General features: G+C 33.8%; 14 protein-coding genes and 5 long non-coding RNA genes across 26 annotated transcripts; 15 read left to right on the top strand and 4 right to left on the bottom strand.

The window, feature by feature from the left end:
* Positions 1 to 9,975: 9,975 nt before the first annotated feature.
* LOC106361033 (ethylene-responsive transcription factor ERF109) lies at positions 9,976 to 11,190 on the top strand. The gene has a single exon (XM_013800729.3). It carries the CDS (start codon positions 10,053 to 10,055, stop codon positions 10,857 to 10,859), a length of 807 nt encoding a protein of 268 aa, XP_013656183.2. The 5' UTR covers positions 9,976 to 10,052; the 3' UTR covers positions 10,860 to 11,190.
* Positions 11,191 to 13,126: 1,936 nt separating this feature from the next.
* BNAA08G11210D lies at positions 13,127 to 15,447 on the top strand. The gene has a single exon (XM_048738846.1). It carries the CDS (start codon positions 14,791 to 14,793, stop codon positions 15,169 to 15,171), a length of 381 nt encoding a protein of 126 aa, XP_048594803.1. The 5' UTR covers positions 13,127 to 14,790; the 3' UTR covers positions 15,172 to 15,447.
* A 4,504-nt stretch (positions 15,448 to 19,951) lies between these two features.
* On the top strand, positions 19,952 to 24,365 carry LOC106361032 (SWI/SNF complex subunit SWI3D-like). Its single transcript, XM_048738845.1, has 7 exons — positions 19,952 to 20,513; positions 21,029 to 21,558; positions 21,734 to 22,402; positions 22,508 to 22,671; positions 22,754 to 23,328; positions 23,422 to 23,600; positions 23,705 to 24,365. The coding sequence occupies exons 1-7, from the start codon at positions 20,120 to 20,122 to the stop codon at positions 24,065 to 24,067; spliced, it is 2,874 nt and encodes a 957-aa protein (XP_048594802.1). The 5' UTR covers positions 19,952 to 20,119; the 3' UTR covers positions 24,068 to 24,365.
* Positions 24,366 to 24,595: 230 nt separating this feature from the next.
* LOC106358936 (proline-rich receptor-like protein kinase PERK5) lies at positions 24,596 to 28,011 on the top strand. Its single transcript, XM_013798718.3, has 8 exons — positions 24,596 to 25,672; positions 25,885 to 26,316; positions 26,405 to 26,491; positions 26,566 to 26,636; positions 26,727 to 26,803; positions 26,885 to 27,029; positions 27,105 to 27,266; positions 27,351 to 28,011. The coding sequence occupies exons 1-8, from the start codon at positions 24,904 to 24,906 to the stop codon at positions 27,591 to 27,593; spliced, it is 1,986 nt and encodes a 661-aa protein (XP_013654172.2). The 5' UTR covers positions 24,596 to 24,903; the 3' UTR covers positions 27,594 to 28,011.
* A 2,905-nt stretch (positions 28,012 to 30,916) lies between these two features.
* Positions 30,917 to 32,336, top strand: LOC106428695. 2 transcript variants are annotated; one of them, XR_007315819.1, is made up of 4 exons: positions 30,957 to 31,110; positions 31,213 to 31,604; positions 31,718 to 31,837; positions 31,921 to 32,336. It is a non-coding gene; the product is annotated as an uncharacterized LOC106428695 (long non-coding RNA). The 2 variants fall into 2 exon arrangements; XR_001285690.3 differs by having other exon boundaries at positions 30,917 to 31,604.
* Positions 32,337 to 34,581: 2,245 nt separating this feature from the next.
* On the top strand, positions 34,582 to 39,763 carry LOC106361029 (coatomer subunit gamma). Its single transcript, XM_013800726.3, has 17 exons — positions 34,582 to 34,845; positions 35,047 to 35,195; positions 35,309 to 35,422; positions 35,494 to 35,694; positions 35,781 to 35,882; positions 36,277 to 36,384; positions 36,465 to 36,698; positions 36,907 to 37,157; positions 37,255 to 37,426; positions 37,510 to 37,665; positions 37,752 to 37,802; positions 37,991 to 38,128; positions 38,209 to 38,406; positions 38,492 to 38,623; positions 38,709 to 38,882; positions 39,021 to 39,260; positions 39,346 to 39,763. Exons 1-17 carry the CDS (start codon positions 34,800 to 34,802, stop codon positions 39,538 to 39,540), a joined length of 2,661 nt encoding a protein of 886 aa, XP_013656180.2. The 5' UTR covers positions 34,582 to 34,799; the 3' UTR covers positions 39,541 to 39,763.
* Positions 39,747 to 42,229, bottom strand: LOC106361031 (guanine nucleotide-binding protein subunit beta). Its single transcript, XM_013800727.3, has 6 exons — positions 41,770 to 42,229; positions 41,572 to 41,666; positions 41,068 to 41,495; positions 40,275 to 40,632; positions 40,086 to 40,199; positions 39,747 to 39,977 (listed from the first exon to the last, which is right to left on the bottom strand). The coding sequence occupies exons 1-6, from the start codon at positions 41,873 to 41,875 to the stop codon at positions 39,942 to 39,944; spliced, it is 1,137 nt and encodes a 378-aa protein (XP_013656181.2). The 5' UTR covers positions 41,876 to 42,229; the 3' UTR covers positions 39,747 to 39,941.
* A 194-nt stretch (positions 42,230 to 42,423) lies between these two features.
* Positions 42,424 to 45,209, bottom strand: LOC106361028 (cyclase-associated protein 1-like). The gene is made up of 10 exons (XM_048738844.1): positions 44,861 to 45,209; positions 44,611 to 44,779; positions 44,461 to 44,525; positions 44,050 to 44,353; positions 43,809 to 43,959; positions 43,611 to 43,720; positions 43,465 to 43,520; positions 43,319 to 43,375; positions 43,061 to 43,204; positions 42,424 to 42,830 (listed from the first exon to the last, which is right to left on the bottom strand). The coding sequence occupies exons 1-10, from the start codon at positions 45,143 to 45,145 to the stop codon at positions 42,744 to 42,746; spliced, it is 1,428 nt and encodes a 475-aa protein (XP_048594801.1). The 5' UTR covers positions 45,146 to 45,209; the 3' UTR covers positions 42,424 to 42,743.
* Positions 45,210 to 46,052: 843 nt separating this feature from the next.
* Positions 46,053 to 47,707, top strand: LOC125577389. 2 transcript variants are annotated; one of them, XR_007315817.1, is made up of 5 exons: positions 46,054 to 46,281; positions 46,360 to 46,449; positions 46,660 to 46,835; positions 47,273 to 47,334; positions 47,447 to 47,707. It is a non-coding gene; the product is annotated as an uncharacterized LOC125577389 (long non-coding RNA). The 2 variants fall into 2 exon arrangements; XR_007315818.1 differs by having other exon boundaries at positions 46,053 to 46,449.
* Positions 47,708 to 51,956: 4,249 nt separating this feature from the next.
* LOC106358934 (3-ketoacyl-CoA synthase 17-like) lies at positions 51,957 to 53,528 on the top strand. Its single transcript, XM_013798715.3, has one exon. It carries the CDS (start codon positions 52,023 to 52,025, stop codon positions 53,445 to 53,447), a length of 1,425 nt encoding a protein of 474 aa, XP_013654169.2. The 5' UTR covers positions 51,957 to 52,022; the 3' UTR covers positions 53,448 to 53,528.
* Positions 53,529 to 54,956: 1,428 nt separating this feature from the next.
* Positions 54,957 to 56,639, top strand: LOC106361027 (3-ketoacyl-CoA synthase 18). The gene is given in 1 exon segment (NM_001316162.1): positions 54,957 to 56,639. A coding segment is annotated over 1 exon segment (1,521 nt). The 3' UTR covers positions 56,478 to 56,639.
* Positions 56,640 to 59,371: 2,732 nt separating this feature from the next.
* On the top strand, positions 59,372 to 61,822 carry LOC106359756 (transcription factor bHLH63-like). Of its 4 annotated transcripts, none has more exons than XM_048738843.1 (5): positions 59,372 to 60,703; positions 60,781 to 60,945; positions 61,040 to 61,168; positions 61,272 to 61,306; positions 61,716 to 61,818. In XM_048738843.1, the coding sequence occupies exons 1-5, from the start codon at positions 60,377 to 60,379 to the stop codon at positions 61,777 to 61,779; spliced, it is 720 nt and encodes a 239-aa protein (XP_048594800.1). In that variant the 5' UTR covers positions 59,372 to 60,376; the 3' UTR covers positions 61,780 to 61,818. The 4 variants fall into 4 exon arrangements, with proteins under 4 accessions (XP_048594800.1, XP_048594799.1, XP_048594798.1 ...); XM_048738842.1 differs by having other exon boundaries at positions 59,604 to 60,703; positions 61,040 to 61,174; positions 61,716 to 61,822; XM_048738841.1 differs by having other exon boundaries at positions 59,662 to 60,703; positions 61,272 to 61,436; positions 61,526 to 61,718.
* A 7,279-nt stretch (positions 61,823 to 69,101) lies between these two features.
* On the top strand, positions 69,102 to 71,345 carry LOC106358933 (F-box protein At2g16365). Its single transcript, XM_013798714.3, has 3 exons — positions 69,102 to 69,214; positions 69,723 to 70,074; positions 70,573 to 71,345. The coding sequence occupies exons 2-3, from the start codon at positions 69,738 to 69,740 to the stop codon at positions 71,157 to 71,159; spliced, it is 924 nt and encodes a 307-aa protein (XP_013654168.2). The 5' UTR covers positions 69,102 to 69,214; positions 69,723 to 69,737; the 3' UTR covers positions 71,160 to 71,345.
* A 2,220-nt stretch (positions 71,346 to 73,565) lies between these two features.
* LOC106361024 (phosphatidylinositol/phosphatidylcholine transfer protein SFH1) lies at positions 73,566 to 77,588 on the top strand. Of its 3 annotated transcripts, none has more exons than XM_022689979.2 (13): positions 73,566 to 73,636; positions 73,808 to 73,873; positions 73,954 to 74,206; positions 74,600 to 74,699; positions 74,834 to 75,100; positions 75,200 to 75,277; positions 75,471 to 75,622; positions 75,718 to 75,817; positions 76,218 to 76,307; positions 76,393 to 76,525; positions 76,597 to 76,985; positions 77,081 to 77,155; positions 77,269 to 77,588. In XM_022689979.2, the coding sequence occupies exons 2-13, from the start codon at positions 73,855 to 73,857 to the stop codon at positions 77,281 to 77,283; spliced, it is 1,671 nt and encodes a 556-aa protein (XP_022545700.2). In that variant the 5' UTR covers positions 73,566 to 73,636; positions 73,808 to 73,854; the 3' UTR covers positions 77,284 to 77,588. The 3 variants fall into 3 exon arrangements, with proteins under 3 accessions (XP_022545700.2, XP_013656177.2, XP_022545701.2); XM_013800723.3 differs by having other exon boundaries at positions 73,567 to 73,636; positions 76,606 to 76,985; XM_022689980.2 differs by lacking the exon at positions 73,566 to 73,636 and having other exon boundaries at positions 73,730 to 73,873.
* Positions 77,589 to 81,829: 4,241 nt separating this feature from the next.
* LOC106361025 (bZIP transcription factor 11-like) lies at positions 81,830 to 83,068 on the top strand. Its single transcript, XM_048738839.1, has one exon. The coding sequence runs from the start codon at positions 82,419 to 82,421 to the stop codon at positions 82,845 to 82,847; it is 429 nt and encodes a 142-aa protein (XP_048594796.1). The 5' UTR covers positions 81,830 to 82,418; the 3' UTR covers positions 82,848 to 83,068.
* A 5,319-nt stretch (positions 83,069 to 88,387) lies between these two features.
* On the top strand, positions 88,388 to 89,077 carry LOC125576937. Its single transcript, XM_048737482.1, has one exon. It carries the CDS (start codon positions 88,388 to 88,390, stop codon positions 89,075 to 89,077), a length of 690 nt encoding a protein of 229 aa, XP_048593439.1.
* Positions 89,078 to 90,007: 930 nt separating this feature from the next.
* On the bottom strand, positions 90,008 to 92,015 carry LOC111216028. The gene is made up of 7 exons (XR_007315815.1): positions 91,926 to 92,015; positions 91,660 to 91,822; positions 91,114 to 91,559; positions 90,871 to 91,044; positions 90,616 to 90,793; positions 90,335 to 90,534; positions 90,008 to 90,250 (listed from the first exon to the last, which is right to left on the bottom strand). It is a non-coding gene; the product is annotated as an uncharacterized LOC111216028 (long non-coding RNA).
* Positions 92,016 to 92,342: 327 nt separating this feature from the next.
* Positions 92,343 to 95,758, bottom strand: LOC106453667. The gene is made up of 10 exons (XR_007315816.1): positions 95,363 to 95,758; positions 95,200 to 95,275; positions 93,940 to 95,044; positions 93,751 to 93,859; positions 93,408 to 93,506; positions 93,271 to 93,326; positions 93,022 to 93,087; positions 92,861 to 92,943; positions 92,554 to 92,687; positions 92,343 to 92,434 (listed from the first exon to the last, which is right to left on the bottom strand). It is a non-coding gene; the product is annotated as an uncharacterized LOC106453667 (long non-coding RNA).
* A 515-nt stretch (positions 95,759 to 96,273) lies between these two features.
* On the top strand, positions 96,274 to 97,400 carry LOC125577388. The gene is made up of 3 exons (XR_007315814.1): positions 96,274 to 96,642; positions 96,723 to 96,969; positions 97,061 to 97,400. It is a non-coding gene; the product is annotated as an uncharacterized LOC125577388 (long non-coding RNA).
* The last annotated feature ends 5,131 nt before the right edge of the window (positions 97,401 to 102,531 follow it).

Below are 102,531 nucleotides of genomic sequence, written 5' to 3'. Positions count from 1 at the left end.
TGGTCAATTGCAAAAACCAACCCAAAGAGTAGACCTATTTGACAGTCTACGTCTGTAAACTGAAAAGAACGTCAACATCTTCAGAGACTAAATATTAAGTCTTCATAGAAAAATCTATAAAAATGTGAATTTGTGTATTATTCATTAAATTTTTTCTAGTTTTTTTGTTTGACAGTGTGTGTTAGTTAATCCTAATGGGTTTGAGTGATTTTGAAAATAATTTTTTTTTTATAATTATGAAGGTATAATTCATTTGATTTGACAATGTTGTTAGCTAATAATTGTAGACGTATTTCTAAGTCTTCGTTTATAGTTTTGCTAGTAAGGCTGAGCTTGTTTCAAAGCTGAAGTCGGTGACTGTGGAATATAATTTTACATTTTCAGCATATAAGACAACAAAAACTCTGTATGTGGCTAAGTGTCGTGTTCAAGGATGTGGTTGGAAACTTAGAGCGAGTGTGAAGTATGGGCCAAAGACATTTTGGGTGACAAAATATTCGAAAAAGATGAAGAATCGGAAAGGTTGAAGAATGTTCCTTGTGCATGATGGCTGTACACATGGTAAACTTCTTGAAATGACACAAGAAGATTATGATCTGGACAACAAAATTGAGAAGATGGTGCTAACCTATTCCTTACCAAACATCATTTAAAACAAATGACTCCGAATAGGAATATACTCCTCTTATGCCTGTCACGAATAATCGACAAGTACGGAACTTGATCGAGTTATCTAAGACACACTTTGTACGCCTTTGTGTATCAAGCCTGCGCCAATACACTAAAAAAATTTGGATTGACTATATGTTAAATAATAAGTGTAGACGTTTTTGTAAATCTACAAATGTAGACTGCAGTTGAAGTCTACGTCGTAAATTCTATTAAAAGTGTATTTGTGTATTATTCATCATATTTTTTCATGATTTAATTATTTTACAGTGTATGTTAGTAAAATTTTAATGGTCTTGGATGAATTTCACAATTTAATGTGTTATAATTATACACTTGATACTTATTGCAAATTGTTTTGATTAGTATTATTCTTGAAAATTTTTGGGAAAATTTTGTATAGATTTTCTTCTTCTCACATGTGTGTTAGTTATTATTTTAGCTTATGGTGGTTTTACTTGTTTGGTTGGTTAGATCTTGTGAAAAAATTGATATCTAACAAAAAATTAATAATATCATACAAGTGAAAACAACTAAAAATGAATACAATGTTTATAGATTATGCATTAAAAAATTATTTAAAAATTAATATTTTATTATGAAAGTTATTACAGAGCAATATATTAAAAATTATTCTTGAGTATGTTTGATTTTTCATAATCTTGATGCTTCAAATAAAGTCTTGGAAAAAGTACCTGCCAAATAAGATAGAGTTATGAGAAAAACATAAGATAAAAAATAAAATCATATTTTAGTAGACTTTTTATTAAGTCTACGTAAAGTTATTGTTTAGTAGACTTTAGTTGAAGTCTACACTAATGGAAAATTTTCATATTTAAAAGTGTGCATTTAGAAAATTTGAAAATACTTTGTTCTGGAAAATATTTCAAAAATGGTTTTTTGTCATCCTTGTAACAAAGCAAAAAGATAATGTATGAATCTATAAATTTAGTTCATTATAAACACAAAATATCTTATAATGAATATATGGAAAGCTTACATTTTTGGGAAGATGATTTGAAAATATTGGAAGAGAATACCTGCAAAATAAAATAAAATTTTAAAAAATAAGATAAAAATTAAAATCATATTTGAGTAAACTTCTAATGAAATTTGCTTAAAATTCAAGGCTAGTAGACTTCATTTGAAGTCTACCAGCCGTAAGTTTTAAGTAGATTTCAAATGAAGTCTACTCTATAAAAAAAAATAGATCTGAAAAATAATACATTAAAAATATGAAATAAGTTTAAATCTAAAAAACTTTTAAAAATATGATTTAATAGACAAAATAGTTATAAATTAAAGACATATTAATATGAATTTTAATATGTAACTTTATTTGAATATAAATACTAGAACACATATTTTAAATCTATAGATGTAAACCTTACATTTCTAGGAGGAGAAGAGAACAACTATGGAAGAAAATACCTGCAAAATAAGATAAAATTATTAAAAAACATAGAAAAAAAATTAAAGTCATATTTTTGTAGACTTCCAATGAAGTCTGCTTAAACTTTATGGTTTAGTAAACTTCATATGAAGTCTGCAAGCTTTAGTAAACTTCTTTAGAAGTCTACACTGTCTGATAATTTTCAGATCTGAAAAAATCTATATATTTTGAAATGTGAAAATAATTTTAAATCTGAAAATACTTTACATAATATAATTTATAAGGTAAACTAGTAGCAAATTAATGTAGAGAGCTTGATCTATAAATTTATTTGAATATAAACATGTAAATACATATTTAAAATCTATTAATCTAAAACTTACATTTTTAGAGGAGATGATGAAATCCATGAGTGATAATACCTACCAAAAAAAGATAATATTGTGAGAAATAAACATAAAATACACATTTAAAATCTATAGATCTAAAACTTACATTTTTTAAAGGAGAAGATGAAAACCATGAATCATAATATCTAAAATGACAAGATAATATTGTGAGAAAGACTTGAGAAAATTTTAGAGAGAAAGAAGATAATGAGAGAGATTTAGAAACAATTGAGAGAATTTTAGAGAGAAGAGAGAAAGTTTTAGAGAGAAGGGAGAGAGTTTTAAGAACTTGTGCAGCCACTTTAGAGAGAGATTGAATAAATTTTGTTTATATAGGGAGACAAAAATGTAACTAGGTTAAAATTTACGATACTGTAGACTTCGTTTGAAGTCTACTAAAATTAAAATTTTGGAGTAGATCTTACTATAACATAGTAGACCTTTTTGGAAGTCTACTATAATAATTTAATTATTGTTGTTTATTCTTTATTATTTTAATAATTTTAATATATGATTTATTAAATTTATTTCTTTATTTTTTAATAGTTATAGTATATGATTTCACTTTTTTATTCTTAAGGAACTTAACTTAGTTTAAATATAATGATTTTTTGTAAAACAAATTGAAAAATATAGACTGAAAAAGACGTCTTCAGATAAATAGACTTTATTGTAGGTCTACGAAACCCTAAACCACAAATATCAAACCCTAAATGTTTTGCTTGATAATCAAAAAGTCTCATTTATACAAAATATAAACTACTAAACATTAATATGCAGATTTAAGTTAATAAAACAAAAAAAAAACAAAATCTAAAATCTAACCCTATGAAATCAACTACTAAAAGACATAACATGTTAGAACCTTTTGTTTCTAAACTATGAACATAGTCTAGCACATGATAACCAAATTAGTATATATTCTTCAAAATTGTTCGATTATATGAAATTTTAATTTATTTACTTCATATTATCCATTATATTGATGATTAATTAAAAATATCACAATAATTATTTTTATACATTTTCAAAATTAAATTAGTAGACCAAATTAGAGTGTAGACTACAAAACAAGTCTATAAAGTAGACTTCGTAGGAAGTCTATATATATATGTAGACTTCTTTTATTACGTGTAGACTTCTAAAGGATAGAAACGTAAAATACATTTATGTTTTTTTGTTTGGTCATAAGGGTGAAATAGTACTTTCACTACTCCTTTAGGTTGGTTTTGCATTTGACTGAAAGTGGGGTACACTTTTACATTTGACTTGAATATTTGGGTTGGTTTTAGCAAATGTCCCCAAAAAATCACCAAAATAGGTTTCATTAAAGAGTCAAAAGATCTTATTACCCATTGCTTTATATATATAAATAAAAAAAAAAGTAAAAAAATTGAATTATATGTTTTCAAATTCAAACTTTTTATAAGTTTTTTTTTATACTTTTTTTAAAAATTACTTTTTGAAATTCGAAATGCTTTCTAAAACTATTATTTAAAATATTTTTTTAACTTTTAAACCCCACCCCCCAAAAATTCACTTTTTAACTCTAAACGTTAAGGTCTAGAGTAGTTAACCTTATGAATGTAAATTTATATTTACCTTTTTAATGAAATATTTTGGTCATTTTAATCTTTAGGGATTATATTTGTGACAAAAAAAAAATTTACAGCTATCTGAGAGTATTTCTCTTGTTTATATTTTACAACCCCTTCTCATTTACTAATATGATATTCTAATATTTGGCAAAAAAAAAAGAGTTGTTAGGCGCCCTTGTTCCAAAAAAAAAAAAAAAAAGTTTTTCCAAGCAAAGAAACAGGCACAAGGCAACCAACCAGGAGAGTGAGTAGAGCTTGTACATGGAAGATTGTAGTTAAAGAGAAGTAATTATGAAGATTCGAGTTTACATAATAAGATTGACTGTTCAAGCATTCAAGTTGCTGAGATACTTATTTATAGTTAATAAATTAGAATAGATGAATGATTATATTGGAAATGAAAATAAACATTAGAAAAAAAGTAAAAGGATAAAGAGTTGGTTGGTGATTGACCGTTATCAGTTAAAATATTGAAGGTATATCAGTGTTTAGTAGTACTACTAACCCAACCCATAGAACCTAATGAGAGAAGATAAAGTGAAAAAGGTAATGACGCGGCGAGAAATGAAGGAAAACGTTGGTCAGCTCAAAAACGTGTTTTAATCATCATGCACGTGCTCAACGTGCGTTTCTGCCTTTGATGGCTACTTGGCTAGTGCTTTTACTTCTTGTTCTTATTTTTGTTTTTTTTTATAAAATTAAACTAAGATAACACATGCGCTTTGATAAAACTATTTTTACATTATAAATGTTATAAAACATTACATGAAACATGATTTGTATATTCACCTAAATGACTCTTTATGTAATATCTAGTAATTAGAGGATGATTATAATGATGAACTGAAAAAAGATGTGGTGATGACATATCAGCAAAAATGACAAACTTATGAATAAACTACAAAATTAAAGTTATTTATTAAAATGTTTCTCTATTAATAAGTACAGGATTTTACAAGTATTAGAGTCTGCAGTCTGAAGTCTCTTAATCACATACTTGTTTAAAAATGTTTTATACATTAAAATACAGTACACTAAAGAAAATTTTCCATAAACAAAGTTCCTAAAATTTTGAATGATTGTAGACATCATATGCTGTCAATGTTTATATTACTTTGGCTTAGGCACCTGGACAGAAGAAACTATGATGCGATAACCTTGTGGCTACAGAATTCTAGGGTAAAATGTGAGCATAAGTAACAACTAAAGTTTACTGAGGATGTTAAATCTCAAAGTTTAGTTATTATTATACTTTCTCCGTTTTAATATGTAAGATGTTTATGAATTTTTTGTTATTTCATAATATAAATGTTTTATATTCTAGATAATTTTAAATACATCAAAACTGTATAATCAATTGCATTTTTACTATTTACTTAGTGGCATTTAAAAAAAATATAATATCTATACTATTAAAAGAGAATCATTATGAAAAAAATCTACTTAAATAAGGTTGTTGCACCCTTTCATTTTTAGTCCAACCTATTATATATAACTAGATATTATAATTGAACTCCTATTATATAGCAACCAAATAATATTTTCCATCATTTAGAAATATATTGAAATCTCCCTTTTAATTGCCCAAAAAAAAAATCTCCCTTTTAATTCTAATATTTTTTTGGATCCACTTTTTTATCTACATATAATACCAAACGTAATTGACCTTTATAGGATCTACAACTTATAACATCTACCATTAACTAACGTGCTATACCAATATCAACACTATTAACAAAACAAATTATATCAATGTAGAAGGTTTCATATTATGTTATTAGATTATATATTTGGGGCTGCAATACTAAATTAAAAAATATGCTAAATAAATCTTAAGTCTTATCAACTCAACAAATAAAAATATTATAAAATACACACCAAATATAATGAGAAAGAGTAAAGTTTAATATTTGGGTCTTCGGGCCGAGTTGGATCTATTCCTTTTATATCTTAGACATTTAAACCAACTAGATATTTGAATATTTAAGTTTGGATTTGGGTTGGTTCCGGATCAGTTCAGATTCGTAATTCAAATAATTGTAATTTTTGGTTACATGACGAGTCTGACCGATTTGAATATTTAAAACCCGAAAAGATTTGAAATAACCAAAAACACAAAAATACCTGAAACATGAAATTTTTTGAAAACTCAAACAAAACTCTAAAAAGTTCAAATAGTTTATATAACCCAAAACTTTACCCAAAATATGAACTAAAAAACAGAAAATATCCAAAATTTTACTTGAATACCTGAAATATATAAGTAAATTTTGATAGCATCACCTTTTAACTTAAAAATATCCATAATACCAATCTTAAATATCCATATATGCCTAATATACACAAAACAATTGGATACTTTTTTTAGCCGATCGAGTCTCAGATAAAACTCGGACCTAACCGAGACTCGCGGGTTCAAAAGTATATCCAATAAGTACTTTGTTTTAGAAATTGACCAAACTAAATATGTATTTTTGGATCAGTTTTGGTTCAAATTTTTGGGTTCGGATAGAGTATATATGCCTAATAAAAATTTACATAAAAATATACATTGAGAATCTCAAATAAGCTAATTAAATCTAAATAAATATCCTTCTTTGATATAATACGACTCTGTAACGTAATAATGTAGAACAATCTCAAAATGATAATTCATATCAAATTGTGGTTTTTCTTTATAATCCAAAAACCCGCGCTTCAAAGCGCGGGTCAAAATCTAGTATATGTATTATATATGCACTGAGACACAACATTACGCATATCAACAAATGAAGTATAAGAAGTTATCAAATTGGATCACATCAAATAAAAACATATGTTAAACCAATATTTTTTAGAATTAATACTATATCAAGAAAAGTGGACATGATAGTATTCTATGTTTTGAAGTAGTTTTCCTACATATTTCCTTAACAATAAAAATTCTCCATAAATAATTTTTATAGATGAAAAAAGTATACTAATATAAAATAAAATTTGTTCATATTCCTTTATAAAATAAAGTACTTTATACCCCTATGACATTCAGAAGAGTCAATCTATGTGTTTGTATATAATTGGCTAGAGACCAAGTCAAAGACCCGGAAGAGAACATAAATAATCAAAGGTCAGCGTGAAGGGAGTCTGGAACGCGAAGACGTGGTGGATCAGCGTCGAGAAAGGGTCAACACAGTTATAAAAGTGAGGTAAGAGCTTACTGAATCCAGATGCCAGTTTTAGCATCACGATGTATATATATACACTTCAACTTCTAAATCATTGAAATATTTGACCCCAAAAACGAAAAAAAAAATCATTGTAATATCTGAGAATAGTGAGAAACAGTGAGATATTCGCGCTTTCATTCTTTTTTTTTTTTTTTTTTTTGTAACAAGGCTTTCATTAATAAAACTGAAAAGAAAAGAAAAAGTTTACAGACATCAGAGACAAGGTTAATAGGGCCCAGCCCAGTTAAACATCCCAATTAAAAAGAACCATAACTGAAACCCCAAAATGAAAGTTAGAAGCCCATATGAGTAGAGGGATGAAGCCCAGTTGAAAGTCAATTTGAGAGAGAGGGAGCTTTCGTAAGAACTCAGGAAGAAGAACGACGACGACCGTTCCAAAACCAATCAAATTGAGTGAGAAAACCATAATTGAAGCATCTTTGATGAAAGGGAAGGGTTTGATTCTCTGAAACTTTGAATTTGGTTTCTAATCTGGAGATCAATGGTCTTGATGAGAGAGTCCACCGATCGAAACGTGTTAGCATGCAGTCGTTGATTCCGTTCTCGCCATAGCCAGTACATCGTCGCTTTCCAAGCCAAGAGGGAGAGTAGCTTGTTCTGTTTCGGCGGCGGTAGAGCAATCATCTGGTTTAGGAGATCGGACCAGTTGCGAAGAGGTTGAAGCTGACACTTAGTAGCCAAGCGAGACCAAAGATCATAGCTATAGGGGCAATCCATGTAGAGATGGTTTCTGGTTTCGGAGGTGACATTACAGAGAAGACAGAGATGGCTAACCTGAAGACCCCAAGAGAGGAGACGATCACGGGTCTTTTGACCCACGGGTCTTTCGGAGGTGACATATTCGCGCTTTCATTCATTACCTTTAAACTCATTTTCTCCCCCATTTCTTTTGATCCATCTTTATTTTTCTTATTTAACTATAAGAAGAATATTATCGAAAATGTCATTTTGTCTCATGTTAGTTGAATTTCTCATATAGCCTTTATCTTCTTTAACTTGGATTTAATGCTCATGTGATAAATTAATGATGAATTGTAACTTACTAACGTAATTCTTTTCAATGTAATTTTCCTACAATTTTCAAATAATATTTTTTGCAATGTCAGTTTCATATATTTATGTAAAAATCCTTTTAAAACTCATCATTAATTTATACTAATTGAAAAGTAAGACGGAAATGAATCTACAACCATGGTTTGAAGTAAGAGAGATGCCAAAGAGTGGTGTTAATGTGTACATCTTAAAGACAATGCAAACTCTAAAAAACGATATCAAATGTTAAGTTCTATAAATTGTTGACTTAAAGCTAATTGAAAATTAAGTAGATAGTTAATACAATTTATATATTATTTTAGATAATAATTTGGTGAGTCTTTTAACACAATTTTTTTGAGATGCGAACTTCACGATCTTCTAAATTGTATAATACCATACTTTAGTCAATATAACTATGGTAAAAATCAACAATTAGTGAAATAACACCCATATCTTTACTACAATAATTTAATGTTTCATCTCATTAGGCGTTTTTAGACCTTTGTAATCATATTTCTGTTTTTTTCTGTTTGAACTTTAGACCTAATTGTGTTCTCTTTGGTGGGATATGGAATAATTTCTGTTTTGAACTATTCATAAAATATTTTCAAAGAAAAAATGAATTATCAAAGTTTATAAAAGCAGTTTGATAAAAATAGTCCCCAAAACAGAAATTTGAGTAAAGCAACATCAGGTGGAACTCTACGGAATCAATTTGGATATCGAGAATTTATCTTCATCTTTTTCATCTGTTTTTTTTTTCTCTTATGTTCTTAGAAATTTAAACTCTGCTGCAGCTGGCTAAATATGCTTTGTATCATGCAAACTATGTCCTACTTCGGTAGCTTTCTTCTATGAAATGTTTTTGGTTGTTCAAAAAAAAGTTTATATATGTGCTAATGAGATGAACATGCGTTCTTTGTATAATTTTTCACAGTCTCAAATTTGCCATTTGTGTAACCGCCATGTTATTGTAATGTTACACATGTCTTTTGACATAATTTGAAAAAGAATTGTTGTTGGATTGATTCGACGTACCAGAGTTCTTTAAAGTATAAAAAGACAAAAAGATAGATTTGCAAGTGAGGTTTGAGACGATGGATCTAGTCATCTACAAAGACAAGTTGATATCTATAATGGATACATGCGAAGATAATAGCGCAGGCGAAATAATAAAAGTTAATAAGAGCACGTGATTTATTCTAAGCCAATCAATTACGTACCTTAGATACCTAGTTCACTAAACATGTTTAATTTTTAATGTAAACAATTTGAAAACGTACATAAGCCCTGTAATAATTTAATGATAATTAAATCATAAATCACAAAAAGTGGTTCTAATAGAAAATATTTTAGCAAAAAAAAAAAAAGTGGTTCGTGAAAATCGTCACACGTGATAATTAATGATTAAATACTTTATGTTTAATGAAATGTCATTATCACTGTCATTTAATCAAACCTAACCCAAAAATTAAAAAATTTAGTATTTTTCAATGGCAAAACATTCGAGAAAAAAAATCCTTTATTAAAAAAAAACATTCGAGAAAATAACGCACGTGTTTCCAAAAAAAAGACAGAACACAAAACGACCCCGTGTCTGAAGAGTGTGCCAGTTGGCAAGTGAAAACACGGAACCGTATATATAAGAGAGCTTCCATCCACTTTCAGTTTCCTCAGACACAACAGAAAACACAGAACCAAATCTAATTTTTTTAAATCCAAATTCGAATTTTAATCGGGCATGCAATATCCTTACACTAGACCCGGATTCATCGGAGCTTCAGATACCCAGACCCGGACTCGGTATCCGTATCAAGAGCAGTTGTCTCCGGAGCAAGAACTGTCAGTCATAGTCTCCGCCTTGCAACACGTCATCTCAGGCTCAGGGGAAAGCGACACGAAGCCGTATCAAGGTCTCTCCAGCGACAGTACGGTGATAATGCCTCGGTCAGATTATAACACTTGTCAAGTTTGTAGAATCGATGGTTGTCTGGGCTGCGATTACTTTTTCGCGCCAAATCAGAGAATTGAAATGAGACAACATGTCGTAGTAGTAGAAGAAGATGGGGTTACAAGTACTAGTAGTGGAAGAGAGAGCTCTGCTAAGGCGAAGAAAGCGGAAGGCGGGAAGATCAGAAAGAGGAGGAACAAGAAGAATGGATACAGAGGAGTGAGGCAGAGACCTTGGGGAAAGTTTGCAGCTGAGATCAGAGATCCCAAGAGAGCGACACGTGTCTGGCTTGGCACTTTCGAAACCGCTGAGGATGCGGCTAGGGCCTACGATCGAGCCGCTATTGGGTTCCGTGGGCCACGGGCTAAACTCAACTTCCCGTTTATGGACTACACTTCTTCTCCTGTTGCAGCTGACACTAGTGCAAGTGTGAGTGTGAGTGCGAGTGTTAGCGCAGTGGACTCTGGTGAAGCAGAGCAGTGGCGTGGAGGAGGAGAGTGTGACATGGATGAATATTTGAAGATGATGATGATGATGGACTTCGGGAATGGAGATTCTTCGGATTCAGGAAACACTATTGCTGATATGTTTCAGTGATATGTTTCACTTGCTCTTTCTTGTTGGCTTTGTTTTTTATTGTTAAGTGCAAGAGGAGTGTGACACTGGCTAATTTAGAGGCTGAAACTAATGTTTCATTAGGCTTTGCAGAGGAGGACCGGCCCTGCTTGTTCAAACTGGGCAAGATTCTCAGGTTGTTCTGTCATGTATAGTCGTTTGACTGTACTGGGCAAAGGACATGTAATTAGTACTCTCGATTTTGTGTTTTTTTTTGTAAACTCTATGTTAAAGAAACTCATATTTGGTCTGAACTCTGAAGTAAGAAGGATGCAAAGAATCAATAAACAAAGTGTCAAATTAACGGCGGAAACTATTTTTTTTTTGTGAGAAACAGAGAAAGATCTCTTCTTTTACAAAGCATCAGCGAGCAGCGATCCAGCAAACAATGGCATCTTCCAGAGAGGAGATTCCCAATTCTTGGCTAGTTATCTTGTAATGCTGAACGAACCAATGTCATAAATTATTTATTTCTATAAAACATAGGATGCAATGCAAAGAAAAAGGTTTTTAACTGTTGTTGTTACCAAGATATAGGGTGCAATACCTTAGTTAGTATATGGGCCTGATTTGCTAACAATTCTGATTACACACATATCTTTTTAAAAAGATCAAGAAACAAGGTGGTTTTGGAATGTGAAAATGGAAACAAGTCAAAGTCGGTGGCCTGAAGCAGGGAGAGATTAAGTTTTACAACGCCGGAATATTGGGCAAGTCAAAAGTCTATTCAAGATAAACCCTCCTCACCTCATAAGAACATCTTTCTTTTCACAAAAATTATTAACATAAAAGAAAACGCACCAGGAAGGGGGTCGAACCTTTGACTTTCTGCTTACAGACGCTCTATCCACTCAGCCAAAGGAGCTCCAATATGCTTTATTATTGACATGCCGAAAAACTATATATACTCAATACAAAAACACAGGAAAGTTATAAGTTACAAATTAGCTATGAAGAGATGCATCCAAGCAAATGTAAACACTGAGAAAATATCAATATATACTCTTATCATTAGGAATTTAGGATACGTATGAGGTTTGACGCGATCCCAAAAATGTTAAAGTGTTGTTCATATGCTGTTAACAACTATGCAAATGCACTAATAACCATCCAAGTCTATATGGTAGTATGGTACCAAAGCAACATATTCACAATACACTATACATACAGGGGTGAAGCTACCGCCAATACAATGGGTGCCTACGAATCCACTAGTTTTCATTTTTCATTATTTTGTACGGTAAAATATAAGAAAGGTATTAGAAACTCTTGTTACTGCACCCACTGATTCAGTTTATATAGCTTATGCACCAATCAAATTTATACCTAGCTTCGCCCTTGTATACATGCATGATACATATATTATCAAATATACGAAGATTAAGTCAAACTCAATACCTTAAAAACAACCTCATTAAGTAAAAGGAAAAAAAAAAACATCAACAAGTACAGTCCAAACGACCAAACCAACAATATAAAGACATTTCATATAAATTGTACACAACGCTTTCAAAACATTAAATATCCTTATTTAGCAAAAAGCATTGAATTTGCAAGTACATTATCGATCCCCAAATATCTTGTGACAGAGGATACTAAGATTTTAAGTACGGGAAATATAAAAAGATTATTCCAGATTAATTTCTCTTTTAAATAAAAATATATATTCCCCAAAATTAAGCTGGATATTTTCAGATTGTAATTGTCCATCCAGCAAACCATGAGCCATATCATCACTTGCTTTGTAGAAGAACACACCGACATTTACTTAAACTTACGCTGCTGGATTTAGTGCACGAAACCAACGTCGAAGCAGCAAAAGAGGTTCTCCGAACCTTCTTCTTTTCTATTTACTTTAAAATAAGACACAAGAACAAGTTAAATCCAAGATCTGCCCTTGTACGTCGAGCCTCTGTTTTTTTGTACTTTATAATAATGCGGTTTGTTGCATAAATTAAAAATCGCAAGTAGACAAAAACGTTCTCAGATTTTGTGAACTACAACTGCAAGATACAACTTTGGTTCACTGTATGGGAGACCATCCATAGGTGAGACACACGCTCATCTATACATAACTCTATACACAAGTAGACGTCAGATAAGATTAAAATTATAAAAGAGCAGATACTTAGATATAAGTATTACGTTTTTCTATATATAGTTAGTTAATTATGCTTTTTCTTTCCAGCATAAAAAAATAAAAATAATAAAATTATGCTTTTTCTTTCCAGCTATATACGTTATCACTTTTAAGAGTTATAGACTTATAGGAGGTCTTACTTATGTCGAGATAGGAAAATATTGTACTTGATAAATAAGTACAACAAGAAATGTACGGTTCATCATAAACTCATGGTACTTATATTCTTTTCTTTCTGCATGAGTTTTCTTGGTTGGTGCCTGGTGGAGTGAGGAGAGGATTAAACAGGGAAGTGTGTGTTTGTGTGTAATTAATGTTAACGTGTCGGAAACCGAGTTGCGTGGGGGCTCATATTAGTAATTACTCTGTGCAACACTGCAACTAGCCGATACCAGCTATCATTTTCACATGTACGGATCTTTTTGAGATGTGTATTACTAAAATATTAATTAGATGTTAATTACTCTGAGTTTACCAAAAAAATGTTAATTACCATGACTCCCGTTTATTTTTTATGATCGTGGAGTTAGCCATTTCTAGTCAAATGCATAGTTACTTTTTTATGACTTCCAAAAAAATGTGTAAACCATCGCTTAAAATTGAGGTATAAAAGCAAAGTGAAAAAAACATTGTTAAAATCAAAAGTTCGTGTCAAAGTCAAACATTGGTTTCGAAACCACAATGAAAACAATGTCAAACTTATGTAGTCAAATTCGATGTAAACTCTAAAGTGAGCTAAATACTTTTTGAAAACGAGTAACTAAGCATTTGACTAGAAATGGCTAACTCCACCAGAAATATAATGTACTACCAAAATAAGCAGGATAAATAGAGTCGTTACAAAAATAGAGTCGTTAAACATAATTTCAAAAAATACATTAAAAATGACATGAGATAAGATGACCAATTTTATATAGACTACCGACTCATTTTTTTACTAGTTTTCTACTCATTTTTATCGGCTAAATTATTTTAAAAATGATCTATAGATATCATTACTAAAAATTAGTAGCCATTTTTCTGAGAATTACTATTTTTGTTCAGCTCTTTCTTTAAAACTAAACACTCACATACTTATTCTAAAGATCACTGATTTTTTTTTAACTCTAAACAAACATAGTTTTGAAAATATTGTTATTTACAAATACTAACATTTGTAATTTATACTGCAGTATTAATCTATAAGAATATTCGTTATATGTTCTCAGCAAATAATTTTTGTGCAACCTTCGGAGACCTTTGAAAGCCAACAGAGTATTTATATTTTATCCACATTTCTATAAGAAGCATAAAATAACTGAGTTTGGCATGAGATTTTTTTTTTGAGAATGCATGTGCATAAAATTAAAACGTACATGTGCTTAAAACATCCCTTTGCGTTAATCTAGGGTTTCATCTTCCAACAATTACATAGAAATAGTATTGGTTTGGTGATCATATATGGCCCTTCTTATGTATCAAGAGACTATTTGCATTAACTTTTCCCCGCCGTTGATCCTAAAATGGGTTATAAGTTACTATTGAAGATAACTAAAATCAATTAAGAATCTAATCTTAGATCTTTAAACTCCAAGTCTCCAAGAGACAACACATTCGTCCCTTTGTGTATGTGACATCATACACGATAATAAGATATTATTAATCCCTATCATGTTGCACTAAAAAACAAGTTATATGAATCTAAGATGTTTCATATAAATACACACCTTTTACCAATACAGAGTGCATCAAATACAGTAACGTACCAAATAAAGATAAAGAGAGAAGATAAAAATGGAGTGTTCCAACATGAAGCTACATCATCAGCAAGGTGGATATGCAGAGCCAAGAATCTCATTCTCCAGCGGTTTCGCAGCGACCAAGAACGAAATAATCAAGTACAAGGAGGCACCAGTGTCGTCAGATGATTTTGAGTTCGGTATCAAGAACTGCTCCATGACCACAGCAGATGAAATCTTTTGCGATGGCATGATCCTACCTCTCAAGGAAGAAGTCAACACGACGAAGAGAATGCCAACTTTGAGAGAAGAACTCAACGAAGAAGACGATGATTCACCTAGAACCAAATCAAAAGGGTCGAGTGGTTGGTGGAGAGAGAGATTAGGGTTAGGATTCTCGAAGTCCAAGAAAGATCACAAGAGAAGTTCTTTTTAGAAGCACCATTATAAGTTCTGATTTATTGCTTATTTTTTTTATGTGTTATCTATGGTTTTTCACTTCTTTACTGTTCCTCGACGATGTAAAAAGATTGTTTGCGGTTGGAGAATTTCTTCTTTTGTATTTCCAATGCTCCATTTTCCATAAAGCCTGTTCTTTTCGAACTTCTCATCACCAATTAATCTTTAAATTAGAATTGACAAAAATATTCTATCTTTTAAGATGCTACTATAATTTAAATATTCCGAGCATTCCCAACACTTTAAATGTTTTTCGTGTCAATAAATTAGGTGGAAACCGTACGTGTAAGTTGTAACCAGAAGTTCAAATTTATTTTACTTATGTCATTTTACAGCACCCACGGTCCTTCTAACACTGATAGATTTATGTTTATATTTTACAAAATTTATATGGAATAGATTTTCAGATAGATTAACATGATGTAGCTAGGTCACATGTGGCGATCATGTATGTACCATCCTATTCTATGTCTCTGCCCGTCTCAGTCTTATGCTGGACCTTGTGCAGCTTAAAAAAATATACATGTGGTCTAAAAAAAGGATCTTAATATTTTAGAAAATGATCCTAAACTCTAACTTTTTTTTTTCCCCAAATTGATTAATATTAAAAATGGCCCAAAGCCCATGAAACTACAATCCATTCTAAAAGCCCAAAAAAGGGAGCTCAGGAGAACAAAAAACAAATAAAAGGCCCAAGCCCAAAAGTCGAAAACCCTAGCGCTAACATCACGTGTCTCGAAACCCTACCATCGAACACACGTGTTGCGCAGCCGCTTCATCAACTCGACCGCCGGGAGAAAACACGCCGGAACTGGAACGGCGTCTCACCGGCCTTACCAACGTAAGCATCTACACCGCAACCCATTCATCACCTTCGCTTCTTCTAAACGGAGAGTTTCAATCGATTTATCTAAATCGAGATCTCATCCTGAGCACAATCGAAGCCACTACACCCAGATCCATCTTCAGTCTGTCGGAGAGCGTCATCAGAACGAACGAGATCTCATCCGACCACCAAAACTATCGTCTCCATCTCACAGGAAACCCCGAAACGACTAACACGACTCCCTCAGAGCCACAAACCACCAAACGCCTTCATACCCAAAGGCCACAGATGCCGACGACGCAGAGCTAAAAGAGCCTCTACTCCCGGGAACAAGAGCCAGTGTCAGCGGAGCTGAATAAGCCTCCACTGCCCGAAGAACCAAAACGAAACAGAGGAGAAACAACCCTTCCTCTCCAAACCAATCACTCACAATCCCTTCAACACGAAACAAGAAACGAAAAGAATAGAAACACAAAAACTCCAGACCGACGGTGGCTATGGAAGCCCCACCGTCAGCCGGAAAAACCAGATCTCTCTCTTCTCGATCCTAAACTCTAACTAAAATTTGCAAAAAAATATATGGGTCTTACGAAAATGTGTCTTGGATACATGTCCAGAGACGGGCCTGTAATTAAGTAGCTCATAGAACTTTCAACTTTGTTTAGATGCAAGAAAGTAGGAAATTTTAGTTTTATCACCAAAAACAAAAGATAAATTAATATTTTCTTTTAGAATTAGGTTAACTCAGTGATTGTTCTTTTCTATGTGTATGATTTTTGGTCTGGATGCAGAAACTGGACTTACAGAGTTTCTAAAGGTCCCAAAACGTGAGCTAAAGAGTCAGCAAATGAAGGTTCATCGAGGTCATTGTCACATGTACAGAATTGGGAAGAGGTTCGAACTACACTAAAAGGAACCAATTTAGAAAAGTTGTTGCGCCAAGATGTTTAAGTTTTGTACATACAAAAAAACAAACTTTGCAGGAAAATTTTGGTGACGCGTTTGACAAAATTGAAAAAAAAATACTTACATTTAATAAAACTAAGAAAATAATAAATTAAATATCACTCATCTATAGTATTTTAGAATAACGACTACACATATTTAATCCAATAACATATAAATTTTAAAAATTCATGAAATACATAACTGAATGAGAAATACTGTCAAATAATATGAAACCACGTAATCTTGAACATTTTTTCAGATACGCAAATCCAAAACAGAATGAAATCCAAACAAGTAATCTTGAATATAGATGATATTTTAGGTGATTTTTGTTGTTTCACAATAGAGATGATGTTTTCACATATCTAGATGATTTTAACTTTATCAAAACTGTATAGCTAATTGTGTTTTTATTATTTTTGTTTATAGTTAGATAAATTAATTTTAAATAATATTTGTAATAGTTTTTTAAAGAAAAAGTAATTTTTTTAAATGTGTGCAAAGAGTTAAAATTTCATCTAATATGAAATGGAGAGACTAACTTTTACTGTTGTTCACTTATGTATTTTATGATCTTTAAACAAATTACTAGGTTAAGACCTACATCATGTGCAAGATGAGATTATGTATACAAATGATTTTTATATATTAAAGTTTATTTTGTGTTCATTTACGTATTATGTACATAATTAAATTAGAGTAAGTACATAAATCAAAATAATACTTTTTGTTTATTGATAATACTTTTTTGGTAAGTAAATCAAAACAATCATTTTATTTATTTTATATGGTATATAATTAAATTTCAATGATATTGAAATAGATACATATATAGTATATTTTAATATAAATGTTTATTATTGAGACTTCATTCTCATATGATTTTATTAACATTTGTATATTTTCTGTAACAAAAAGTTTAAACCATTAATAAAAAAAAATTCAATGTGAGATTTTTTCAATGCAAATTTCAGAATCAAATATTAATGTCTCAATACGTTTTCAATGTAAATTTTGAAATTAACATATTTCTGTATTTAATATGGTATATAGTTTAATTTAAACTATATTAAAATAGATATATATATATATATATTTAATATGAATATTTATTAAATGGGACTTCATATTCATATGATTTTATGATCATTGGTATTTTTTATAAAAAAAAGATTAAACTATTGATCACAAAATTTTCAATATGAAACTTTCATTTTTTTTTAGTAATTTATAGCCGTTTTAAAAATCCAAAATATAACATTTAAGAAAAAATCTATTTTTATTACATGGTTAATGTGATTGTTTAATTTCTTCTAAATAAGATAAGATTAAACAAAAAAAAGAGAGATGATACAAAAATTATTATCAAATCTTTATTATTTATAATCATTAAGAGGTTGATTGTTTGTAGATTTTGGATTGGTTTTTGGTTTTTGTTTCTCCAAAATCTATTTTTCATCCAATCAAGATTTTCAAAAAATAGATTCCCTAAAATATAGAAAAACTAGTTTTTTTTCAAATAACTGTTTTTTTTAACACAAAAACCAAAAACAAGTTTTCATGGGTTTTTCAGAGTAATTCTTGGGTTCACCAACCAATAGTGTTTGAGTATTTGATATTTGATATCTTTTAAAAAAGGAAACAACATTGAATTTCCAAATAAGATTATCTTTTTAAAATAAAACAATAAAAATACATAAAAATAGTTACAAAAATAAATAAATAAATATTTTTAAGTCTTCAGCAAAATACTAAACTCTATACCCTAAATCTTAAACTCTAAACCTTAAATTTTGGATAAACTCTAAACGTTTGAAAATCTTAAACCCTAAATCATACATTAAAAACTAAATTTTAATAACACTAAACCCTAAATCCTAATCACTAAATCCTAAACCCTTGGATAAACCCTGAACCCTTGGATAAATCATAAACTGTAAATCAAAAATATTTAAAATTAAACTCTAGAGTTTATGATTTATCCAAGGGTTCAGAGTTTACCCAAGGGTTTAGGGTTTAGTGATTAGGATTTAGGGTTTAGTGTTATTAAAATTTAGTTTTTAATGTATGATTTAGGGTTTAAGATTTTTAAACGTTTAGAGTTTATCCAAAGTTTAAGGTTTAGGGTTTAGGGTTTAAGATTTAGGGTATAGGATTTAGTATTTTGCTAAAGACTTAAAAATATTTATTTTTATTTTTTTTTGTAACTATTTTTATGTATTTTTATTGTTTTATTTTAAAAAGATAATCTTATTTGGAAATTCAATGTTGTTTACTTTTTTAAAAGATATCAAATATCAAATACTCAAACACTATTGGTTGGTGAACCTAGAGGTTCACCCTAAGGGGTGAACCCAAGAATTACTCGGTTTTTCACTACTCACGCTGGTTTTCAGTTTTTGTTCTTTTTTATTTTTACCCATCAATATGTTAATTATATTAGGTAATTTCATAGGTTTATTTAAGAAAAGAAAATAAAATATTATTTTATTTAAGGAAAGAAAATAGAATATTATTTTGTACACAACTGATCAATTTGATAGTTAGTTTAATAAAATGTATAATATATGTTTAAATGAACCAACTTATTTTTCTAAGAATTATAAGAATCATCCTAGTGATGACACATTACTACCAAAAAATGTTTTAATGATTTTCAATTAACATTATGGGATGTGTTATCGGATTAAATATGTAGTTATTATTCTAAATGACTATAAACCACATAGAGAGGTTGATTCAATATAAAGTTTAATTCTTTCAATAAGATTCTCTTAAATCAACCTCAATAACCCCAGAATATGGTATAACCGAATTTCAATTCTAGCAATCTCCCATATTTTCGTTGAACCGGAAGGCTAATCTGAGCCTGATTGATTTAGACCGAAGTAAACCGATTGCAGGCGTGCCAATTTCAACATGTTTCGTTTTTTGACTTTTTTTCCCCTTAAAACTTACAATATGCTAATTCCGCACCCAAATAAAACTTAATTACAAAAAAACCCCAAAACAAAGTTAAATGCAAAAGGAACACTGAAGGGGGAAGAAGCAAAATTGAGATTGGGAATAGCAAACGTTTCTGCTAAAAGCCTCGAAAATGGTTTCGTTGTTGTTGTAGCAAAGAGCCAACACACTTGAGAGAGAGAGAGAGATGGAGGAGAAACGAACCCTAGCTTCGGCTGGAGACTCTCCGGCATCTGAGCCGTCGACGCGGCGGCGTTTGAAACGCAAAGCGAACGCTCTCGGGACCTCCAATTCCGCTTCTGCGAAGAGGATGTTGAAGCGCGAGAAGGCGATGCTTGCTTCCTTTTCTCCGGTTCACAGCGGGCCTTTGACTCGAGCTCGACAGGCGCCAAGCAGCATGCCGGCCGCGGCTGGGGTGAAGGCGGAGGTGGTGGTGGTGGGTACGGACGGGGAGAAGTTGAAGGAGGAGGAGGAAGAGAGGGATAAAGCGGCGATCCGTGAGTGGGAGGCTAAGATCGAAGCTGAGTTCGAAGCAGTTAGATCTCGCGAGAGTAATGTTCACGTGGTGCCTAATCATTGCGGTTCGTTCGTCTTCTTCTTCTTCTTCTTCACTGTTTTGCTTTGATAAAAACGAAAACTTTCCATGGTAGGCGAAGTAAATTGTAGGTTTCATCAGGAAAGGATGAGACTTTAGAGTTGGGTTTTGTTGGAAGAAGATTTGTCCTTGTGCTATGTGATTTAGATTTTGAGAGAGGTCATGTTCAGTATCTAGTCCATCAACATTTGAAACAGTGTGTTCTTTTGTGCGGTGTAGTTGATGCATTGGCATGGGACTATTAGGATTGTATCTGTATCTGATGATACTACAGCACTTTTCATAAAGTAGAACGAGCATGCTAATCATGTAGAATCTCATTTGAATTACACCAGGAGATTAATTGATGCTATTAGTCCTTATTTTGAATTAACATTGAGCTACCATGTCATTTGATATCGTTGTTGTTGTGATTCAATCTTCACAACAACGCATCAGTATTGTTTTGATTTAAAGAAGAACAGTGTGTAATATGGGTTACTGTGCTGAAACTTTTTGAAGGTTGGTTTTCATGGGGAAAAATTCACCCGCTTGAAGAGCGCTCATTGCCCTCTTTCTTTAACGGCAAGTTGGAGGGTCGTACTCCTGAGGTGTATAGGGAAATACGAGATTGGATCATGAAGAAGTTTCATTCCGATCCGAACACGCAGATAGAAGTAAAAGACTTAAAAGAACTCGAGGTTGGAGACTCGGAAGCAAAACAAGAGGTGATGGAGTTCTTGGACTACTGGGGCTTAATCAATTTTCATCCATTCCCATCATCACCAGATGCTAGTTCTACTCCCGGTGATCATGATGATTTAGGAGACAAGGAGTCTCTGCTTAACAGTTTATATCGGTTTCAAACAGATGAGGCTTCCCCTGCTCTTGTTCACAAGCCTCGTCCCACAGCACAAGCTACGCCATCAGGGTTGTTCCCAGATCCGGTGGCGCCTGATGACTTGCTGAAGCAAGAGGGTCCAGCGGTCGAATATCACTGCAACTCCTGTTCAGCTGATTGCTCTCGCAAGCGCTACCACTGCCCTACGCAGGTGTTTTGTCTCTTTACTTTATTTTCATTTCATCTGTTCCCTTTGGCTTTGAATATCTGATATAGAAAGAAAACACAATTTAACTATGATATTGTTTGTAGCAATGTTCATTCTTTCTCCTATTTTCTTTAATAGTTTTTCAAAACTTACATGCTAATATTGAGGTTTTTGACAGGCGGATTTTGACTTGTGTACGGAATGCTTTGACAGTGGCAAGTTCAGCTCAGATATGTCATCTTCCGACTTTATATTAATGGATTCTGCTGAAGCTCCTGGCGTTGGTAGTGGGAAGTGGACTGATCAAGAGACCCTTCTTCTCCTTGAAGGTTTAGAAATCTTCAAGGAAAATTTTAATGAGATTGCAGAGCATGTTGCTACAAAAACGAAAGCTCAGTGTATGCTTCATTTTCTTCAAATGCCAATCGAGGATGCGTTTCTTGATCAATTTGACTACAAAGTTCAAAGTACAAAAGACACTACAAATTCAGCTGTGTCTAAAGATGATAAATCTGTCCTAAAAGATGCACCTGAAGAGACAGAGAATAAGAATCCTGTTAAAGAAGCTGAAACTGTGAAGGAAGCTCCAGGAACAGAAGATGACAATGAAGGAAAAGTTCCTCCAGAATCTTCGGAACCTGGAGATGCGAGAGAAGAAATTAGTGAAGTGGAAGCCGAACAGAAAACGCTTAAGGTAGAAACCGTCACTGATGAAAGATGTAAAGATGATGCCGATGAAAACGTTGCTTTGAAAGCTCTGACTGAAGCTTTTGAAGAGCTTGGTTATCCTATCACACCTGAAGCTTCTTTATCCTTTGCTGATTTAGGAAATCCTGTCATGGGACTGGTAAGCTGTGTTGTAAGACATAAAATTTGCTGCAACGGCGACTGAGATTTTTTGATAAATGCACCTTCTTTCCTTTCTGATCCTGCAAGGTTCTTTTTTCTACAGGCAGCTTTTCTGGTTAGATTGGCGGGATCTGACGTTGCTACTGCTTCAGCCCGGGCTTCCATAAAATCTCTGAAAAGCAATTCTGGATTGCTGCTTGCCACAAGACATTGTTTTGTTCTCGAAGATCCACTAGACAACAAGAAGGATTCAGCTGAATCAAAAAGGTTTAACGTTTATTTGAATATCTCAATATTTTGAAGTATTGGTTATTGTATCGTAAATCTAAAACAAGCAAGACATATGCAGTGTGGATGCAGTGGGGAACGGTGATAGTGCCCATAAAGATGAGCAGCCAGAAGAAAAAAGCCAGAAAGCAGAAGATGTCTCCTTGAATGCAAATGACAGGGAAATGACAGAAGCTGATTCAGGCAGAGAAAATCAGGATTCAGTCTCTGAAGAAAAGCAACCTGGTTCCCGAACTAAAAAATCTGCTAGGAAACCAGATGCTGAAAGACGAAAAAGATCCATTAATTCAGTGGCAACTGAAAAATCAGAGGAACCAGCGGCTATAATTTGTACATCGCAGGATAAATGTTCAGGAAAAGAGCTCCAAGAACCTTTAAAGGATGGGAATAAGCTTTCTAGTGAAAATAAAGACGCCTCTCAAGCAACTGTCTCCCAGTTAGCTCCAGATGCTTCTCAGCCAGAAGCATCAAAAGATGTGGAGATGAAGGATATGTCACAGTCACAGAAGGATCCTCAAGATATGGTCAAAACAGTAGGAGAGGAGATTGAACAAGCTAAGGAGAGTGCAAAGGATGTTCTTAGTATGCCAGACACGTCTGTTGCATCAGCTTCTGTACCGGAAAATGGAACAGATGGTTGTCTCTATCTCTTGGACGGATTTGAAAGTGGACCTGCATTGCATGATTCTTTTATATCTTATTGGTTTGTTGTTTAAACATTGTTTGCAGGTGAAAATACAAAGAAAGAGAAGGATGTCTCTGAAGAGACAAAAGACAAACATAACACTAATAAGCTTAAGCGCGCAGCTATCTCTGCTCTCTCAGCTGCAGCAGTAAAGGCAAAGCATCTTGCAAAGCAAGAAGAAGATCATATCCGACAACTTTCTGGATCATTGATAGAGAAGCAGGTACAAAAATGGTTTAAGTGTATGCAGCTTTGATTCTGTTTCGGTGCTGTATTGTTGTTGAGTGTTTAAACATAATAACGAGGTTTTTTTTAACGTCTAAGCAGTTGCGTAAACTAGAAGCAAAACTATCTATATTCAACGATGCTGAAAGCGTGACAGTAAGGGTAAAAGAGCAATTGGAGAGGTCAAGGCAAAGGCTATACCACGAAAGAGCGCAGATCATAGCAACTAGACTCGGTGCCCCACCTTCAATGTCCTCAAAGGCATCATTATCAACAAACAGAACCGCTGCAAATCTTGCTAATGTGGCTCAAAGACCTCCCATGGGTATGTCATTTCCACGGCCACCAATGTCAAGGCCTCCAGGTGCATCACCATTCTCTGTTCCTGGCTCACATGTAGCTGCAACGGCAATGAGCGGAAGCTCAGGTCCACCTCAAGGTTCGGACAATGTTTCTTCGATTTAGTGGTGCCACATCATAATGTTCAGGTTGAGTGGTAGCTCTTGATGTTCTATTAGTAAAGCCCAGGTACATCATCCCACCTTTCGCGGAGCTTGGTTTATTTTCTGGAGATTTATGTAGAAGACAAAGTTCGTTAGGGGTTTTAGACCCATCGATTAATGCTAAATGTAACTGTCAATGGAAGTTTGGAGATATGTGAATGATACTTTATTTATGGGTTCTTTGAACTTTAAAGAGTTGTAACGTTGAGCAGAGATGTATGATTATGAATCCGCAGAAGGTGGGAATGTTTTATGGATCATGGTTGGTAAAGACTTTCTGATAATAAGATACTTAGTGTAACCAAGTTGGAGCCTCTCTTGGTTAAACACGGTCTCTCTCGTATACTGTTTGCAAACTCCCGCCAATGAGCTAACCGTACTTTCTGGTTCGGTTTTGATTAAATTTTGTCTATTCGGTTAATTAGTATTCAAATCATGTCTAATCTCAAACTGGTTGGCCTTCTAGATCGGTTCGGTTCATCAAACTTCAAACGGCTAGAAAGAACAAATATAGATCATAGATGGTAGAGAGAAAGATAGAGAGCCTTTGCTTCTAATTATAGTTCCTTAATCTCTTCTCCTCCTTCGAAGCCATTTCTCCAAACCCAAAAAGAGAAACCATCAGGATTCCTCTCTTTCCAACAATCTTCTCTTCTCTTCACCAAGTCTTCTGAATATCTCCAAGTTCTAAGTTTCGATTGTTTTTGCTTGTAACGCAAGGCTGATGAGTCAAGGATCACCGGGGAGAAGGTTTCTCCGCCGTTGAGAAACCTTTCACTAAAGAACAAAGACTCCATCATGGCAGACTCTCCGGAGAATTCACCTCCTGCCCCGGAAACCCCTAATGCAGGTTCTCTGTCAAATGGCACATCGCCGTTAACATCACCTGCTTCATCTCCACCGTCCCCTGATTCTGCTCCTCCTCCAACGCCAACAGCTTCTTCAACTCCGCCTGCACCACCGACGCAGGAAACCTCCCCTCCCCCATCATTGCCAACATCTCCTCCAGCTGTACCTAATCCACCAGCTAAACCTCAAGAGAATCCTTCTCCACCTTCTCCTCAAATCTCATCTCCTGTAACGCCACCTGCACCTCCTCAAGCACCATCCAACCAATCACCTCCTCCACAAAGACCATCTCCTCCTTCTCCTGTTGCAAATGATGACCGTAACAGAATCAACAGTAACAACAGAGAAGGTTCCACACCGTCTCCACCGTCTGGAACTTCTGAAAATGATGACCGTAACAGAATCAACAGTAACAACAGAGAAGGTTCCACACCGTCCGGAAACAGAAGGTCCAGTGACGGTGGCTCACCTTCACCGCCTCGGTCTATAAGCCCTCCCCGGAATAGTGGAGATTCAGACACGTCATCACCACCAGGGGAACAACCGCACCAAGCCAACCTTGGATTGATTATTGGAGTCATTGTAGGAGCAGGGTTACTGCTTCTACTTCTAATGTTTATTTGCATCTGTTGCTACAAGAAGAAGAAGGAGAAACGTGCTCCTCAAGTCAACCACATGCATTACTACAACAACAACACTCCCTTTGGAGCACCCAACGGTAGTCAAATATTTAAGCCTTTATAATCTAGTGATTTATACTCGTTTGTTAAGTTTCATCGACTTCCAACTTAAAACTCGGTTATATATTATTTATGTCCCATTGAAACTCTAGAAATGTGAGCTTATATTCACACATAGTTTCATCTCGAACTTGGTATGTGCAAATGGATTAGACTTAAGAAGCTAATGGAGTTGTTGTTGCATATGTAGGTAATGGTGGCTATTACAACAATGGAACACCTCAAGACCATGTAGTGAACATGGATCATAGCGACAGCTCTAACTTAGCCGGTCCAACCGCACCGTCGCCTCCAGCTGCGACTCTTGGTCACAACCAAAGCACTTTCACCTACGATGAACTGTCCATTGCAACAGAAGGTTTCTCTCAGTCTAATCTGCTAGGACAAGGAGGATTTGGGTATGTTCATAAAGGAGTTTTGCCCAATGGCAAAGAAGTTGCAGTGAAGAGTCTTAAACTTGGAAGTGGACAAGGAGAACGTGAGTTTCAAGCAGAGGTTGAGATCATTAGCCGTGTCCATCATCGTCATCTTGTATCTCTAGTTGGATATTGCATCTCTGGTGGTCAAAGGCTATTGGTTTACGAGTTTTTACCTAATAACACCCTTGAATTCCATCTTCATGGTAACATTATTCTTACATAATATTTTGCTTGAATCATCACCTTTTATGTATGATGTCTCTTTTATCAATAACATGATTGAAACTTCAGGAAAAGGTCGTCCAGTATTGGATTGGCATGTACGAGTGAAGATTGCATTGGGATCAGCTAGAGGCCTTGCATATTTGCATGAAGACTGTAAGAGAATGATTTAGTTTCTACCTCGCTCTCTTTAAGAAACTAAACATTGTATATATTTATCTCAATGGTAGGTCATCCTCGAATCATCCATAGAGATATCAAAGCTGCAAATATTCTTCTTGATTTTAGTTTTGAAACTCAGGTATATATATATATATATATGTACTGCTATGACTTTCATTCCTCTCATCTTTTCTTTCGAGTCAGTATTGATGTGTATATATATACACAGGTTGCAGATTTTGGATTAGCTAAGCTATCTCAAGACAACTACACTCATGTCTCCACTCGTGTCATGGGGACTTTTGGGTAAACAGCTTTGGACTTTTTGCTTGTAGGGCACGTCTCCACTCTGTTTTGTATGTCTTTTAACATTTGCTTTGGGTTCAGATACTTAGCTCCAGAGTATGCGTCAAGCGGAAAGTTATCAGACAAATCTGATGTTTTCTCATTTGGGGTAATGCTTCTTGAGCTCATAACCGGACGACCTCCAGTGGACCTAACCGGAGAAATGGAAGACAGCTTGGTCGATTGGGTAAGTCGGTCTGCTCTTTGGTTTACTTGTTGAATCCCCAACAAAAGAACCTAATGTTACCATTGTGTTATGCAGGCAAGGCCTCTGTGTTCTAAAGCAGCTCAAGATGGAGATTACAGCCAGTTAGCAGATCCGCGTCTAGAGACAAACTACGATCAACAGGAGATGGCTAGAATGGCTTCTTGTGCAGCTGCAGCCATCAGACACTCGGCAAGAAGACGACCTAAGATGAGTCAGGTAACTTGTTAATTCTTTTTTTGTTTAGCAATCACAATCTTGATGATAACTTAGACATGGCTATGAATCTTGGAACATGTAAAGATTGTACGAGCACTAGAAGGAGATATGTCAATAGAGGATCTAAGCGAGGGAGGAAGAGCAGCACAAAACACTCATTTGAGCCCTGGAACCGGGAGCTCGGAGTATGACACGAGATCGTACAGTGCAGACATGAAAAAATTCAGGAAGTTAGCATTAGAGAGTAAAGAATATCAAACCGGTGAGTGTGGCTTAAACCCATCAGCTTCAAATAGTGAAGAAATGAAGCGCAATCCTCAATTTTAAAAACACACTTCTCATACACTTTCATCTGTTTTGCTAAGGCTTTTGTTCCTTAATTTGTTTGTTTAATTCATTCTGCCTCAAGGAATTGCAGTTTCAAAAAATCAGAAACTATGATGTTTGTTTTAGAACCAGAGAGACTATAGTGTGTTTTGTTAGAAACTTATAGCACAAAGCCTTGAGCCATAAAGTTATGGTTTAGTGGTGGATAAGCATAATCAAGATTTTTACTATGGTGTTTATCGTGTTCTTGTATTAACTATCTCTAGAAGAGTATTTATCTATCTATTTAAACAATAAAATCATGGATGTCCCTTCTGGGACTAAATACTAGAGGTATGAAATTAAGGATTCCTTAACGTTTTAACATATGTTTCTGAGATTTGAGTCCAAGCTAACGTACGTATTAAAAAAACATATTTTGATAAAAAGCAGCTCAATGTGGTATAAGTAAAATCTGTCACGAATTCTAGCTAGAGAGTGTTATTCAGTCTTGAATTTGAATTAACTAAATGTTTTGCTCCCACATGCGTCTATAATCTTTTTACTAATACTTGTTAGTTTATGTTTTGTTATTTTAAAAACCAATATGATAAGTTATTATTAATGTTTTCAAAAAGTTTAAATCTAATATCAAATTATTTATATATGACAATGTTTTCCATTAAAAAAAACTATATATATATATATATATGCTTATTATTGTGGTGAAATTTCAAAAACAATCTAATATTAAAAATATCTTTATACAAATTTTTTTAATTAATATTTAATTATAAATTATTTTATATCTTCAATATAAATTTTATAATATAAATATTATTTCCAGATAACAATTCAATATATAAGAATTTTTATTTTTAAAAAATATGTTTTTATTTTTATAATCTTATCATATCAATTTATAATCAAATAATTAATATAACACAAAAATCTAATTTTCAAAAGAAGATGCAGCCATAGCCTTAATGGTCATGATGGAGCCTCATCATCTCCTTATGAATTGGAGCAAACCTAATGATCTCATTACAATATTATATGAAAATAATATTCGTGGCAATACCATAATGAATATTGCATGTGCGCCGTATGGTGTACTACATTGAGGTTGTAGTTCCACATCCCACGAAGAACCCGAAGCAAACACAGATTAGAATGATAGAAGAATACTTGCTTTTATTGGGCACATGTTGAGGTCTTTAGCAAGAAATGAACCTGTGTGGTCAAATCTGGTTTCCAGCTCGTTTCGACACAGTACACAGTAATCCAAGGGGAAAAAATCGTCATATATATCAACTTCATTTGCATTTAACTTTCTCCAAACAGAGGCCTCCTTCGTCACTTTGTACATGAGCTCTTGGGTGGAAAGTTTAAGTTGGAGCAGATCCCTATAATGGTTTCTTCACCAAAATATCGAAGAGCACATCAGAAGTGGTAGGAGTGAGGAGCTTGCAGTCTATAGGGGAGGCAGTCCTTACAAAACCAAGCAGTCTCATGCCTTGCATGTGCATGTCGTCCATAGGTATAGCAGCTATGTTCAATTCCCAATGTGTACTCCACTGAGGAGGGAGTAACACATGTGTAACTTTGTTTTTCTCTAAGCCGACCAGAACACCAACTATCATTGACCTTGCATCTGCTGCAGAAATAAAGAGATCCACCAGATTGGAAGGTACAAAAACTCCTTTGACTTCTTTGCAGCCATATTGAAACTGCACCTCCCAATCAGTTATAGTGACCAAATTATGTGTCTTTATTGGTTATAATGGTGAAATAGGGTATTCTCCAATCATCCTGCCTTCACTCCCAGCACCCACATTGATGACAATATCGCCATAAAAATCTGACTGATTCTCCATGACTGCAGCTGAAAACATGAATGAGGTTCATAAAGAGCTATCTTTCTAGGGTAGGGTCAAACAACAGTCTCAACAGAACACATATGGGCTTGCATCCTAAATCAAGAGCCAAAATTTTTACATGTCCTCACATGATCTTCAAGCATCTTTTGTTGAAAATAAATTTTGGCCGATGATGTTCGTTTTGGAAAGATGACCCTAAAAACAGATAATGAGAAAACAACAAACTATCCAAAAGGTGTGATGAATCAACACTTAAATGACTTGTGAAATTCCATTACTAAAGTTTGGTACAACATGGATGAAACATTAGAGCAGGAAGACAAACACACCAAGTCTCCTGAAACTATAGCCCACAAATGGGAGACCTAATAAACCATTGGACATAATAAACCACAACCAACTATCTAAATGCCAAAGACCCTCAAACAAAATAATGCTAGAGCAAAATGGTGACCCACAAAGCAAGGAACAAGCAGAAAACGTAATCTTTCAAGCCATAAATTCAATAAAGAAAGCTCACCTCGAACAACAGCATCATTGGACCACACTAGCTCAAATTAATCACATAAATCATTGATGTATTTCTCATTACTAAATTTTGCAAAGACGACTTGGGAGAATGAACTATGTTTACAAAACAAAATAGTCGTTTACACATTATAGATAGAAAAACTCCATTACAAGGATTAATAACAAAGTGGATTAAAGATAAGCTAACACTAAGAAAAATAGCAAATAACTAAACATTATTTGTTCTGGTGAAGATACATAGAGAAACTGCATTGGCCATAACTTGAACAACTGTTAATACAAAGATGTAAGTTTTCTTAGAAGCAAGAAGACAAATATAAGATTCAAAAGAAAAAGCAAAACACAATTCCAATTATTTCAAAAAGAAGCAGCAAAAATCATTTGTTTAAATAACAATGATAATAAATTTTAAAGTATTTTATGAAATGAAAAATTTAATAATACCAAAATTTACAATTAGTTTCTAAAATTGATGTTTGAATAACAATAATTTTTCTTTCTAATACAAATTATCTCAAATTCTTAGTTGAATAACACTAAATGTACATTTTAATTACCGATTGTGTAGAAAATATGCCCAATTTTTGTATATGATCTAGCCCATAAGAACAAAAAGACATATAATAGAGAAAAACATATCAATTCGAAGATTATTTTTCTCATGCTTACGGAGAAAACCATATGCAATACAATTAATGAAAATACTATCTTTATATATAAAAAACAGTTTCCTTCTCTCCTAGGGGGTCCACGTCGCCATCCACGTCATCAATTCAGATGCTGTCGAGCCGACACCTGTCCCATGAGGTCGAAACTCAGCGTATCATTTAATCAAGTGTCTGGATATTTAATGGGCTTCATCTTAATTTGGGCTTTGTTATTGAAATTTAACGTTGGTCCGGTTACGTTCTTAGGGTTCTTATCGTTCTTCGATTTCTGCCGTACGGAGAGACATATCTGCTTATGTGGCTTCACGGATTCCGTTCCTGTGTTTGGATCACGTCCTTTAGCCTTCTTTCGATCACTCGAAACAAAACTACTTCCAGATCAATCGCATTAAACATGTTTTTAATTCCTTTGGCCACGATCTACACTTTAATGTGTGTTGATCTTTGGTGTTTCTACTGGTATAAAAAGATATGCTTTCTTCCTCTCAAAACCATTCTCTCTCTTTTTCATCTCTCTTTGCGATTTCTCTGAGATTCCAAGTTCCCGTTGTTATTGTTCAGAATTGCTACTGTTTATGTATCTGACCGGAGCTAGATACGGCGGTGTTGGGCTATTCCAGAAAGCAACAGGACTTGAATCGCTTCATCTCAACGGCTGCAGTTTCGGCAACCGTAAAAACAACAAAGAAAGCTTATTTCCTTCAAATGGCTAGCTCCTCTGATCTGAAGTAGGTTCATGTTCTTCCACCGTTGAGGTTAAGTTGCCGCGTTTAGCTCTAACTGGAAGTTCGCCGTATGTCTCTCTTTGGTAACGGAGCTTACGTATTCCTCTAAGGGATCCCAATCTCAATCACCACCACACCGTTGTTCATGAAGGAATTGGATTCCCTTGCTGGGTTCTTCCAGATCTTATGTCTTTTCCTGAGTGATTCAGACAAGATGCTTACGACAAGGTAAAGTCTTTTGTCCTAAAAAAAAAAAGTCTTTTGTCCTTTTTGGTAGTAATTGTTGTCTTATTGTGAAGGATTTGGATTGAAGATGTATTTTTTTTCAAAATGATTGGCAGCTTGATGTGATTGGTATTGACGAAACAGAGAACTGGAGATCTTTATGAGTTTTGTTGCAAAGACGCTGATGATGATGGCAACACTGTTATTGTTGCAGTCGTTGATAGTGATTATTTAAGGTGTTACTTGACATTTTTACTTTAAATCTTTAAAATTTTCCGTTGAGCTTTAACTTTAATGATCCTTTCTTGGTAAAATTTAGGAGGAGTTGGTGATGTTCTTGATATTGTACCAATAGATGATTCTGTCACAAAGCTAACTGCAAGGTGTGAGGTTTGTGGACACAAAGGTTTCTTCACTGTGAGGAAGACTTGTGACACCAGAACCGAGTTCATTCGGTGGGATAATAATCAAATTGTCATCAAAGCTTCAAAGTAAGTTTTGGATTCTGACAAGGTAAGAGCTGACACCTGTATGGAGACAGTTGCTACTATGATCTAACTATGACTTGCTGTGGAACGAGCTAAGCATATATTATAGTGAGATTCTGTTCTTTGAAAGTGCCGTGTTGGTTTGTTATTTTTTAGTCTTACAAGTTTTTTTTTTTTGTAAAAGGCTTTCATTTTTTTTAATAGTATATTATCTTTAGCAAAAAAAAGGGTATGATTATGATACTAATCTTGATTGCAACATTAAAAAAAATTTAAGAAAATATAAAAAATAAAAGTTATAACACAAGCTTGATAAAACATATACATAAGCGCGCTAAGTTTTGAGAGAAAGAGTGAAATGTTACTAAAACATATCTTATGCTTTTTGTTCTGAGAAAAAAAAATCGAAATAACTATCTGAATAGGAACAAAAAATTTGATAAAGGTAGGTTGGATTGAAGACGTTAAGTAGTGACTAACTAAGGAAAATAATAATATTATCAACACTCTATATACTAAAATAGTTTATGTTTCAATTAACCATTTCATAAAAATGATGTATCAAAAATTACTAAACAAGTTTAACATAATTATAATAAAATCTATACATAAAGCTCGCTAAGTTTTAATAAAAAGTTAAATGTTATTAAGACATATTTCTTTTGTTTTTGCTTCTCAAGAAAATGTTTTTTGGAATAGCTATGTGATTGGGAGCAAAAAAACTGACAAAGGTAGATTGGTTGGAAGACTTTACGTGATGAATAATTAAAGAAATAAATAATATAAAACAATAATATTATATATATATATTAAAATAATTCCGATTTTCAAGCAACCATTTCATAAATATGATGTATCAGAAATTAACCATAACATATTTATTATAATTTTAATAAGTTGGCTAATATTGGCCTCCACAAATTATATTATCAAGGAGTATGAAAATCGTTAAATTAAAAAACAAACAAACTCAAATAACAATGAAATTATGTCCTACGCCACTAAATATTTTTAAATATTTTAAGAAACTTAAAATATTTTGTATTTTTTCATTTTCATTTTGATAAAAGTTTTAAAATATGTGTATACTTAAATAATCAATTTTAGATTGTTATGTTATTTAACTAACTTTAAAATCAAACTGTAAATTCATTCATTTTTCACATTATCTAAATCAATAGGTTTGAAAATATATAAAAAATACCAACACATTCAAAATAAATATATAAGAATGAAAAATAATTAATAATTTTTGTATTGAAATTCAACTGTAGTTACAAGTATTTTTATTTTACTTATTTTTATGATAAAATATATATAACAAACACTAAAAATATAAAATAATTACATTAATGAAAAATTAAAAGTTTTTTATTAATTTATTAAACCTTTGATTTCTAATAAAAACAACAGAAACAATAATTAAAATTAAAATTGTTTAAAGTTTAGAGTAAACTGTATATTCTTACACGTATATAAATATACTATATACTTTTAATTGATTTTCACTTGCTTAACAAAGATTAATATATCATTTATTTTTTCTAATACTATTTATGTGATATAATATAATTTGTTTTGTAGTGCATTATACATATCTTTTGCAAATGCAAACCTAAGACACAAACTATAAAAACATTAAAAAAACTATTAACAAAAATCACAAGTAAAGTATATCCCGTCCTACGGGCGGGCTGACCCTAGTTATACATAATGCATACAACATTAGGATTTTATGAGTGTTGTATAAATAATCATTATTATAGTATTGGTTTGAGCATTTTCTCTATTAAAATTGTTATTGTAACACGATTTTCTCTATTAAAATTGTTATTGTAACAAAAATTCTTTGAACATGAATAAAAAATTCTGAGTATGAGTGTTGGGATTGTAGTCTTATTCCAACACAAAGATGTTAAAATCTCAACAAATTGTAAAATAGCTAGATAATAATTTTGTCATTTGTAATTAAAGAATAAACTAGTCTTTCTTATTAAAACAATATTATATGAAAATAGCATTTGTTACAATAAGATTTACGAAATGTGGCATTGATCTTTTTTTTTTTGTAATTTCATTGAAAAGAAATATCAAATGTATTTCTAACCAATTTAATCTACAATTTTATGATATATTTTATTTTAAAAATAAATATATGTTTCCTTTTATATTATAGTTTCTTGAAAAATATTTTAAATATTTTTAAATATAATCGTTTGATTAAATTGTGATCGGTAGTAGACAAAATGAATTTCTCTGATATTTTGTTTTTTTAAATAAAATTTAACTGTTAAATTATGATAATTACAAAACGTTGGTTAATTAACAAAATGTCAAAATCCAAACTGATTTGTATATATAAACACAAACTAACATATGAAATTTCCCCTAAACTAAAACTTGGTATAAAATAATTTTGTATTTTAAAAGGGTGGATCAAAATCTATCGTAAAAAATAAAAAAAAGAATCTAAATTGTTGAAAAGGGAAAAAAACTTAATTTGCAAATGGAGCGCTCGCGTCATTCTTATTTGCACTCTCTGCAAGATCCTAACCTTTAGAGCCTCAGCATATAAATTTGAAGCCTAACGCAGCAGATCGAGAGCTTCTGAGTTGTCTTCTCTCTCGATCTCTCACAGTTTCAGACTCTCTCATCCTCTGTAGCGAGATCTGAGAAGTGACAGCGTAAGGGAGTTTTCGGTAGATCAGCAATGGCGCAACCTTTCGTTAAGAAAGACGACGATCACGACGATGAGAGTACGTCCTCCTCCGTTTCTCTGTGCAAAGCGTTAGATTAGATTTGAAGTTTTCAGATCTGTGCGAATCGATGTATCATTTTGGTTTGGTTGTGTTAGATCTACAATTGCACAAGACTATTGTGTTTGTTGTAATTACGGAACCGGTTTAGTTCTGTTACCACATTGGATCCGGTCTGAATTGTGGTGTTTTATTTGTCAGTGGAGTATTCACCATTCATGGGAATAGAGAAGGGAGCTGTTCTTCAAGAAGCGAGAGTCTTTAATGACGCTCAGGTTGATCCTAGAAGATGCTCCCAGGTCATCACCAAGCTCCTTTATTTGCTTAACCAAGGAGAGTCTTTCACCAAGGTCCGTTTCACTTTCATTTGCTTTTTGAACATATCATAGCACTTTTGGTGTATAAAATGAATAACCTTCTTATTGGTTAAAGCATCATGTTCTGTGAATTTTATTTTGCTTAGGTTGAAGCAACGGAAGTGTTCTTTTCAGTTACAAAGCTTTTCCAATCAAAAGACACTGGGTTGAGGAGAATGGTCTACTTGATCATTAAGGAGTTATCTCCATCTTCTGATGAGGTTTGCCATCTGACTCAGTATTTGATATGAGAGTTATGTTTCTGATGAGTTGTTTGGTGTTTCTCTCATAGGTTATTATCGTAACGAGCTCACTTATGAAGGACATGAACAGTAAGATTGATATGTACCGAGCTAATGCCATCCGTGTCCTCTGCCGGATTATTGACGGCACCCTTCTCACTCAGATTGAGCGGTACTTGAAGCAAGCTATTGTGGATAAGAATCCCGTTGTTTCAAGTGCTGCTTTAGTCAGTGGGCTTCACTTGCTAAGGGTAACCTTTAGTTTCTACACACCCAAACTGTTTGGTTGTTTCGTATTTGTTAGGTTATGCTTATATTCTTGTATTGTTGTTTACAGACAAACCCTGAAATTGTTAAAAGATGGAGCAATGAGGTTCAAGAAGGTGTTCAATCCAGATCAGCCCTCGTTCAGTTTCATGCCCTGGCTTTGCTCCATCAGGTAAGTTTGTTGCATTGGTGTTACCGAAGTAAATTGGTGTATGTTTCTGTTCTTTGTTTAATTAAACATCCACTGGGAAGAAGTATGTTGACAAAAGATGTGTTACTATGAGTATTGACTAGAAACATAAACAATAGGTTTTCTGTAGCGCCGATCATAGCTCTTTACTATGGTCATTTAGAATTTGTCTCGGATAGCATATGTTACATGTTTGGTTGGAAGAATAGCCTAAGACTTGTGACTTGTCGAAGTTATATGAGTTAGAAAATGATATATGTTGCTACTGTTACATTGATTTGAAAAGGCTCCCAACACAATGTGCTTTTCTTTTTTGCATTTACTAAGATAGTGAGAATTGATCTACTGGATATTAACAATCAATCATCATGTTCAGATACGCCAAAATGATCGCTTGGCTGTTAGCAAGTTGGTCGGTAGCTTGACCAGGGGATCTGTTCGTTCTCCATTGGCTCAGTGTCTTTTGATACGCTACACCAGTCAGGTTAGTGCTCCATGCCTTTTGATTATTTGATATGTGGTTGAAAGTAACTTTTCGATTCAGCTCTAGTTTCTATTGTGCAGGTTATCCGTGACATGTCCAACCATGGTCAATCTGGAGAACGTCCGTTCTATGAGTTTCTGGAGAGTTGTCTGCGCCATAAGGCAGAAATGGTGATACTTGAGGCTGCCAGGGCGATCACTGAGCTTGATGGTGTGACAAGCCGAGAATTGACTCCAGCAATCACTGTTCTCCAGCTCTTTTTGAGTTCCCCCAAACCAGTGTTGAGATTTGCTGCTGTCCGAACTCTGAACAAGGTTTACAATCCTTTCTTATATGAAAATCTTTATAAACAAGTTTTTTTCATCTCTTTTCTTTGTATAGTAAGACACCGAAAGTTTGTTACAAAAAAAATAAAGTAAGACACCGAAAGTATATTATAGTTTTCTGGATAACTTCATCGTTCCTTGGCCATCAAGCATAAAATATGTTTCATTGTATACTAAACGCAAGTTTGATCCACAGGTTTCAATGACTCATCCTATGGCTGTCACCAACTGCAACATTGATATGGAGAGTTTAATTTCTGACCAGAACAGAAGCATTGCTACACTCGCAATCACCACTCTCCTGAAAACAGGGAACGAATCAAGTGTAGAACGCTTGATGAAGCAGATAACTAATTTTATGTCAGATATTGCTGATGAGTTCAAAATTGTGGTCGTGGACGCAATAAGATCATTGTGTGTGAAATTTCCTCTCAAGTACAGATCCCTGTAAGTGAAGTTTTACGGTGTGTCATTTACAGATCTCTAGTATTGGTTTCCTAGCATTGTGGCTTATGAATTATCTGTGTTACTTTTCCATTTACAGGATGACCTTCTTAAGCAACATTCTTAGGGAAGAAGGTGGATTTGAGTATAAAAGAGCAATAGTAGATTCTATTGTGACCATTATCAGAGATATCCCTGATGCCAAGGAAGGTGGATTGCTTCATCTTTGTGAATTCATTGAAGATTGTGAGTTCACATATCTTTCAACACAGGTAAATCATTTTCTCCATGATCCATCTGATGTTTCGATTAAAACATGTGTGTGTGGTATTTAAATGTGTGTTTTTTCGCACAGATCCTTCATTTTCTGGGAATCGAAGGGCCCAAAACCTCAGATCCAAGCAAATATATACGATATATTTATAATCGTGTGCATCTGGAAAATGCCACTGTCCGGGCTGCTGCTGTTTCGACACTAGCAAAGTTTGGGTTTATGGTTGATTCCTTGAAGGTATGTACAGTTTTATTGTTAACTTATTTCTTTATTTTATCTTCCATGACTGATTCTAAAGAGCTTAATCATTGGATGCTCGACAGCCCAGGATTACCGTTCTGCTGAAGCGCTGCATCTATGACAGTGATGATGAGGTGCGTTTCTAGTCTTAGTCTATTGGTTGTAGTATCTGTGCATTTTTGTTTCTGTCTGTTATTTGTATACCCCTTGAGTCGGTTGCATCATTATACATTCATATGTTTGACTTTGCAAATATTTTCTGGGAAGATACATGCAAATTGTTTGCTGATTTGATCATGGATTTTGACCTCTTTATTTTAAGGTACGTGATAGAGCAACACTATTTTTGAGCGTCCTTGGTGGTGACGGTACTCTTGACGCTGATAAAGATAGCAAGGAGTTTCTGTTTGGTTCCTTGGAGGTTCCTCTGGCCAACATGGAAACTAGTCTGAAGAATTATGTGAGTTTTATCTTTTCTCGGTTTTCTTATTTTCGTAGGCTTCTTTGTACATCAGTTATCTTATATCTTTGATCCTGCAGGATCCCTCTGAAGAAGCTTTTGATATCAACTCTGTGCCCAAGGAAGTAAAATCTCAGCCTCTTGCAGAGAAGAAAGCCCAAGGTAAAAAGCCCACGGGTCTCGGTGCGCCACCAGCTGCACCTGCTTCTGGTTTTGAAGGCTATGAAAGACTTCTCTCATCTATCCCAGAGTTTGCGTCCTTTGGAAAACTTTTCAAGGTTGGCGCTGATTTTTTTTTTCCTGTTTAAATCTAATGTTACTTAATTACCTTGATTGCTTTAACTTGTACTTTTTTTCTCTCAGTCGTCTTCACCTGTGGAGTTAACTGAAGCGGAAACAGAATACGCCGTCAATGTTGTAAAGCATATCTTTGACAATCATGTGGTGTTTCAGTACAACTGCACTAACACAATACCAGAGCAGTTGTTGGAGAGGGTACTGAGCCATTGGTCTAAAACATTGGTGTAAAGCTTATCTTATGCTTATGCCCTCTTTCCTCATGGCATGAGTTGTTTTGTAGGTCAATGTCATAGTAGATGCTTCAGAAGCAGAAGAATTCAGTGAAATAACTTCGAAGGCACTAAACTCACTTCCTTACGATTCGCCTGGTCAAGCCTTTGTTGCTTTTGAGAAGCCAGCAGGTGTCCCCGCTGTTGGAAAGTTTTCCAACACATTGACTTTTGTTGTTAAGGAGGTACATGTTGCTTTTATTTCCAACTTTTTCAATCTTTAGATGAAGTAGAAGTAGTAGACTGACTCTAATTGTTCATGGGTAAAAGAAAAACAAGATGACTAATTTGTTTGTGTATTATGAATGGGATTTGTAACACAGGTTGACCCAAGCACAGGAGAAGCAGAGGACGATGGGGTGGAAGATGAGTACCAGCTGGAGGATCTTGAGGTTGTATCTGCAGATTACATCTTGAAAGTGAGTGTCTCCAATTTCAGGAATGCATGGGAAAGCATGAATGAAGAAGATGAGCACGTAGATGAATATGGCCTGGGGCAAAGAGAGAGTTTGGGAGAAGCTATAAAGGCTGTCATCGATCTTCTTGGCATGCAGCCTTGTGAGGTTAGTCTCTCTTCCTGCCTTTTCTTCCTTTTTTTCCGGGTTTGGTGATAACTTGAAACTGACACTTGGAGAAACAAAATTGCAGGGGACGGAGACAGTTCCGAGCAATGCAAGGTCACACACTTGCTTACTGTCAGGTGTGTACATAGGGAACGTGAAAGTGTTAGTGAGGGCACAGTTTGGGATGGACAGCTCAAAGGAGATTGCTATGAAACTGGCGGTTAGAGCTGAAGACGTCTCTGTCGCTGAGGCCATTCACGAGATTGTTGCCAACGGCTAAAACTCTTGAGGGATCATCTCTCACGTATCTTCTCCAAGTACGAAAGAGTGTTGCCAGAAATAAACAAAGAGTTTTCTTCATGTTGCTAAAGATCCTCACTTAACCAACCTCATAGTACAATCTTTTCTTTTTAAATAGTGATATTACCTTCTTTTATTTCTACATTATTACTGTCAGACATTGGAGTTTTTCCTTTTTATGATATATATTGGTCTTCAAGTTCCATGGAATGATCTGAATTTGATCCTTTCTTACACAACTCCACTATATCAAAAGCAAAACACCTTCTCAACAAGATTACAAACCGACCGTAGGGTTTTACTTACTACATAACATATTAACAACAACCACAAGAACTGGAGATAGAGCAGAGACACGACTCTTTAAGTTTGTTGTCTCCTTCATATCACTCTCCTGTGCCCTCCAAACGCCCATATCTGTGTGTAATTAAACACACACACACATCCAATGTTATTTCTTACCTTAATTTCTATATCACTGAAAAAACATAACATGGTATGATATATTAGAGTGTCACTACTAACCTTAAGATTTGAATCCCAACTTCCTGTACACAAGGCACTTCCATCTGCTGACATCCCCAAACAGCTTATCCGATTCTTATGTGAATCCTGAAGCTGCCCCAAATCCAATACAACCTGCAAGAAAACCACACAATCACAATGAGCTAAAACAACTCCCACCACTCGGTACTAAATATTTAATTAGCTTACCTCTCCCAAGACAGTATCCCAAACGTAGCAGGTGTTGTTATTAGCGTAGCCAGCGAAAAGAAGCCTCCCCGAGGCAGAGAATGTGATGGAGGTCACAGGAAGGTTCTCACCATCACATTGTGGCTGGTACACCTGGAGTTGATGACCAGTCCTAATGTCATACAACCTGCACGTTCCATCTTCTGATCCAGTCCCAAATCTATGCCCATCCGGAAAGAACTTGACAGTATTCACATCTCCCTTGTGCCCATGAAACGTCCCCACTGCTCTGCTTGCATCGCGAGTGTCCCACAAGCGTGCAGTGGTATCACATGAACCAGATATGAACCGAGTTGGGTTTGATTCACTGATTGATACACTGTAAGAAATGGGACACAACAGTTACATAAAGGCATGAGTTTCGCTAAACTCCAAAATATACTCTTACCCATACTAAATTTATACACAAATCAATTCAACTCCCTATCCTATAGACCAAAACCTATAAGATTACCTACAACATATCTATATTAGGTATATCAAATACTCAATTTCATATTTATTTTGATCTGACAATTAAGATACTTACAAAGCGAATACTATTATGAGTTCGATTCGAAAATAGGTCCTAGACACCCGAAATCGAAGTATTATTAACCGAACCAAAGAAACTACTAAAAACCTAAAATGGACCTAAGAAACTAAACCCGAAAAACTCGAACCCGAACGCCTATGCCTTAAGATATGCTACTTTAAAAACCGTATCAAACAAAGTGATGCCAGCAAAGCAACCACATGGAAGCAAAATCCATACCTTAGTACATCAGCAGTATGTCCAGACTGAAACTCGCCGCCAAAAACAGAAGTTTTAAGACCAGTAGTAACATCCCACAAGACGCATGTCTGATCACCTGAACCGGTAATCAGATGAGCATCCTCATTTGGGACATACCGACAGCACGAAACATACCCCTTGTGACCACTTAGCATTCTCGAAACCGGCACAGTTCCGTCCTTGTCAGCGGTCGAGCTAAGACTGAAGATAGAACAAACACTCTCCAACAACCCACCACACGCAACAGTCTGACCATTCGGAGAGAAGGCACATGTCATAACCCATGCACAAGGGAGTTTTATAGCGTGAGTTTTCTGACTCGTTAGAGCGTTCCATACTATTAATCTACCGTCTTGAGATGCACTCACGATCCGGTTACTCTCCGGTGTCCAGTCTAATGAATGAACCTGTTAAAGTTAAAAAAAAGCTTTCTCGTTTACTTGTGAGATAAGAGATAAGATTGAAGTTCTCTCTCTCACTCACCTTCCCCGTGTGTCCTTGAAGAGTACGGCAACAAACTAGATCCGTCGCTCCGAATTTCACCGGAGAACGACCTTGCCCCGCCGTGTACTTGGCCACTGTCAAAATTCAAACAAAGAGAAATCAAAAACACTAAGAACAAAGATGTCTTTAACCATGAGAGGTAGATTGTGAAGAAGAAGAGGAAGAAAAGCAAGAAACCATCGGTGTCGAGTAGCTGGAGGCGTCTCTGTATAAGTTTGTCACGGAGGTTATTAACGGTATCTGTTGCGACGGCGTGGCGCTCTTTGAGCTCGGAGACAGACATTCCCGCTTCGGAGTTGGTCTTCTCCGTCGCCGATCAGAGAAACTAGAGAGAGCAGATGTTTAGGGGAGAGGAAAGTTCATGGTCGGACCCTAGAAAGAGTGGATTTTAGGGGAATTACGTGGGAGAGGAGGAGGAGGAGAAGAAGAAGAGATGAAGCATTCAGACACCTCGTGTTGTTCTTCTTGTTGATGTCTCTGACCTGACAGGAAGACGACAATTGACTGTTCCCATTTGGGATAACAAAAGTGGACCCTATTCACAATGCTCAAACGACGTCGTTGTTCGGGAATTTGCTCCTTTGCCGTTAGTTTTTCTCTGTGGTTTTGGTTTTGTAGCTCAATTATTTGAACACTTACTAACATACGACTGTGATGTTGACTAATATACTTTTCTATTAGCATTTGACATAATTTAATATACTTTTCCTCTATTTCTAACTACAACGCTCGCATCATTTTTTTTTGTCAACAATCGCTCGCATCATTTACAAAACAAAACCAAAAAGGTTGAATAATATATATATATATATATATATATAAATTTGCATATTCCAAAAATAGGAACAACCTTTTCTCATCAGCAATAGCTCAGAAAAAAAGTATGAGCGCGCACAAAAAAATATTAAATCCAATCCAGTCCAAAGCCTCAAGGACGAACAAAAGACGAGATGATCAACATCACGAAAAGAAAAAAAAAAACAAGAGAACATCCAATCCCAAAACTGGGGGATGGAGACAGAACCACAAACAAACAAACAAACAAACAAACAAACCAGATTCTCTTCTATTATAATTAGACGAAACCAAGTTAAAAGAAGACCTCATATTTAAGCAAAAACCCAGACTGAACAGAGATTATTCCTCTTTACTTAGGCACCTGAGTGAGAGACCGGCGTTGTCTCGAACTTCCCTTCAGTGAACATATGGTTGTACTGTTGAGGCAGTGCATGTTCCACCTACATTGTTGTATAATAAAAACATTATGAGCATGATTCCTTTATTGAACAGTGTCACTTCACTCAAACATACACAAGTCCTTGGTTACAATAAGCTTGTCATTAATGAATTCTGAATTTTGGTAGCACCCACAGTAACTAGACTCGAGAAATATTTCGTTTCTCGATGTATAAATCCCAGGAATACAAAGAGATCAATTGTCATGGTTACAAAGAGAGGAAAGACATACCCAATCTCCATCAGGGGAAGCACCAGGGACCATTACATTTATCTCACTCGACTTAGCTGTTGTAATAGCTGTCTCCAATGAGTCTTTGTTTAGGTATAACTGACAGCCAGTTGTGTTGTCCACAGAGACTGTGGGAGCTGAACCCTGAAAGAGCCATAGATGACGTATAGACAGAGCAAAAACATCAGTGTTCACGGAAAAACTGCAGCAATTAGAACTACATCATATGTTTTTTGGCCATTATGATAGAAAACATACCTGGCATTGTACTTCAACGTTTGTGCAGTTCACAATCTCAAATGCAGCAACAACATCCTATACAGACATGTTAGACTTTTCATTACTAGAAATCGCCTCTCTGAATAAAGTGGGAATGTAAGAGGAAACAGTATTGTCCCACTCACCGTGAAGACAACACCCATTTTGGTGCATTTGTCAATGGTGATGTTATTGACTTTTCCTACAGATACGGAAAAACAGTAAGAAACTCGAACATTATTTTAGCAATTGTTCAAACTTTTACAGTAGAACTGGAATGCCGCAGAGTTACCTTGTATCTGCAAGACAGAATCTTTGCAACCAAATACATACACAGACTGTTTGGAATCACACTCGCTGATAACCAAGTCCTTCTTCCCAATTTGGTTCTCAACAGCCCACCTAATAGTTCAGCAGAAGCCATATTAGAGTACTTCTACCATAGTTTGAATTTGCATCATTTAGTTGTTTGTTAGTAAAAAAAACCCACTTGCGACCCATTTGAAGTTCCATTTTCGGTGGTCCAGTTTTCGAAACGGCTGGTTTAGTGGTGGTACGAGTTTCCTTCTCAACGGCACTCACTGCTCCAGATCTATCAGAACGGTTCTTTGTCTTCATATCATCCGTCACCTTTTTAAGACCTGTGAACCAAAGAAGGAATAATAAGCTACTTGTGAATCACATTCCAAAGTTTCAGAAAAATATGAAGCCGCACGCAAACTCAAACGTACCTGAGGTCACAGAACCAGAGCTGAGCTGCTGGAAAACAGCAGACATCCCTTGCTTCTGGTTAGAAGAAGATGACGGCTTCGAAGACTCAGAACTAAAGAGCGGTGCAGATGGTGCTGGGGGAGGAGCAGGAGCACCAGGTGGACCCTTTGCAGGAGCACTAACAGGCTTCCCTGCCGCATTCCATACAGGTCCCAAGGCGTAATGACTTTTAACATAATCCCTTAAACCAGGTAAGTAAAGCTCTTTCAAGGCCTTAGCCCACTCCACATGATCAGCGTCTTTGTTACGGTACTCCACCAAAACCTAAAGAAGAACACATAGCTCCTCACATGATTAAAAGAGCAATTTAAGCATATACAATCCGAAAAAGCAATATGTTTTCCAGAAAGCATAGAAAGAGCATCATCCACCTTGTTGCTATAGAACTCAGCCATCTGCCAACTTTCTTCCACATGAGCTATTGGCATACTCATACCTTTTGCAAGGAAAATATTGAAAACCACATCACAATCATTCACAGTGACAGATTACCAAAAACATAATGGCTCAGCTTAGCTTACCACAATCTTTCCCGGTGAAAGCAATCCAAGCCAATGCAGATAAACTATCAGAAGCAGCCTTAAGGTGATTGAAGTAATCATTCCTCTTTCCTTGAGTCATAGCGTCAGCTTTCATCGTAACATCATTCAACGGCTTGAGAAATCCAGCTAATCCAGCCATGTCAGGCTTCTGCTCAAAATCAAATCCAATCCAAATCCATGAATCGATTACAACTAGTGTTAGCAGGATCATTGTATGTTCCCGTTTTACCTGAGTTTGCTTGATGCGAACAAGCAGCTCCTTCTGCGCGGCGAAGGCTTCGGCGACGATCTTCGTCACGTCGAGAACAGGTCCGCCGATCTTCTCAGCCGCGGTGAGAATCCTGCCGACGCATTGCGAAATCAGATCGTCGTAAGCCAGAATCGATGGATCAGAGGCCGCGGCGACATTGGCGCCGGAAGAGAAATCTCCTCCGCGGGAAAGAGTAACTCCTCCTCCTCCTCCTTCGAGCCTCGTAACCGCAGCTTCGAGGCGCTTGATCAAACTCTCCTCCATTTTCGCTGAACAACAACAACAGATCTGGATGAATATCGAATTAGAGTGGGATAGTGTTGGTGGGTTTCATGATTATGGAAAAGTCAGGAGAATGTGTGATGCCACGTGGCGACTTTTAGGATGATTACCTGTATAGCAGGTGGTGGAGTGGTCGTGGTTTGGAGGATTAATCGATTGACCTCATATAATATTGATTGACCCGAAATCGATTCGGTTTATATTTCGGTAAAACCGAAATAGTTTTGGTTTACGGTACGGTTCAGCTTTGAACCCTTATTAATCTGAATACCAAACACTTTACAAAGCAGAGCAAACTACTGAGTTTTGGTTTGGTTTTGTTTGGTCTAGTTAAGTAAACCAAAAGATAAAATATGTTAGAGCATGAGTAAAAATGGTAGGAATCTCAAAAGAGGATTTACCCAAAAATATGTTTTCTTTTGGGCATAGATTTCATTTATGAGAGTTTATACAATGGCATTGGTAAAAGAGAGTCTTGTCAAAATCCAAACGTATCAGTTGCTTTGTTTTTCAGCTTAATTGATAAAGCTAAGAGATAGAAAAGTGAAGAAACTGATAGGTTTCTAATATCAATAAATGCTTGTAATCTCGTTCAACTCCAACCTTAAACTAAACTTATCTATAATAATAAAGCTGAGTTTTCTCTCACCTCAGCCCTCCACGTCAGCAAGCAAATATGGGCATTTTGCGCCACCTGTCACGTAAAAAAAAATAACTACCTAATTTTTAGTTCACAAGATGATTCTGAAAAATATTATGGACTAATATCAAGGTTTGTTTGTTCAAGCCCATTTGTTTGTCTGTCAAGCACATGACGTCTTTCATCCTAGCCGCCTCCGATTAGATTCTTGTAACGTCTTCTCTTTCCCATTAATTTTCTCCTTTAATCAGACCATTAACATCGTCATCCCACTCGCTGCATTATTAATTCGAACTCAGACTCTTCGTTACCTAACCGGCGAACTGTCTCTTCATACACTTAGAAAAATTTTATGATTTTTTGGTGATATTCTTTCTTTTTTTTTACAGATTTGGTTTCGTCGATCGAGTGCGACTCGACTTGGGTTTGTGCTTTCGGTCCGTAAAAAAACAAGAGCTAATCGGCAGTATTTATTCAGGTTTGAATTTTCCCAGATTCCAGTCTACAATCGTGTTTGAATGGCTTCTGGATTTTTAATATTATTATTGGTTTACAGTATTGGGGAGGTGAAATCCAATCCCTTCGCTTCGCGCCAGGCTTAGCAACGCAAGGGGAGAAACAGGCCTGAGAACGTAGATCTGAGAACGTATGCAATTGTAGAAAATTGATTCTTTTTCTTTGAGTAAAGTCATGGCTTCTCAAGCATGCCTCCTCTATTCCTCCCAGCATGCCTCACATCTCTCTCGCATCACATCTCTTTTGCAATATGTGGCTATCTGACGGCTCTTTGTTCAATCGCTAATACCACTCAAGAATCGTATCTCAAGTATGAATTAACACTCTAATTTCTTTGCAGGTTTAAGACAGTCAGAACTCAAAGCTACATGAAGGGATGAGTGAAAGAAAAGGCAGTGCCTCTCAATGATATACGAAGGTCAAAACGGTCAGTTGACTAAATAAGGAGAATGTATCCTCGATTAAATCGAAGCTCATATCAGATGTGGTGTATTACTGTTCATCACCATAATTGAGGTTTGTGAAAAATTTCTTTTATTTTCATAAGTCAGAATCAGTTTTTTTTTTTCTTCTGGAAAAGGAAATTTTGGTTGAGAGACATTTCACGATTTACATAGCTCGAGAACAACTTTTTTCAAGCAAGGTGATGACTCTGTAAAAAAAATTCCAAGCTATTTTATTTTGACAACTATACATAATTTTGGTTTATTTCTTCCTGGTCAGATTAGTAGATATCTCTAATGCAGAAGCTTTGATTTTTGTTAAGCAGCCAACAGGACAGTTGATGCTCTATGTTTCTTCAAATGCTGAAGATTTTTCTTACAAAGCAATTATAAGAAACAGAAAAACTTACGTTAACTTGAACCATTGGGTTTGGCTTTGCTAGGAACCATATCATACAATGATGCTCTTTTCATGTTTCCTGTTAAGAACTACTAGATTCTCTTTCTCAGGAAGCGACTCTTTTTCTTCAGGGATACAGCTTCTGCATCGAATGAAGCATTTTATTAATCAGGTCTGATGATACAAAACTCTTTGTAGCATGGTTTTCTGCCTCTATGTATCTGGTCCTCTCTTATCTAAGAGATAGCTCACGAAATATGTCTTTAATTGAAATCTCATTGTAGATGTTGGCTGAAGAACACTGGTGTAGTGAATGTGCAAATCATACGATGGCGTCACTTAATGAAAGGATGTAGGAATACCAATGGCAAGTTGACCGAGAAATATAAAATCAACTGATTCTCTAGCAGGGGATGTCATGAGAATACCTTTTGTACAGAAGCATACTTCATATCTTTATACTGTTTCTGTCTTGCTCATATTTTATACTATTTTGTCTTATAAAATACATTATCTTAAAGAATAATAAACGAAACATTGTCGTTTGTGGTTTGGACCACTGAAACAATTTATCATATATCATTACTTAAGATATGTTTATGGCTTTTGACTACTTCCAATAAAACTTATTACAAAAATGTTTTTAGATCATTTTAATTGATTTAGGAGTCTCCACCCCCATCAACCATGGTACCTTTAAATTACTTTCCATATTTTAGGTTAAATCATTCATCATAAATTTAGCTAATACCAGCTACGTTCATGTCAAGATCAACTTTAGGTTAGAGCATCCTCGATGAATTTCGATAAGGTTTTCAAATTTCCAACTCTATTTTCTTATAAGTGTTTACTTAAGAGCTTAAAGTGATAATAGATGTATGTTTCAAATGTAACAGATATGAAAGGTCTCAGGTCTGTAATCTTCTACTTAACCAATGATCAATACATTTACATATGTTAATGCGCTAATGTATCCAACGTATTTTTAATGTAATACCTAAACATAGAATGCATTCATATTAAAAGTCTCTTACCTATTTTAAAATTATTTATAAAATAAACAGAATATTTACTAAAATTAAATAATGAACAAATTAAGATATTCAAATAAAATATAGCTTCAATATTTACTGAGCCAATGTTATTAGTCATCAAATTATAAATTTTGGTATTCAAGATATAATCTCTCAAATAATTAAACTAAATTTATCAAATATTATAACAAGTTGAATGCATAAAATAAAATCACATTAATGTTTAAGTTAATTTTTTTTACTTTAAAATTATTACAATTTATAGACAAAAAATGGGTCGTGATGGCACATCATCTTTAGTATTCTAATATTGTAACACCCCATCACACAAAATTAAATCTAACTAATGAAACTTTAATTAAAAAAACAAAAAATAATAATTATGCTCATATAAACCTAGCCAAAATATATATAATAAAAAAACATTTAGCAATATTCTAAAAGTAATCAATAGCAACTGTTTTGAAAATTATAATCGGTTATATGAAGTAGATGGTCTACTTGATCATAAAATATTAAAACATACAAACATACTATAAAACAATAATATTAACTTTTTAATAGTGTCTACTTAACTTAGAGTCTAAATGATAACATAGAGAACAAGTGTGAAACAATTGTGGTGTGGTCTTAACAATAATAAAAATATACATACATATATATATATATATATATATATATATATATTTATGTTGCTATTAACAGCGGTGCGGTTTGGTGCAGTACGTTTTGTAAACATTCAAAACTTTATTTATTATATTCTACTACAGTAATTCAATTTTTATTTTGTTAGCAGTAAATGAAATATATATGCTAATAAAGTTATCTTTTTCTTTTTTCACAGACCGCCACGTCAGTAGGGAGGGTGGACGTTTTTGGACACGCAGTGGCTCCTGAATCTGCAAATTATTTTTTTTGGTTATGAAAGTTATATGGACCGTCTACTTACGAAATCGTGAAAGCTGCAACAACGGAACCTATCTATGCTCTTTTACTTGCGGCCATACTTTCCTTTTCTACTGCATTGATCAATGGCTTTGTACAAACATAAGTTATCCCATATGTAGAAAAATTCATCTATGATTCATCGTTATTACAATTTATAAGGGGTTTCTTATGTTCCAATTTTCTGTTTTATTTACAAACTGTTTTCGATTTTCGTTATTATTTTCAAACAAAAATGCTTTTCCTCTTTTACTAATATGTTCTATTGCTAGAGTTAGTTTCATACCAAAAATCAAATAAGAAGAATATATGAACAAAACTTCATCACACACGTTTAAATTCAGATTACTCTCTAAAATAAAATTTCAAGAGCGTTCCTTTCATATAATGTCCACATAATACTTAACACTATAAGTATGTCTTATAAATAAAACATCAATTTTACTATATGTTTAAATTCCAACTAACTTTGTTACGATTATCAGATTTTTATTATATTTTTATTGAATCCATTAGTCACAACCACTTATGCTATTTTACTTTGAACTAAGTATCTTCAAAACAAAGTAATACACTATGGTCGCTAACCACTATCAATTGGATCATAAAAAAACCAATCTCTTTCAACATATTTTTATTTTCATATTTTAGAACATATTTTGTTTACTAAGATTATAAAATGAATTGTGAATTCATTTAAGAAAAAACATATGAACCCGGCGCGTAGCGCCGGAATACCACTAGTAGGATATATTAAAGTCTAAGAAAACTTGAAAGCTCAAGAAATCTAATACTGACACATTCTTTAGAGTTTCACCGAAGACAAGAACTTTTGCAGTAAAGGCAAAATTGACAAAGTCTATGTTCAAGGATCTATTAACGTAAATTCTATCAATATTCATGATCAACCATCCAAAAGCACGGCCCGAACTACCAGCATTCCAAGCACCATCAATAAAGTAGACATAGATACTTGAAACTTGAGCAGCAAAGTGTAGTATTGTTGGATGGAGAGGAGGTTCTCGATGACCATAGTTGATTCCAAATTTTACTCATAAATATATGTTTAAAAGTGAAAAATAGTGTGATAAATTAGAAGTGTTCTTAAAAAAAATGTGATAAGAAAAGATAATGAAAGTATCTTGTACAAATATTGCCACATATCCGCTTTTAATGATGTGTTTTCATTGATGAAAATTTATCACATTAACTAAAATATTTAAAATAACAATTTAATAATGTCTAGAGGTTTTAAGTTGAGATTAAAAAATACAAAAGCTTAGAGTAACATCAATGTTGAGTTTTTAAGTTGAGTATCTAAATAATAAATTATTATTATTTTATAAAATAATTAAAATTTAAATTAAAAAAAATAGCATCAACTATTATTGATCTTGCATGTTCAATTCCCAATGTGTACTCCATTGATCTTGCATCTGCTGCAGAAACAAAGAGATCCACCAAATTGGAAGATATAAAACTCATTTGAAATCGTCTTTGCTACCATATTGAAACTGTGCATCCCAATCAGTTATAGTGGACATATCTTGTGTCTTTATCAGTTGTAATGGTGCAATAGGGTATTCTCCAATCATCACGTCTTCACTCGCAACATCGACATTGATGACAAGAAGACCAGAAAAATCTAATTGATTCTCCATGACTACACCTGAAAACATTAATGAAGTTCATAAAGATCCTTCAGGATAGGGTCAAACATCAGTCTTAACAGAACACATATGGGTTTGCATCCTAAACCAAGGACCATAATTTTTACCTGTCCTCACATGATCTTCAAGCATGTTTTGCGGGAAATCCATTTTGGCCTATAATGTTCCATTTTGGAAAGATTTCCCCAAAATTAGAAGAATAAGAAAAAAATAACACTATCCAAAAAGTGTGATGTATTAACACTTAAATGACTTGTGAAATTCCATTACTAAAGCTTGGTACAACATGGATGAAACACTAGAGTAAGAAGACAAACACACTAAGTCTCATGAAACGATTATTTACATGAAAATTACAAACTTTATTTTAGTTTTTGATATTTGCACGATGGAAAGGGAAAGCTACAACTTCAATCAAACATGTAAATAATTTTTTCCGATCATTTCTCTATAGATACTATTTTAAATTATGTTGCAACGGGCTGAATCTATGAAATATATAACTGTATAGTAAAATAAAAATACAAAAGCTTAGAGTAACATCAATGTTGAGTTTTTAAGTTGAGTATCTAAGTAACAAATTATTCCTTTTTCTAAAATAATTAAAAGAAAAAAGAAAAAAATAGCACCAATGAACTATAGACACATAAGCAAATGGGGTTCAACAGAATTTTTGTAAATTTTTATTATTTTTTGTAAATTTTTGTATTTAGATACTTTTGGTCATCTTACTTGCTTTTCTTTTCTTTTTAATATTAAAATATTGAGACTCCCACCTTCTATACTTTTGTTGGAGGTCCTCTTATTAACAAAAATGTATGGGTGTCACAGCACAATTGGGCCAAGCCCAAGCCTATTTCCACGTCTATTCTCGTGAAGATTACTATTTCTTCCTATATATGCAATGCAGCAACGGGTTGAAGTTTCAAACTTTTTGATATGGATTCAAATCGAACTCTCCGTACATATTCCATCAGTTAGCCCATGCACATGATGCCACATTCTTCCACGTATTCATCAAATGGCGACTTCTCTCTGTTTTTTAGTTATATCAAACTCCACCCAACATAACCAGGAGAAAATAGTGATAATTAAAAACAAACCCTCACGGTTTCTTCTCTTCAATCGTGTATATATACGCACACACACTCATCTTGAATCCTCACCAAAATAACCAACAATCTCACATTCCTTTTTAGTAAAAATCTCCCATGGACGACAACGTACAGATCCGTAAGAACGTCAAGCTATGTTATCATTACCTCATCACTCACTTTTTAAAGCTCTTACTTGTCGCTTCGCTGACGGTTCTGGTCATGAACATCTCCCGGTTAAGCCTAAACCACCTTGCATTCATTTTCCTCGTAGCCGTTCTCGGAACCACTCTCTTCTTCATGTCCCGACCAAGATCAGTTTACCTTGTTGATTACTCCTGCTACCTCCCTCCGTCGAGTCTCCAATTTACCTACGAAAAATTCATGAAACATTCTATACTGACTAACATTTTCAACGAATCATCTCTCGAGTTTCAGAGCAAGATCCTAAAACGATCAGGTCTCGGCGACGAGACTTACCTACCTGAGGCTATCCACTACGTCCCTCCGCGTCCCACTATGGCCGCGGCACGTGAGGAAGCGGAGCTGGTGGTCTTCGGTGCACTCGACAGTCTCTTCGAGAACACCAAAGTCAACCTTAAGGAGATAAGTGTTCTCGTAGTGAACTGTAGTTTGTTTAACCCAACGCCTTCTTTATCCGCCATGATTGTGAATAAGTATAAGCTTAGAGAGAACGTGAAGAGCTTTAACCTAGGAGGAATGGGATGTAGTGCTGGTGTCATCGCTGTTGATCTAGCTAATGACATGTTACAGTTATATAGAAACACTTACGCTCTTGTGGTTAGCACGGAGAACATAACTCAGAACTGGTACTTTGGTAATAAGAAAGCCATGTTAATACCTAACTGCTTGTTTAGGATTGGTGGATCCGCGGTTCTGCTCTCCAACAAGAGTTGTGATCGTAAACGTTCCAAGTATAAACTTGTTCACACGGTAAGGACTCATAAAGGATCTGATGAGAAAGCATTCAACTGCGTGTATCAAGAACAAGACGAGACTTTGAAAACAGGTGTTTCTTTGTCTAAAGACCTGATGTCTATAGCTGGAGAAGCTCTTAAGACGAATATAACCACTTTGGGTCCTCTCGTTCTTCCCATGAGCGAGCAGATTCTCTTCTTTGCGACTTATCTTGTGAATAAACTGTTTAATGCTAAGAAGAAGATGAAGCCTTACATGCCGGATTTCAAGCTTGCGTTTGATCATTTCTGTATACACGCGGGAGGTAGAGCGGTGATCGACGAGCTGGAGAAGAGTTTAAGGCTTTTGCCGAAACATGTGGAAGCGTCGAGAATGACGTTGCATAGATTTGGTAACACTTCATCGAGTTCTATATGGTATGAGTTGGCTTATACGGAAGCTAAAGGAAGAATGAGGAAAGGGAACCGGGTTTGGCAGATTGCTTTTGGAAGCGGGTTTAAGTGTAACAGCGCGGTTTGGGTGGCTCTTAGGGATGTCGAGCCATCGGTTAAGAATCCTTGGGAACATTGCATCCATAGATATCCTGTTAAGATAGATCTCTGATCTCATAAGAACCGGTGGATTGGTTTGTAAATATGGTTTGTCCTCCATGTTCCGGAAGACTTGCTCTTCTTATATCCTTTACTATTCGGTAAAAGAAAAATCAATTGGGTAAATGTATGTACAATAGAATTTCTATAAATTAATACTCGATAAATTAATAAATTAATAAATTAATAATCTCTATAAATTAATAAATTTCGCCGGTCTCAACTTATGCCGGTTTAAAATTAACACAAATCGATAAAATAATAAAATAATAATTTTAAAATCTTTTTATGTAAATATATAGTCTCATTGAAATTATAAATTAATAATTTATATATATACATATTTTATATAAGTAAGAACATATTATTATATTATTTGTTTTATATTCATAATGGAATTTTCTTTATATTTTTTTAACACTTAATATAGTTTAGATGAGATTTAGTAATATTATATATAAAACCACATTTAATTTTTATGCAATATATATTATATGCACCAAATAACATAATAAAATTAATATAAATGTCAAATTTCAAAAGATAACAATTAATGTCTATACATTAAAATAAAGTATTTTTTATCTTAAAATAAATATATCTTTAAACAAAAAAAAACTAAATAAAGAAACTTTTGTAAATTAATATCTCTATAAATTAATAAAATTTCAAAGTTCCAACAATATTAATTTATAGAGGTTCTACTATATATGTGTTTAAAAGTAGCACGTAAATTTACCAAAAAATTAAAAACACAATATTGACATAAAATTCCAAAAATTTCTTGGAAACGGGAAATATAATAATGTCTTTGATCCAAATTCCAATTAACAAGTCTTCTAGGATCTGATTGTAAAATAAGATTCTTAAGATTAAATTTAGCTGTATTCAAATGATCTTATTCCGGTCATATATGTTGGCCTTAACTAAACTTCCACACATTTGTTTACTGATATTCGAGTATAAACTTGCGGAAAAACTCATTCCCGAGAAACACTGATCCCATAATTAGTCAGAGTCTATGTCGGTTTAGCCTATCATTGCTAAGTACAAAAATTCTCTCGAATTCAATACACATGTTTCATATATTTAGCCCTGTTCATTTAATATTACTAGCGCATTTTTAATTTAAAAATTTGTAAACTTTTTTGGTCAAAGAACATTTTGTAATTAGAGACAGAAATCTAGACTCTTTATTTCGAATAATAATAATAAAGAAGATATTTTGGGCAATGAATTTATGATGTTATGTTTATATAGTTTATTTCATTTTAAATTGAAAAGCATTATTTTTATCGAAATGAATCTAGTATACAATATATATGTTTTTTTCATCAGATACTTTCCTATTTTTTGGCACCTTTCATCGGACTACTGATTTATTTCAATGTGTATGCATGCATGAGCATGAGTATACACATGTCTTTAAAAATGCATGTAAAGTGTAACGGACCACAAAAGAGGATCCATACAAATACATCTCATCGCTTCCACTACTATTCTCCGACACACACACTGAGCAATGACGTCCGTTAACGTAAAGCTCCTTTACCATTACGTCATAACCAACCTTTTCAACCTTTGCTTCTTTCCGTTAACGGCGATCGTCGCCGGAAAAGCCTATCGGCTTACCATAGACGATCTTCACCACTTATACTATTCCTATCTCCAACACAACCTCATAACCATCGCTCCACTCTTTGCCTTCACCGTTTTCGGTTCGGTTCTCTACATCGCAACCCGGCCCAAACCGGTTTACCTCGTTGAGTACTCATGCTACCTTCCACCAACGCATTGTAGATCAAGTATCTCCAAGGTCATGGATATCTTTTATCAAGTAAGAAAAGCTGATCCTTCTCGGAACGGCACGTGCGATGACTCGTCGTGGCTTGACTTCTTGAGGAAGATTCAAGAACGTTCAGGTCTAGGCGATGAAACTCACGGGCCCGAGGGGCTGCTTCAGGTCCCTCCCCGGAAGACTTTTGCGGCGGCGCGTGAAGAGACGGAGCAAGTTATCATTGGTGCGCTAGAAAATCTATTCAAGAACACCAACGTTAGCCCTAAAGATATAGGTATACTTGTGGTGAACTCAAGCATGTTTAATCCAACTCCGTCGCTCTCCGCAATGGTCGTTAACACTTTCAAGCTCCGAAGCAACGTAAGAAGCTTTAACCTTGGTGGCATGGGTTGTAGTGCCGGCGTTATAGCCATTGATCTAGCAAAGGACTTGTTGCATGTCCATAAAAATACGTATGCCCTTGTGGTGAGCACAGAGAACATCACTTATAACATTTACGCTGGTGATAATAGGTCCATGATGGTTTCAAATTGCTTGTTCCGTGTTGGTGGGGCCGCTATTTTGCTCTCCAACAAGCCTGGAGATCGTAGACGGTCCAAGTACGAGCTAGTTCACACGGTTCGAACGCATACCGGAGCTGACGACAAGTCTTTTCGTTGCGTGCAACAAGGAGACGATGAGAACGGCAAAACCGGAGTGAGTTTGTCCAAGGACATAACCGATGTTGCTGGTCGAACGGTTAAGAAAAACATAGCAACGTTGGGTCCGTTGATTCTTCCGTTAAGCGAGAAACTTCTTTTTTTCGTTACCTTCATGGGCAAGAAACTTTTCAAAGATAAAATCAAACATTACTACGTCCCGGATTTCAAACTTGCTATTGACCATTTTTGTATACATGCCGGAGGCAGAGCCGTGATTGATGTGCTAGAGAAGAACCTAGCCCTAGCACCGATCGATGTAGAGGCATCAAGATCAACGTTACATAGATTTGGAAACACTTCATCTAGCTCAATATGGTATGAGTTGGCATACATAGAAGCAAAAGGAAGGATGAAGAAAGGTAATAAAGTTTGGCAGATTGCTTTAGGGTCAGGCTTTAAGTGTAACAGTGCAGTTTGGGTGGCTCTAAACAATGTCAAAGCTTCGACAAATAGTCCTTGGGAACACTGCATCGACAGATACCCGGTCAAAATTGATTCTGATTCAGGTAAGTCAGAGACTCGTGTCCAAAACGGTCGGTCCTAATAAATGATGTTTGCTCTCTTTCGTTTCTTTTTATTTGTTATAATAATTTGATGGCTACGATGTTTCTCTTGTTTGTTATGAATAAAGAATGCAATGGTGTTCTAGTATTTGATTGTTTTACATGTATGTATCTCTTATTTACATGAAATTTTTAAACGCCTAACACTATGACGTCATATCCTAAATCAAACAACTAAAACCCCGAGTTCTATCATTTATGTAATTTAAAATTCACACAAAGTTCATCTGAAAATAAGCTACTTCCAGGTTCATATTTTAGTTTTTTTTTATGTTTTGAGACATAAAAGAAGGCAAACCCATTTACCTTAACTGATAGTTAAATAATGAGAAATTAATGATAGGCATCAGCAGAGCCGTGCTCAGCTTATCAATTTTGGGGCATTGGCCCTAGGCCCCCTCTCACATTAGTACATTTTGGAGTTTCGATATTCATAAATCATATAATCAATATATGATAATATGATAAAAATTATAATTATCTCTTAATACTTTTCAATAATATGACCATTTCTGCTTAGTTGTTGTGAATATTAATTTTATTGTATATTTTTTATTTTGAATGTCAAAAATATTTTCATGCATATAGGTTGAGTTTGTATATATAATTTTCAGTTATAATCAAAATATAACTTTCGCCATTAATTTTCATAAGATTATTTTTTTAAAGTAATTTTAAAATATAAGATATGAAAATAATTTATTTTTTAGTTTGTATTAAAAAATTAATACGCATATTTAATATAAAATAAATTATTTTTATTTTAGGTCCTTAATAGCTCTCGCACGGCATTGGTATCAGAGAATTGAGCATTACCCGAGGAGTATTATAATTCAGCAAAAAAAGTTTTTAAAACTATTCTATTCATGACTTCAATGCATATTCCCACGTACGTCTATATATTTATGTCCAGATGCAATACACACGTAGTATCTCCAATTCCTCACACCAGAACACAAGTGTCAACATATACGTAATACGTGCATACATGTTATTGTTAACTAGTAGAAACATCTATGCATGTATTTATGCGCATATTTATATAACGGAATGCGGAATCCATATATTAGGGGTTTGAATGTTAACCAAAAAAATGAAGAAGAACACTACATTCCTTAACGTTTTTAAAAAATATTATTCATCAAAAAAAGTTTTTTCTCTTCGTTTCTTTTCATTCCATTTTTTTGTAGAGAATTATAATGTAAATTTGTTCCTCGTTATTTTTAAAAAGAAATCATCATTCTTCATCATTCTCAAAATTTTATTCCTATTCATTATTTTTCAATTCATTCCTAATGTTCATGCGATGGTTACCAATCACGCCCAGGGGTGTCCATGTGCGGAACTATACTTTGAAAGTGTACGCATTTATAGTATGATAGAGAAAAAGACTTCATCTTCTATGGACTTAGTCCAAATTCATAAAAGCAACGACCATTTCTTTATTAACCAACTTTATACCCTCTTCCCTTTCCTAATCTACTAACTCCACATTTGTGCTCAGTAAGGCTATGATTATCGCGGTGGTTAATAGGGTTTTTTGAAACAAATTAGTGCGTGGGCCCCGGCAAAATTTTTAAAACCGGTGGCAGAAACAACAAAATAAAAATCAATTGTGAAGAGTTTTTTGCACTGTTTGCGGGTCCACCGACACGTGGCGGCCTGCGATTGGTTTGTTTTTAATTTTTTTTTCCTTTTTTTTGTGAGACAAAAAAATTGCCTAAAAAATGGTTTCAGAGATTATGCTCTAAGCTTAATAAAAAAAGAGTTGGAATTAAGAACACAATATAGATTTTAAACTTGAGAAGATATCATGTCATATCTCAATCACATCCAATAAATAAATAAAAATTGAAGAAATTAGAAATATTTGACAGAATTAACAACAATTGTCATGCTTTGTTTTCGAGAGGTCTTTTTCTTCGAACTGTTTGCTGACCGATTATCGGTGAAAGTGATCATCTAAAGCTAGCTTGTGAATAATTCATGTGATGGGCCTTGTAAGCTACATGCATAGAAAGAGCATGTCGGTCACGTGGCAAGTCTCTCTTTCACCGTCTCAGTATTAGACAATCACAATACAGTAAACCAATAGAGCATGGCGATCAGATGCATGAGCGATCTGAATAACAAAGATTCAGAGAACCTCTTGTCTCGATAAATTCATGTGAACAGTGTACGTTAACACTCACAATATTTTGTCAACATCAAAACAAAGCTCAAGGAATTAAAGAGCATATACCTTTCATTGTGTTATACAACGGCATAACCACTCCCATGTGATGTTCATGTGCTTGTTGATGAAAGAAACTTTGAGACCTTCCAGCTCGAAAAGAGTCTTCTTCACACTCATTTTTTTGTGGAATCACTTTTAGCAATTTCTCATTTCTCCAACTAGGAATGACTATTCAGATACCCGCAATTCGGTTTGGGTATTTCAGAACGGTTTAAGAGTCTATTGCCTATATATATATATATATTAGGTTTGGTACTTCAACAAGTTTTGGGCTTGAGTTTTTTCAAATATAACTGAAACTACACTATGACCCATGCTTTAAAGTGCAGAAGTATTGTTTAACAAAATCTAATTTACAATATCAATAAACCTTAACATTTTTTATAAATATTTTTTTTATTTTAGTGTATTTTAAAACTATATAATTATATTATTTTATATTTATATAAAATAAAATAAAAAATTATTTTTAATTCAAACTGTTTCATTACAGAGTTTTAATTAACAAATTGTAATTTGTTTAATTAAATTTGTGATATATACTTATTTGATAAAATTTTAGTTATAAAACTTATTTGATGTTAATTTATTGACTATAACATTTTATTTGTGTAAAACTATTTGATGTCAACATAAACCAAACATAATCTCGCATATATAATTATATGTTCTTAAGAATAAAAACAGTTTAAGAATAAGAATCTAACATTTATTAAGTTTAAAGGGATGCAATTTTTTGTTTTATGAAAATACAAACAAAATAATCTATTAATTTAATTAGTTTTATATTAAATGATTTTTTGTAGCATTTAAACACACAAAATAGTTAAACTTATTTTCAACTTTTTATAAAATATTTGAGTGGTTTTAAATCAAATAATATAAAAAAGATAAATAAAAGGTTATTAAAAAAGTATGACATAATATTTTATATTGTTTGGACACAAGATTGGTTAGTGTGTTGTTTGGAAATACATTTAGTAGTATAATGTTATTTTCCATAATTAGAAAAGTGAATTTAACTATATAGTATAAGAGTGTATTTAATTTAAAAATTTACAAAAAGGCTGGATCCATGAAAATGATTTTTTTTTTTTAATAAAAGGGATATCTGAACCTTTTAAAATATTAAATAACATATATAATATCGATTCATCTCAGCTTTTTTGTCCGAACTTATTTTTATATCCGAATGAACATAAATATCTGAAAATAAGCAAATTTCAAACAACCAAGATTCAACAAAAAATACATTTTGTTTAGGCTTAACAAAAGTATATATATTTGAAGATAACCTTCTATATAATATCGGATATCAATATCGAATATTACCCTTTGAGGTTCGAATATCCAATTTCCTAACTCTCTTTGTATCGGGTTTGAGTTCGAGTTTTTGGGATCAGATTTCGGTTCGAATATCAGGTTTGAATATTATGCCAGCCCTATCTCTAAACATCACAATACTACTACTACAATCATCTACAACTTTCAGATTGTACTGGTCCTACTTATCTAATGCGATGAACTTGGATTAAGTACAAAGCAGATGCTTTTTTCTTTTCTTGTATTATAAATATCACTTCCTCTTCTACAGTCACATTTACTCTGTTCTTTATCACTGCAACTCGAAAAGAGAAGAAGAAGATGATGATGATGATGATGATGAATGGAGCTACAGAAGCTGAGCTTTTACTCAACTGTACCAACATGTCGTTCTTACAGCTCCAAAGGGATCACCTAAGATACCACCACCATCCCGGCTTCTTCTCCAACTTTTCGACCATTAACGGCGGCGAGAGTGACGGCTTTCTGGCGACAACCGGTTTGAATATTCCGGATATTTACAGGGAGAAGACGACGGAGAGTGATGCCATACTCTCAATGTCGCCGGAAAATATAACAACTTCTGCGACGTTTGTGTCTGAAAATCTCAAGAAAAGGAAGCTTGATGACGTCGTTACAGAGACTAAGGTTCGTTTGTAGCTCTGTTCTACAAGTGAAAAAGGTGATCTTACTTTGAGATTCACTTATCTGTTTCTGGGGTTTAGGTTTGTGATGAGAAGAGGATGATGATGAGGAATAAAGCCAAGAAAGAAGAAAACAATTTTTCTAACGATTCATCAAAAGTGACGAAGGGATCGCAGAAAAGGGATTATATCCATGTTCGTGCACGTAGAGGACAAGCCACTGATAGCCACAGCATTGCAGAACGAGTGAGAGAGACTCGTTAATTCATTTCAACTAAGCCCTTTATATTATTTTTTATAACGTTGTTGAGAATAATGGTTTGATTATAATAATGTGAAGGCTAGAAGAGAAAAGATCAGCGAGAGAATGAAGTATCTTCAAGCTTTAGTTCCTGGATGTGACAAGATCACAAGCAAAGCAGGGAAGCTTGATGAGATCATTAACTATGTTCTGTCCCTTCAGACACAGGTCGAGGTCTGAAAATTCATCTCCAATATCTTTTACAGACTATACACTGCATTCATTAGATTCTTTAGTTTGTACCTTACTATATGATAATTGTTTGAAACAGTTCTTATCGATGAAACTAGCAGCTCTGAATTCAAGGTTGGATTTCCATATAGATGAAATGGTTAATTCCGTTTATCCTCATGAAATAGTTAGTACCGGTTATCTTCATTTCAATCCAATGCAACAAGTGATTACCAGTTCTGATCCACCACTGCAATGTTTCAACGTAGGTTATGCTTTATATTTTCTCTTCCATTATGAGCAATCATGTAAAGTTTAGTTTACTAACAATATATATGTTTGATTATGTAACAGAATGGTCAAGCACCTTCGATGTGGGAACCTGATGTGCAGAGTCTTTATAGCTCTCTAGGAGTTTGATTATAAAAAACAACCTTACCGTTAATGATTAGATGGCATATTTTGTGGGTTTATGGTTTAGGACAATTACAAATATATATCCCATTTGATTCAAAATTTACAGATATAAAGATTTCATTTGCAGGTTCTCTGGACAGAGACAACTTATTTTTCAAGGGGGCAATTTTTTATTTGAGAAGAGTATATAAGAATATTGTGTGTGTGTGTTTTTTTTTTTGAAACTTTTTTTTTTGAAATACCTAAGATTTTTTTTTTTTTTTGACGTCAAACGGCCGTTCTATTACTCAAGCTTGAGGTGGTCTGGGTAACCAGACCGGAATAAAACAACCAATGAAAAGTAACTCCCTACGAAAGTTTCTAGCAGTCTTAGCTAAGAAGTCAGATAGCTGATTGCGCACTCGTGGCACATGGTTGATTTTGAAATCCGGAAAACAAATCTTCAACGTCTCTATCTTCTCCAGTTCGGTCGCAAAGCTTGGCCACTCCTGGGGGTCATTTAACATTGTAATCAGCTCCTTGCAGTCTGTTCCAAAGCTCTGGCACGGCGAGTGTTGAAGCATATTCTCCATCGCCCATCGCAGCGCTTCTACCTCAGAATGCAAAGCTGATTCACATCGAGTGAAGTTCCGTGTTCCCATAAGTTGTATGTTCTCCCTACTATCCATCCAGACCCATCCACATCCACTAAAGCGTTCAGAAGCTGTCCAGGATCCGTCTAATAGGCAGATATTACCCAAGCTTAAGACTTGGTTTTCCTCATTATTACTGACCTGTACTTGTGGCGGTATCATCTCATTTGCATTAAACCATGCTTGGCATTCACTCTCTGCATATCGAACGAGTTCCAAAGGATCCCTGTTTATACCCCTGAAGAGCTTATCATTACGAGCTTTCCAAATATACCATATTATCCAGGGATAAGGATCCCTGTCTTGATCTGGTGCAATGATATTGTTTTTCCTCCAGAAAAGATAGTCCATGTTTGTGTAGACGCTTGCTACTGGGAATATGCCTGGACTTGTAGGAGTTGCCGATAAAGACCATACTTGCAATGCTGGAGGGCATTCAAATATTGCATGGGTTACAGATTCCTCTATTTCCCCACACCTTGGGTAATAATTATCGCATCTCATATTACGCCTTACTAGATTCCTCGTTACTGCTATCTGTCCCGTTATCAATTGCCATACAAGATGGCACATCTTCCTTGGCGCTTGCAACGTCCAAGCAAAGGCCTGGAGTTTAGTGATACTTGGCTCCAATATTTCTTTTTCCTCTTCTTGCTTCAATAGATTCTGAGCTACCCAGTATCCAGATTTGATTGTGTATTGGCCACTCTTCGTGTAGTTCCAGCAGAAAGTATCACGGCGGTGAGTAGAGCTTATGGCCATACTGCGAATGAGTGGTATATCCTCAAGATGGACATAATCATCTAATAATCCTGCATCCCATTCCTTTGATTCTTGGTTAATGATGTCACTGACTCTCATATTTAAGTGCATTACAGGCGCTAGAGATCTAGCTGGTCTAGCAGGTGTCGTTGGAATCCACGGATCCTCCCACATTCTGACGTCATAAGATTATTGCGTGTATAGATGCAAAACAGTAATATAATTTATCATAACGTGCAAACAATCTTTTAATGAAGCATTAGGCTATTTCATGTGTAAGAGAAATTTGCATCCAAGATCCAACATTAGCAATATTAAAAGGACTTAGGGCATCTCTAATGAAACACTATTTTTTTTTATCTATATTGTTTTTTAGAATAGAGCAATTTTATTGTAGATTTGTTGTAGTGGTATGTCTTTATAATAGAAGAAAATATAAATGAATAAAATGGTAACATCCCTCTATATTCTACACTGCAGTAGAATAGAATTACACCATTGGAAAAATCCTATATAATAGATTTACACTATTTTAAAAGAAAATAAAAGAAAAATAGTATTTCATTGGAAATATCCTAAAATACATTACACTATCATATATAAAAGATTTAGACCACTACACTTACTAGTTACAATCAAGTTAGTTACAACCAATTGATTTTAAGTTGGAAGTATAAGAAACTTATAATACTTCAAATTCACTTATAATACTTCAAATTCAAATTAGACTTCAATAATACATAACAGTAAACTCTCAACAATTTTGCTTACAAAAATAAGTATCTCCAGAAAGGATGATAGTACACAAAAACAGTGGATTTTGACAGGTAAACAACGAACACAATCATATCTATCCCATGTAGATCATTATCCTAAGGGGAAAATCGCATAAAAAAACATTCAAGGTGGCAGCCACTTACACTTTAAACCTTGATAGTATTTCACGAGCACTTTAAACCTTCAAAGTGACACTTTTATCAATCTTTAACCTGGCTTACTTGTACATCAAGTCAAAACAGTAATCGGTAATGTTCAAAAACGATGGCGTGTCGGTTTTATTATTTTTTCTTTTTTTTAAAAAATTATTTCATTAATAATAAATAAATATTAAAATAAAGAAAATATAAAATTCATAAAACAATTCAAAACAAATCATAAAAACCACTAAAAATTCACAATAAATCAAAATATTCACCAAAAAAAAATTAAATTATTTTATTAATAAAATTAATATAAAAATACAAAAGTATAAAAAAATCATAAAAAATTGAAATTAAATCATAAAAAGTCAATAAAGTTCACAAAAATTCATAAAATTCACAAAAAAATATTTTAAATTAAATATAAAAATAATCATAAACTTTTACAAAAATAAAAGATTCACAACAATATTTATATTATATTATTAATAAAATAAGTATAAAATACAGAAAATATAAAAAATCAATAAAATTTTAAACAAATCACAAAAATTCACAAAAATCAAGAACAAAAATTATATGTAGTTTTATAAAAGCGACTAAGGAATAACGTGCATTGAGTGCTATAAACTGGCTACCCTCAAGCTATCATTAGTATACATTCTTCCCTTTAACAATCCTGAACTTTTTCAAATTCAACCAACACACACATAGAACATAACAGATTAAAAAAAAACAAAATAGCAGTCAGGCTCCAGGTTATGATTACTCTAATTCAGATTAGAAAAAAATCATTATTTTATATTTATTTTGTTAATCATAACCCAGAGACTGACTGAACTTTTCTAATCTAAATCAGAGTAATCATAACCTAGACTACTATTTTGGATATTTTTTAATCTTTTATGTTCTATGTGTGTTGGTTGGATTTGGAAAAGTTCATGATTGTTAAAGGGAAGAATGTATACTAATGATAGCTTGAGGGTAGCCAGTTTATAGCACTCAATGCACGTTATTCCTTAGTCGCTTTTATAAAACCACATATAATTTTATTCTTGATTTTTGTGAATTTTTATGATTTGTCTCAATTTTTTAATGATCATTTATATTTTATGTATTTTATACTTATTAATAAAATAATATAATATTTTTGTGAATCTTTTCTTTTTGTAAAATTTTATGATTATTTTTATATTTATTTTATTAATAAAATAATTTAAAATACTTTTTGTGAATTTTATGAATTTTTGTGAATTTTATTGACTTTTTATGATTTGTTTTGAATTTTTTATATTATTGTATTTTATATATTTATTTTATTAATAAAATAATTTTGAAAATTTTGGTGAATAATTTGATTTTTTGTGAATTTTTAGTGATTTTTATGATTTTTTTTGAATTTTTTATGATTTTTATATTTTTTAATATTTATTTTATTAATAAAATAATTTAAAAAAATTAAAAAAATAAAACCGACACGTCATCGTTTTTGAACAGTACCGGTTACCGTTTTGACTTGATGTAAAAGTAAGCCAGGTTTGAGGTTTCTTTTGATAAAAATGTCAATTTAAAAGTTTAAATTGTTTGTAAAATACTTTCAGTAAATGTAAGTGGCTGTAACTTTGAAGGTTTTTTATGCGATTTTCCCTTATCCTAACGGCCTCACCCAACTGATCTGAGTTTGGACAGTTGCGGATCTGATGCTCTGATGGATGATTGACAGAAGGAAACGTCCAATGAATAATCCGTTTCGCCCCACAGCTCCTACCATACATCTCCCTCTCCATTACCCGCTCCTGCTGCTCCCGCTCCCGCTGCTGCACCCGCTCCTGCTCCTCCGGGTCCTCCGGGAGTGATGAGTGTTGCGGAGTTGGTTCGACAGCCCGGTCGTGACCATCTTCCCTATCTCACTGAATATCCACATGGACATGGTCAAACATGTAATTAAACTTTTATTTTTTTAACTGTTTTTTATTTAAACTGTTTTTTTTATTAATAATTTGTTCTTTTTATTAGGTCAACCGATCCGGGAACGGGATCAGCGCATGGATCAACCGTATGATGTACTCGGCCCTCGACAAGGGACATCCGACTTTCATTGACTTCCCTCCCGAGAAGCAACATCTGTGGTTTCGTCAGTTTGTGGTAAGTATTCAAATTTTTTACTTATATTTTTTAATTATTAAAACTTTTTTTTGTAATTATTAAACTATTTTCTATATTTATTAAACTATTTTTTATTTATTAAAACTTTGTTTTGTAATTATTAAACTATTTATATTTTTGTGCTTAAAAACTATTTTTAAACTATTTCAGCAAGAATTCAACTGGAATTCCGATGATACGCTCTCTATCTATCACCATTTTGTCCATAAAGTTATGGACAACTATGGGAAGCATATGTACGAGTGGAAGAAGAAGTGGGAAGTAAACAAGGTAGTTTTTAATTTATTAACAATTTTTAAAATTATTAAACTTTTTTTTTTAAATTAAAAGGTCCAAAAGTCGATGAACGACACGGTCTGGAAGGAGTTGTGTGCGCATTGGGATAAGGAAGAGACGAAAGAAACTTCTTCCACCAACTCCAACAACCGCAGGAGCGACCGTAAAGGGAAGGGCATCTACAAGCATAACTTGGGTGCTCAATCTATTGCCGCTCTGGCGGATCGCATGGTAAGTTCAACCGCTTTTTCTTCAATTATTTAAGTTTCGGAATTTTATTTTTTGTGCATTTTTTCAAATTTCTAATGTTTGTTTAATTTATTTTTTTCAAGGCGGAAGAAAATGAGGGCGACCCGGTTGATGATCTCGCCCTAATGAAAAGGGCGTAGACCAACAAGAAGACCAGCCAGATTGATGATGGTCTTGTGAGGGACGTGGTCGACCTGGTCCAAACTCAGGTGTATGACGAAGTGTCTCAGCTTCAAACCGATGATGACAATTCGACGGCTTCGACCAACTTGTCCCTGGTTCGAATCAAAGAAATCGTTGAATCGGTAAGTTTTTTTTTTTAAAGTTCAATTTATTTATTTCTTGATTTTTATTTTATCATCAATTTATATTATTTAAATTTGGTTATTTATATTTCAGTCGGTTCCAAAGAAAAAGGGACGTTTGGTCGGTTTGGGTCGTCGCTCCCGGTCGGCTGCTCCCCGGTCGGCTGCTCCTTCTTCTGCACCACCGCCATATGTTGATCCAGAAGTTCTTACGGCTCAGCTGAAGGACAAGGATGATCGGATATCTGCGTTGGAGACCCAGATGGCAGCTCAACAGGCGGGCTATGAGACCTAGAAGAGGCTGAACGAGCAGATGATGGAGATGATGAAGAGGATGTACCCGAACGAGGTGTTCCTGAACATTCAAGACCCGTAGTTTTTTTTTTTTTACCAAAAACTCGGAATGTTTTATTTAACTTTGAATATTATCTACTATGTTTTAATGTTTTATGGTTTATTCAATTTTAATTTTAATTTTAAATTTTCGAATTTAAATTTTAAAAATTTTAATTTTTTTAAAAAAATAAATTTTTTTAAAAAATTAATTTTTTAGAAATTCCGAGGGAAAGCAGTTCCTCGGAAAATTCCGAGGAATTTATTTCCCTCGGAATTTTCCGAGGGAAGAAAGTTCCTAGGAATTTTCCGAGGGACCGAAATTCCTCGGAATTTTCCGAGGGAAGAAAGTTCCTCGGAATTTTCCGAGGGACAGAAGTTCCTCGGAATTTCTCGATAAGCGTTCCGAGGAATATTTCGTCGAAACTTCCGAGGAAGGCGTCCCTCGGTATATTCCGAGGAACCTTCCGACGAACTTTGTGTCCTCGGAGTTTCCTCGGAATTTTTTTTCCTCAGAATTCCGAGGAAATATGAATTTCCGAAGAGATATTTTCGAGGACTTTTTTCGTCGGTATGTTCACGAAATAGCGTTATTTCGATGACATACCGACGATTTTTTCCCTCAGTATGCCGATGTTTTCTTGTAGTGATCACCACACCCAAATCAAATATATAAATGACAAGTAATTGGACTAGTGATAAAAACTTAGTTGAGGATCGCAGATATTTATGAGTTTTTAATTTTATAGAAGTAAACCTCAACTAGACCACGCATGATATGATAGAAAGTCTGACAAGACATTAAAATAAACAATGATAGCAAGCAACATATTTTAAAATATAAATTGCGATCGAGACAGAGCTGTGAATTCAATTTCGGGTTTTTTTTTTCCAAAACTTTAATACAGTTACCAAAGACTTTGAAGTTTTGAACTAAATACATATTTGGGGGAATAATGAAAGAAAAACAGATATATACCGAGAATCATGACATATAGTTCATAAAACACAAGACAAAATTGAAGTCAGTTTAAAAACTTTATATATATTCTCTAAGTTTCAAAATAGATGATGTTTTAGAAAGTTTTTGATTTTTCAAAATAGATAATATTTTTATATTTATTTTAGTTTTATTAAAAAATGTGTGATCAATAATGTTTCATACTTATCTTTAAAGATTGGCTGAATTAATTTTGGTTTATATTTTTAATGTTACCTTTTAGCAAAGAGTGTGTACCTTAGTTTTTGTGCATATATTCAAAATATCAAGTATTTTGGAACAGAGGAAGTATAAAAAGTATTTTTTTTCTTAAGTATAAATAAAGTATTTGTTTAAGTTTAGTAGGTATCGTATAGGAAGCTGCTTCTTGTCTACTCATGAAAGAGTTTTGTGTTTTTCTCTTGCATAATAAATATATAATTAAGATTGGAGTTTGGATCTCTTTAGCTGTAACTCTTTTCTTTGATCTAATAAAACTTTTAAGGGGAAAAGTTTCTCTCCCAGAAATAGCAGGTAAAAAGCTTGAACTGGATTACAAATTCGTTGTGCATTTTTTTCTTTCGTATTAGTTTTGAGTTGTAGAAAGGTTGGAACTTCATAAGATTTTAGCAAAAAAAAATAAAGAACTTCATAAGAGGAGAAAAAAGAACATATAAGGCACACATGACACAACGGAACACGTCAAAAACGTAATCATATAAATAATTATAGTTAATGATGTGATTCACAGAGCGTATGGAAAAATACGAGGTTAAGAGAATGGAGTGATCCGAGGACTGTTCCTTCCGACAAGACAACCTTTGTTTCTCTGCCTCTTCTTTTGTCTTTTTATTATTATTATTATTTTTTCTTAAAAAGAAAAAAGAAAAAAGAAAAACACAGCACCAGTTTAAGAGCTCTCTTATCGTTCTCTCCAGCCTCCCACAGAAAAATATTTACTTGGAAGACTATATTGAGCTTCGTTCCATTAGCCACTGATCAATGTAACATTTCTCTTCTTCCTGCCCTTCACTTTCAGGCATTTCGACACACTGAATATTTGTGATTACTCTCTTTTTCTTGCATCAGGAACTTATGCTTAAATAATGATTATTTTTTTGTTTCTTAAACAATGTACAAAATTTCTTGTGGTCTTGTTGTTCCTTTTCTCTTGGGATCCCTGAATGTAACCGGGGCTGATGGAGAGCTTTGTCTGTGGAGAGCTTTGTCTGTGGAGAGCAGTAAATGTTTAGTTTTCAGATTTAAAATTTTTCAACTTTAAAGTAGACTTTTGTTAGGCGGATAAGTTAGCACGTAATACTCAAAGTCTTCATACAATGATTTATGTTGATTCGATATATACCGTCGGTTTGACTAATCGAACCGTTGCAAAAAAAAAGAGTATTTCCGAATGATACACATTGATCGTTGAGCATAAATATACATTATATTGTTGTTGGTGTGTCAGATTTATGTCTCTAATCAAGTCCGATGTCTATTTTTTTATTCCAGAAGTTATAAGTACAAATGTCTGACCATGTTATTGGAAAGAGTTGTGTTGCTGGGTATGAATCTGTTTGGTTGAGTCGTTGGATTCGGAGAGGTAGTGCATACGGGTTAAAGGCTCATAGTAACCGCGATGCCAAGTGTTCTATGAAGACACACTTGCCAGATGATGATGGTCAGCTATGGAAGGAATCAACAGGTTCCATAAAACTTAAGGCAAAAACGTTGAATAGGTCTCTTGATCTATTTCCTAATCTTGGTTTCCGCTCAAAGGATAAGGAAACGGATGAAGATTTCACCAAGAACCAATCATCTACTGAGACTGATTCTTTGCAGACAGATAAACTGCCTCTATCTGGTATTTTGAATTCATAAAAGTTACATATCATAAAATCTTTGATATTCTAGTTTTACTCCTAAGCAAAATCTTCAGCTGCTTGTTCTAAAAATTGGTTTAGGCGCTTAGGTGGCAAATCGGTAATACTCGAAACGATTTTCTGAAACTCCGATTTTTACCATTCAATTCGGTTTAAGCCATTTTAAAATTGGTCAAAGGGTCTAAATCAATCATAATTGGTCTAAATCTTATTCAATTGATCAATAATATTAGTGCAAATGAACAAATTTATATCTACCTTTTCCCAAATTCATCAGAATGATTGTATAATTAAACATAAAAGTTAAAATATCTTAATGTAAATGTAAAATATAAAAATTAAAACAATAATTTATTAACGTCAATGCCCCATATAATTCGCTTAGTCGCTAGTTAGTTCTCTACGAAATATTTAGTTACTGCTTAGCGTTTTTTCGAACATTTATCTGATATGTATTCTGGTTTTCATTTTATTGGCAGGCTCCAATTCTTCAAAGGGCTTGAGAATTTTGCAGGGCAAAGAAAGGGTCGAGATAATACCTGACATTAACAAGGAACCTCTTATAGTTGCGGATAAGGAAGGAGAAACAAGCAGTTCAGCTACTCAAAGAATGGATGTTGAACACTTCGTCAACAACACCATATTACCTAAAGAGTGCAAGCGTTTACGTTTGACTGACACCAACTGTAGATCACAAGTCAAACGTCTGAAGACAAACGCCTCGGAGAATGAAACCAATAGCATGATGGTTGTAGAAGAAGGCCCATCCGTGGAGAAAATGAACTACTTCTTTCGCAGAATCTTTAAACACGGATCAGGAAGAAATCAAGAATCTTCCACATCACGTAACAGGAATCTGACTATGGGAGGAGAAAGAGAAGACGTGAAGGCTCTGCACCCATGGATTCAGAGATGGTGCAAGAAAAAGTCTACAGAGACTCATGAGAGAAGAGGAGGGCAACAAGTTAACCCAAAGAGCTTTGCGCTACAGAAGCAGTTTCCAAGAATCGCAGCAATGGCATTGATGGGGAAGGCTCTGAGAAGGTTTAAACCCGAGTGGTCTTAGAAAAGCCAACTCCCTGTCATACCAATCTAGCTGGTGTCAGAAACACAATACAAAACCTGAATCTACTTCAAATAAACTCAGGAAGTGTGTCTGAAAAAGCAATAAGTCTCAGCTCTCGTTATTTTCTGTAACACGTAATAGTAAACTTCCATAATTTTGCTTCGATAAAATTATTATTTTTCTCCAGCATATTAATCTTTTTACATGATCTGCCATAACTGATATAAAGGAATTATTCACCTACATTACTCAAGCATCAATCACATCACTTGGCACAGTTTTGATTGGTGACATAGTTACACTTGATTAGTTTTCAGTTAGAAGTATAACTCAAAAATGTTATCAGACATGGAGTAGTTTTATTTTCTTGAATTAATGTTTGACTTATAATGTGTTATATCTGATTTATAATTTTGAGTTGTCTCTTTGAAAAAAATGATAACTCAAGTGATAACTCAACATCGAACAAAATTCAATGTGTTAGAACTTGATTTATCATTTTTTTTGGTTTTTGGACTAGTGTCTTACGTTACTTTTTTTATGTTTGTTCACAGTTTTATGAATATGCACATGCTGTCTTACGTACTTTGATCAGTTCATAAATAATATTTTAAAAATATATAGCTATTTATTTATCACTCAAATTTTTTATAAACAACTATTTTAAATTTAATTACTTATTTTAATTTTTAACTATATTTGGTAGCTAAAATTTATATATATATATATATATATATATATATAATTACATGTAAAAATAAAGGTATTTTTGTTAGAATATATACAAAGTATAATTTTTTAATTTATTTTTAATTATTTTATATAATTTATTTTATAGATATTTTATTAAATTTAAAATAAATATTATTACTGATATTCATATTTAAAAATATAATAATATATAATGCAATTTATACATCAAAAATGTTACCAGTCAATAATCTTTAATTCATATTTTTACAGCGAACTCACTACATAAATTTACAGTTTTTTTACCTCGTAAATTTTACTGCAGCTTACATCAACTATAAATTCAACATATCGCCAATCGGAGCCGTTCAATCATATCAATGCATCTGACAGATTAATACATTGGGCCAGATGGGGCCTAAAATGGAATAGAATTAGGCCTGTTTATTGCTAACAACGGGATTACTAAGAGCTTGATTGGTTTCCCCGTTACCACCCGCAAACGCAGCTTTTGCGGTTCGGTTAACAGCGATTCGAAACAATCATCCAAACCGTTACAAATCGCTTCAAACCGCTCTGAACCTCTTAAAATCAAAAGCTGGTTCCAGCTAGCGTTTGCGGTTGCGGGCGGTTGCGGAAGGATAATTTTTTTTTCTTTTTCTTTAAAAACCATATAAATACAAAAATAAAAATATTCAATAATTTTTTTAAAATGGAATTATAAAAATACTAAAATATATCTATTATATTTTAATTAATATTATAAAATTTTAAAATAAAAATATTTTCTATAATTTTAAAAATTTAAAACTATAACTTTGAAAATATAATTTACATATTTATTATAATATTATGATTTTTGATATTTTTATAATTATATAAAATGTAAATATTGTTAATTTATTATTTAACCGCTGCTGTATTTGGTAGTTAACCAGTCATAATTATCCCGCAAACGCACCAATTTTTAACCGCAGAACCAGTCGTACAAATCTCTTAAAACCGCTAGAAACCGCAACCACCCGCATCCGCAAACGCCCGCAGCCGCAACCGCAACCGCTGCGTTTGAACCAGTCAGGCCCTAATGCTACATATTTTTGGGGTGCAAATGTTAAAATATTATTACTACTACTTACTGGCTTGTGGTACAATGAGAACAGCTTTCTCTAAACTTATAACTGTGAATGATCATGGGGTATATTATTTACAAATATGAACGTATTTGTATGTATATATGCCATCATTTCTTTTAAATAAAAAGATTCTTTTTAATGTTAATTAATTAATCCTTCTTCTTAGAACACAATTCTGTTTGGTGTTGATATTGTTTCATGTAAACCAAATCCAGTGTATATATTTCATTTGATGAATAATCTTACAACGCTAGACCACTACAAAAATAAATAAAGAACTAATAACATGAGATACTTTGGTTGACATCAAGAGTTTTTTAACATTGAAACAATGTTCAAGTAGTGGGCTGCACCTCTTCTATTACAAAGACATGCTTGTCTCTTATCTACCATACTTAATTTATTTATTTATCTTCATATTTAATTAATTTAATTGGTTTGCTACTCTATGATTATTATTTTTTTAAAGAGTCAGATTTTTTCTTTAAAGTATATAGATATAATTCAAAAAGCCTAGGACCATATCAATATGTAGATTGATAGAATCAGAACCAAAAGAGTTGTCAACATGTTATGATTATGAAGTAGTTCAAATGAGCCTCTCCATTATCTACAACCTCCCTTACCCCTCCTCAAACACTCTTCTCCAATAAGGTAAAAAATCAACCTCTCTCAATATTCATCTCTTTAGGTTTCTCAACTTTTGGATTCTAAAACACTTTTTGGTTTATAACTCATCTTGACTCTTTTAATTCATTTAGCAATTCTCAAGACAATTTGGTCTAAACTTCCTTTTCAATGAAACTGACAACATTTTATTGGTAGGTAATCAATTGCCGTGTGCAACAGAGTGCTTTAAAACTAATCTATCCATGGCTGAGACCAAATCTGGTTAGTCGTTATTTCATGTTATGCCATAATTCCTGTAATTCTTTCTTACGGCTAATGCAAACGGAACGTGGTAATATTAGAAATAGAGATGTCGGAGGAGGAGAGGAAGATCGTAAAGATGTGTTCACTGAAGAAGAAAGCCATAAGCGCATCAAACAGATTCAAGAACTCATTCAAGAAAAAGGGTCGAAGAAGCACCAGCAGAGTTATGTCCGTACCGATTGAGGACGACATCGATGCAGAAGATCTTCAAGCTCTTGATGCTTTTCGTCAAGCTCTTGTCCTGGACGAGCTCTTACCTTCCAAACTAGATGATCTCCATATGATGCTTCGGTATATACTTTTTTTCTTCTTTTTATTACCATTTGATCTCTTTTAATTTCTAGCCAATTACCTGACCAAATCATAAAGACTATTATTGCATTATAGACCTAATTACTAGGTGATAACATTAAGTTCACTTCGATGATTATATCAACACGATGAGAGTTGGTCCAAAATGCCCCAACTTTAGATGTCTTATAATTTAACAAAAATAAAATATTTGATGCATATTACAAACAAACTTCAAAATCAGATAGCATATGAAAAGAATGAGTTAGTAAATCTTCTATTAAAATTTTGATTTTGTGGTTCATGATCCATCTTATTTGATCATTTGTCATAATTTCAGAAACATGAAATTTCATCCAGAATACTTATTTTTTTTATGTTGAACACAAACAGATTCCTGAGGGCAAGAAAGTTTGACATTGAGAAAGCTAAGCAAATGTGGGCTGACATGATTCAATGGAGAAAAGATTTTGGCGCTGACACAATCATTGAGGTGAATCTCTTTGCTAAAATCTAGGAGCATTTTGGACCAACTCTCATCTCATGTTGGTTAACAAACAAGTTCTATAATGTATCCGTTAGCAAAAAAAAAACATTCTATAATATATGTTTCTAATTATAATGAAGGATTTTGAGTTCGAAGAGATCGATGATGTCATGAAGCATTACCCTCAAGGCTATCATGGAGTCGACAAAGAAGGCAGGCCGGTTTACATTGAGAGGTTAGGTCAAATCGATGCTAACAAGTTGCTTCAAGTAACAACGATGGACCGTTACGTGAAATATCATGTTAAAGAGTTCGAGAAAACTTTCAAGATCAAGTTCCCTGCTTGTTCTGTCGCTGCCAATAAGCACATTGATCAGAGCACAACAATCCTTGATGTCCAAGGCGTGGTATGTATACACGATAAATCTATCCTTCATGTTTTTGAATAAAAAAGGGTAAGTTTCTTGATTGTCTAAATCTACATGTGCGCTTTTCCGAGTGATTAGGGTCTTAAGAACTTCAGCAAGTCCGCGAGAGAGCTTCTTCAAAGGCTTTGCAAGATTGACAATGAAAATTATCCTGAGGTAAAGAATGTATAATTTATACGTATGTGAACATATATACAAAAGAGCTTTCGCAATTTGAAACCTAGATTTTTTATTATTTTTTTCAAGTTGTAAATCCTTTTTTATTTTAAATTAATACTAAATGTAAAAACAAAAACAAACGTAAACTAATCAAGGTCTTAATATTTTTGAGTTTTGGATTTCTTTGTAGACGTTGAACCGAATGTTTATCATCAATGCGGGTTCTGGGTTCCGGCTATTGTGGAGCACAGTTAAGTCGTTTCTTGATCCCAAGACTACGGCAAAGATTCATGTTCTTGGGAACAAATATCATAGCAAACTGCTTGAAGTCATCGATGCTAGGTAAGATCACACGTTACTGGAATCATTTAAAGTAAGTGCTGCTTCGCTATCGAAACTTGAATATTCATTAGATATTTTTGGTATTTGCAAAAAAGTGAGTTGCCAGAGTTCTTTGGAGGCGCTTGCACTTGTGAAGACAAAGGAGGTTGTATGCGCTCGGACAAAGGTCCATGGAATGATCCTGAAGTTCTCAAGGTAATTGACAATCTACATACATACTCCTTAGTTAGACACTAAATTAAATTCAGTTTAACTATGTTCTTGAATCTGATATTGTTGTAAACAAATACTTTTCAAACTCGAGGATAACAAAAGAATTTAGAGAATGGATTGAGTCAAAAACCTGATTTACGGTTTTTATGTTGATTGTGTGAATGGATAATTTACAACCTCTTATATATATTTTCCGAATTTATACCCAAAAAACAACTAATATTTCTTTTACCTTTATGAAAATTTCCTTATCTACAAAAGCGGTTTTCCTAATCGTAAAAATTAATCCAACGAACATTTTATTTTACTGCTACACCTTGATTTAAACCACTTCTACAATCAAAATACTATATGTATAAAAACATTTTTAAAATGGAAGCAGATGGCTATAAACAAGGAAGCAAAATGCTCACCAATTTCAGAAGATGAACACAAGCATGTTGACCAAGGAAGATCAACTTCAGTTCCGGAAGTAAGTTACAGAACAACAATACATTTCAAATAAGATAAAATACTCGAGGGTAAGCTTTCACCGAGATTCTCCATTAACACCGCAGAGTCTTGAGAGAAACAATAAGAAAAGGGATGAAGACAATGCACATGAGAAGCAAATTGCAACCATTGACAAGTCTATGGATACGGCATGGCCTGTAAAGACTCAGAAATCCGAAAGCTTTAAAGTCTCTAAAGGTATATCACCTCTCATTTTTAGCTTAATTTGAAGGAAAAAAATGTTTCATCTACACGCACTATAATTAAAGTTCCTGTAGGGCTAGAGTGTTACGTGAGGAAGGGGGCACCAAAGAAAAGGGATGGGTTACTTGTGGGAGGGGTCATGGCCTTTGTGATGGGAATTGTTGCAATGGTTAGACTATCTAAAGACGTTCCACGCAAACTCACTGAGGCTGCTTTATATGGAAACTCAGTTTGTTATGAGGAATCTCTGTCTAAGCAAAACAAAGCTCAATTTGCAGCACCAGTCTCAAGCTCTGAGTATATGTTGATGGTGAAACGCATGGCTGAGCTGGAAGACAAGTGCATGTTCCTTGATTTGAAACCGGCTAATGTCGATTCTGAAAAAGAGGAGAAACTTCAGGCTGCGCTTAACCGTGTTCAAGTGCTTGAGCAAGAATTGACTGAGACCAAGAAGGTAACACAATCATAATATCCCACAATATAACTAAATCTGACTCTTAAGCCTTAACCTATTAATCAATAATTGAATTTGGGTTCTTTTCGGTTTAGGCTTTGGAGGAGGCCCTTGTGAGCCAGAAGGAGATTTTGGCATACATTGAGAAAAAGAAAAAGAAGAAGAAGCTGGTAAGGACAAAAAAAATCATAAACATCTATCATTCAACTTCGCACAATTGTTTCTATAGCTTTTTTTAAAAACAATTTTTTCTATTCATAATTATTGTGTTACATTTTTCCAGTTTTTCGGCTTCTGAATGTGCAAAACGAAAGGGGATGAGATCATGAAACAAGAAGCTGAATCAGAGAGAGTTTGTGATTTTGTTTTTCAGTTGAGGAATATATTCATGTTAAAGCATCTGACTTGTACAATTATTTGAAGTGGAATACTATTTGTGCTTTTTGCTTGTCACATTGTTTGTGTGTGTGTTTTTCAGTTTCTCTATTAAGTATTTGTTGTTTTATCAACGAGTTACATGATAACCTACGTTTGATTGTATATGTATTATTAACCGTTTGTATTAACATCTGTGAATTGAAATGATGGAGCTTTGGATTGTTACCTGATTTTTTTTTAAATATAAAATTATTTCAAATAAAAACGTTTGTACAATGAATGAGACTTTGTTTGGAATGCTCTTAAGTAAGGCCTAATCTTCTTCATACATATATATATATATATATATATATATATATATGAAAAGCTTGAAACTTATCTTGAAGCAAACCATATCGCCATGGTATCCGTATAACGACTTCCCATGGCCTGAATTGATGTGATTTTGTTTCTGACTTGTTTGCCAATGTCCTTGCTTAGCCGTGATGATGCTCACCATGCCTTTATTCTGAAGGGCACTCACCATGCCCACCTGGTTATTTACAAAAGAAAATAATGTAGGGTTTGCTGTTTAGTCATGTGATTTCAGAAGATAGAACACAAATTTGATTTTTGTTTTCCTTTCTTGCATTTATTTTTTTTAAATCCTTTTTTGCATTTGCCTTCATTACTTCCTTTGGTCCTCCCTCTTTCATTGTCTCTTTTGGTAGTCCCCACTCAAAGATTGTATGTACCTTCCATGATAATTACTGATCATATTTTCTTCCAACAATATACTTTTTATTACATCAAAGAAAGCACCATGACCCGTCGATATAAATATATGAAATTAGATATCTGAAATCTAAGTTTGTTAATTTGTTGCCAAGCGAACTTGATTTTTAGTGAAAAGACTAAAAGGAGATAGACGACTACACGTGTAGATTAGCTTTGCAGCTATCTCCAGGCTTTATACATGAATTATTGGGGATTCTGGTTGTTAGAGATAACGAAATTCACAAAGGAGTTAGAGAACACACACACACAAAGGATCACATGAATGCTTCAGAACATTTGTTACCTTCAAAAGCCAAAAGATCTTCTACTATGGTCAGTAACCAATGTGAAAAATAATAATTGTACTTTGAGACCAAAATATTCATTCGAGTGAACCGTGAACGTCTAATAAATGGACGCACATATACTTCCTCAGATGATTTCTTATCTTTTCTTGACGAATGTCAAAACTGGAGTTACATCATTACCAATGATAAAAGTTTCAGTTTTAGATGCCTTATTTCAAAATCTAATCAGAGTTTTTAAGTATCCCTGATTTTTTAAAGATTCCCCTGATTCGATTTATGGTGTAGACTAAAAAGCATGTTGAGTGAATCTATTTTGGTGAATTTCATGCATCGTTTTTGGGAAGTGGGCTGGGTCAGTGAATCTCCTCCACAGTTTCCCAAGATATTTTTCTAAAGTAAAGTGAGGGTAATGATTTGATCGTAAAACCGATTTTTTTTTGTTAGACAACTTTACAAGACTCTACTCACTAATTTTGTGAGGTAGTTTCTCATTTTTGATTAAGACGGTAGAAATATATACTAATTATCATATACTAAATCACTATTGTACAAGTATGTAATTTTCACTCCTAATGTTATTCTCCAACACAAAGTAGTTTGTTTCACGTTATAAAATATCGGGAACATGCCATCCTTCAAAACACTAAGGCATCTGAAGAATTATATAATACGTATATTTTTCTTTAAACTCGAGAAAAAATAAAAATAAACAGCTGTGTTTGATCCTGGAGACTTCTCTTCCCAACCTCACATGTCCCTCTCACTTTTTCTTCTTCCGCTGCCTACTTACACATGTTCTTCCCATTTTCACTCAGCATAGATTCCTTTGTGTTTCTAATATTTTTTAAAATCTTTATTTCAGGCTTTTCATTTTTTTATTTTATATTTTTGTTATTTTACTCAGTGTTGGTGGTGGTGTTTGATTTTTTAGTTTAATGGTTCATAGATTTCTAAACAGATTCTGGCTTCAAAGGGCTTTAAAAAATATAGTACACACTAAGAATATTATCAATGTTCCTTTCTTTTTGTCGTTACATGAATATGTGATTTACTAAAGAAATTATAACAAATAACTTAGTTATGCTTTTACATCAACTAAAATTTCAATTTAACTGATACAAAAAAGAAAAGAGGAAAGGTATTCATCTGCATTCTTCTTGAAAAAGATTCTGTATTTTTTAATTTTCTTTCCTTCTAAGAAATCACTGTTAAGAAATAAATTTAGGCAAGTTTAACTTCTTCTTTTTGACATCACTTAGGCAAGTTTCTTCTTCTTTCAATTAGGAAAGTTTAACTATGTATTTTATTTTTGTGTGAACTTTCTGTCTTTAAGGTATCTACATGTTTATAAATTTTGAAAGTTCAATATGTTTAATTTGGTTTTCTAAAAACTCAAATAAAATCAAACTTTATATAGAAAACTTTCATTTATACCAAAATAATGTTTAAAGCACTCGAGTCTAACCACTTTATATAAAGGGATGTCAACTGGGTTAGCACGACCAAAATTTCGCATAGCCTATAAATATTTGAGTCCAATTCAATATAAATATATAGAGAGATTATATTTAAAGTCCTACTTTAATAGAATTATAAAGTTTTTTGGGTTTTTTGGGCTTTTCGAAATACTTTATTTTAACGTTGTATTTACCAATCTAATTATTTTTTAAATTATCTAAGTTTTCATTTAAAAAAATGAATTTCAGTTTTTTGTCTTCAAATATAAGGTCATATTAAAAAAATTATTTAACAAGGATGTCTTTTCATATGTTTTAAAATTATATTATAAGCAAGTCATATTCAATAAAATTTAAATAAAGAAATGTAAATTAAAACTTATTATATAAGAGAAAAAATTAATGTTAAACACAGTCAAACATTCTACACTTTGTAAGCTTCGGAATGGAGATACATTTTTTGATTCTTCCGTTAGAGATCCCATGGCCACCATGTAGACATTACAAAATGTTCTACCATAGTTTTTTGGGAAAAAACAGGTATTACATAAATAATAATACTGATTTGTCAATTTATAATATGACTTTTGTAGTGATCAAACATTAAAATACATTCACCAATTTCTTAGCTAAGAGAAAATTAATATGTAATCCATTTGTTTGTATCTTATTTTTCAAAATATTGATTTTCTTGTTCAATTTCTAAGGGTGGATTTCATGTTATTCAATCTAGTGTGTTCTCTTAGATGCTGACACATGTTTTGTTTTGCAAATTCTCAAGCTTTGACTTCAACTTTTGGGAATCAACAATGCGGTAGTAGGTTCATGTCTTATGCATCTACACAAGAAATATAGTCAAATAAGGATAAATGTCATGAAGAGATTAAGTGGGAAGACTTCAAGCGAGAAGATAAAGGCACACATAACAAAATCCATTTGTCTAACTTAGATGTTTGTATCTTATTTTCCTGTTCAACTTTTATATGAAAAACTTCATGCTGGTCAATCTAATGTGTTCTATTAGGCTCCCACAAACCCTTTTGGTCCAACATCTACAAATCCAACAAACACCTTTCGAAGAACAATAGCTTCAAACCCAACTCAGAACAATTTTAGTACACTTTCCATTGAATTTCTGAACATTTCTACAAGCTTTATATCTTTGAATACAATATTTATATTTTACCCATATTTGGTATAATATTATTGGAATATTCTATTTATATTTATATTTTTAAAATGCTTATGTTTTCCTTTTTTTGTCACTAAAATGCTTATGTTTTCCAATATTGATATTTCATCAATATGAATAAATCCCATTCTAAGTTGGTTGATCGAAATACTAACTCTTATACCTTCATAGAATATCTAACTATTTTCATAGTAAATGTTATTTTATACAGTTTAAAAAGTCATATGGTATCTAATTATGTATAATAACCGATTATGAACTGGTTATTATAAACTGATATCAGTTAGTAAAAGATATAGATTTTATTACGTTTTTATAAAATTATATGGTCTCTAATTATGTATACTAACCTATATTAAACCGGTTATTATAAACCTTTATCGGTTAAAAGAGTAAATTACATAGTACATGAGTTGATAAAGTTTAATAATATTGTATGTCTATTACATTTATTCAAAGTGCATAAGATTAGGATGTGTTATTACTTATTAGATGTGATTTGATATGTTTTAGGAGTAATACAAAAAGATTTAAATGCCATTAGTTAATTTTCTAGGAGATTTGCCGATTTATTTAGATACTCCTTTTTTTTTTTTTTGAAACACATTTAGATACTCCTTTGCTAAACCTTTATCAAAGGGTAGGGACAAAATGTCACTGAAAAGAAGTAAGAAAAATAAAATAAAATAAATAAATAATCTTTTTTTTAAAGGCTTAATAAAGAATCTTCTTCAACCGAATAGATTCCAAACAAATGTACGTAATCACTTCTCGTCAAGTTGCACAAACCCTCAAAACGCTTTTCTTGAATTTTCTTCTATAAATTCTATCACCGTAAACCATTCAGACCTCCCCTTCTCTCTTCTCCCTCGTTCAAAGATTTCTCCTTCCTTCTTCTTGTTCTTCTCCTTGTTTAGTTCTTCTAAGATCTCAGCTTTTGTGAGATTAATTTATCAAAACACATTAGAACAAAACCATTGATGCTTAACCAGCAGTTCTTGGTCATTGAGACACATGTCTCCGATCATACTCAGTGAGATATTCCTCTCTGGGTTTATGCTAAACTCCACAATCAGGCGCAGGACCCACCTCGTTCAATCTTTCTCTGTTGTCTTCCTTTACTGGCTTTACTACGTCTCTTAGTTTCTCATAATAACTAGTCTCCAGCTTTATTCTTCCATTATATATTATATTACTCGTATTCAAAACCCTAGTTTTTAAAGTCTTTCTTTTGTTTCTTGTTCGTTACGTCATCGATCTGGGTCCTGTCCTGCTTCACTCTCTTCCCGTAAAGAAGAAGGGTTTCTTTGTTTGCTTGTTTGTTTGTTTGTGTGTTTACTTTATGGATCCGTCGTCGTCGGGATCGGAAGAGAGTCTCATGGAGCAGAGGAAGAGGAAGAGGATGCTCTCGAACCGTGAATCAGCGAGGAGATCGAGGATGAAGAAACAGAAGCTCCTCGACGATCTAACGGCTCAGGTGAACCAGCTTAAAGAACAGAACAACGAGATCTTGACAAGTGTCAGCATCACGACGCAGCACTACTTAACCGTCGAAGCAGAGAACTCTGTTCTCAAAGCTCAGCTTGATGAGCTCAGCCACAGGCTTGAATCTCTCAACGGCATCATCGAGTTCCTCGAGAGCACCAACGGGACTTGTCCGAACCCTCTGACTGGTCCAGAGCCTGATGATTTTCTCGTGAACCAGATGAATATGAACATGTTTTGTATGAACCAGCCTCTCATGGCGTCTTCGGATGCGTTACTGTATTAGAAATGTGGTCCAGAAAACCTCGAAATTACAAATGGGGCCGTTTCTTTTGTCTGATTTTAATATACGTCCAAAGAGAGATATATGAAAAAAAATCTATTAGTGGGGTTACGTTGTTTGATTGTGCTTTGTTCCGTCTTTGTCTCTATGTATTAAAAGCATCCTTGTTATGAGTGTTTGTAATAAAGGCTCTGTTGGCATGAGTACAAAGTGTTTTCTTAATATTTTAGTATGCTTTTGATATCTTAAGTACCCCCTGTTTTATACTATATAGTTTCTTGCGTGTTAAGGGGATAGTTACTTCTCTCTCCTTTTCCTCTGTTCTCTCTCTTGAATCTTTCACAGAGGAGAAGTTGAGGAGGAGAAGCGTTGCGGTTGCGCTGGTTCTTTTCCGGCGACTCATCGACCGTGGTTGGGCCCTTCCGGCGTCGCATCTTCTCTAGATGGTCGGCCAGCTTTTGGATCTGGAGTCTGTGCCTTCTTCTCCGGCGTAGGACTTCCAGCTCAAGTCTATCCGGTTACGGTTTCATCCGGCCGGATCTCGGTCTCCGGCGTTGCATCTATCTTCGGTGAACGGCCGGCTTTTGCTTTTGGCGCCCTCACCTTCCTTTCTGGTATTGGACGGCCGGCTTTTGTCTCCGTGTCACTCTCCTTCTTGGTCGTGACGGTGGCCTTTTATCGGGTCTTCCCGATTATGGTTTAGATCTACGGTTCTGTAGTTTCCTTGGTCCTATTGATTCTCTTTCCTTTCATTCATTGAGGGATCGATCGATGTCGATAGTGTTTTTCGAAGCGTAGATTCTCTGAGCGTCTTGGAATTCAGCGAAGAACGTTCTGGATGAACGGTTCTTCTCCGGTGAGGCTCCGTTCGTCGGAGTTTCTTCCAACCGCTTCAGTTTCGCTGGAGGATGACAGATCTCCATCGTCTTGACGCGTGTTCATTGGGTGCTGGACATCCGAACACGTGGTGGACGTGGATGGTTTTCTTCCTCGACGGGTTTCCTTTCGTTTGGGCTGAAGGCCCAAGATGTTGTTATGTTTGGGTCCGTTCGGTGGGCTTTTGTTTGTGTTTTCTTTGGGCTTAGTTCGGTTGGGCTTAGACCCATTAATAAAAATCTCAGATGGAAAAAAAAAAGAGTTTCTTGCGTATTAATGGTAAACGACTTCAAATGTCATCATTAAAGTAAAAACAAATTTTAGTACGTATTGAGTATAGACCAAAACATCACTTGCATTCTGTACAAGGTCCAGTGGGGAACATAGGCAAATGAACGAACCGCTTAGAATAGCATAATTTTAAATGATAATTTAAGCGGTATATAAGACACTACAAAAAAAAGATTAGTTTGGCTGTATCTGTAAAAAAATTACTTTACAATTTAGTCTATAGAATTTTTTGATTTAAAGAAAATACTTAAAAATTTTCTACGGTTACAAAGATGGGACTTTAGAAAATAAGATTTTTTATGTGTTTTTGCTGTAGCTTTAAATTTTTTGTTGTAGTTTTAAAAACTAAGATAAAACATGATTGATACTATTTAAAGTTGTAGATGAAAATTAAATTTAAAGTCACTTTCTACGGTTCAACTAATCACTCTCATAACATAAAATTTCGGAGCGTATAGCACAAAAAAAACTGAAAATGTCGGACCGGCTCTGCTCTGATTCTATATACTCTTGTCAAATAGAATAGCGTATACATATATTTTTATTTTGACCTTCTTGTCTTCTACAAGACTACAAACTATCAGATTTGAGTTAAAGTTATGAAACGGCAGCGACATTAGTATGCATCATTATGTTATAAACCTTTGGTCACATGTATTTTATATTATACATATCATTTGTAACAGAAAACGACATATTGAATATTAGTTAACATTCTCTTTTTTAATCGGCCATTACATTTATTAATCAAGTTCCACGATCATTCAGCTAACTAGTAAAGAGTTATTTTGCTCTAGTTTCTTCTTGTCTGATTTTTATAAATTGCTTTTAATAATTTATTTGTCAGCACTCTTACATGAAATCTACTACCAAAGCAAAATTTCACAAAGGTAAATCTTCAAAAAGTGCGGATGTCTCCATGATATTAATGTCAACTCATAGATTTGGAGATACTTATAGAAGACTTTCAAAAATATGTGAAATTCTAGCATCCTGTGTTCCTTGCTTTCTTTTAATTAATTTCCTTATCTCGAATTTTTCTTAATTCTTTTTGGTTTTTAATTTCGAAGATATATCACCAATAGAGCCATAGACCAGTACATCACAAAATAATGGTTACAATACATCGTGACTCACAATGGGGAATCCTATTCTACCCTTTCATGGCAGTATTATATATACTTTAGATGGATGGTGCGTAGTTTGTTTTATATTCATTGATCACGGATGTTTCATTAATGAATACAAACAAATTGATGCCTCTTTTGTTTTATTTTCTTATAAAAAGGAGTTTCCTGTTTGATAATTGCAATATTTTCTACCTCTATTTCAAGTTTATTATTCCTCTTGAGAGTATCGTGCATGTGTCGAGACATGAGAAATTAAAAAGGCATCTTATGTGTTTTGATCTGGGCTATATCTTGATATCAGTGATCGAGAAGATGTGTAATTACTGCTTAGTTTTTGTAGGTTCCGAAGACCTATAACGTAAGATAACAAAAAGACATAATTGACATAAGGATTTAACTCCTAACATTATACTCTACATGATTACTCTTCATTCTCCATTTCTGTATGGAAAAAACGTGAATGGGAAAATAAGAATGTGAAAACGTCATTGGAAGTACCTTTTACCTTTAGACTGCAAAGCTAGAATGATGAATGCAGGTGATGAGAATTAATTAAGAAACCGTAATCAATTATGAGAAATTTGCCATGTGCAGGAAACAATAGTTGCCGGTACTTGACCTAAAACACATGATGACTTAACGATTTTAATAGTATAGATCTCTTAATTACGTGATTTTATAATTAGCATTCGTTCTCTTAGATCTACCTGAACAAATTTAATTGATTATTAAATCTTAATTGATATAATAAAACAGTGACAAAAAAAAATTGATATAATAAATTGGTTTATTAATATGTATACAGTAACATGCTATACAGATAACAACTTTATAATATCTAAGGTTATTTTGGTTAAATAAAGTAATAGGTATATTTATAAATTTGTAATGTTTCCATCTTTTTGTGGATTTGGAGTCCATGGAATTTGTAGCTCGAAGTTTTATCTTATGAACAACATTATAGCTGCGTCTACATGTTTTATCTCATCCTTTTGAAATGAAAAAGCATAATCTAAGCACACGTGGGTGGTGTAGTGTTAGGCCAATTTTGATAAGTTAAGTGACCGGGGTTTGACGTAATTTCACGTCACTAAACATGTGTAGCACACAGATATGAGGTTATGCTTTAAGTTTTATTTTGTTCCGCATCACCCATTTGGAGATTATTTTGAGCCTTTGAATAGACTTCGGATACCCGAAAGTTTTTTTTAAAAAAATTCACCACATCTTCAATTATTTTAAAGTTGTTGCCAATGACCAAAACAAAAATCAACAAACATCACGCTGGAAAAACATTAAAGACTGATAATGGCCTAAAATAACTATGAAAAGTCCTTAGAGCATCATTAACCCTACTAGAGATTTTGCCCGGGCTACGCCCGGGACTATATACAAATAACATATATTTTATATGTATATTACAATACAATATATTACATCTATGTTATAAATAATAAATTGAATTAAAATGAGTAAAACTCACAATTTGTTGTCTTCTACTATCTAAAATATGTATGGGATATTAAACAATGTGAAATTAATAAAGAATTTTTTAAACCTAAGTTATTCTCAAAAATATTTTTACATATTTAGTTTATTATAAAATATATTATTAATCTCAACATCACATATTGTTTTCGTTATATGTGTTATTTATATCATGTGTATGTTTTTATATGTCTCTTATTTAATATTTTATAATATTCACTGAAAATATGTGATTCTAGAGGAAGACTATGTATTTTATGTATTTTAGATTATAAAAAAGTTTAAAAATTATATGAGATTTTATTGAAAGCTGCATCTTTATTTGAACTTTTAAAAAACTACACTTTTGTATATATGTAAATTTAATACACTTTTAGATCTGAATATTTGAAATTGTTATAATATATTTTCATATCATTATTTAAATACTTAAACTAAAATTAAGTAAAATCAATTTTATTTATTTCTTTTAAAATTAATACTTTAAGTTTATACACAATATCATAGTAATAGGTATCTTATTAAAATAAATAAAATGACGCATTTTATTTGACCATATCTTTTCTTTCTTTCATATTTTCTTATATCTACTCCTTCTAATTTTTGTTTACTTTTCTGTTGATTAAAGAAAATCAAACGTGTTTTATTGTTTTTGATCAATCTGAGGATATCCCATACTTACAGAAAGTTCTAGATTAATCTCTAAAAAGAGGTATGGTTTACGGATAGACCATCTCCCAGAGTAGTTAAATGAAGCTAAAACATAATTATATATTTCAATGGCCAAAATATTTAGGAAATATTGTAGGAAGTGACTTTAGCTTTAATTTTCATCTACAACCTTAACTACTACCAATCATGATTTATCTTGGTTTTTAAATCTACAACCAAAAAATTAAATCTACAGCAAAAACACAAAAAAAATGGTTGTAAAAATCTTATTTTCTAAAGCCCCATTTTTTTAGTTGTAGGAAATTTTAAAGCTACATCACTTAAAGCTAAATCAAAAATCCTACAGACAAAATGCTAAAGTAAATTTTCTACAGTTACAACCCAACCAATCACCCCAATACTTGTAAATTTTTGTGTTTTAGTTGAGAAGTTTATCTTGAAGGGCGGAGGCAACATACGGAGAGCGGGTTTAGCTGACCCCACTATTTAAAAAAAAAATAATATTGTTTTTGTAAAAAAAATTCTTTTGATCCCATAAAAAATAAATTTGGACCTCATAAAAAAATTCTGACCCTATACAAAATGTTTGTGGTTCCGCTATATGTATAGTGTTTTGGATTAGTATAGCTTACAGAAGAGATTTATGTGTTAGTAAAGTTGGTAAGAGGAATTTTTATCAGCATATTAGTAAGATTAATGTGGCTATATGCTCCCCAGAAATAACTATGGGGGTGATTGGTTGAGCTTTAACTTAGTACTTTAGCTTTAATTTTTTCTAAAGCACTAATCCTAACCAATCATGCTTTAGCTTTATTTTCTAAATTAAAGTCTACAGCAAAATTTAATAAATGTTTGCCAATCAAGTTGTAGCTTTATTTTTTCAAGATACAGCAAAAAAAATAAAACCTTAACTTTTCTATTTGTTTTAGACAAAAATCCTACATCCTTATTATTTGGGCTGTAGAAAAAATAAACTCATAACTGAAAAAAAAAACCCACGTTTTATTTTCATCAACATACGACGTAAGGAAAACCCTATCGTAACACTTGTTTTATAAAGGTATTTCTTGTCACTTTCTCTTAAGAATGCAGCCAGAGGTATTTCTTGATCTATGTGACAAGATAGAGAATCAATACAAGATGAAATCTTCACGAAATATGTCGGTGAAAGAGAGTGTTGCAATATTTTTGTACATCTGCGGTCACAATGCCACTCAGAGAAGCGTCATGAGAATGTTTGGACACTCACAAGAGAGCATATTTAGAAAGTTTCATGAAGTTCTTGATGTCATGGAACTTATGGCAATAGATATGTTCAAGCCGGATCCAACAAATCTCACTCAAGTCCATCGAAAGCTGCAGTCAGATAGACATTATGGATCAAACTTCAAGGGCTGTATAGGTGCAATGGATGGAACACATGTTCCTGTTATGGTCTCAGGACGAGATCAACAACGATACTGGAACAGGAAAAATCAATGCAGCATGAATATTCTAGGAATATGCAACTTAGACATGTTGTTCACATATGCATATGTTGGTGTGCCTGGGTCTGCTCATGATGCAAAGGTTCTAGCATTGGCTATGGAAGATCCTATTTTTCCGCATCCACCTTTAGGCAAATACTATCTTGTTGATTCAGGGTATGCTTTACGTCGTGGATATCTGGCACCATATAGACAATCTCGGTACCATCACGGTCAGTTTCAAAATCAAGCACCATATAGATCCTATTTTTCCGCATCCACCTTTAGGCAAATACTATCTTGTTGTTAGATGGTTTTCTTTATTTTGGATAGATTTTATAAATTGTTATATTTTTAAATTAACAGAAAAGTTTTTTTTACAGCTACAACACATTTTATCCAATCATGTTTTATTTTACAAAAGTACAGCCAATAGTTTACAGCTACAGTTATCATAACTACAGCAAAAATCTCTGCAGAAAAAATATACTTTAGTAAATGTACAGCTACAACCAATACACCTACAGTACAAATTCTACAGTAAATTTTTTACAGTACAATCCAACCAATCACCCCCTATATATGCTGCCTTTGTAACCTATTTTTAGTTTGTATAGGTTAGAAGACAAAAAAATTGTTCCGATAATAAACATTCTTTATCTAAAGATATCAAAAATCATAATATTATAATAAATATGAAAATTATATTTAGAAAGTTATAGTTTCAAATTTTTAAAATTTTAGAATATTAACTAAAATATAATAGATATATTTAAGTATTTTTATAATTCCATTTAAAAAAAAATTTATCTGCTATTTTTATTTTTGTATTTATATGGTTTTTAAAAAAAAAAAAATACTACCCGTAAACGCTAGCTGGAAACAGCTTTTGATTTTAAGTGGTTCAGAGCGGTTTGAAGCGATTTATAGCGGTTTGTATGATTATTTCGAAACGCTGTCAACCGTTACCAACCGCAAAAGCTGCGTTTGCGGGTAGTAGCGGGGAAACCAGTCAAACTCTGAGTGTGAGAAGAGATAACATGTAAGTGCATGTGTGAATTATAAAGCACAAGCTTGAGTGCTTTCTTGTGGATAGGATAAGAAAACATATACATATGTAATATAAAATTTCACGTTCAGGTGTGTTATAATATATAAAGCTTACCCTTTATTCTATGATTTTGGCAACCCAAGCTTTGTATTTGATATTAAACTGATAATTTTTGGAAAACCAATTCAATTGCATGAACAATTTAAAATATATATATATATACTCTTAACGCAAAAGCCTTGTTTTTTCAAAGGCAAATGCAAAGCTCTATTTTAGAAGTTTAGGAACAATGACTAACAATTAAAAAAGAGAGTTTTTGGGAATAGTTATGGCAACTACAGAGTGTAGTGATGTCTTGATGTATCAATGTCCAAGCCCTTTAGCTTTGCGACTGATTCAACATGTCCCTTAAATGTGTGAATCTCCCTAAGCCTGTCAAAACAAAGCATTCACCAATAAGAATCAAGCAACTTCTAGTTTCTTCCATTGAAATCGATTTAATCAAAGTACACTTACCTAGCTATCTCGGCCTTTTTCTTGGCTTGCTCAACGATCTGAGACAGCTCAACAATCTGAGACAGCTCTCTGTAACCCTCGTTCTCTGGGAAGACGTTGACCTCTTGTCTTGTCTGCAGACCGTGCTGCGTCCTTTGTTCTCTCGCCCACTAAGCTTGTCTTTCTCAAGCACCGTAATCTCTCCTGGTCGTCAGAGCGCTCTGCTCACAAAGAAACAGCAGAAGCAATGAGTATTATGTTAACCATCAAGATGTAAAAGAGAGTTAGCTGTGTGTACGTACCCTTTTGTCAAACATGCTGACCCAAGCCTTTCCACTCAAGATGTATGGCAAACTTCAAAATGTCTTGTGGGATGTATGTTAAAATACTGTAAACCCAAATCACAGCAGCCCATCCCCAACCTATACCCTTCACCTTTGCAAATGTCCAGTTTGCATACACTGCAATCAAAGTAGCAATCTGCGTTTGGAAGGAAGAGTGAGATGAGTTTTTTTTCTTGAATTCTTTGAAAATATATGATGTTCTTAATTAATTACCAGTTGTGCAATGACGAATGCAATCATCAGAAGCGCCCCAGGACGTTCAACAAATGACCAACTCCTTGACCTCGTGACGAATATAAGCGCTTGGCTGATGATACTAACTTGTAGGTACACAGCAAACATTAGTTCATCGTTATTGTCCCTGATTGACCTTACACCAAACTTGTCCTGTAAGTAAAAGGTAAGTATTAGTTTCTTACACAATATATTTATCTATACAATCTCCCTAACACATACCGAGCAGAAGTCAGTCTTGTGAATCACCCAGAAGAAAATCACACTCATAACGGCTTGGTAGCCTCCCAAGACAATTCCAGTGGCAAAGATTTCATTGAGCTTCCAGCTATCAGGTTTCCTGACTGATCGAATATCATAAGTCCTTTCTGAGAAGACTCTAATGCTCCATGTGGAGTAGCAGCAGCAGCAGCGCACCAAGACCTCATGTCAGACATCGAGAACCGTTTTCCACAAGACTCCTTATCATGATGACTCCACAGAAGAGACTGGAGTGGCGATGGCTGCAAACAGCGAGCCTGAAGCTCAGCTGCATATGGTCTCCCGAGCTCAGGGAGAGGGACAGTTCGAGCTGCGTTATCCTCAAAGCAAGGTTGAGGAGGCAAATCACGTTGCCTGGTATCAAGAGGCATGCTCTTGCAGTTAGGTAACTTTAAAGAGAACAAACACTGCAGGACCAAAAACAAAGGCAACAATCAGTTCAAGAATTAAAGATAAAACTGAACAATTACATAAGAGCACTAATGAGAAAAAGTTTAGTTGACATACCGATTGTTAAGTAGCTCAATCAGGTGAATGCAATACTTCTGGTTACCCTTTTGAATAAGTAGTGAAAGAAAGAAAGAAGAGGCAAGCGAACGAAAAAAAACACAGCGGAAAATGACAAAACCAACTACGTAACTTGTTTGAGTAGAAGTCTGAAGTATTCAGCCTGAAAGAACCACAACAATCATAAGTGTTAGTAACCATTCTTAAAATATATTATTAAGATAAAACGAATGTGCAGTGGAGTAACTCTAACAAATATCCTGCACCTGAATGACTTCCTTAGGAAATGAAAAGTTTCTTCATTACATCTAGAGTCCCACACAACGTTATCAATGGTAGCTATGCAGTCAAAAAAACTGCATACAATTAGGAAAGAGTAAGAGCATTGTACGTACTTAGTATTGTATTAAAACTAATTAATAATTACCTGAGCTGGTTCATCTTTCACCTCAGATGCATTGACCATAGCAGCAACGTCCTAGCATATCTTATGTTCAAAGGGGCATTCTATCAAGAAGTATCCAAAATTGTCAAGACCACCAAACATTTATGACAAAAAATTACCTGCAGCACTCCAGGTCATCTGTGGAGGCTCCAAAGGCAGGCTGAACTTCATGGATTGCATGGAGAAAATCCTCCATCGTGATCTTAATGTTCTCTTCTTCCACTGGCTTTGTAAGATCATACATGCTTAACTGTCTGTTTAACGCATACGATGTAGCACTTTTAACAGCACCTTCAAGCCCCGCCCCACTGTAATTTTTTGTTCGAGCAGCTGCCAGAAAATATTGGCATATCACGTCAGTGACACACTTATGCGAGTAAGTATCTAGTCAAAAATAAAGACATGAATACATTCCATGATTTGAAGAACTATCATCTAAGAATCCATACCAAGTTCTTGGAGATTGATATCATGACCAAGGAAAGAATTTTCCTTCATCTTGTTTGTGTGAATCTGAAGAATTTGGAAACGTCCAGCTTCATCAGGAAGGCTTATCTCAACTTGAACCTCCAATCTTCCCGGCCTATAGTCAAAATAATAAAAATAAGAGGCGCATGCAGTGAATACACTTTGTATAGTACCTTCTCAAGTGAACATTAACGAAAATTAAGGTATAAAACCTACTTCACAACATTGCGGTTATGTAACTGGAGGATAAAAGAATCGGTAACTATCTATTACACAAGATCGATATACCTTAAAAGAGCTTCATCAAGCAAATCCTTTCTTTTTGTCATTCCAATAAGCAAAACATTGTTCAAGGCCTCCACACCATCTATCTGGAAAAGAAGTGTTATCCACATCCGTGAAAACACCGAATTAACAGATATTAGCAAGAGCCAAGATCTTTGACTGACCTTTGTCAAAAGCTGGTTCACAATACTATCATGGACACCTGTGCCATCTCTGGTCGAGCCTCTTGACTGAAAATTACAAAGCATACAATTGTAATTATTTTTGTTTAAAACTCATATAACCAGCAGATCATGACAATCAATATCCAAACTCTATTAACCGGAATCAATGGGGCTGGTCGTCATACTTAAAAACATATTTACAACTTCAAGCTAGCAAAATTTATCTACTGTATAGTCAAAGTCGCATACCTTACAAATAGCATCGATTTCATCAAATATAATGACGTGTACATCACTCGCATCACCTGAGAAATAAAATAAGAGTGCCTCATTAGCACATACGTAGAAAAAGAAAACACAGATCAGGGAGAACAATTTTTTCTTACCAAGGGTCCTCTGGTCTTGCTCAGCATCAGCAAATAAGTCTCTTACATTCTTTCTGTCTCACCAACAAACTTGCTCAGAACCTCAGGACCATTAACGATCTATTATGCCAGCAAAATAAAACCAGAAGCATTAAACATGTTGGTTTCTGGAACAATAGCAGTGAATCAACTAAGAAACTAAGTTAATCAAACATTAAAAGAAAGTAAATCAGTTGTAGCAAACAAAAGCTGGAGATTTAAGCTACTAATGTATGAAGAAAACTAAACAGACAGTAACAGGTTCTCGCAAAAGCGAGACCACCTATAAGTGTAACAAAGTTCATCACACAGTGATCAGAAATACCTTTGGATCCTTTCCATTCAGCATCTTTCTAATTTGCCGTGCCATAAGGGTTTTTCCTGTACCAGGAGGTCCAAAAAGAAGCATTCCCTTAACGTGCTTTATCCCCAATCTACACGATAAAAAAAAACTAACATAAAAGGAAAATCCATAACGAAAGTCTAACATTTGCTTAAAGATAAATCACAGAACCTGCTCGTGACATAAGGTGGAAATACACGAGAAGCAAAAGCTCTTCTAAATATATCAGCAAACTCTGCACCCAGACCACCTATGCCCCTTTGATGGAGGTTTGATTGCACAGACTTGAGACGATAAACAGAAGGAAGTGGAAAAGACGAAGGAGATGAGATCGGCTGTCTGCGCAAGAGAGAAGGAAGCTAGGGTTTGTCGATGCGATGGTGATTCCCGTGTCGTCTAAATTATGGGGCTTATGGGCCAAATCTATCAAAAAAAAGAACAAACAAATTGTTAGCCCAATTTAATCTGACGTGGAAGAAACAGGCAACCTGATTGGTCGAATTTTAATTCCCACGTGGACGCTCTCCCTGATCAGATTATCCTCCTTTTAGTAGTGTTAGATAACCCCATTTGGGTTTCTTAATGATTTATTTAATAATAAAAGTTAGTTAAGAAATCTAGTTAAGAAATCTTTAATTTTTGTGGTACATTGGGAGTTTCTTAATTTAGGTTTCTTAAAACACATTACACAATCAACAAAGTACACAATCACAATCAACAAAACATAATCCAAGATGATAAAATAGTTTAATAGTGTTGAAAACAGTAGATAAGTTTTAGATGAACCAAGATGTAGCAATGTCGTCATGGCTACCAAGTTTATCAAAAGTTCCAGCTTTTAAATCGAGCCTGGCAAAACAAACTTTCAATCATTGAAACCTCCATCGAATTATTTAACTGAACACACATGAGATATGAATAAACCAAAACATAAAGAGGTTCAAGGGTTTCAGATTATGATGCCACGAATTCTAACACCTCGTTTCTTGCTTGGTAGAATGCTCTATCAAGAACAAGCACTGATATGTTGAAAGCAAAGTCAAAATTATTAGCTCAAAAGAAATGCCAAACTGAGAAAAAAGAGTTTTTGTCATTATGTAAAGGTTAAGTATATACCTCATTCTCACGATCCTCAAACGTATTCTGTAGTTAATCTGCAACAAAATAAAGTGTCAGATGCTTTTAGCCGATTAGAGAGACACAACGAACTTCAAAAACAGGTCTAGTAGCAGGATCTTCAGCCAGTTTGAGCAATCTCAGATGAGTGAGTGCATACCTTCAGACAAAAACAAAGTAAAACATTGAGACATGACAAGCATCATACACCTTCGGACAATAAGACTACAATCATAGTGATTTAAACAAGAACCAAGCATAGTTGATGGTGTCTGATTTAGACAAGAACAAAAGAGAGACAAAATCAGAACTTACAACTCTACGGAGAATAGGTTCCACAGAGGAGCATAGCCTGTGCAAGCTGTCAACTTTCATAGCCTCAACAATCACACTAGCAAGAGCAACAGAAAAAGTTTATAAAGTTGCAAAAAAAACACAATTGGGTGAAACAGAGAAGATGAAGAGAGAACATAACAACATTTCCGACGGTGGAGAAGATAAGATCCCCGGGGAAGAGGAGAAGGACTCGAAGAAGATCGAAAATCCAAGGAACCTTGACATAACTCCAGCGCCACCTCGAGCCCTTCACGCCTCCTCTCTCCGATGCCGTTTCTGAGACTGTACTTCCTTAGCCATCAAGACAGGAACATACAAGTTCTTAAAAAACTAAAGAACAACAATAATCAATCAAAGTCAAGCTACTTTAAATATACAGACTCTTCATCAATAAAGGGCCAATCTTTGAACTAGGGCCTTGATATTGAGACTCTTAACCATCTGGTAGAAGGTGAAAACTCAATAAAGGACCAATCTTTGAACTTAGGGTTTGTATCTAAGACAATAATGCTCTAGAGATAAACCTTTCAAGGAGAAGAAGAAAGCTTACGGTTTACAACGAAAGGTGAAAGACTCGGCGGCCGGGGAGAAACAGAATGCCGGCGATCAAGCGGGCGTCTCTGTGTTTTTCTTCTTCGAATCCAAACACGAGAGAAGAGGAAAGAAAGAAAAGAAAAAAAAATAAAAATCCTAAATCACAGTTCGCTGACACGTGTATTAAGAAACTTCATTACGATCGATTACCAAAACTATGTATTAAGGATCGGTTACATTGATTTTCTTTTATTTTGATTTAATTAAATCATTGCTTTTTTTAAAAACTCCACTTAAAGACCTGGGATAATGGTGGTCTTAGAAATGAACTAGAGGCGGCTAAGTTATAAGTCCATCTAATTATATAAAAAGATGTTGCTTCTCTCCTGGGATGCCACATAGGATTACAGGTCACAAAGTCGTTTATTCAGAAGCTGCCATCTGTCCAGAGAAGCAAACGCACCGTTTCATTTATTTCTCTTATGATGAGCTTTGACCCATTTGTAGACAGAAAATCTTACCTGAAAAAAACGACGCTTCCGTCTACACTTTTTGCCGTCAAAGTTCTTCATCTGTTCATCTACCTGCGAGAAAAAGTTGAGGCGTTACTTTTTGCCGAAACGGAATAAAGCTGAACCCAATCGTCGTCATTAACACACACATTAACCAAAGCTCTCCATTCCTTCCACGATTTATCAATGAATACATCTTCCAATTATAAAAAATGTTCTATAAAAATACTTCAGTTCAAGCTTCTAATTAATGGTCTCTGATGTTCGACTTCAAACGAGGATCCTACAAGAATATTTAGACACAAAATCTGAAACCGAGGAAGATGAAGAACTGAGACTTACCCAGAATCAAGATCGTTCTTAAAACAAAATCGTAGTAAGCCCTTTTCTCAGATCTTGCAATTGTTCTTCACTGATATTTTTCTCACAGTCGTCTTTAACGTGGCATGTCACTAGAGCGAGATGGAGGGCGACGGAGCAAGCGGAGACGGAGTAAGTGGAGGAGAGAAAGGAAGCAAGTGGCGAAGAGCGACAGAGCAAGGGCGGAGAGCGATGGAACAAGCGGCGTTGAGCTGATGGAGCAAGTGACGGAGAGAGCGAGATGGACAGCCATGGAACAAGCGACGGAGAGTGAGACAAGAGATAGAACATGAAATCGTTGCAGTTCAATGGTACAAGGGTGGTTGATAGGCTCTCAGACAGGGTGAGTTTATAAGAGCTGGAATTTTTTTTTTTGGTGCAGAAAAGGGAATGAAGGATTGTGTTTATGTTGATTTTTTTTTTTACAAAATTAGGTTCATGCTTTCAAAGTTTCTGTACATTAAGGGGTGAAAGTTCATGTGGAGGAGTCTGACATGACTAGATAACTTCTCATGAGGATGTTGCTCAGTTTCGAAGGCCTCCAAACAACAGAGAAAGCTAGAGTATAACACGATGATGCAGAGGTTAGTGTTTCATTTCCTGCATTTTTTCATCTGTCTGCATCATAATCTATGTCTACACGTTAAAAATGTCAACAACAGTGGTGAACGATATGTATCACCTACTTATTACTAATGAGTTGCAATGACATGATTGGTGACTTTGGTAGATATACATTGGGATTTTATTTATAAATTTTGTTCAGTTAATTGATATCGTAGAGCCTTCAGTTTCTATACATACAGATTTGAAAAATTTATGTCTAACAAAACAAACACTCGGTGAGAAAGAAAACATTACCTCGGGTTGAATCACTCATTATTCCATACATATCTAACAAGTAACAAGGCAAACTGTGTCGCCGTGATCTCTTACCTTAAAATATAGCCTCCTTGAAACTATTTACAGTAACTTCACCAAAATTTTTGGTCCTTAGTTACTTTAAACCGTCGAGTATATGGTTGCAGGTTTTCTTTACACGGCAAATAAGAGTTTTCCAGATCACACGGGGCAGGCAACAACAAAAGTAAATGCGTGTAAAAGAAAGAACAAGTAATGGATCTATAAAGATTTTTTTTATAAAACAAATGGATATATTCACATTTGGCTTCTAAAACATTTCATTGCATACTCTAAACATCTTTAGTAAGTTTCTCCACGGTGACAAAAAAAAAAAAAGTTTCTCCACACCTAATTTCTCAAGATTCTTTTCCAGAACTGTCACACGTTTAGCTCTAATAGATTATAAAAAAGTTGTACGAATAGTTGCATAAACAAAACATACAAAAAGTTTTAAACTTCACTGCAACAAAAAACAGAGTTATTGCTTACTGCAATAAGAGATGATAAACTTTGAGCAGGCCTGATCCTAAAGGTCTGATTTGTTTTAAATGGGCATTACATAATACGAATATAAAGATTTAGAAAGGTTTAAAGAAAAAGCTTCAATCAAATGGTAGTTCACATATCGGGATAAGAAACAATAATGGGTAACAACAAATAAATTAATCAGATGACTAATGTTTAAGTAATCCACTATATAAAAAATTAATGGGCAAAGTTTTCAAACAACTATTTTAAATTTTTGTCACACAAAGAGTGTTCAACAAGGAAAATAACCAAAATATATTTTAATAAAGAAGCAAAAACCTCTTCTAGCCATTACTTTATGTATATATATATATATATATATATATATAAGATAATAAAAATAAAAAGAAATACATAAATAAAATAAAAATTTATAGTTTCTGACTATATGTTTTTTAATTTGAATTTTTATAGTTTTTTCAATTTTTCTTCCTGAAAGTGAAAATAGGAAAGATTAATAATACAATCTATACTAATTCAAAAAATACACGACCCCACGTTTTTATTTTATAATGAAAATGTTAATTCAAAATAATAATAATAGAAAAATGAAATATAAAAAAAAGACATAATACACATATTTAAAATCAGAAAAATATACACTATTCTTGCAAAATAGTGAAGAATAATAATAAAATCTATACTAATTCAAAAATACATGACACCACATTTTCATTTTATAATGAAAATGTTAATTCAAAATAATAATAGAAAAATGAAATATAAAAAAAGAAGACATAACACACATATATAAAATAAAATAATACATGTCAATTGGAATAATTATTGCATGCCCTAACATTATTTAAAACCATAAAAATAATAAACACTATTCTTGCAAAAGCTTAAATAAAAGTCACTGAAACAAAATATACAATTACATAGTTACATACATCACAGGTAAACATAAAAACCTTATAATATGAGAGGATGTAGCTTTCCATACACAAACGTACACTTTCCATATTATGTTCTCCGTTTGTTATAGGCACGCAAGGGAAAACGTACACTTTCCATGTCAAGTTAACCACGTATGATTTCACGGTTTCACCTCAAGCCGTCAAAGCTTCACTGTCACCCTTATTATCAATGAATGTGAACGTCTGTTCGACATGGGAGGTGAACCACAAAATCTATTTACTTTTACAACATTATCATGTTAGGCATAAGAGAATTAGAGATCGGTAAACCAATGTTGGATTCGATCGGATAGAAATTCAACAAAGGTTGTGACAAAAAGAAAACGAAGAAATTCAACAAGGGTCGTGAGGACAATTTAAAACACAAAACACAATACTTAAAATGACACATTCATTACCGTATTAGGCGAGTGGCTAAAATTTGTAAAGCCACAAAAATTTAGTAAAATATAATCAGCTGATTGATTATCTATGACGATCAACCGATTTTATGGTTCCAAATGGTGACCGACTGCACCGTACTACCGTGAATAATAAATGACTCCAAATGGTGACCGATTATACTATACTACCGTGAATAATAACGAAAATCCTTATATATACTTATGTATTTGTATTTTTATTATTATTAGAACCGCAACACAGCTGTTTCGTAATTGTTCCGCATGTCATCATTCAAATTTAGAGTATATATATTTTTCTTACAAATATCAATATAACACAAACACAATAAAAGTATACCATCCCGCCTGTAGGGCGGGCCGCCCCTAGTTTGAAATATATTCTAGTTTACTTGAAGAACTAGGATAAGAGGTGAGTTTATTTGTATATATTATCGACAATTTTTTTTATATTTGATCATTTTATTTATACATATACAATATTTCTTTTTATTATATAATTTCTTTCCGATGGACCGGATCAATTTTTATTAAAAATTGTGGAACTAAACTATAATTAATATATCATGGGTTGATCAGATTGAACATTAAACAAATTATAACACAAAAACCTTATTTTTTCCACTGAACACATTGTTGAAAAAGGTGAACAATACTTTTTCTACAGTTGAATTATTTTGACATTTATCTTCCATATGGTTTTGAAAGGTTTCAGATCAACCGTCAAATTGATACACGTCATTTTAATGCTTTTAGTCGTATGCTTAAGGAAAACATACATTTTTGTAATTTAAAGTCGTTTAAAAAAATTCAAAATATAATATATAAGAAAAAATCTAACACATAAGAAAATATAACATATAAGGTTTCTTCATTTTTGTAATTTAAAGTCATTAAAAAAAATTTAAAATATAACATATAAGATTTCCTCATTTTTGTAATTTAAAGTCATTTTAAAAAAATTCAAAATATAACATATAAGAAAAAAATCTAAGTTTTTTATTATATGGTTAATGTGATTGTTTAATTTTTTTAATAATATAAAGTTAAATAAAATGAAGAAAGATGCAAAAATTGTTATCAATTCTTTATTAATTCATAGTTATTAATTGACATATATATGTTAACCATGTTAAATAATTTCGTAGCTTTTATTTAAGGAAAAAACATGCTTTTTATATTTTAGATTAATATAATGTTTCCTAATAATTAGATTTGAACCAACATTTTTTTCAATTGATTCTTAAGATGTTACGTAAGCTAAATTAACATCATAATTAAGTGACACCTAAGGAAGTGTTTCTACAAAAATAAAAACAAAATTACTATAAGTCAAAAGACAGAGCCGACGATGCATTTTCTTTGACAAATATATAGCCGACGATACACCGTTGAATTTTCCCATACATGTGTGTTTATTCTTCATTGAGCCTAAGATCAAAAGATGCTTGGGTTTCAAATCTTTTCTTTCGAACTTAGTTTCAGAAAATAATTCTAAGGCTTATTGGTCACACGATTGTTATACACTAACTTAACTCAACTTAGGATTTAAGAATCATTATTATTTTTATAAAATTATGTTACAACTTACACACACGTACACCTTAAAATGAGTAGAACCTAAACTGGAATTCTTCTAACTTCTACTTGGGTAAAAACCTACAAGGCTTTGAAACTCGGAAGCTTATGGAACGTATGTGAGATGAAGCTTAAAAGGCCCAAAATCATGTTACAAATAAGGAAACCACAAGTCCACAACAATTATAAAGCCTCAAAAGTCAAAACATAGGGCCGACGTATATGTTAATTATAGACACGATATTATCACTTACTAGTCAAGCTCTTCAATCAGAATCGTGGGAGTCCGGTCATCATCCACTACATCATCTTTACATCCTACTTTAAGTGAAACCATAAGATAATACGTCGAGTATTAATTATAGTGACCAATCAAGTCCACTAAAGCAAAGTTCAAACAACTTTGTTCTCTTTCAGGATCTCAATTAATTATCTATCCATATAGGTTATTTATTGGGGAGAATCAGTTCATCAAATCAAAGTTCAACAAAACAACTATCTCTTTTCCATAATCTCAATCAGCAATCCATTGAATTAGCACAATAGTGTATATCATCATATATAATAATTAGTAGAGGATTCATACCATTATATCCATTCAGTTGATTATATATAGTGCTTCCTCTTGATAGGAGGATATAAGACTATTGGGTATCTAGTCTTCAAGGATTCTACCGTTTGATGGTTTCATAATTGAGTTATCACTACAAGAAAACACAACATTAACGACGGCGAAATTCGTAGTAAGTTCGTCGTAAAATCAGTTTTACGAGGAACTAGCGAGGAAACACGTTTCGTCGTTATTTGTTCGTCGTAACGCATATTTCCTCGCTAATTCGTCGTAAACTAACGAGAAAACATTTCGTCGTAAACTAACGAGAAAACATTTCCTCGTAAAGACGAAGCAAAGTATTCGTCGTAAAAACCACGTAACCCTTCCACGTAAGGGGGACGCTACATTTCCTCGTAAATACCTTGAAAACATTTCCTCGTAAATAACACGTAAATGTTTCCACGTCAAATACTCGATAATCTTTCCTCGTAGTGTTGACGTAAATATTTTACTCGTTAATTCCTCGTAAAATTTCCACGTAAGGTTGTCGTAATTTAGCTACGAATTTACTTTGAGTTTATATTTTCCAGATTAAAAAAAACAATGTATTTAATTATTTAATAAAAATCTAATTTAAAAAGAATATTAAATACGAAAATAATTTATACATAAATAATTTTTGAATTTATAATACAACCAACGAAAAAAAAAAAAACTAAGGGTCGTTCATCCCCGGTAGAATTCCTCACTCCTCCTCTCTACATCCGCGTCGGCATGTGTGACGGATGATGATTCGCCTAAAATTAACATCAACAATAATTAACAAATTCTATAAATCTAACTAAGTTCTCTACATTAACCACCTAATCAACACTAATTAACATAAAATCCGTAAAACTATCTAAATTTCCTACACTAACCACCTAATCTACCTAAACTAATCAAATTAGAGAGGAAATAGAGAGCGTACCATAGCTACAAAAGGGAGAGGAAGTTGAGACGAAATGGGAAGTGAGAACTCG

Source organism: Brassica napus, chromosome A8 (assembly GCF_020379485.1).
Source record: "Brassica napus cultivar Da-Ae chromosome A8, Da-Ae, whole genome shotgun sequence".
Classification (NCBI taxonomy): Eukaryota; Viridiplantae; Streptophyta; class Magnoliopsida; order Brassicales; family Brassicaceae; genus Brassica; species Brassica napus.
This window is presented reverse-complemented; position numbering and strand designations above follow the sequence as displayed.

Bases quoted from the DNA above. Each gene is read 5' to 3' on its own strand.
- LOC106361033 (XM_013800729.3), top strand. From the start codon at position 10,053: ATGCAATATCCTTACACTAGACCCGGATTCATCGGAGCTTCAGATACC.
- BNAA08G11210D (XM_048738846.1), top strand. From the start codon at position 14,791: ATGGAGTGTTCCAACATGAAGCTACATCATCAGCAAGGTGGATATGCA.
- LOC106361032 (XM_048738845.1), top strand. From the start codon at position 20,120: ATGGAGGAGAAACGAACCCTAGCTTCGGCTGGAGACTCTCCGGCATCT. The intron at 22,403-22,507 runs GTAAGCTGTGTT...TTTTTTCTACAG, and splicing joins GAAATCCTGTCATGGGACTG to GCAGCTTTTCTGGTTAGATT. The intron at 23,601-23,704 runs GTACAAAAATGG...ACGTCTAAGCAG, and splicing joins GATCATTGATAGAGAAGCAG to TTGCGTAAACTAGAAGCAAA.
- LOC106358936 (XM_013798718.3), top strand. From the start codon at position 24,904: ATGGCAGACTCTCCGGAGAATTCACCTCCTGCCCCGGAAACCCCTAAT. The intron at 26,804-26,884 runs GTAAACAGCTTT...CTTTGGGTTCAG, and splicing joins CGTGTCATGGGGACTTTTGG to ATACTTAGCTCCAGAGTATG. The intron at 27,267-27,350 runs GTAACTTGTTAA...GAACATGTAAAG, and splicing joins GACGACCTAAGATGAGTCAG to ATTGTACGAGCACTAGAAGG.
- LOC106361029 (XM_013800726.3), top strand. From the start codon at position 34,800: ATGGCGCAACCTTTCGTTAAGAAAGACGACGATCACGACGATGAGA. The intron at 36,699-36,906 runs GTTTACAATCCT...TTTGATCCACAG, and splicing joins CTGTCCGAACTCTGAACAAG to GTTTCAATGACTCATCCTAT. The intron at 38,407-38,491 runs GTTGGCGCTGAT...TTTTTCTCTCAG, and splicing joins CCTTTGGAAAACTTTTCAAG to TCGTCTTCACCTGTGGAGTT.
- LOC106361031 (XM_013800727.3), bottom strand. From the start codon at position 41,875: ATGTCTGTCTCCGAGCTCAAAGAGCGCCACGCCGTCGCAACAGATACC. The intron at 41,496-41,571 runs GTGAGTGAGAGA...TAACTTTAACAG, and splicing joins TTCAAGGACACACGGGGAAG to GTTCATTCATTAGACTGGAC. The intron at 40,200-40,274 runs GTAAGCTAATTA...GTTTTCTTGCAG, and splicing joins GGGATACTGTCTTGGGAGAG to GTTGTATTGGATTTGGGGCA.
- LOC106361028 (XM_048738844.1), bottom strand. From the start codon at position 45,145: ATGGAGGAGAGTTTGATCAAGCGCCTCGAAGCTGCGGTTACGAGGCTC. The intron at 43,376-43,464 runs GTGAGTGGGACA...ATGTCTGTATAG, and splicing joins AAATGGGTGTTGTCTTCACG to GATGTTGTTGCTGCATTTGA. The intron at 43,205-43,318 runs GTATGTTTTCTA...TGGCTCTTTCAG, and splicing joins ACGTTGAAGTACAATGCCAG to GGTTCAGCTCCCACAGTCTC.
- LOC106358934 (XM_013798715.3), top strand. From the start codon at position 52,023: ATGGACGACAACGTACAGATCCGTAAGAACGTCAAGCTATGTTATCAT.
- LOC106359756 (XM_048738840.1), top strand. From the start codon at position 60,377: ATGATGATGATGATGATGATGAATGGAGCTACAGAAGCTGAGCTTTTA. The intron at 60,704-60,780 runs GTTCGTTTGTAG...TCTGGGGTTTAG, and splicing joins ACGTCGTTACAGAGACTAAG to GTTTGTGATGAGAAGAGGAT. The intron at 61,437-61,525 runs GTAGGTTATGCT...ATTATGTAACAG, and splicing joins CACCACTGCAATGTTTCAAC to AATGGTCAAGCACCTTCGAT.
- LOC106358933 (XM_013798714.3), top strand. From the start codon at position 69,738: ATGTCTGACCATGTTATTGGAAAGAGTTGTGTTGCTGGGTATGAATCT. The intron at 70,075-70,572 runs GTATTTTGAATT...TTTTATTGGCAG, and splicing joins AGATAAACTGCCTCTATCTG to GCTCCAATTCTTCAAAGGGC.
- LOC106361024 (XM_022689979.2), top strand. The intron at 75,101-75,199 runs GTATGTATACAC...CCGAGTGATTAG, and splicing joins TCCTTGATGTCCAAGGCGTG to GGTCTTAAGAACTTCAGCAA. The intron at 75,818-76,217 runs GTAATTGACAAT...AAATGGAAGCAG, and splicing joins ATGATCCTGAAGTTCTCAAG to ATGGCTATAAACAAGGAAGC.
- LOC106361025 (XM_048738839.1), top strand. From the start codon at position 82,419: ATGGATCCGTCGTCGTCGGGATCGGAAGAGAGTCTCATGGAGCAGAGG.
- LOC125576937 (XM_048737482.1), top strand. From the start codon at position 88,388: ATGCAGCCAGAGGTATTTCTTGATCTATGTGACAAGATAGAGAATCAA.